This window comes from Phoenix dactylifera, chromosome 1 (assembly GCF_009389715.1).
Source record: "Phoenix dactylifera cultivar Barhee BC4 chromosome 1, palm_55x_up_171113_PBpolish2nd_filt_p, whole genome shotgun sequence".
In the NCBI taxonomy this organism is placed as follows: Eukaryota; Viridiplantae; Streptophyta; class Magnoliopsida; order Arecales; family Arecaceae; genus Phoenix; species Phoenix dactylifera.
The window spans coordinates 2,182,145-2,306,416 of NC_052392.1; the positions used below are offsets into that span (position 1 = coordinate 2,182,145).

Consider the following 124,272-nt stretch of genomic DNA (forward strand, 5'->3'; position numbering starts at 1 on the left):
TCTTATCGATAAGAACAAATCTTCCCTTTGTGCCTAAGGATTTGACTTAGGTGCGTTTTAAATCTTCAATATGAATATCGAAGAAGAAATAATCGGTCTTCAAGCAACAATATTTTTACTGCTCGTTTGTATTCATAACAAAAGAATTCTATAATTTCAAAGCCTGTTTGCCATATCTTATAGTGGAATCCATCGAGGACTATTAAATTTAGGAACAAGCTTACAAAATTTTCACATCATATGAAACATCGACGACTATATATATTACATGGGTCCTAACCCTATCAAATATATAAAGTCGAGAAATAACTCTGCTTGTAAGGATAGATTCAACCCTGTGTCAACTTTCTTCGAAACCTAGCCTAACTAACACTTAGCTCATCAAACTTATGCTTTCCATGGACTTGAGCTAGTCATCCAGCTCTTTTGGTCATAAACTTGTCATTTTATTTAGACAATCGTCTGTTCCTTCTAATTCAAATTATATCCAAATCCATTAGCTTGTTCTAAGTTATGCTGAAGCTAGGCCAGTACTAGTTCCATATTAGAGAGACTAAGAAAGTGGATTATGAGTATTTGGGGAGATTAGCTTTGTCATAACTTATAAGTCACTCTGGACTCAGCCAGACCAAAACACCCCCATAAGATGACTAAGAAGGGATTTATAGGAATTCCTGCTGACAATTAGCTAGGATGATCATCTGTTGCTAATACCGGAGAGTTGGTCTCTAATTCTTGCTCCAAATAAAGGCTAGGGATTGGGAATGGAAAAGTTTAGTTATATAAAAATGAAAGGTTTGTAAAGGGGGAGACAAGGATGGGAGAAAAGGACATGGAGATAAAGGTACCTTGTTTTCCCTGTCATAGAAAAGTAGGTTTCAGCTCTGGGATCCAATGTCTGAAGAGAGACATTTTCAAGTGAAGGCTGGAAGACCATATAATTAATGGAATCATGTGGAGGTGGGGAGGGGAAAAATCAAAAACATAAAAAAGAAGAAAATTGTAATTGCCAACGGACAAGATAGAGAGGCCTCCGAAAAGGTGACAATACTATGAGAGGATGCCTTTTATGCGGACCTCTCACCTCAGGACACCCTCAAAAACATCATGTTTCTGCTTATAGAGTAAGAATGGGTAGAAATCTTCCCCAAAAATCAGAGAGTGGATATCATCAAATTAATTCTTGGATCGATTTAAGAGATTTCACGAATTCAGCCAATTAGGATGCTAAAAAAGTAGTGTATTTTGCATGCAATACTGGGTGATTAAATTAGCAATATTGATGGCAATCGTTAAAAAAATATTTATCTAATAAAATTTTCAAGCTACTAAATAAAGCTTAGGTTTTTGGGAGCAACCCTCCTCCTTTATTTTCATATATATATAAAATATAACTTAGGTGTTTTAAATGAAAGATTCAAGGGCATAAAATGCAAGGAAAATTTTGACATGTGGTTAATCAAGAGGAAATAGTGGTCGCTGTACCTCTTCATAGAAGAAAATATATGACAACTCTTGTTTTGCTTAAACATGGAATCATTAAAAAAAATCTCTCAAAAATATTGAGATCATATAATCAAATTTGACTATGGGGTCGATACCATGAGACAAAGTATTAATATTAGGTTTTGTTCACGTGACATCTAACTTTAAACTGATTAAGAGCATGATGGATCAGATTAGGGAAATGCTAAAAATATTATAGCAATCAAATTCAAGCCTAAACAATATTCTATTTAGTTGTATGTCTGATAGTGTCACAACCCAGAACCTCACCTAAAATATAAAAGTATCCAAGATCTACTGAGCGAATAACTGATGTAGGACTAAACACACGCATACACGAGTCATCACATACTCTCTCCATTTAAGCACTGACATCCTTGTCAAGCTAAGGGTTCAAATCCAATCACAAGTACCACGATCGGCCTGTGGTCAGCCCCAATAGATCAATGCTGCAATGTCCCCTAATCCATATAGATTATGAGCTAGGTCCGCTCTGATACTATTTTTTAACAATTCAGGACTTCACCCAAAATGGCTAGCCGGAAGATATTATTTGGATTTCTTAATCCTGTATAAGTACCCCTGATCTAACCCAGCAAATAACCGATTTGGAACTAAATATAGACCCATACGGATCCTTACGGAGACATATATTAGATACCTCTTTTGCTTCTTTTTTTTTTCATTCTTATCCTTTGCTCTTCTTTTTTCCCTTGTATCTTCTCTTTATACGTAGAGCGAATGCTACCTTTTTATTTTTCCTGTATCATGGAGGTGATTTCAAAAAGACAGTTATGAAAAAGACCAATTTGTTTCTATAGAATGGTCAAATAGATTGCTCTTTTCTGATCATATTTTCTAGTATTCTTTCTTTTTTTTTAAAAAAAAAACCCTTCCAAATAAATTATCATTAAACATACGTCGCACTCATCCACACAAACCTTTGCACACATAGCTCCACATACTGAAATCCTTCCACTTGCTTGCAACCAAATTCAGCCAAGGCTTATCCACTAGAGGAATCCGTATTACCGACTATACCGAATAATCAAAGACATACTCAAGCTTACATACGGCCCCACCAAGTATGATGCCTAGAAAACATAAGCACATCTTTATCAACTATGATACTTTAAATAACATCCATCCTCCTCCGTAACAATTCAAGCTCACGGCAAAATCTTCATCAATTACGACACTCAAGAAAACAGCAATCCTCGATATATAACAACTCAAGCTCATAGCAATGGTCAATTGAGTGAAGAAATCGAGTGCATCCGAGTCATTTCTTTGCGTTGCAAGCTTTATAAAATGGAAAGCTTGTACCAAAACGTTTGGAGAATAGTTTTGAGCATGTACGGTGAACTGTGGGAATGATTTGATTTCATTGTCGTAATACCAGCAGGAAGAAAGCTAGCAAGCACTCCTTTTCCCAAATCTTTGCCGTGAGCACACTAAATGGTTCCCATGTGAAAGGGAAGGACCCACCATGGATGCAAACAACTGTCGCCCGGCCCTTTCCAAGGCTTGTGCATGGACTTTAATGAGGAGCACCCTACGAAGACTCCTTTGGAGGACCCACATTGCATTAATAAGAACATAAGAAACCAATTCTAACCAACTTCCTCATGATCTATGAGAAAGGTTTATTAAGAGAGAGAGAGAGAGAGAGAGAGAGAGAGAGAGAGAGAGAAAACTTCCCTTCTTGTGTCTTCTACTACATGATTACTCCACACCATGGACCACAGGCATGAATGGAGCTAACCACCTACTATGGAGTGTGTGACATTTCAAACTCACAATTGGACCTAAGGATTTGTCATCTGATGTGCCTGAACCCAAAGCACCCAACCCAACATCCTTTTTTCACATGGGACACTGCAAGGTGGGGCTTCATGTTGGAGTGTGGTATTTGGTGCTGCCGGACTCAGGGGTGTGAGTGCTAGGCTGTGAATGGATTGGACTCAAATCGCATGCGATCGGCTTCGAATTGGGTTTAATTTGTCCTTCCCTTTTGATGAAAGATGATCTTGAGGCAAGAATTAATGTACCAAAAAATGAGGTTGTACAGAGATTAAACATGCCTGTGTACTGTGACATGCCGAGATGCATCATGCCATGTGAAAAATTCAACCTTGTCGTGATGCAATCTAAGAAAATGCCGCATTTACTCTGGCTCCCACAGTCTCTAACCAATGTATGGTCTTACTGCCACTTCTCATACCATTGGGAGTCTTATGTGGGTGGGCGGATGCTAGAGTTGGGGTGGGGCATTGAGGTTGCATCTATGTGCGCTCTGGCCTTGCTCTATACAGAGAATAGAGAATATAGGGTATCTCGACCCAGATCCGGAGCATGACTTGTCGTGCCCTAAATTCGGAGCCTTCTGTGGGCAAGCGGATGCTAGAGCTAGGATGGGGCTTTGAGGGTGCGTCTATGTGTGCTCTGGCCTTGCTCCACACAGAGAATAGAGAATATAGGGTTTGGTTGTTATTTCCTCAATTTTTTTTAGGAAATTTTGTGGGTGGATGTGAAGTCCCCTCCATACCCTATATTCTCTATTCTCAGCCAATATTTTCACATTGAGGTAAACTCAGAATTAAGAAATATACAAAATGTTGATTTTGAGATTTATTACTTAAAAAAAAAATCTATTTGCAAAAGCAAAAAAAGTGACTGAAAAATATTGGTTGGCTATTTGTTACAATTTTATTCTCTAAATATTATTAATCATTTCATTGCAAAAACAATATCATTCATTCCTATTTTCGCAAAAATAACCATTTCTTCCCTGCATGAAAGGAATCACCATTTCTCCAAATGAAGGAATTGTGATTCCAAAGGAATTGAGATTCCTTCCTCTACTGTCATATAAAAAAGTTGGAATCCCCCCCCGGTTCCATTTCAAGTGTCTAGATTTCCTAATATGCGACGCTAGTGCCTTTCCTTCCAACCAAACATAGCCTTCTTTTGAATGTTTTTGCAGCATGAACCATGAGGCCTCTCTCTTTTAACCTTTTGCGCGCGGTGGACCAGTCCCAGCGCCCCGGTCGGCAAAGCCATTCCGTTCGTACAACGAGGGTTCACGCCTTGGCTTTCCAAATCCAAGGTGGTGGCTGGACCACTGTGATAAAGGCTCACTTGCGGGGCCTCCAACACCAGCATCAGATTTGTCCTGTCGATCTGACCGCATTAGAATTACCTGCCAGGGTTTTCTTTGGTCTCTCTTTCAACTGTTCTTAGGAATCATTTCTTTCTAAACCATGCTACAAGGACTCAAACATGAGACGCCTTTGCGCCACCACCCAATATATGTTGTCCTTTGTTAGTAGATTAGAAAAGCATCAACTAGAATCTTCTCTTTTTTTAAAAGATTTTAACCCCACTAACACAAAGATTTAAATAGTTTTAAACATGCACAGAGATCTTTCTAAATCTTTAGGGACCTCCCTCTCAGTTGTCTCCTCCTAAAATTTTACTTTTTCTGAAGACATTTCACAATTTCCCCCCTTCGATTACTGTTTATCTTAACACTGAACAGATACATGATGATCCATTGCACATGTAAACAGAAATTTTCCTTGTTTGTTTGCTCCTTTTCCAGATACTACTGTCAAGATTAACAGGCACCGATGGAGACATGATATGATGCATCAAAATCCCAGCCTCGAGGCCTACGTGATACTTTGGCACACGAGCGCACCGATCTTTTGAAGCATAGATGCGTCCTGTAACTGAAAAATACTAAGGTGTGTTTTCGTGTTTCATGAAACCAAGAGGCTATCATGCTGTCCGTGCTGCACTGATGGGGTTGGTGTTGGTATCAGCTTCCTTTCTTTTGGACCCTTTCTTCAGTGAATTGTCCCCCTTCTGTTGTTGATTCTTCACCATTACTGGTTGAAACTGCAACAAATAGCATGACAAACATCAATATTGAGGAAGAAATCCTGTCTAAAGCAGCAGCCCATCAGAAATAATGTACAATTCCAGCTCCTTTCCCGACAAGATAAGGTTTGCTAAAAAGCATAACTTGAGGCAGTAGACTCAATCGCAGAATTGAGCAAGTTCTCACAGCCGATAATGCTGAAGACATCAGGTTCTTAAAAATTGGTGCTGATTGTTTTGCCAAGGCAACTCTGGGCAAAACGATGGGCTATCATCTAGAAGGCTGGCTGGGTTGGAAGAGCCTAGAGCTATACTGTTGATTGTAATATAAGCTCGTATACATGGAGAAACCCTCCGGAATTTCCCTTGACTTGGAAAGAGAAATGACAATGCTAGATGACAAGGTCTGGTGATGGGAATTGCATTCATGTCATGCATCAGTCAAAAAAATAAATTAGAAATCTAGAGCAAAATTTAACCAGCATCCCATAGAAAAATTGGGAAAATGATACGTTAGTGGTCCAAAGAAACTGAAATTTGGATATGGTTTGTGCATCTTGACATATATCATTATTCACATGAGCTGTCAAGAAGGGCCATCATAAAATTCAATGATCCAAGTTGCAAACCTACAATCTAAACCGGTGGATGTGATCTAAAACACCTACAATATCTATGCATAAAAAAATGTATTTTGGAGATCCTAGCCTATGCATCATTTCCAAAATCAACATACTATATTATTTCATTAAAATCATATATTTCGAAGAACTTGATGCATAAGCAAGCAGTTTTTAAAATTTATGATTTTTGTACATAGGCATTTTAACCTAATTGTTTACATCTAACTGTTCAGAAATTGGATTTATAACTTGGATCATCAAATTATGGTGGATGCGAAGTCCCCTCCATACACCTCGTATGGATTATAACCGCAGCCTATATATATATATATTACATGTGCATCGTATCTGTTTATATGTAAATGCATATAAAGCTTGTCTTCTTAAATGGGAGAGACAAACCTGGTATACAGAATAAATAACATTTCTTCGGAGTTGCGCCATCATCTCTAAGAAGAGATTATATCCTTCTAGTTTGTACTCTATGAGAGGATCTCGCTGTGCATATCCCCGTAAGCCCACAGCCTGCTGGACAAATTTCAGGGCTTGCAGATGTTCTTTCCATAGCCTATCAATGTTGCTTAAAACTAGGAACCTCTCAGCCTCTTTCATCAGCCCTGGAGCCTGTTTCTCCACTATCTCCTGCAAAATAAAAAAAATGATAAAAAAAGATAATTCAGACCCTTGATGAAATCTATAATGTCATGAAATTGTACTCTAGCCTGCACAAGAGATGTGGAGAGAAAGAGGCAATGTATATTAATTTGTACAGAGCATCAGGATAATTCAACAAGAAGAATTGTTGAGGTAACAATATATCAGTCTTTCTGTGTTGGAAGCACGAATTTTTCTATTGATCCAATTTTGTTGAACTCAAGAACATATGCCCTCAGTAACAATCCACTATTTTGAATGGTTTATATATCATAATTGTAACTGAGGGAAGAAATTATGATATGAAACTGAGAGTCACACCGTTTTCTGAAAGTATGCTTCACGCCCTCGGTAACGAAGATATTCTCGCAATTCCTCGTAGCTTGAGCATTTACTTTCCAGCAACTCTGGTGTCAAATCATTTAACAGTTTGCAATATCTGCCAAATGGTGTCATAAGAATAAATATAAGTGGGAAGAGATCCTTGCAAAAGCAATGATGATGCTACATCAGATTATTTGGCATTGAGGACTTATCATTCAATCAAGTAGAGCTTAACTTGTTCTTTGTAATATACAATTTTCAAGGACACAAGATTCATCTTACTGTTGGAGTTTTGCGATCAGTCTGTCAAGATCCCAGGTTTCCTTTGTAGTGTCTGGACCAATGTTCGCCTAACCACACACAAAAGACAACAAGAACAACCAAGGTAACAGGAATCATTCGAAACGTATTCTATGAAATAACTATTATGCAATACTGTAATGTTCAAGCATAAACCGAGCATTGGAAACATTGAAACTATTTATGACTTCTTGGCTCCAATTTTACCTCTAGGATGTCATCCATTGTAAGTTCAGCATATTCTATGATGAGAGATTGTAGGTTACCAGATTCAAGTGCCCTCCTCCTCTCAGCATACACACGATCTCTTTGGCTATTCAATACTTCATCATACTCAAATAACTGCTTCCTAATATCAAAAAAGTAATTTTCAACCTTCCTTTGAGCCTCATCCAGTGCCTTTGTCAGCATTTTTGATTCAATTGGCAGGTCTTCAACTCTAAAAGCTTGCATCAAACCCTACATTTTGTATGATTAGAAATGCTTCAGCAAGTATCATATTTAACCATTATAAAAGGACATGGTTAATAATGCATCAGCAAGCATCCTACTTAGCTTGTCATTGTTGATAAACAAGAAATATCTGCTATAAAGAAAAAGAGAGAGCTTGAGAATGGTTTTAGAAGGTCAAGAATTGAAATAGCTACTCTATAAAAGATGATACAAAGCACATTCTTGACAATAGTTGCTCGAGATCATATAATCCAGCATCTAGATGTCTGAAGTTCAAACTTGACAACAATAAAGTCAGTACCGGACCTGTAAGTTTTGACGAGAAACTACTGACAAAGACAGCAAGATCTTTAGCACGAGTATCATGGTCTACCGTACCGGTCCGTACCGGCCGGTACGGGCCGGTACGTACCGGTCCGGCCTGAGACCAGTACCAGATCAGCGTAAAATCCGCTACCGGTAATTTATTGTTGAAGAACCGGTATGGGACCGGTACGGTGGACCTTGACGAGTATCATTGCACACTATGATCATGAGAACTACACAGTTCTAACAAGAAAAGTTCATGTGCACTACTATCTAAGAAAACGGGAATTATGCACAATCATGTCGCCACAAAAGAGATATTTGAGCAGGTGGCAACATGCATAATGTGAAGAAATACAAACTTGTCAGGGGAAAAATTATTTAAAAAGAAGTTAGCCAAATATGCTTAGGAGTATCTCTGTGCCTTAGATATCCTCAGTTAAAACTTTAATGATCATGTGCTTTTGTTCTGCAGGTATCTATGCTATTTTGTTGTACGAAAATGGTTTGGAGCACCAGATACTACAGAGAACCATATGGCCTACTCTCTGAATGATCAGAGAATGTCAATTAATACCATGAAGAGAGATGTACATGTAATTTACCCTGTCACAATGTCAGGGTGGTGAAGTGCAGTTGCAAATAATAGGTTCCCAGAGCACTAAGGATGATAATTTAAATGAAATATTCAGAATAAAGTACAACAAGAAGTTGGTAAAAATATACATGATAAAAGGAAGTCTAAAATCTGAAATATTTCAAAACTTCACTTGACACACTTCTGCTCAGAAAGAATGCTTGGATGTCCAAGAAGAAACACAAGAAATGATGTCTCACCATTAATGGTGCTACAAGAATATAAGAATTTATCCAAAATAGACATTTAGGGAAAGAAAACCCACTAGTGTTAAAAGAAACATTCAGCCAAATGTTTCATCAGCATAAGAAATTAATACTCTGTTTTTCCATTTTTCAAAAAACATCTATGCAAATGTTAAAAGGAAAGTGTACAAGTCATCCAATCAATCGCTGTGACTAGGAACCAGAAACTACTGGACTACAAAATCTCCTGTACTTGTGGTTTCTAGAACTAACACCATATCTAAAGACCAGATTGAACATGAACAAGACATTCTTGATTGAAAAGCCAGTGAGTAATTGTAATTAGTGGACAAAGCCCCAGTTCGCTGTAAAATAATTTTACATCTGAAGGTTCTAATTGTAACATCATTTTACATTAGCTATGGCAGTTATCTTCCAGTATATGTGGTTTTGGATAGATAAATGTTTAAGAAGTTAGGTATGACCTGTATCCTGTCTCCACCAAAGATTCTAAAGATGTTATCTTCAAGACTAAGAAAGAACCGAGAGCTTCCTGGATCACCTTGCCTTCCACTTCGACCACGAAGCTTTGTACATGCAACAACACAAGTTAGATTTATCAACCTTGCTGCGAAAGACAAGCAAGATATATCATATCAGCTCCCATATGAGAATAATTGGATAGTGCATGCACAAGGATCTTGGGTGTTATGATTCAGCTAGTGTTGAATATGCATGATGTGGATGGTCAACCGTCAACTTGTGACTCACTATATATATGCAATGTTTAGACTGATGTGGTTATCAACACAATCACACACTAAATAAAATTATTGCATCTTTCAATTTAAGGTCCCTCACTATAGGTCCTAAAAGATTAGAAAATAAAGCTTCAGTTGAACCCATGGGAGAGGGGGACATATAAATGCAATGGAGATGTACAACTAGAACTGTCATATGACAATGTTGTTATAGCAATCATAACATGAAGGAAGAAAAAGATGCACACTCATACATATCCATATGCTCTATACATGACAAAGTATTACATGCATATTTGCAGATGCCAAGAAATGTTTCAAAAGAAAAGGAATATAAGCATAACATATAGCAAGGAGACAACAATAAAATAAATGGTAATAGCATGATGTTTAACTTTCCATAGGCATCTACATAATTCAGCTATTACCTGATTGTCAATTCTACGTGACTCATGGCGTTCTGTCCCCACCACATGAAGTCCACCTGCTGACACAACCTACACAAATGTTTGGAACCAATACCTATTATAGCTGATGCTATTACAATATATATACATTCATCATTATGATTGGCAGATAGAGACGACCTTCTTTCTTTCCTCTTGGGTATAAACCTTATATTCTTCAACAATCTTCATAAATGCATCCCTCAGCTTCGCAATAACTTCATCTTGTGTAGGCCCCTAAAATGTATGCAAGCACACAATCTAAGCTTTTAAGCAATACAACATAATTGGCATCTTTAACAGTAAAGATGTAGTAATTCTGAAAAGAAAACTTCCCAGCAACGGCAGGAAATGAACTGAAAATAACTGTAGAATTATGATTTATACAGAAAGAGCTGATGAGAAGATTATCACCTAAAAAAAATGCCATGGATGCAGTTTTAGCTTCCCAAATGGATGGAAGTTTAAAAATATTTAAAATAACATAATCAAGATAATTACACAAATTAGCTTTTGTTAGAAGAACAAACTATAGCAACCACCAAACTCTTTTTTAACAAAATGAAAGTTGCACCACAGACAGAAGCATTCAAGTACCTAAAATTCTGCCTTAAGTGGGATAAGCCGACACCAGGCAAGTGAAAGATGTCAAGCCACCTCAGCTTTGATTGATATGTGATTATGATAGATAATTTAAGCCCACGTCCTTGAAAGATTAGCTTCGAATGATCAATTACATGGATCAACATTCCTGGACCTTTACGCATAATAGATAGAATCCATTCAAAGCATCTAAATCTGAGAAAGATTGTGGACTATCAATTGTTCATTGGTTGGTGACCCAGAAGCATGGAGCACTAGGATTCGAAGAATGTGTCACAAATATTCTTTTCCATACTTATAATTCCAGAACAGCTTATGATCACGACTTTACATATTTTGAAAATAAAAAATTGATGTTCATTTTACTTCCATTTTTCAATTGACTTTTATCGATATAACTAAGCATACATGAGAGGTTGTCATTGTACATATGAATTTCACCTTCTCGCAGGCATAAGAGAGTCGCTCTTCTGCTTCAAGCTCAGTCAATGATCTTTGTCCCCATGTTTTGACAGCTGATTCCACAGCATCTTTAGCCAAGGACACCATGTCTTTAGAAAGCTCACATGGGAATAAGCTTTCATTCACCTGAAAGCATAAAACTGCTTGAAGTCCTACTACGTCAAGTACAGTACTATGACCCAGTTCATAAATGTACCTTCCAAGTCTTCACTGGTGGAAGTTTTTTGACAGAAACAAACACTCCTTCTATTGGCTTGACAACTCTGCAGCATTTATATCGTCTTAGAAACAGCCATAGTAACAAACATGTCAGCATGCATGACAATTACGAGAGTTGATAAATTTCTAATCACAATTTTGGTTGCTGGAAGCTTGAACCAGAAAGGTGCAATTGTACTATTAATTAATAGAGCTTAATATCTGATACTAAAAATGGGATATCAAGATGAATTTGCTGATAAGAGTAAGGGAAAGTCAACACAAAACACAAGCCCTGAACTGGTATAAGATCTGGCTGTAGTACTGAACAATAGGAAAAATAGGCTTTAGTCAGGCCCAGAACAATCAAAACCTAGTTTACTAGGCTTATGAACCAAGAATCAGGACATTAATACAATATGTAGTCTTTTTTGTTGGTGGATAAAGTTCGAGATGCTCTATCAGGAAGAAGAAGCAACTTTTACAAGATATATATTCAGCCACAAAAAATAGAACATAGAAGAAAATTTTAATGATAAAGCAGCTTGTCTGGACTGTCCTAAGCAGACTAGACTACTAGAACAGACATGCTGACATTCGAAAGGCATACAATCTAAAGGTGACCATGCTGAAAGACGTGACTTTTTTTGGTTAGACTAGATTACTGTCTAGAGAGAGAGAGAGAGAGAGAGAGAGAACCTCGGCATAAGCATCTCCCGTAGCTTCAATCTTGCCATAAATTCAGCATTACCTCCAAGGATGATATCCGTTCCACGTCCTGCCATGTTAGTGGCAATTGTCACTCCCCCAAGACGTCCACTCTGTGCCACAATTTCTGCTTCCCTCTCCACATTCTCTGGTTTTGCATTGAGGACCTTAATAAAGACAACACTTTCAGATGCAAATTTTAATTTCCAAAAATGAGCATGAGAATGTACTTGATAAAAATGAACTAAGACCACATTATTTAACTCGGGCATTCCTTTGAATAAGAAAGAAAGTCCTCTGGATGGAAGGGTTGCTGTTAAGCTGAGGAATATTTGAACTTTTCACTGTCCATTAGTGCTCAAGAAGTTTCTTTTAAGGTATTTTGCTGTAAGCTAGACTAAGCCCACTTAATTTGTGTTCCATCCAATTAGCAACTTGCAGATGCCAATAAAGCTCAGATAAGTAATTCAATTAAGACTTTCTCAGAGTGCTTCAAATCTTGACAATATGAGGGCATTTCTCCAGAACTCAAGTCATGTTAGATGATGAATTCATGATAATAGTAATTCTAGTAGAACCAAGAGAACTACGAGGAAGGAAAGAACGATGAGAAAGTATATGTTCACAACTTGTAGTAAACAACAAAATGGTTATGCCCTTGATTGGAATTGAGTGAGTGAATAAGAGCAAGAACAGACAAAATGTTGTATAAGGAAATGATAGTCAATGCTACTCGAAGTGGCATAAGAAAGCAGGAAGCATAGATAAATTATTTAATGGATATATCACTAAAAAAAAAAATGATGACGGCATCTTTATAAGCAAAATGATGTAGAAGGGGCTCTCAAGCTATGTCAAAACAGATCATGATCAACTTAACCTAACTAAAGGCTGAGCAAGTCATGTTAAATTTGCAAGTCAATGATATTCAATTCTTGTGCTAGACTTACCATTTATGTATGATCTCCCTTTTCTCCAGAAACTGTTAAGTTATTTCCGAATCAGGCCTTCTACATATGGATCATGAGCAGTGTTATTATTTCTGATAATTCAGTTGACATCATTCAAGTAATTTCTAGAGAAACATAATGTGGCATGCTAACTAAAATAAATCTCATTTAGTCAGCCAAAGGAAACCTATATGGTTGGAATGAAGAAAGGAATTGAAGAAATCTTGTTCGAAAACTTCTAATTTGATATTATATACAAAGGAAAAAATTTAGAAAAGAAATTGTAATAGATAAACCACATAAGGTCATCAAAACAATCCCAAATTTAACTCAAACAGCTATAGATAACTCCCTTTTGCAAGAAAGGCCCTACAGGGCATACAAGAAGGTCACTACTGGCCTAAAAAGCATCAAGGTGAATTACCTTTTCAGGCAGACCTTCATAAAAATGGATCCCTCAAGGCTACCTATGAGAAGATGGGAATCTTAAACTTCCCAATAATCCTTAAATTTTCTTTACTTGACCAAAACAAACTCTAACATCTAGGCTCGTTAACTGCCCTAATTTTTGACTAATATTCAAGAGAACGTACTTGGGAAATAATGGATGTACAAACATTCTTCATCAGACAATTGTGATGAATAAACCTGTTTAAAATGCATTTTGAGTCAAAGGTATACTATACGTAAAGGCATCTTGGTTTTTCAGCAAAGCACAAAAGCAACTGATTGGCTAATCTAGTCTGCCACAGCTACTCAGCATGATATTTGTTATAGAAACACTCAGTTTCTTTCTTAGACTCTTCAGGAGTTAGCACAGAATTAAATCACTTAAAAATCTATAAAAGAATGCCTCTTGTCCACTACTTAACCAAAAAGAAGGCATTGTTGACTTCAGCCTTTGAAGATTGTCTTTCCCTTTTGACTTTTAGTTTATGATATAATTTTTAATAATTTATATCTAGATAACTATGAGGTATGATATAATTTTTAATAACTTATATTTAGATAACTATGAGGGTCGATGATCCTAGTTTAAATCTCTTGGTCAGGTCTAATAGAATATCAAGGGTGGAAGATGGCTCAATTTTTTTGAAAAAAATAAGGGCCAAAGTAATATTTGACTGCTTTGAGAATGAAACTGATGCCATACCTCATGAGGAATTCCAGCTTCACATAACTGTTCTGACAAAGCATCACTTTGCTCGACGCTAGTTGTACCAACAAGCACAGGGCGGCCAGTCTTGTGCATTCTGGATATCTCTACCACAACAGCACGCCATTTGCCCATTGCAGCCCGGAAAACAACATCTGAGTCATCCTGCAAAGAAAAAAGGTGCTTAGGTTTTGAAAAACAACATCTGAGATGGTTTTACAGGACCGAGATGTAACAGGGTTCAATCGTTATCATTGCATCCATGGCTTGTAATGAAAGCCTGTTTTTTAAGTCTAAAAGCAATAAGGATGACCTCCACAAGCTTTGGGATGAAGGAATGAGTTTTTACCCTCCACAATTGACAAGAAAGTCTTTCTTATTGAACCTTGTAAAGTTTTACATCAGAAATATCTAACCTTGTTTTCTGTTTCTAAACAATGCCACTGATCCATAAGAAGAAACCTTAATCCTCTATTTTTGACCTTTCTCTCTCTCCTTTATATGTACATCTTTCTCATCGCTATTTTATCAAGCTGTAATCCCTAAATCCAACCTAACTGACCCACCTAGCTGCTCAAGAAACTGGTGTCTGTTGTGAGCCCAATACATGCTCTACTTTCATCTAAAACCAATAACTCCATTTACCTGTTTTCATTTCAAACAACAAACACAAAGTAAGAAACTGTAGACTTCACCTTTAGAATGCCTTTTTTCACTCCTACAGACGGTCATACGTGGCACCCATGAAGGTCATGATTCTGATCCCTATTCTTTGATATCTTTTTAGCTTCTTTCACTGACCAATCAACCTGTGTAAGCTCATGCATAACTTTGCTTTACTTTACTGTTCAGAGTCAAAGTTTCAATCATCTTGACCAAGTGAATTCAGTTCTTCCCCACTCAGCAAGGTTGTGCTCATCAGTACACCTGTTCATTCTTGTTGTTTCTCCAACCCACATTCCTTATTACAAGATTGTCATTTATTTATATGCATAATCAGACTAATTGAGCATATTATGTTCTTTATAGACTTTAAACACATAATTTATGTCCAACTCTTTCCCTTTTTTCTTAAAAAAACATACTAAATATGCTTCTATTCACCCTTCAAAAGTAAAGGCTCTTTTGATGGATTTTTCTTTACCGGAAATTCTGCAAGCATCAATTTTCCTAGAAATAGGGGAATACCTAATTGAAGTTGCACTTTAACCATTAAGCAATGCAATATGAACTAAAGATTCAAGCCATGCAATCACGTATAAATCTTGCAGAGAGCTAACAAGGAGCGATACAGAAAAAAACCAGGCAACAACTCATTTGACAGCTGCATCACAATGAAGAAAGTCAGAAACTAGAGCATCAGGTATACCAACTCATGTCAGAAGAGTTTTGCTAGTAGCCCGTGTTTAATAACTCAATCTGTTTGCCAAGCCACTTTGGATGTTTGCAACTCAAATTCATAACCACCCAGCAGAGAAGCAAGTAATTATCAATTTCAGAAGTGTTACTTCTTTATAAACAGAATTCCTTTAAAAAAAAAAAGGATACCTTTCTTATCATTGGTTTATTTGTTGGAACAACGGTAACTTTCAGTTTGTATATGCTCTCAAACTCTGTACTTTCAGTTGCTGCAGTACCAGTCATGCCACAAAGTTTGGGAAACTGTCAATTGACATACACAAATGTTAGACTCTCTAAAGCTGGAATGATGCCAAAACTGACTTAAAATTTCAAGTATGGGTTAAATTCTATTAATTGTATCTCCTGCTCAGATTAGGCCCCACATGTTCCATGTAACTTCCACAGGTGACTTCACAAGAAAAGAACACAAACACCAATACCAGTCTCACCTGAAGAAAGAAGTTCTGGTAGCTAATTGATGCAAGTGTCACTGTTTCATTCTGGATAGGCAAGCCTTCTTTTGCTTCAACTGCCTGATGAAGACCATCACTCCATCGCCTGCCCTGTCAAAATAGAAAAAAAACATAAATAAAATTTTAGAAAACTTATAAAAAAGTTATGAAATCTGCAAATTACAGTGCAAAGTGGGTTTTCAGTAAAGCCAAGTATTTGTAGAAGAAAGAAGCGAAGTAGAAGACATGGAATAACCAATAAGAGAGTGGTTTATAAAAACAACAATAAGGACTCATATATGAAGGCCTTTGTTTAGGAATATCCTCTTTAGAACATAATATTCAAGAGCAGGGGAAAATTCTGAAAACATCACAATTTAATCACATAAGCACCAAGCACCATGATAACGTCAGAGCATAGTATTTATTGAGTCCAAAAAAAAAAAAAAAAAAGAAAAAAAAAGACAATTGTCTAGTGATTTTAACAACATAGTAATTACAAATCATGGGATGATCCTGTCAGAATGCCACAGGCAGCACAAGGACATGCATAACGCTTGACAAAGGAATTGCTTATTATGATACATGTAAAATTATAAGCATACCTGACATTGTCTTTCAAGTTTGGAGTGCTTGTTTTCTATCGAACAGTCAACAGATGTATTGCTGGCTCAGGTTTTTATCATTTTCTATAATTCAAGTAACATATGTTTACGATTCTTACTGATCCAGGAAGACTTGTCAAGAACTAGATAATTAAGAAAGGAGATAGAATGTAATATAGTATCCATAATGATTAGCATTACTACAAAAAACTTTAAGATGTCATGGTCACCCTTTTTCGGTCCTTGGCATCCGGCCCATAGTAAGAATCTCCACTTTTACCAAAGTGAGCTATCTATTTTACCGATAGATAATGAAATGTTCCCTCTGCATTGCAATGGAAACATAAAAAGAATACTCACTTGCATAACTCGACCAGTGAACTCATCCACGATGAGTACTTCCTTGCCACGAACAATGTAGTTCACGTCTCTAAGGAAGAGTTCCTTTGCTTTGATTGCATTTAGAACATATGAAGCCCATTGTTCACGGGGATCATATAGATCTTTTATGTCCAGTATTTCCTCTGCATCCTCGTAACCTTGCTCTGTAAGTAAAACAGTTTTCTGCTTTTCATCAACCTGAAATGGAAACCATATAACACACGATACTAGTAAATATCTTCACCAAGTTATTCAACAGTATTAATATTAACATTAACATTGATCAAGGTAAGCCTTATCTTTCACTATGCTCTGAATGACTGAGCTAAAATATGGAAGTTGGAAGAATTATTACTTTAATATACTAAAGAAACTAAATTATATTAGAGATCGAGTCACATCATGCTCCATTTCCTACAGTGTAATGAATATCTCGCTCAAAAGCTGCTGCAATCTTTGCTGCCTTGTAGTACCGATCACTTGGCTTCTCAGCAGGTCCAGAGATGATCAAAGGGGTTCTTGCTTCATCAATAAGAATAGAATCAACTTCATCAATCACACAGTAATTGAAATCCCTCATGACAAGCTCATCAATGCTCTGCATATACGAGAATGCCAAACATCTGTCAGGATAAGTCTTCAGATATGAGTATTGCCACTATAAGAAAATGGATAAGTGAACAATGTAAATAGAAGAAAGGGAAAGTTTAGTGATTTGAAAATTTAAGCTAGAACGAAAGTTACCATAGCAAGATTGTCCCTTAGATAATCAAAACCAAGCTCACTGTTCGTGACATAAGTTATGTCACATGAGTAATTCTCTCTCCTTTGCTCACTTGACATGTTCTCTGCCAACAAGAGACACATAGAAAGGGATTGATGTTTCCACAAAAATGGTGAATTCATGTTAAATAATTATTCATAACAAAAAATAATAAACAAAAGTAAAGAACCTATGACTATGGAATGCCGTACCGGCCCGTACCGGCCGGTACGGGCCGGTACGTACCGGTTCGATTCTAGACCGGTACCGGAACCACTAAAAAACCAGTATTTTCCGGTTTTTTAGCCGAACCGGCCGATACGCACCCGTACCGGCCGGTTCGGAGCCCGTACCGGCCGGTTCCGGTCTCGTACCGGTGCGAACCGGTTCGCACCGGTACGTTTTTTTTTTTTTAAGAACCACAGCGCCTCGCACTGTGGTTTTTGAAATCACCGCGTACCGGCCGGTACATACCGGACCGGACCGGTACCGTACCGATCCGGCCGGCCACCGGTACCGGTACGGCGGACCTTGCCTATGACTATATCAATAACATATGTTTGTAGTACCTCACTAGGTATTTAAGGAACCAAGGTTTGTCATACCGATTAATACCGTACAATACCGAACGTGTACTGTACCAGTATGCAGTCTCGTATTGTATCGAAACTCGATACGCCTTGCCGTCTCGTACCACACCGTATACCGATACTAGAATAGAATGGTACCAGTACAAGGTCCAAAACCAAGACGGCGAATCTTGCAAGGAACATTCCATATGTATAAGTAGAGACCAATATAAAGGGATTGATATTTCCACAAAAAAAAAAGACAAAAAAGGGATTGGTGTTTCAACCAAAAAAGGATTGATGTTAAATAGCTATTCATCACAAACAACAATAAACAAAAGTAAAGAACTTTCAGATCCACGGATAACAATTTTTTGTAGTATCTCACTAGTTACTCAACGAATACAATATATATAACTACAACACATAACAGCCCATATAGGCACACATTTTTGGAAAATACTTTCATATCTACAAAATATCGCAATAAAACCTCTGGTCATCATATAAAACAACCTTTTCTGTTGACTCTGCCTCTAAATTATACAAAAATTTTTGACTAGGGCCTCTGGTTGAACTTATTATGACTGTAAAAAAAAAGTTCTACCCCTGCCCTCACTTATGTAGCTTAACTTATTTTCTTTTTATGTGGGACCTCTATATGCAATTTTATGAAAATGTAAGGTTTATATGAAGATATTTCAAATAAAAACTAAGTCAAATAACCAGTGGTAGAGGTGAGACTGTCTTTTGCTTCCCACAAACCATCACCCTGGGTCCAATTCCATATTACAGAGATGGAGCTAATGAGAATGGGGTTTTATTTGAATTAGCAAAGATTTTCTTGGTCACTTTGTATACACGCATAGGGGAAGTTTCACACAAATGGGATAAATCAGGGTCCTATATGCACACAAAAATCTAAAACTATTCAATCAAAAATAATTGTATGTCATGCCTATAGTTGCATAAATCAAGATCTACTAAGAATTTGCTCAAAAGCCAGATCGAAGCCTACTTAATTTGAGTTAAAATTTTGTTACGACCAGATCCATTTCCAAAAATGGTCAACCAAGTTGGCTAGAGTCTCCGAGTCTAGAAGATACATGATACATCAATGTCATTGGACTGGGTTGGGCCAGAATCCCTCTAGATCCAAATCCAGTTGGGTTCAACTGTTGGTAGAGTTGGTTAAAGTCAAAGCAAGCACACATGAGACCATCATGGTGTCTTTACATATACATTCTTTTACCTGTGTTTTCATAGCCCCTTCCCTTCACTTAGATCACAAATTACTCTCCATTTTCCAGATGATGCTGAAAATGCAATTCCTCAGTATCTAAGCTTATATCGTCACCAGAGTAAACAAATAACAATAAATAAGCACATAGACACAAGTTATCTGATCATCAATATAAATATACTTGAAAAGAAAAAATAGGACAAGAAGGGTGCTGATTGTTGACCATTATAAAGTTCTAAAAATTTTATCTTGATTAGATGTTAAATTTCTTCAAAATGAGAAATGATAGAGCTGGAGCATAAGCATGCATGACTCAAAGGATGTGACATACGTTGGAGTAGCCCAACCTGCAGTCCTAAAAATCGTGGAACTTGACCAACCCATTCACAATCACGTCGGGCAAGATAATCATTCACAGTAACAACATGCACTCCTTTCCCACTTAATGCATTCAAATAAGCGGGCAATACAGCAACCAGTGTTTTTCCTTCTCCGGTCCTCATTTCTGCTATCTCCCCCTTATGAAGAACTATGCCACCTACACATGCCAAAAATGCAAAGCATAAGCATTAAAAAAAAATGTATTGACTAAAAGCAGTTAAAGGGCTGTTTATGAATTCGTTCAATCAACTGCAGGATAACAAATAGCAACACATTCTTTTCTTAAGGGTCTGCACCAACGGAGAGTTGAATAAACCAAAAGCTCCTTGTTGATTAGCAGGTTTGGTTTTTAAGGACAAAAGTGAGGCATTAGGTGGATTGATCTGCTTCAAATAAACAACGGATTGTTAATTAATCAAATGTGAGATGAGCAGGGAGCACTCCTCATGGGGGGTCGCAGAACGGGTGGCCTGTAGGTGGTATAGAAAGAATATGCATCTCAGGCTTCGTCAGCTAATGCAACTATAATTTAGGGTTTATAAGGCAAGAGAATATTTGAAACTTTGGTCTAATGAAGAGACCTTACAAAAGATGTCACCATATGATGGAGGTTGCCTCAATTTCACTCTCAGTTGTGAGTAGCCTATAAGCAGAATAGATGATACAAATAATTAAGTGCATGTTGCCTTGAAAGTTGCAACTGTATGTTATAAATGGGACATGCATAATTCATATGGAGAGAATAAACTGATTTCTCATTTTTAATTTACTATATAATTCACCGTCTTACCCATATCTGTCATTTGATTGGGTAGTTGAAAATATTATTAATAGCTGTGCATAGTACTTAGGATCTTCAAGATACATCCATTAGAGTGAACTGTGAAGTATGTCTCACTGATCCATGGATGAATTTACCCAGCATAGGTGTACAAACTGTGAAATTGAAGCTCCTTGTGTAAGTATAAGAACACACATGTTAAAGGCACATGGTATGCCATTTATATGATGGTACAGGAGTCTGCTAAATTGATGGGATATACATAGAATAAGGAATTCTATCCATGGCCAGGTCAGCATTATCCATGTGCACATTGGTATTTGAATGCAGGATATTTGATCATGTGTTCAAGGACAGATGGAAAATATGTTTGTATTTTAAAAAAATTGATATCAAGTTGCTGCATACGGCTGAACTCAGAAGGAAAGCTATCCCATCAAGATTCCACCAGAAAATGGAGAAAGCATAGAGCCATAGAGGTTCCAACATTGAAAGACAATGAAACCCAAAGCCCAACACAGGGCAGAAAAACAGAAGCATAATGGTTGTGTTAGAACTCAATTGTAATATAACCTGACAAGAACAAGACCCAAAGAAGCTAAAATCAGCAAACATGCTTCATTTTCAATATTGAAAATAGATAGGAAGGCTTCTTCATGATTAAGCAGGTTTTTGAACAGTATAATCCACTTCTCTCTTCTGAGAGGATTCATTTATACTGTGAAAGAAAATGAATCTTCACCTCGATGAAGGTATAAGCATATCAATTTTAGGCTTCTTAAACATATGAACGAAGCCTAAGACTTTGGTCCTTTTTCAAAGATTAAAATCTAGGATCAGGAATAGGAGCAAGTGTGAGGTGTAGGGGATATAATACAACGACAAATTTCATGTTGTTTACATTTTAAAGTAAGATCAGGGAGGCAACCTCCAAATTCTAAGGAATAGAATTATTTCCAAAAAAAAGAACTGATCCATACGTTTGTGCCTCAAGGAAATATATATTTGCAGAAGGTTATTTCTCTTTGTCGAGAGCCCTGAATCCTGTGGATGCAAAATGGCCATTATGAACTTTGACTAATGAAGAGAATGAAAGGAAAGAGGTGAGAATGGATGATATGGGGGACCAATCTCCTGTTATGTTTTAGACTAGGAAAGATTTTGCATTTGGGAAGTTCCATTTTGGGTCCTGTATCGAATCTCTGAACATGCTTACAAAATGCAGTCTGATAAAAATCATAGAACATCTTCAAATATGCTTAAGAAACAAGTCAGGAAAACGAACCAGATAGATATTCAAAGCAAAAGAATGAAAAGTGAAAATGGTACCTATTAATTGCACATCAAAAGGACGAAGGCCTAAAATTCTCTTTGAAGCTTCTCTCACTACAGCAAATGCTTCCTGATAACAGAGAATCATCTTTGGTAAGTGAAAGTAATTCTTGCTATTATCTATGAAGAAATGGTAATGTCAATGATAAATTATGTAAACAACTCAGTATTAGAAGTTCAGTACGAAGGCTGGAATTTCAGAACTAGACATAGTTATGGTTCCAGCCAATTCATTTGCATTTATGCACTCCAGTTCATGCAATTTTCCTAAAGCGATGCAGCAGTCCTTAGTTTGTATGAAGAATCATCTATGTTTTGTATGTTCTGATGAGCTTCCCTGGGTGTATACTACATCAAGCAGCAGTTCTGAAATCTATCTATACGATATTTAGATGCAAACTCTAGGAACCTCTAGATTTAGAACAAGCAAAAACAAACACATATAGCAATACCATCATAGCAAATGAAAACAGTAAGAATGGGAGGGGAGGGGCGGCGAAGAAGGAGAAGTGGATAGAAATAAACTTACAGGAAGAAGAGAGTCCAGCGACTCATTATTCTGTGCTCGCTCCTTCAAAACTGACGTCCTCTCCCTCAGCTCCGAATCTGAGAGCCGAGACATCTCCGGCTCCAACCCATTGATCAAAGCAACGGTCTCCGAATATCGCTGCCTCGCGGCCTCACCGGTATCGGTTCCCCTGAAGAGCCCGCCCAGGAGGCCACCCAGAGAAGCCTTCACAGCACCGAGCCGCTGCCTTCTCGCACGGCCACGAGCGGCGGTTCTCGCCATGAAATCATTATAGGTTTGGCGGGGTTTCCAACCCGAAAAACTAGTTCCTGTCCCAGATTTCCAGCAGAAATTTCTCTGAGAGAGGAGAATTTTATGGGAGAGCAGGGGAGTGGTCTTGGCCGTGGGTATGGGAAGCGGGGTTGAGGCCATTTTTGATCAAAACTGGAGAGGATAGATGTTTGGATTCGATCGAGTTAGGGTTTGGGAGCTACAGAGGATCAAATTGGGGAGAAGTATTGGAGCGGAAGGGATCAAAATTTCGAATTTAGAGTGGTTTATTCGGTTATTCTTTTCGTTGTACAGGGAGCAGAACCATATCTGGAGGGAAAAAGGGGAGATCGCGGGGAGGATAAGAGTTGGGAATTTATATAGATTTTTCTTTTTTCTTGTGCCACTCCCTGGAATAAAAATTTAAATAAAAATATATTTAAATCATGCAATATCTGCATAGTTGGGAATCTCAAAGCACCTCTTGAGAAAGAAGATAGCTGTGAACATCCTGTTATACATGAATAGTGTTCTACAAAATCTTGTGCGTAGAGATTGTCCCAGAATTATCACTCCCAATTTATTTTTTTGACATATACAAATGAAAATCTGTTGATTATACCACCTCCAATGATCCATTGACCATGAGTATTATTTTTTTTTTTCCATCCAAGTTGTTGTCCGGCTTACGCACCATAGAGTGTTGTGTAGTTCTTGGCGGCCATCAAGCAACTGCAAATCGTGTATGACAGTGCACGTGCTTGCATACTATCTTGTTTGATGGTCGTCCATTTTCTGATGACGCTATTTCATAACACTCTATAGTATGCACTTAATGTACATCATAACATATTTTTTATTGTCATTATTTGGATATTTCTTTACATATTATATACAGATAACAATATGTATTTTGCATTATGTTTTTCATTCATCTCTTGATATTAACATCTATCACTTTCCAACCTCTTGCTCATCTCCTAGTTGATTCTTTCTTTCTTGCTTTTCTCTCAAAGATTTGTTTCCCTGCATTGATTCTTTACCTTTTTGCATAACTCAGGTCTATCTTTGTCGATTTATGATATGGTAATGATGTATTTTGTGGCTTGCTTGTTCCACATGCATGGATGGTTGTTGAGTTTTCGTAGTATTAATTGTTTTAATTTGATAGAATTGTTGCACACGTTGAATTTTTTCGATATACTGAGTATTGATATCTTCCATACTATGTACTGGTATTGAACCAACATGGTACAATATTTATCCTATATTATTCGATTCAGGCTGTTATGGTGAACCATGATAGGGTTTCAAATAACTTAGCCAAATACATTGCGTTGTTTAGTCTGGAATGGATCTGATCAGAAATGAAAGACTTGTCCCACATGAGCGGAAACAGAGGAAACAACACAATTGTTGGCTATGATAAGTGTTACCAACATTTACAGTACAAAATAAAGGAAATCAACATACCATTATCTGCTTATGTTACTTTTAAACTAATCAAAAATATATATATTTCCACAAAGCTGCTTGCATTTTTTTTAATTATTTATTTAAACAAACAGTGAAAATACCAAGTTTACAATCCAAGCTTGAAGTCCCGAGAATATTTATATATAATTGGTAGCTCAGGCTTTGGCCCATTACAAGCTTGTTCAAGATATTCAGTTAGCAAATGAGCCAGGTATGAGTATTTTCGGCTTGAGCTTGGCCAAAATTTATAGACCCTGGAAAGTGGAGATGTCCCAGAGAGTTGGAATTTCAGGTGGTTCAAATATTTCTTTGGTGGCAAAGAAAAAAAGAAGGTAAGAAGAATGCATATGACCCAATCATCCAGCACCGCAACAAGCAATACCAAGTTCAAAATTTTGTTGTGATTTTTCTTTTTTTTTTTTTTGGGTCAGCTGAACTCATGTTTAGTGAAAAAGTTAGAACAAAAAATCTAAAAAGAAACAAAGGGGCCGCAAATCCCCATTCCCCCAATTAGTTTATGCCCTCAGATCCACCTCATCAGCTGTATACAATATTAAGATGAGATATGTAGAGAACAGTCCCATAGTAAGAAGAGGGATACTTAATGTTTCATGAATAGCGAACCAGATTTTATTGCACTGTAATATCTCAGATCTATAAAAGAAATCTTGAAAGCAATGTGAATGGAACCCCAAAGTAATTAGTTACATAGCAAAATCAGTAGAGGCGCTTCAACAAATTAATCCTTAACAGGAAGTCAGCCACCATCCACCACTATCAAACAAGGTTCCTGAAAAATGGACTCCATATTTCAACAAATTTCAAAGTATCCGCAGGTGATTTGTAAAATGTCATCTTAAAGACTCTAGCATTGGAGAAAGAATCTTCCAAAGCCTCCAGTTGCCCATAGATTAGCTTGGTTCAGGGGGCACCAATTTCAGGCTACGCATCCACTCACAAAAGCTATAGTCATCAAAGTGAAGGAAGCTGCTCTTTAACTTCGTCCTCTGTTCTGGAGTTAATGTCCGCAGCTGAGGGAACCTTGCCTCCTGAAAGATGCAAAACCATGCACTTGAGTTGCACAAATATTTCCTAATTATTTTGTCAAATAACTATAATTCTCGATGGTTACAAAACCAGCAACCTTCAATTTGAATAATTTCTTAGATAACATTACAAAAATGATATCAAACTATTATCATGATTTTCTACAAGGGAACCTTGGATGAAGGGGATGAAAAACATCATACCTGCTCATAAGGAGGATCCTTGTGCGCTGGTATCAGCCGAGAGACGAAGTATCTTGCCTGAGAGCTCCCCTCCTGTACCAAAATCCAAGAATATCAGAAAACATCTTTATTTCTTTACACAACATTATCAAAGTGAGATCGAGGACCTATATTGATGGGAAATATATTTGTATATATATTACAAAGGACAGAGAACCCTCTCCCTCTATCTGATGGCAAAACCATTATGTACGTTTTGCTTTGTACTATATTTTCTTCTTCTTATGCAATCCATCATTCCAAGAGTGGAAGCATATCATAAATTCATAATACTATTTATATATAAAAGAATAAAGCACATTATTTGAAAAGGGATGAGGTTCAACAACCATCCAACACTAAGGAACCAAGTTAATAATCCTCATGAGCGAGCGAGAAACGTGCAGAATAAAGCCCTAGCCATAAAATATTTCCATAAACAAAATGGCAATGGTGAAGTAATGGTTTCAAATGAAAAAAAATGGAAATAAGTGGAAGGAAACAGACTTTGAATGCAAGGATGCGAGGAGCCGGAAAGCGGTTTTCAGTGAGTTCCTCTGCCAATGTTCTGCATGCGGCTAAAGCTGCAGCACTTTTTCCTTCTTGAGCTGTAAGCTCAGCACCCTGAAAACATTGGCAAACCTTAAATTATCAATGAAAACTAAACAAACATAACTATAAAAAATAAATAATTGAAACCATAAAACTTTCATGGAAAAATATACCAACTTGGCAAACACAAAATGCAATGCTGAATTATCTGGATCTGTACGTAAACAGTAAACACAAAAAAAAAAGTAAGATTGAATTGTTTATTTCGCAGATATCAACAAATGAATGCAGCTAAGTTGTCCGGCAGATAGGCTTTTGATATGGTGATGAACTGTAAACCATGTAGCTCTAGAAATTTAGTCTAAAGTCCATTTCTTTCTCCAGGACGACATGAACAGACAATCAGCAGGAACAAAAAAAAATGCAAAGACATTGGTAGAAGCTCAAAGCATGTTGGTTTTAAGGATGATCATAAAAGGAGAGCATGTGTACATTAATGGGGATATGAGGGTAACATAAGCAAGAAATACATCCACAGTGCTTTATAAAACAGTACATGAATTGGAAGAGAAGCCTGATAATAGGTTAAGAAGGAACAAGGAGAAAAGAACAAGAATATCCAATGATTTTATTGTTGGCTAGGTGAGTCAGCTAACAAGAATTCCCTTCCAGATTATGGCAGGTGATCCATTTATAATGAAATCAAAAGATGGAATAAACTAGAATAGAACCTCGACCTAAGAAGACACTTCAGACAAGAGTATCCTAATATTCTTACAATGATACAAGTAGTTAATTCTCAGAATCAGTGAAGGTACTCAAATTTTGTAATTGCACTTGGTTTTTTGAGGCATTGATTTCCTTACAGGACAGGCTCAACTATGAATCATCCTGCTTTTTTTTTTTTTTGTAAAGTGTAAGGTTAGGTATAGAATTGTCATTTCATTGCTTGCAGGTAGACTATAATATTTTACAACCAACATATTAATCCTTGTTGTACACTTATCCTGCAAAAAGTGTGGTAATGTTTGCTGTCTAGGATCTATTATGTAAATGACAGATGAAACAATCAAATGAATTTAATAAGATTAAACTAGAGTGAATAAATTTGGGAGGCACCTTTGGCCATCTGAATGCCCAGGCATTAGGAGACGATTTATAAAAACAACAGAAATTACCACTAGATTGCCAGGGTTAGAATATGAGATGCTGAAAAAGCAGAAAGGTTATAGAGTACAAACATAACAAAGACAGAAAATACCGTCCGATGTGAGGTTAAGACGTAGTGGCCATGAATTGGAATAAGGTCCCAATACAAGTACTGTCATAACAAGACTGGTATGCGTGGTTGATAGAAGTTCCAGGTAAAACTTAATCAATCCAACTCCAATAATAGTTGGGTGCCAATACATTGGCATTACCACGTCAGTTTGATATCAGTGTGATTTGAATATAGTGTTGATACAGGGTATGCCATGGCAAAGCCACACGTATGCGAGTTCAATTTACTCCTCTCACTACCAAATCTCACGAGGATTTTCCCTCTCAACTAAATATGAAGAAAAAGATAGGAAATAAGGGAATTGGTGAAGAGAAACGTGAAAAGTACTAGGATGGGGGAAAATCTATTCAAAAATCTGTTTTCCTGAATACAAAAAATTGGATCCACCCTCAGCCCAACATAAATATAAAACCAATGGATGCAAAACACAAGCATACCTCAGCAAAGACTTTTCTAATCCAACATATTAACTAACTCAGACATTTTTGAACAAATCTGATAAAACAAGGAACCCGAGAAAGACTAAATATTGACTCTCCTAATCGAAAATATTTCCTGGTCAACAAAAATTCAAACCCTTAATTTGTGGAGTTCTAAAACAACTAGAAGTTGAAACGTTTCCAATTGTCTGCACCAAAAGGATCTAAAAATACATCAGAATGGAATAGCTGAAGTGCCCCTACTTAAACATGAACAAGATCAGTGAATTTTAGCCCTCATGTTAGGTTTCCAGTCCAAAGAATTCAGTTTCTGCACAAGACAGCAAGAAATCATTGAAGGTTCCAACAGTCAACTAAGGTGTAATTCCACATTCCACATATCATATGTTCTCTTTTAAAGAACAAATTTATTAGTATTTACATTATACGACTATGAGATGTAACTTTAAACAGTGACCATAACTCACTTTTCTAATAGCCTCCGATGAAAAAGCAGCAACTTTTTCCACATCTTTGAGGGAATTGTCTTGGGTATTATTCTTTCAATCACAATGTTGGAGAATCATCAATCAACAATGTATGCACTTCTCTTTACAAGAATTTACATGAAACTCCAGTGTATGTTTGTGATATTTCAACTACCAATTACTCATGGTGAAAGATCCGCCTTCCTGCCAGCAGTTAGTTCTAATTGTGGAAACCTAGGATTTGTGGTTATCATGTATCTATATGTATATGCATCAAACAAGGAAGGTTTTTGGAAAACTAGGAACGAGAGGGTTGTAGGACGTACAAAACCCAAATAAAGCCTCTGGAAACTAAAATTAGTGAGAATAGGCCTGAAAAGTATGAATATATATAATATTCCAATGATGCAGGAGCCACTAATCAGTATGGTGTCTCTTGTGAGTAAGCAATATGCAGGGTGACCCATTTTACGAGGATGCTATTTCATCAGAACTTCTACTTGAACCACCTTGAGGCCTCAAAAGTTTGAAGAAAGGAGCTTGATAAACATGTTCTTGTGCCCCACCTTCCTTGACTAGTTTAGTTATTTTAACATGTTATGTCCAACAGTAGTGCCATAAATATAAAATTATTAAAAATGGGAGAAAAGGTTATGAGAAACACGTCAAGAAAAGAGGAGGATATATTGGACAAGTTCAGAGGTTACTTCTGCATCTGCATTAATAGTGACCAATGATCATCATGCAGTAAAAAAAGAATAAAGATCTCATAAGGTCCCTTGAAAGCCACAACAGATTCTTTCAAAGCCTCAAGAAAAACAGTGAGATTCAAATCATAACCAACAGAAATCATCAAAACTGTGTAGGGCCAAGCTTCATATTTCCTATTCTAACTATTGCTTTCTGGCTCTTTCTCACAACCATAAACCAATATTTGTTAGGCTCCCCCTACACATAATACCAAGAGGTAGTCTCTTTTGCATCTATTTTTTTTTGTAATTAAAGTGCAAAGTGGAAAGGAAAGAGATATGGTGCAACCAGTTAAATGTATTTTTTGATTGACCTCAAGTAATTTATATTTGGAAAAAATCTAAGGTATACTGTTCCAGAAAGTGGCACTGTCGGCCCACATTATGATATCCAAATTCAAACTTATAGTGCTAAACAGGAATACTTGAATGTGAAAAATTTTAGAAGTGATTTAAACCGCAAGAAACTGCATATTCTGATCAATCTGTTATCATTTAAATGTAACAACACTTTCTAGGTTTTGTTTTCCAAATATTATGTCATTGGCCTGTAATTCAAACTCGAAAAATATATTCAGAGATGATAACTATACACCAGGCCAAGGTTTAACCAAGCAGAGTAACTCTTTCTCCATTCAAACTCAGTTGCTGAGACAACGCAGCATCATATCTTGGGCTGAGTAAGCACTAGTTTTAGGCTGAGTTTGGCTAACACCAGGTGAAGAATGAAAGCAACCAAAGCCAGTCCAATTCATTAAAAACCTCGAACACTAAAGAGATTGGAATCTGAAACCTACCAAAGTAATGTAACATATTTGAAATTTTAACATATTATCCTCCACGCATGAGACATTTCTAAAAATTTAAAGCAAGATCTAGAACTATATTAGGTAATTTAGAGACTCTACCACAACAACTAGAATTGATTTCAAGCTCCATGGCCTAGAATCTATCAATAGAGCTGGAAAAAAAGAACTGCATAAAATGCAAAAGAGAAGGGGAAAAACATTCTTGGCGCATACATACTATACGTGTAGATGTACATACTATACATGTAGATATCTGGGTATGTGTAGGGTATACATTTTTTTTTAAGTTTCTTGGATCATGGGAAAATCTCATTCAAATGATTCTAAAATAGGCATGTATTACACAGAAAGCAAAACATACAACAACCAAGAAGCAATTTGATAAAGCCAAGAGTCAGATAGTAACTATACACTATCAAAAATAGAAACATAATTAATTTACATAGAGATGAATCAATTCCTAGATGGATATTGTGTAGTTAATCTAGAGAGCCGGAGCTGAGAATGACATACCAACCATATGAAAACATCCGTTCCATGGTCAAGCACAACTGCAGCATTAGACTGCATAGCAAGATCATATGCTGGCAGCTCCTCAAATGTGCCACCTTCACGATGCATTAGACAACGCGGTGCCAACATACGAAGAGACAAATCAAATGATGCATTCAAGAACAAATTTCTCAAGACAGATCTTTCATCTTCATGACCAACAATATTTCCTAAGAGTGGTCCCCTTCTTAGATGGAATAAGTTCTCAGGAAGTGATGATAGCTCCTTTGGGAACCGGTATAGCTTTGATTTCGGTAGCTGAGACCCAAATTTTACAGCAATGTCCTTAACTCTCTCATCTACTGTAAGTCTCATATCGACTGCATCAGAAGCAGTTCTGGCATGCAAGAGAGTCCTCTTGGCAATAAGAACTGCAGCCACATCTTCCTGGATGCTTCCTAGATATGCAGATACACTATCCACAGTACGAAGCCTCACAGTAATCACTCTAGAAATGTCTGCTTGATATACATTTGAATAACGAACAACAAATTGGAAGTAAACATAGTCATTCTTAATGTCGCCTTTTGTTTCCATGGATAGGGTAAAGGTCTGAGTTTCTTCAACACTGTGCATTTGAATTGAAAAAGAAGAGTCATTCTTGAATGTTTCATGAACATCAGTTGGTGCTTCTTCACCTGGTCCAATGACCTGGGTCACAAGAATATCATCTGAACAGCGTATCTCAAATAATCCATGGGAACCAGCAGCCCTAATAGATGCTCTCTGTAAATTAACCCCAAATGCCTCGCCAAAGTCATCATGAAGTATCAGCACGCCACCAGAACTTTTTGCGAGTGGTTGCAGAATAGGAATTCTCACTGGACATGTTCCAGCACAGAGAATATCAACTATAGTGTCATGCCTATGCGCCTCCTGACCAAGATGTTCCATCCACTTCATAGCTTTCCTCTCCATGTATGCATAATTAGGATGATTAAACGAGTGAGGAACCGATCCAGGGCCATAGGTATTCGGACCACCAGCACATACCAAAATTCTGCAATTGCCTCCTGGCCTTTTAATAATTCCTCGAGACATTTCTGCTGATGGCCCTTGAATTATTGCTAGGGCAACCTCCACTGCTGTACCAAGGCATCGATCCCTGGATACTTCAGGCAATTTAAGCTTGTATGGTCTCAGAGATGAAAATATGGTGTGTGCAACAGGAAGCGAGGCATGTATAGGTGACAGGTAAACACCAGTCCCATAAATTAGTGCTTTTATAGATTCTTGGGAAGGTGATTTGTCACCTGGAAGCACATCAGCTGATGCCATTGAACCCTCTGAAAAGTCATAAACTGACACTGTTCGTCCATAAGTAATGATACCAATTCTCGTAGTGGGGGGGAGGGAATCAACAAAAGCATGCAAAGATCCTTGCAGATGCTGGAGGTGTGCTTCATCCAGGCATTCATCTATGACTAGAAAAATAGGTGCAGTCGTTCGTGAGTCAGAAACAGGAATATAACCAGGCCGTTTATTTCCAGTGTGAACATAATCAATTGCTGAGGATGAAAGTTCCGGCCAGTGTCGAATGTCTTCCTTACTTGAGGCTATATATTCCCCATCACTGCTATTTAGTTTCTTACAAATTACACATTGCCACTGCCCCGAACCAATTAAAATCTCGGAATAAAGGTTTGCATAAGCTCCACAGGTTTGGCAACGGTGTGGGTCACGTTGTACTACCTCAGGACCAGGTGCAATCTCCCTCCCAGGCGAGACCAATGCTCCAAATCCCAGACTCGGAACATTTGCTAGCTTCTTGTGTTTCAACACCTAACATTGCAAAGCGGACTATAAGTTGAGAAGAAGATGGACAAAAATAGCAATTAACATAAAGGTTTTATGAAGAGTTCAATGGAAAAACAAAATATTTTAGCTTGCAAGTTAGAAGTGGCTGAAAATTATATCGTTTATACTAGCTAGCAAGACTCATATCCTCCATTGAGGTTAGCTACAAAACCATCTACAGCCATGAAAACATCAAAGCTTAGAACAACAGTGTAAACAAATGTTGCCAGCAACACGACCTTGCAATTAATGTTAAAATATAACCAGAAGGAATAAGAAAGTGCTAAAGAATGATACCTTGTGGGCAGAAAAGAGTACATATGGCGATTCAAAACTGGAGTCATCAACCCCAGCAGCGTGGTGCACAGGCAACTCATAGGATCCATTAGAATAAAGCGGTGGAGACGATGTGGGCAAAGAAGAGCCCGAAGAGAAAGGCACTGGCTGAGGAGTCGCCGGTGATGTCCGGAAAGGCACAGCTGCTGGACGTAGTGGTGAAGAGAAGATGGGCGGGCCAGGAGGATTACTGAACTGGGGAACAGGACTGCTACCAGTCTGAGCTCCATCTCCAGATGACAGCGAGCTCGGTGTTCTGGATGAAGACAGAGGGGGCTGCTCATATGGTGGTCTCTGAGGAGAAAATCTAGTTGTTACTGGAGAAGAGAAAGCAGGCGGGGTCGGTCGCCTTTCAGGACGAGGTGTGGGTGTGCTTGGGGAAGCAACTGCAGCAGTATATCCTGGATGAGGTGGCGGTGAGGTCGTATCCATTTATTTCTAAACTGCTGCCAAAATTTACAATCTCGAACTCTGTAAACAAGAACGATCACAACTAGTAGGTTAAAAAAAAGAATTATATGACAATATCCTTCAACTTCATCGTCACGACCGCTGGGCTCCGAGGAAGAACAGAAAAAATTGATTGTTTTAAGCACTAAATTTTCATCCGCTTAAAATCCAATTTTAGCCTTCGATGCTACATCAGGACGGAGAATCGCAATAAAACCCTAAATCCTAAATCGCTGAATTATCGAGATAAAGCCAAGAACATAATTTAGCATAACCTAGCTAGAATCACATACTTCGACCGAGACATCATATAGAATCCCAAAAAAAATACAAGAAAAATCACCTTTTCTGAAGCTAATTCCGCACGAGCTCCGATAAAAATCAAGCTCAAACCGAAACCCGATTCAAATTTCGGATCTGAAAAGTGGGAAGAGCGGAGCAAAAGATTTTAGGCGTTACACCACGGAATCGCTCTTTCATCGAGAAAAATCGGATTTTGATCCAAAACAACAGAAATGGGCGAATATAGGGATCCAGATTTAAGATTCCAGCAGGATACAAAGCTAGGGTTTTAAAGAGAGATTATTAAGGATTGAAGCGAGAGAAATCCGTACCTGGTGGGAGATCCGAGGGCTGGAAGGCGATATCGAGAGGACGGAGGCGGGGGAGGGCAAGAAATCGAACAAGAGGCGCTCGAATCCCCCCTCCTCAATCCCTCTCTATATTTCCTATGGCTGTTTTTTATTTTATTCGTTTCCTTCTGGGTTTTATTTCTCCGAACGCATTACCCTTTTATTTTCTCTCGTTTTATTTATGAGAGGGCGAGGTGGGGAGAGGGTGGGAGACGGTGGGGAAGGAAAGAGAGCGAGATTTGGGAGCCTTTTTTGCAGCGAGATTTGGCAGCCTTTTTTTTGCCGGAGTAAATGGGGGTGCTGTCCAGATGCAACGAGCAATTAATGCGAGCTGTGCTTTGTTTTGGAGGGTAGAGGGGTGGATTTCGGTAAAAATTCGATTAGGTTGTATGGTGCTCCTTGACCAGGATTTGAGGTTCGCTTCTCAACATCGATTAGGGCTGAACATAGCGGTGGCAATTAGATAGGATCGGACTAAATATAGATCAGTTCGAATGCAAAATAGATTAAAAAATTTATTAACCTGGATATGATCTATTTGTTAAAAGAGTCAAATTATTAAATTGGCAATCTAAGTTGATTTATGGTTTGAGTCAAGTTAAACGGATTAAACCGTTAAGCATTGCCGCTCCTAGATTGAAATAAGCCTATATTTTTTTATTAGGGCAAGAGTTGGATTATGTTGGATGATGCTTCTTCAGTGGATTGACTTCAAAACATAAGTTGAATGATCAAGGTTTGGGGTTTACCTTGAAACATATGTTGGGGATCGAGGTAGGCCTATATTTTTATTAGTGCAAAACTCTGCCAGTTTTGGTAGTTTTATTGCGGTAGAAACTTGAAAGAGAATTTGGCTAGCTTGGTGCTTCTATCAAGTTGAAAACAATATTAGTCTAGGTTTTAAATCTTAAAATTGTCCAACAAAAGGTGTAAATTCAGGCAATTCATGTCCAACATTACATATGATGATCTTTTTTTGAAGAGGAGGTAAGTAACCAATATATGATTTTCTTAAAATAAATGAATAAGTAAGGAGCAAAGTCGACCAGATGACATTATCTATATGATATAGCTTTGTTTGTCTATTTAGAAAAATCTTGTTTCATTTGATTCATTTTTGACCTACTTTCTGAAATAAGTCTAAGGTTTAGATCTTGCCTGACCTATAATTTTCAGATAGTTTGTTTTGGGTTTTAATGATCTTCAATCCATTTATTGTAGTTTAGGAGACATGTTTGTAATTGGTTGTCATATACATATGATAACAACTTTGACATAAATATGAATTGGCCAAGGAAAGGAGGTAAAAGATGAAGAAGAAAAATGACCAAGAAAACTCCTACAATCACAATTTTTCTGAAGTACCGGAAAACTATCTTCTAATCTTTCACATAGAATTTATTTTGAACTCCCTCTGCGAATTTGCATAGGGGGAAATGATAGCACTATTCAGCCGAGATAGTAGGTAAATTGTTCGTCCAATAAATTACTTATTTATTTTGTACAACAAAGTCTATAATTTAACATATGGTAATAAAGTTCCAGTTCTTCAAGCTATTTTCGGTCAGTTGTTGTTTTCCACGACAGGGCTTTCTCCTTATTCTTTTGTATTGGAAAAATCAAGAGAAGTTGGGTCAGCTATAGAACTTTTCTCTTAACAATCAGGTATCCTCCCACTGATAGATTACAGTGGCTTGAAAGGGGAGATAGTCAAAGAATAGTGATGCCCATAATGGGACAACACTAGATAGGGGCACAAAAGGTCAAGCTAGAGCAAGTCATGTCTAGCTTCTAGTCGGCTCTAATTGAATAGTGCTCAAATCAACTAGTTTAAGAGATCAATGAAAGCTAGAGACTCCTCGAAACCTTTTTACATATATGTTTTGAATTAATTGTCACAATTATATCGTAATTACCAGCAACCTAGGCATGTGCAATGAATGTCTAAGAAAATTATTGGATAAAATAAAAATATAATTATTAATAAGGAAATTGCATTGAGTATAGTATAGATATAAATAAAAAAAATTAAATGCATATAATCTTTACTGTTTGTAAAAAGTGAGTTTCAGATTTTGGCATATTCCTTGATAAATTCTGTCTATTAAATTCTATCTAAACTACACCTAGTAATCATCAAGAAAAATACAACTTAAGTTTTATGAATATTAATTTCTTTCTTAAATGCATACTTCAAAACCAAAATTAATTTTAAATTTTTATCTTCACTTAACAATAGCTTAAATTAGTTGGTTTTTCAAAAAGTCTCTCCACTTTTTTTTTTGGTGAAAAATAGGAGGGGGAGAGGGAGGGATCAGCCCACCCGCGTAACAGCCCCACTACTGGGCCCCCCTTCTACCGGAGAATGTTCGATACAGATCGCAGATTTCGCGTGCCTTCTCCGATCCGTGGGCTCACTGCCTCACGTGTGGGTACGTCATCGCAGCGCCATCTCAATATAGATGGAAGGAGAGCATATCCACCAATGAGCCACCAAGGTGGTTGCCTGATGGTAAGAGGGCGATAATTCCATCAGAGTTGTCCGAGTTCGAAATGCGCAAGCGTCGATTAAATTCTTCCCCTTCCTTAGCCAAACCCACACTGGAAAAAAATAAACACACTCTTGGATATACTCTTTCCTTCTCCCACCTAACATCCCCTTCAACGCCCCCCCCCCTCAAAAAAAAAAAAAAAAAAAATCCACCCTTCTATTTGCAATAATTTAAAAACTTGAAGTATTATTCTTCCTTTGTTTATTATCTAATCTTTGGAGACGTGTATATTAAATACCCAAAATTTATTTTATTATTTTATACAATAATTATTAATTTATAATATATTTTATTTTTATTGGTTTTTTAAAATATGTACTGCACGTGTGCCTGGATTGGCAGTCAAAATTAAAGAGAAAGTTGGAAGAGTTAGACAAGGTACCACAAGAAGAGTATTTTCAAAATGCTTAATTTTACATCATTTTCTCTCAATGTGATTGGGTCTGGCGTATGGACCTTCACCCGAGGGTCGCACTGTTCTTATGGAAGGTGGTCTGGAACCGGCTTCCGACGAAAGCAGTACTCAACGGACGAAGCTTGAGGATTCCCTGAGAGTGTGAGGTGTGTGGGGTTGCTGAGACAGTGGACCATGCGTTATTCATATGCACATGGGCGAGGGAGACATGGCGTTGGGCCAAGTTGCTGCGGAAGGGTTGGTCCCAGGGGAACCGATTCTTTGGGACCATCCGCCGGTGGTCGAGCAATTCTCTGGCATGCCAGGAGGCAGTTAGAGCATCTTGCACAGCATACCAGATCTGGCTGGTAAGAAATGCGTGAACATTCAGCGAACTCGTTAAGGGAGGCCTTTTTTTAAAAAAAATGATGAAAAAATTTTAATAAGTGTAAAATACTTTAAAATTTTATTTAAAAATAATTTGTGTAGCTTTAAATAATTGTTTGTTTGTGACAACAAATTTATCTAGAACTTTCTTTTGAGATTGAATCAGTTTTTCGATTTTTCTTTTCTTTTTGAGTTTTTTCATATCCACATTCATATTTCTATTAGACATTTAAATCTAAAAATAATATTATCAAATAAAACAATTAAGACAATCACCACAAACAAATCAAAATATAAAAAAGTTAAAAATAATAAAACTTGATCATGTCAAGAGAAACGTATTCAAATTCTGACAAGCGGTGCCAAACTCGACAGCAAGAAACGGTATCGGAGACTGACGGGTGGAGTTGAAGAAAAGGCCGAAGTCGCAACCATCGAGATTCGAGAACGTCCAGAATGCAAACTATTCAAAAACAATAAAGATAAAACTTATTCAAAAAAACTTACCCAGGATGCAAACTATATCACCATACATAATCCTACTAAAATAAATAAAATACTATAAGGAGAAAAAACATCCAAACTTCAATATCATGATTCACCAACCCTTCTTGTCTACAAAGAAAGAATGGAAGGGACGTAGAGAAAATCGATGGGATTCCCACTTCATTGACCTTCCAACAGAAGACCGGTGGGAGGTATAAATTTGATGTAGTTGAGGCGGAGGAGGCAGCATCGGAGGCGAGGCGTCGCGGGAGTTGGAGCGCCGCCGGTGGAGGAGGTTGGCTTACAGAAAAGGAGAGGAGAGAGAAATATAAAAGGGGCGGATCTGTGTTGGTTGGATGTGGAGGGTAAGGACCGAGGACAACGAGTGGCGAACGGGTGAAGTGAGAACCAGAAGAACTAAGGAGGACGGAGACAGAGTCACGGAGGAACTGACTATCGAGGAACGGGGGAGCCGGGAGGAACCAAGGAACGGCTGAACGGGTGATTGGGCAAAGGACAGAAGACGAGGAATCAGGAACAGGAAGCCGGAAGGAAGAAGAAGAGGCCCTGGACTCTGGTTATCTAGGAATCCCATGGCGAATGGAAAAGCGGAGCAGCTCGGCGATCGGAGGCCTTCCTCTGGGCCGAGGCCTCGGTCGCCTAAGGTTTGGGCCGGTCCTATCTGTTCCAGATCTATGCTGCCTGCAGGCATCCAAGCAGAACATGATTGATGAACCCCTCTACATCCAGGCACCAATCACAACACGGGATAATCGTGATACCCCTTTTCACTAGCACGCTCCTGATAGGTAGACAACCCCATACCACTTTCCATAGAAACAGGGCCATTAATCTTTTTTGGCCATCCTTTTTATTAAGAATAATTAAATTATTTTTACTGAATTAGTGAATTTTGATCATTTTTTATTAAATTTTTAAGTGTATACCCTCAAAAATATACATAATTGAATGAATACTCTTACAAAATTGCTATTTGCATGTATATCCTCATAAAGTTTTCTTTTTGTGCATCATCTGTAAGGATATTTCAGTTATTTTAAATTTAAATCATTTATTTTTTAACGGTATTAAATGGTATGGATACATATATATATATATAAAATAAAGAAAAAGAAGGGTATACATACTGTTACGGGGGGACTTAGCCACCATGCCCCACGTGACCGGCACGCGCGCCCAGGAAGACTACGGCTGCCCCTTGATCCAGCAATCCGACCTCGGGTCGGATATCTTCGGCTCCGCAGCCCGACCCCGAGTCGGCTGCCCCTTGATCCAGCAATCCGACTCCGAGTCGGCAATCTCTCGACAACAACAGACTGTTCCTCTGAGGCACGCCGCGGCCCCCTGCTCCACTACTCCCTGCAACGGCCGCATCCGGCGCTGCCCCACGATCTCCTGTAACAGCCGTACAAAGCGGAGCTCCACTATGCCCTGCCATGGCTGTACCCAGCGCTGCCCCACGACGCCCTGTAACGGCCATGTCAGTGGCAGCCCCATCGTGCTACACGATGACCAACCCCCCAGAAGGACCCCCCAGCCTGGTATATATGCGGCTGGGGGGAGAAGGGGGGGTAAGAAAAGGTTTTCCAGAGCATTCTCTTACCTGCTACTGCTATCTCTCCTTCTCCTTCAATCCTCTCTGACTTGATCGTCGGAGGGCCCCCACTACCCCAGTGGTGGTGCGAGGCTTGCTTGCAGGTTTCCCGGTGGAAGGTGGAGCGCAACCAACCCAACTCCAAGGGAACCCCGTTCATACCGCTGTGCCAATCGTTCTCGGTTTGGACCACCAGCAACAGTTGGCGCTAGAGGAAGGGCCGGATCTCAGAGCGATCGTAATGGCATGGCGAGGTGGTCGTGGAGCTTCCAACGCTTCCGGTCGCGGGGCCTCTCGCGCCTCCGGCCGGGAGGCCGCTGCATCTCCAACGCGCTCTCAGCAACACTCCACCGCCCCACCGCCTATTCAGACGGTCGAAGCCGCTCAGTTCGACCAGCTAGCCCAGCAGGTTCGCACCCTCGCGGAGGCAGTGCAGAATATGCAGGGTGTGATGTCCCGGGCGTCGCAGCGGGCTCAGGAGCCGCTGCTGCCTGAGCGTTCGCCTGCTCTCCTCAACCCGCGCTCCTTCCTCTCCCATGGGGAGGAGCGCCGGCGCGAGGAGGATTTTCGAGCGCGTTCCATTCTGCCGGGACCTTCTCATCGGAGCTGCGCGGGGTACGAGAGGCGGACCCGGGCGCATTCCCAGACCCCCCAGTCCTCGAGGAACCCGCGCTCCGGTCGGTCTCCCTCCTGCCGCTCCTTGTCTCCCGCCCACCGGTCGCGCTCCCTGGACCGGCGGGTGGACGATCTCCACCGACAACTCCAGGTCCTGAAGGGCCATTCCAAAGATTCCTTCGCCGACTTGGAGATCTCCTCCCAGCCGGCGCTAGCCTCGAGGATCCTGCGGACCCCGAATCCGCCAGGGTTCAAGATGCCGGCGATCGAGCCCTATGACGGGGCAGCGGACCCGCGGGATCACGTCGAGAGTTTCAGGACCCTTATGCTCCTCCACGGAGCATCAGATCCTCTCCTCTGCAAGGCTTTCCCAGCAACCCTCCGTGGCCCGGCAAGGGCGTGGTTCGCCGGCCTGGAGGCTAACTCAATCCAGTCCTTCGACCAGTTCACTCGCCTCTTCATCACTCATTTCGCCGTCAGTAGCCGGTGGCGACTGGTCTCCGACTCCCTCTTTGATGTTCGGCAAAACGAGGGAGAAAGCCTGCGGGATTATCTCACCCACTTCAACAAGGCTACGCTGGAGGTCCGGAACCTGAGCCAGGAGGTAGCTCTTTCAGCCCTGAAGCGCGGCTTCCGGAAGGGCAGACTCACATTCTCCCTGGACAAACGCCTGCCGAGGAGCTTCCCGGAGCTGTTGTCCCGGGCGAACCAGTATGCGGACGCCGAGGAGGCGGCCGCCCACCGGAGCAAGGAGGCCGCCGAGATCCCTCCAAAGCTTGGGAAGAAAAGGCGAAAAGAGGCACGCCAGAGGAGGAGCCCGACGCCCCAGCGTCGGCGCAGAAGCCCGTCGCCGGCGAGGAACCACGGCCCCCCACGCCCTCGTTCTCCGCCCCGACGTTTCAACCGGTACACCCCTCTCCTGACTCCCCGGGCCCAGATCCTTATGGTGATCAAGGGGCGGGAGGACCTCCCGGCCCCGAGACAGATGCGGAAGATCCCTGGGAGGAGGCCCTCCCGGGCGTACTGTGAGTACCACCGGGACCACGGCCACGACACCGAAGACTGCTTCCAGCTTCGGGACGAGATCGAGGCTCTCATCCGCCGGGGGCGTCTCGGACGATATGTGAACGACCGACGTCCCCCCGCGGACCCGCGTCCAGCCGACCCGGCTCCTCCGGAGCCTCGGGAGCAGAATCGACCCGTTGCGGGCGTGATCCACACTATCACTGGGGGCTGCTCACGGCCCGTGAGGAACGCAGGGGGCTCGGCGGAAGCGTCAGGGACGGCCATCGTAAAGAGGCAGAGGGTCGGTAATGTAATCACCTTTTCTGATGAGGATGTAAAGGGGGTTCAGACTCCCCACGATGACGCCATGGTGATCTCCCTCACTATGGCAAACTATGATGTAAGGCGTGTTCTTGTTGATAGTGGAAGCTCAGCTGATATTTTGTTTTACGAGGCCCCCCGGTCGTTCCGATGCGGGTGGCTCCAATAAAGGCGGGCGCACCGAATCCGGAGCCGTTCCGGCTCTCGAGGCGTATCCTCCCACGATCTCCTAAGTGTCGTTCTCCTTAATTGCATTCTTTGTGCAGGACACTCCGGGCGGTCCACGTATCCCTCGGTCCACGTATCTCCGCTCGCGCCCAGGCCCCATCCGCCTCGAAGAACGCGCGTATCGCGGCCGCTTAACTGACACTCCTTGCAAGCAGCAACTGGCGGTCCGATTTCCCAGGTAACGCTTCAATTAGCATTTAATGCCCTTCTGGTGTTCCCCAGGCGACGCTTGGAGAGGAGGAGAAACACGATCGTAGCTGGACACGGAGAAATCCCGTCGAGTGGCAAGCGACAGGCGCGTGAGGCCTAACAACCCTCAGATGCCAGGCTAACCCGATGACCATCCCGGGAGCAGACTAGCCTGAAGCCCCGACCGGTCGCCTCGGCTTGCGCCAGCCTTGGCCGACCAACGAGCGGAATTTCCCGAGGCTCGGCCCTCGGATGCCAAGCTAACCCGATGATCATCCCGGGAGCAGACTAGCCTGAAGCCCCGACTGGTCGCCTCGGCTTGCGCCAGCCTTGGCCGACCAACGAGCGGAATTTCCCTGAGGCCTAACAACCCTCAGATGCCAGGCTAACCCGATGACCATCCCGGGAGTAGACTAGCCTGAAGCCCCGACCGGTCGCCTCGGCTTGCGCCAGCCTTGGCCGACCAACGAGCGGAATTTTCCGAGGCTCGGCCCTCGGATGCCAGGCTAACCCGATGATCATCCCGGGAGCAGACTAGCCTGAAGCCCCGACCGGTCGCCTCGGCTTGCGCCAGCCTTGGCCGACCAACGAGCGGAATTTTCCGAGGCTCGGCCCTCGGATGCCAGGCTAACCCGATGATCATCCCGGGAGCAGACTAGCCTGAAGCCCCGACCGGTCGCCTCGGCTTGCGCCAGCCTTGGCCGACCAACGAGCGGAATTTTCTGAGGCCTAACCCTCGGATGCCTGGCTTAGCGCCGGAAGAATTTCCTGAGGCCTAACCCTCGGATGCCTGGCTTAGCGCCGGAAGAATTTCCTGAGGCCTAACCCTCGGATGCCTGGCCTAGCGCCGGAAGAATTTCCTGAGGCCTAACCCTCGGATGCCTGGCCTAGCGCCGGACGAATTTCCTGAGGCCTAACCCTCGGATGCCTGGCTTAGCGCCGGAAGAATTTCCTGAGGCCTAACCCTCGGATGCCTGGCCTAGCGCCGGACGAATTTCCTGAGGCCTAACCCTCGGATGCCTGGCTTAGCGCCGGAAGAATTTCCTGAGGCCTAACCCTCGGATGCCTGGCTTAGCGCCGGAAGAATTTCCTGAGGCCTAACCCTCGGATGCCTGGCCTAGCGCCGGACGAATTTCCTGAGGCCTAACCCTCGGATGCCTGGCCTAGCGCCGGACGAATTTCCTGAGGCCTAACCCTCGGATGCCTGGCTTAGCGCCGGAAGAATTTCCTGAGGCCTAACCCTCGGATGCCTGGCCTAGCGCCGGACGAATTTTCTGAGGCCTAACCCTCGGATGCCTGGCTTAGCGCCGGAAGAATTTTCTGAGGCCTAACCCTCGGATGCCTGGCTTAGCGCCGGAAGAATTTCCTGAGGCCTAACCCTCGGATGCCTGGCCTAGCGTCGGAAGAATTTTCTGAGGCCTAACCCTCGGATGCCTGGCTTAGCGCCGGAAGAATTTCCTGAGGCCTAACCCTCGGATGCCTGGCTTAGCGCCGGAAGAATTTCCTGAGGCCTAACCCTTGGATGCCTGGCCTAGCGCCGGACGAATTTCCTGAGGCCTAACCCTCGGATGCCTGGCCTAGCGCCGGACGAATTTCCTGAGGCCTAACCCTCGGATGCCTGGCCTAGCGCCGGACGAATTTCCTGAGGCCTAACCCTCGGATGCCTGGCTTAGCGCCGGACGAATTTCCTGAGGCCTAACCCTCGGATGCCTGGCTTAGCGCCGGAAGAATTTCCTGAGGCCTAACCCTCGGATGTCTGGCCTAGCGCCGGAAGAATTTCCTGAGGCCTAACCCTCGGATGCCTGGCCTAGCGCCGGACGAATTTCCTGAGGCCTAACCCTCGGATGCCTGGCCTAGCGCCGGACAAATTTCCTGAGGCCTAACCCTCGGATGCCTGGCTTAGCGCCGGAAGAATTTCCTGAGGCCTAACCCTCGGATGCCTGGCTTAGCACCGGAAGAATTTCCTGAGGCCTAACCCTCGGATGCCTGGCTTAGCGCCGGAAGAATTTCCTGAGGCCTAACCCTCGGATGCCTGGCCTAGCGTCGGAAGAATTTCCTGAGGCCTAACCCTCGGATGCCTGGCTTAGCGCCGGAAGAATTTCCTGAGGCCTAACCCTCGGATGCCTGGCTTAGCGCCGGAAGAATTTCCTGAGGCCTAACCCTTGGTTGCCTGGCCTAGCGCCGGACGAATTTCCTGAGGCCTAACCCTCGGATGCCTGGCCTAGCGCCGGACGAATTTCCTGAGGCCTAACCCTCGGATGCCTGGCTTAGCGCCGGAAGAATTTCCTGAGGCCTAACCCTCGGATGCCTGGCTTAGCGCCGGAAGAATTTCCTGAGGCCTAACCCTCGGATGCCTGGCCTAGCGCCGGACGAATTTCCTGAGGCCTAACCCTCGGATGCCTGGCTTAGCGCCGGAAGAATTTCCTGAGGCCTAACCCTCGGATGCCTGGCCTAGCGCCGGACGAATTTTCTGAGGCCTAACCCTCGGATGCCTGGCTTAGCGCCGGAAGAATTTCCTGAGGCCTAACCCTCGGATGCCTGGCCTAACGTCGGAAGAATTTCCTGAGGCCTAACCCTCGGATGCCTGGCTTAGCGCCGGAAGAATCTCCTGGGGCCTAACCCTCGGATGCCTGGCCTAGCGCCGGAAGAACTTCGAGAGTCAGGAGTCGGCGAGACGCTACCAAGAGTTAAAAAGAGGAAGGATGTCCGCCGAAATCCGCAGACCGCCAGATCAGCGACAACTGCCATACGCCATAAAGAAGGCGGGAAGCTCGGAGCGCGCGCGCCTTTCCGAGGGATGGCGGCAATCTCGAAGCATCACTCCCTTCACCCGTTCCCCTCCTGGTTCCAGGCTCGGGAGTGGGGGGCTACTGTTACGGGGGGACTTAGCCACCATGCCCCACGTGACCGGCACGCGCGCCCAGGAAGACTACGGCTGCCCCTTGATCCAGCAATCCGACCTCGGGTCGGATATCTTCGGCTCCGCAGCCCGACCCCGAGTCGGCTGCCCCTTGATCCAGCAATCCGACCCCGAGTCGGCAATCTCTCGACAACAACAGACTGTTCCTCTGAGGCACGCCGCGGCCCCCTGCTCCACTACTCCCTGCAACGGCCGTATCCGGCGCTGCCCCACGATCTCCTGTAACAGCCGTACAAAGCGGAGCTCCACTATGCCCTGCCATGGCTGTACCCAGCGCTGCCCCACGACGCCCTGTAACGGCCATGTCAGTGGCAGCCCCATCGTGCTACACGATGACCAACCCCCCAGAAGGACCCCCCAGCCTGGTATATATGCGGCTGGGGGGAGAAGGGGGGGTAAGAAAAGGTTTTCCAGAGCATTCTCTTACCTGCTACTGCTATCTCTCCTTCTCCTTCAATCCTCTCTGACTTGATCGTCGGAGGGCCCCCACTACCCCAGTGGTGGTGCGAGGCTTGCTTGCAGGTTTCCCGGTGGAAGGTGGAGCGCAACCAACCCAACTCCAAGGGAACCCCGTTCACACCGCTGTGCCAATCGTTCTCGGTTTGGACCACCAGCAACACATACAAAATAAGTATTTTATGAGAGTATACATGTAAATAATAATTTTATGAGGAAATTTATGTAATTTTGTATATTTTGGAGAGTATATATATATATATATATATATATGTATATAGATACATATATATACATATACAGATATATACATATATACATATATACATATACAGATATATACATATATACATATATACATATACAGATATATACATATACATATATATATACATATATACATATATATATATACATACATATATACATATATATATACATATATATACATATATATATATATATATATATATATATATACATACATATATATACATATATATATATATATATACATACATATATATACATATATATATATATATATATATATATATACATATATATATATATATATATATATATATATATATATATATATATATACATATATATATATATACATATATATACATATATATATATATATATATATATATATATATATATATATATATATATATACATATATATATATAATATCCGCTTGGGATATCAGAAGATTTATTTTGAGAAGTTTAGAACCTTGGCTTGGAGAAGCTGGTTGCCTGCGGAATACCACTGCATGCATCCAAACTCGTCGTTGCAAATAGTTGCGGATGCGAAGCCGCCGCCCCCATCCTTCCCCATTCACAGAGTAGAGAAGCTCTGTTCCACGATGCACCCTTTCGCAAAGGAAAAGAGCTGCGAAACAGGGGCTCGGGGCTCTGATGAACCCCTGAATCTATTCCCCTTTCACCTCCCACCAAACAATGGCTACAAGTTTTTGCCCGCTGAAAGGGCTGCAGGCTGCTCGGTCCTGGCTTGTTACAAGCAAGATAATCAAAACCAGGATGAGCTCAACACGAGCTTAATTACAAATTTTCAACCTCAGTTTGTTTCATCCGCTTATTTTTGCGTGGCTCGTTTGTGAATCCAGCTTTAAATAAGGATTGAGCTCGGGTCATTTCTTAATTAGATAAGCTCAATCAAGCCTCTTCATAAACAGCTTGATTCATTTCTACCTAAAAGGATGGCAGATTATTCAGGTTACTCCATCATCATAGAAATGCCCAGGAAAGCAGCATGCTAGCGCATAGACCATGCATTTACTTCTACTGTAAGATGTGATCATGCCTTCGCACTGCTAATAAATGAAAAAGAAATAAATACAAGTACATGGACTAAAATGAGAAGCATACATACCAAAAGTACTCCAGATATCAAGTTTCCAAAAGCCAATACCAAACCCCATATCATTTTCTTTTATAGATATTGGCACCCAATAAGAGTATGCACCAAAACTGAAAATGGTAGAAAGCATAAAAAAATCCTAGGTACCGACCGAATGGTAGGTATTATTGGTATACACTATTTTAGCATCCTAGCACCTATACTAATACTTGTTTTGTATCGAAATAGGACGATAACGATGTAAGAATCCAATTTTGATGATTTTTGCATCTATGCCAAATATCATGTTTGATAGGCTTACAACTATCCATCAAATACTCCTTCCTTCTAGAAAAACCAAATGAATCAAACATACCAAGCAGTAATGCATGTATAAACCTGTGGATGAGTGTTTGCGCGCATGCCCATAAATGCAATGCTTCATTCATGTGTAAATTCATGGATATTTCTATGTACTATTTGCTAAACCGATCTGAACCGCACAATTGGTGACGTATTAAACCAAACTAGTAGAGAATTGGATTGTTTTGCAGGTTGGTCTAAAACTTAATTCAAAGCGGCCTGAACCGTTTGATACTGGATAAAACCATCCACTTCCAATTGATTACGAGTGTTTCGATTCATTTGGTCGGCCAACCAATTATTGTTTATAAAAACCCTTTCAATCCTCTATTTAATCCCCAATTTCTAACATCCTTGATTCCTAACCCCTCTCTCTCTCTCTCATTACCATGAAGGATCTTGCTAATAGCCTCTACCTCAAAGACTCTCCTCACCTCTCTCTCTCTCTCTCTTTCCCCCCTCTCTTGCTCTCGCTGCCATGCAAGATCTCTTCGACACCCATGATAGCCTTGGGCTCCTCCACCAAAGCCACCATCATCATCATCTCTCAAGTAGTCTCCTATAAGATGCTAGACCCCCACTCCTCTCGCTCTCTCCTTCCCTCCCTCCCTCCCTCTAAATTTAGAGAAAAATTCTGGATTGGATGAAGTGGCAGCTAATCAACACCAAGGCTCGTACTGTGTTGGTATGGTGTGGTTGGCAAGGTGAAACAAAGTTAGATGATTGCAAATATTGGATGGTTGGATAAAGTGGAAAAATAGAAGAATCGAAGTTAAGTATTTTTAGGGATTTTTTCTTTTCATCTCCAACGATGTGAACAACATGACCTTAATAAGTTATTTAGCCTCCATTCACAGAATAATCATTTAAGTTAAAGTGCTTATGTATCCTCAGATGAAATAAAACTATGCAAACTAGATAGGAATAATTTGTTGATGTTTGGCTGAATAAACCTTCCATTCAATTGGAGTTTTTTGGGCAACCATCAACAAAACAAGACTGGCAAGATTACAGCCTTCAAAACACTATACATACAGTTTTAACACGTCCTATCAATATTACTTGGATCTTGTAATTACCAAATAAAGTTGATCTCTCAGGGGCTTGATTGTTTTTAGATAGTTCATTTTCCAGCCATGATCATCCACTATTTGGTACTAATTATAGTATGCTAGCCTTGCCAGACTATGTGCATCCACTATCGACACATGTGCATGCACGATCAACTTCAGATTAGAGCTGATCATGGGCTAGACAGCCCACCCAGCGTATTGGGCCCAACCCGAAATTTAGTGGCTTTGGGTACTAAAAAATAGCCCGGTGGGATGAGCTTGGGCCAAAAAAAAAAGTAGGCCTGATCTAAACATTTAAAAATGACCCGACCCAAAATTTTATATATATATATATATATATATATATATATATATATATATTATAGGTTAATTATATTAACAAATTATATATTATAATGAAGTAATAATATATTATATTGCTAAGAGTAGGAGGGAAGGAGGAAATGAAATGGTGCCAGGGATTGACTTTTATTTTATTTCGTTTACTTTTGATAAACCGGTGACTCACACCATACGGGCATTAATGCATCCCCATGGAGGGGGAGGAACAATACTCTTCCAAAGAAATCCTACCTAGTGATGCGCGGCAAAGGGCACAACTCAGACCCTTTAAGATTGGCTCTTTAAGATTAGACGGGGCGGTCTGATATGGACATATGCATTGAACCTAATTTGTACTGTAGAGCTCGGCCCGAGCCCCATGTCTGATCAGCTCGCAACTTATGAGGTCACGAAGTCGGACCCCTATCTTCTGTGCCAGATCGAGGCCACCCACAGAGGGCTCGTTTGGTTCGCGGGAAGCATTTCCCTCCTAGGAATATGATTCCTGGGAAACAAATTCCTAGGAAAAGGATGCCTAGGAAAGTACTTTTGGCATGTTTGGTTGACCATGGGAAAATGACAAATTTCTAAAGTGCTTATGTTTGGTTGGCCATCCACTTTTCTATAAAAGTTATGTATAATTTCTATTATGCCCTTAATAAAAATTAGGTTTTTAATGTCTCTTTAATGCTTTTTTAATGTTGAAGGGATTTTTTGGAAAAAAGTAAAAATGAAGTAATTCCTGCCTCATGGGAAAGTAACTTTCCCATGTTTCTCATGGAAAAAACTTTCTCATGAAATATGGGAATCATATTCCCATGAGAATTCAACTTTTCCTTCTCTCTCCTTTGAAAACTCCAACCAAACAAGAGGCATCTCATTACTTTTTCGTTGACCACATGTCCCCCTTCTTTTCCTGCGAACCAAACGAGCCCAGAAGGGGAGAGATTGGGGACAATATGGTCGTTTTAGCCTTCTCTTGTCTTCTCCCCAAAACCCAATTGCTACCGCGTGCCGCCCTCTCCCGGCCGACGCGCCACGTTCACTGCCTCATCCATTGTGGCCCCCTCCAGTCTTCTCTTGTGCACCCGTCCGCCGCCCGCCTCATTCCTCAGCCCAAGAAAACGGCAGCGTATCCGAAACTCTAGAGGAGGAGGATGCAGCAGCAGGGGAGGAGACTTCTGGAAAGAAGAAAGACGGTAAGAAGCAAGCCTCCGCCGCATCGGCGACGCTGTCGGTGCCAGAGGAGATCAAGGAGATGATGGAGGTGAGAAAGAAGTCGGCGGCGGCGCCGGATCTGTAGGGAGAGGTGGCGGAGGAGGTGAGGGAGATCGAGTGGCCGGCGTTCGGGAGGGTCCTAGGCACCACCATCATCATCCTTGCCATCATCGCCGGCTCCAACGTCACTCTTCTCACCATCAACGCCATCCTCGCCGCATTATCTGACCGGGTCTTCGCCTGCAAGGACCTCCAAGACTTCTTCGGATAAGCTTAATGTGTCTCCCTCTGTCCCCACAGCCGGCTCAAATTTGATGTTTACCTCCCTTTTTTCCCCCTCCTCTTCTTTCATCCTCCAATTTCCCATGTACACTATTATTTTTCCGCTAATAATTGAAGTTCGTAAGACTAAAATGATCATTTGATCCTCTTCTTACCAATATCAAATAGTATCGTTCACAATTCTCAAAAGAAAGGAAGAAGGATAGAGTTTGATAAGAAAAGGATGGATTGAATTTAATTGCATAAAAACAATGAACGACATTCAATCTTCTCCCACCATAAATAAGGGATTTACAAAACAGTAGTATATTTTGAATCACAACTGGTGATTACATTATTAATCTTCAGAATCTGAAAAGAGTATTCAAGCAGAGACAATGCTAATATGATCATACTGGAGCCATTTCCAACAGGGTTTTCTAAGTATGAACAGGGTTCAAAATTTTTCTGCCAACAGGACCAACGATCCCATGAACATTCTTCAAGGATCAATTTGATAGACAGATCAATCAGCTGGGAATCCAAGAAAATTGTTGAATAGATTAGCAACTGGCGCAGCATCTCCTGGTGGGTAAGGAATAAGGGACTCCAGATCCATGACTTTGATGGTCTGATGGAGTGTCTGCGGGCGGGCACAGAATAGGTGCTTCCTATCTGCCAGTTCCTCTGCAAGCTCACTTTGGTGGTTGTCCATCAAATCCTCATTGACGACCACAATTAGAGGCTTACCCAATCGCAGTGTCTCAAATATGCTCCCGGACCCTGCTTACCAACTAGAATTATTTGTCACATTCTCATCGATAGATCATTGTTACAATCTAAAATCTGCATTACTAGCATACTAATATCAGAATGAGAATAGGGAAATTTTTATTTTGGTAATCTCATGTATGACAGAAAGCAGCTGAGAAGGTTCAACTATGATATACAGAATCAAAGTAACAATATGCTATTGATTAAAGCTCCAATGCAGATTTTTTTAATAAAAAAATAATAATTCAAGCCATATCAAAACAATAAATGGGTCCGCCAATTTGCCCATTTGTGCCTTGGTTGCCACAGAAAGTGACTGAACATGCCCAATGACTTGGCCTATAGACAAGAAGGTTGAAGAGTTCCATTCTGAACAAATAGAATGCTGTCAGTCAGAAGCATACACAAAGATTGCAGTTTTCTGAATTTTGTACTGGGAGAAGCGCAATGCCTCCTTGGACTTGGATCACAAGCAATGGAAGAGGAGGCAACTATCAGACAGACAAACTTGTTCTCTGACACAATTGCGAACCAGGCTATTTCAATTAATAAGCTGCAGCATCCACGGTCATAACCTAGCTCCCCAACCAAGGGTAATGGCTGCTATATAAGACAAAACTTTAAACCAAAGAGGTTTCGTTTATTTCACCTACTAGGAATTACTAACTTGGATTTGGTACAACCATAAACCATTTTTACAGAAAAATCTCTGGTATGCAACATCTATAACTACAAAAAAAAAAAAAAAAGGATGATCAAGCTAGATGGAAATAACCAAGTACATAAGAGACAACATGTATCACCAAGCATATACCCTGGAACATTTTTATTTCATATGAGTCATAATGGAAAAATTACAAGCATATTAAGCAATCATTTAGGGGCTGTCTCTGTTCCAGGGGTGGCCCAATGCATTTGGGGGCCGAAGGCGAACTCATTAAGGAAGACCTTTTTTTTTAAAAAAATGATAAAGAATTTTAATAAGTGTAAAATACATTAAAAATTTATTTAAAAATAATTCGTGTAGCTTTTTGAGATGTAAAATTACTAATCAAACTTTTGTACTCAAGATTCATTAGAATACTATTTTCAATCGATAATATAGCTAATCCATTTAATATTTCTTATCAAATAGTTGACCGCAAATAAGATTTTATCAACTTTAATTTTGAAAAACATTTTTCAGCAGAAGCAACTATTACAGGTATTGTTAACAATATTCTATAAGCAACGCATGTATTTGGAAAAAAATCTATTTTTTATAAAACTTAAAGTATCAATAAGAGTTCTAGTTTCTGTTTGTAAAACTTTTTTTAAAACTTTTCATTCTGAAAATAGATCAAGACCATTAATATCAGAATATTCACCATGCTTTAAAAAATTTTCAAGATTAAAACAACAATTTTTCAAATCTTTTACATTCAAAGATTTTAACTTTCTAAAATTAAACAATTGGGGCAAAGGTGATAGGTTCATAGGTGATAAGGGGAATAACCCGTAGCCAACTGAAATTGGGCCAAAGGTCAGATCAACTTAATTCACCAGCTTCCAACTCCTAGCAACTTTACCAACTCAACCTATTGGTACCATTTTTTGCAAGTCATTTTGTGTGCGCTGCTTCTTACAAAAGTAACAAAATGTGCCTTTCTTTTTCTTGAACATGTATTAAGATATATTTGTTCTCCCACAGCCCCCCGCCCACAGATGCTTGGTGGTGTTCATGGCACCACCTCCGCCCCCCCCAGTGTTCTATCCTCCTCCTCATTCTCTACCTCCTTCAGCACCACCTCATCCACCTCCTTCCCCTCCAGTGCTGGTTCCTCCTGTCTCCTCTCCCCATTCCACACCAAAAACCCCTCCGCCTCCCCACACGAACCCCTCCTCCCTCGAAACTTTTATAGTTTTATTCTACATTAAGAATGACATCTCCATCTTATGGCACACCAACCCTTTGCCCACTCCTCAAAGAAACCTCTCTCGGCCCTTGATTCTGTTGCCTACTAGGGTTAGGCACTGGCTGACTAGGTAATTCATCTCTCTTCCTATCCCCTAGAGAGTTAGCTATTTGGCTCAGACTAACCTCAAGTTTTGCAATCGTTTGCGCATGAAATTGGTTAGTCTGGGTTTGAGCTATGTTGGTCTGTTGTTGTTGTTGGATGAAGTCTTGTTGCTGCTTCATCATGTTAGCCATCATGGCTTCTAATGATGTAGTTTGTTGAGGGATAGGGGCACTATAAGTAGGAATAGGTGGAGCCAATGATTGGTTTATTTATGATGGACCTATCCTGGAAAAATTCTTCTGAAAACCTGGTGGACCACCTTGATGCTGAATAGGTTCATTTTGTTTATATGAGAAATTTGGGTGGAACCTATTATCCGGGTGGTAGACTGGGCTGAATGAATTGGGAGTGGGCTTCTTGAAGGCACTATATGAGTTTAGAGCATTTGCCTGCTCAGCCTTAATGTTGGGTAAACTAGGACAACACTCCACTAGATGCTCAGAACTGTTACACAGGATACATAAACTATGTGACTCGTGATCCACTTTCATGATGGGATTTAACTCTTTGTATGAACTCGAGCTAGTGGAAACAGTGAAAGCATCAAACTTTTTGCTTAAGTTGTTCATTCCAGTCACCAGATTGGACATGACATTTTTGAGTTCTGGGTCTGCTTTCATTTCATAATTACCTGGTTTTCTAGATTCGAACTCACCTCTATTTACTTCCTCACCATAGCTACTCCAATTTTGGGCATTCTTGGCAAGTCAACAAGAAATTCATAGGCTTGATCCGGGGTTTGGTCCATGAACCTACCCTTGTGCATGGACTCAATCATGTTTCTATGTGCCGGAGGTAGTCCTTTGTAAAAGAAATGTACTAGATCAGCCTTGTCAAGCCCATGGTGCGGGCGCTTGACCAAAAGATCATGGAATCTTTCCCAAAGTTGGAAAAATTCCTACTCAGATTTTCCTCTAAAAGTTCTGATTGCATCCTTAATTTTTTCAGTTTTTACCATGGGATAGAACTTAGCCATGAACTTCCTAGATAGTTGTTCCCATGATGTGATGGAATTTGAAGCTAGGGAATACAGCCATGCAGCAGCACGATCCTCTAAAGTCATGGGAAATAACCTTAATTTAATACCCTCTTCATCTAAATTTTGATTTCTAAACATTTGACAGATTGTCAAAAATTTGTTTAGATGAATGTAGGGTTGTTCGCTCTCGAACCCATGAAACTTGGGTAACATGTTTATTGTTGCAGCCCAAATCTCGAATTGGGTTGCATTATTAATTGGTAATACTATGCAAGTCGGGGGACTAGCGGATGCGGGTGCGAATAACTCATTCAAAGTTCTAATGTGTTCACCCATTGTAGAGATTGACAGTTGGTTTACAGTTCGCAATTTGTGATGAAAAGTTCTGTCAATCTCAGGATCAAATGGGGTTAACTTATCCCTTAATGACCTTCTACCATACATACATTATCAACACTTCATTAGATTTGACTCCTACAATGAACGAAATCCTAAAAGAAGAGAAGGGCTAGACACAGATGACCACAACCAACACCACACAACAATTTGACCCTATTAGTCTTAGAACTAAGTGAGGTTTAGTAGCTTCTTAAATCTAGTTGCACAGAGATGTATCAGGTTAAAAAGTTTCTGAAATTCTTTTCTAGATTAGACAGCTCCTAATCTTCCTTTCAGATTAAGCTTGAGCTTACCAGTTAAGCAATCCAGTAATCAGTGACCAGGAAAGTCCCGGAGTGTGTGGTGGTGCCAGAAGGGATACACCGATACCACAATACCCGTAACAGTTCTCACTGTTGTAAAACTTTCCTAGACATCACCAATTACTAAATTCTCACTGGAGTGGCTTTCAGCCGCTTCTTTCCAAGAGCCTAATTGAGCTCGAAAACCCTAAGGCCAACGTCTAATTTGATTTTAATTTAATTTGGCTTAGGATAAGTATGCAAGGTGGTGATTTTTGGGCTAAGGACAGGTAATGACTTCCCGACCTTATCTTTTTGATGGGTTTTGCCCTTAAATTTTTTTATGCAAATGCTTAATACTAAATGCAGCAAATAATCAATGATTTTTTTAAGTTAATGCAATGTCATTAGGTTGTACTGATTAAATGAGCAAGCAAAATTTTTTTTATTTTTTTATATTTACTATTTTCTTATTTTTTTAATATTTAAATTTTTATATAGCAATAACTTGAATATAAACTAAAACTAATCCTTATACGTCAGTCAATCTCCGAATGCCCGTTGAATAAGCTCTGAAGATTACTCCGTGAGGAGCCCCAATAAAGGTATGATAACCTCGGGGGATTGCACCCTATCAATTACTAGCAAAAATAATATTTTTTTAAAAAAATTAATTAATTTTTTTAACCCATTTTTTTAATTCAAATTTCAAATTTCGAATCACAGAATTCAAATTTTGAATTTAAATTTTTGAATTTTTTTTGAATTTTGGAAATTTTTTCAATTTTTTTAATTTTCTTTTTTTTTTATTTTAATTTTTTTTACTTTTTTTAAAAAAAGAAAAAACTTTAAATTTTGAATTTCTAATTTCAGAATTTAATAACTACGAAATTATTAACTAGAAATTATCAAAATAAGAAAAATTAATAAAAATAAAAATAAAAACTTACTATCGGAGTGCGTTCACTCCGGGCATCCAAAATTTGATTTGATCTTCGTGATCGTTCTTGCTTCTCGATTTGCCTCCCCGGCAACGGTGCCAAAATTTTGTTGTGCGATTCCTGTTTACTTAAAAATACGCTAGACAGATCGTTGTTAGAACCGACAAACAAAGTTTAAATTAATTTAACTCTTACCTGTTCTACTCGAAGAATAGCTGTTGTAAGAGGTCGATCCACAGGGAGGCGATTGGAGTTGCATAAAAATTAAAACGTTCACTCGGATTTAAAATCGATTTTTGAATGATAGAAGAAAAACATTATTTTGAGGATGTTGATGGATTCTCTAGTCTACCGGAGAATATTTTTTAATTGAAATTAACTAAAAGACATGTATTTAAATTCGAAAAGCATTTATTTAATTAATCAAAGAAGAATTTTGGCATAAATTAAAATAGACAACACTAGGGAGATTGAAGCTTGGAACATAAGTTTTATAAAAGAAAATTAAATATATTGCATCAAAGAAAAATTTAAAAGATTGCATAATTTGAAGAACATAAATTAAAAACAACAGAAATTACAACTTTAGCATGAATAAAACTAAAAACCCCAAAACTCTTAATAAGACAACAAAAAAACTAAAAAAAAAGGGAACATGCTCCGTTTTCAAAAGAGAAAACAGAGCATTTCTCTTCTTCTTCCCCAAACCGAACTCTCCCCTGTTCCTTCTTGAACCAGCCCGCAGCGAGCTGAGATCTCTCCCCCCTGGTTCTTAGCCTCCACCGAGCACACCCTCCCTGCTTCTCCTCCGTTCTTCTTATAGGCTCTTGGAGACATGTTGAAATGGTTCGGGGGAACGGTGATCGCGGAGCTCGGATGCGGCGTCGGAGGCTGCGGGATCGACGGGAGGAGCTGGCAGCGACGCGAATGGAAGGCGCATGATCTGCAGAAGGATTTGGGACGCATGTGGAAGGTGAAGACGCGGATCCGGGCGCTGGAAGGAGGCGATCGCACGCGGATGAGGAAGGATGCTGGGGTGCTCTTGCCTTCTTTGGGTGCCGGATTGGAAGCGGAATTGACGGGGAGGAGCCGTTCACGGAAGAGCTGTGAGTCGGGCGTTGCTGGGATCACGGAAGAGCTGGCCCGGACGCTTGGATGCGGAGGAATCCGGGCGGGTTGATGGCGGGATCTGAGGTTTGGACGTGGTTGGGATGCTTGAAGATGGCTTGAGATGCGGACGGGCTGATGCGGAAGGGAGGCGCTGGGATCTTCCTTGCTGGGAGGGAGATAAATGCGGAGGAGGGGCTGATCCGAGGGTGCAAGGAAGGAAGGCACGGATGGCTGGGATCTGCCTTGCTTTGAGGGGGGATTTGATGCAGCTTGCTTATTTGGGAGGCTTGGAAGAGGGGCTGAAGCCGGAGGGAGCTGATCTGGATCATTGGATGCGGACACGGAGATGCTCGCGATGTTGTGTTGTATCGCGGGATGAAGTCAGGCAGGCCATGGAAGATGCTGGCTTGACTTGAGCTCGGGCTGCCGAGCATTGGGCTCAAACCTAATGTTAATTGGTTTCTTGGATTACTGCACTTAAACACAAATACCACGTTAATTAGTTAATTTTATTATTAATGATTAGCTAAAATACTAATTAAAATGGTCTGACGATTGCACTTTTGTGCTCTCATCACTCCTCTTCCTCCTCCTCCACGCCAGGGCTTCTCCACAAAAAACTATCCCCAAATCCATCTCTGACTTAAGCATCGGAGGGCCTTCGCTGGAACTCCCGGCCCAGGCTTTCTGCAGGTTCCTCGGAGGTAGCCGTCCGCCGCCACCATCTCCCGGAGACAGCCTTCTACTACCACCCGTGGCAGAAGAACCTCCCTTTGGTCTGCGATCACCCCCGGGTCCTATTTCCAGCAATAACATTTGGCGCTAGAGGAAGGGCCCGAGTCGTGATCATAAGGCTAAGTAGCAGAGGAGCTTCTAATACCTCCAGACAACGTGTACCAACTTCCGGCCGCTCAGTCCAGAACCCACCGCCGATGCCTCCTACGGGCCAAGCTCCGCAGATCCAGCCGCAATAGTTCGATGCGCTGGTACAACAAGTCCAGGCGTTGACTGCCGCAGTCCAAGGCTTGCAATAGGCGGGGGTCCCTCCTGCGCCACCCCTGCCACTAGACATTATTTTGGGCTTACAGACGTTGGCACGATCTTCCGCAAAAAAATTAAACAATGGCATGATTATCAACTTGGCATCTATAAAATAGTATGCCGACATTGTCACCATGAGCAACTTGACATTTATAAAATAGTATTGTAAATTTGTAATACTATTTCCTCCGCGTCGACTTGACTCCGGTTCGCCCTTTTTGAGAAGGGGACGAGAAGGAAAGCCAAAGCCCTCTTTCCTCTTTGCCGTGTCTTATCCGAGCAGAGCAAAGAGGAAATCGAGGTTGTGCAATGGAGAGCGCTTTCCTATCTTCCATCGTATCAAAAACCAGCCAAGCAGTGAGCTGTGTTCGCAGATGGGCAGTCTCGCCGTCTTCATCATCGGATCCACGCAGCCATGTCTTGAAAGATCTGGAGAAGCTGGAGAGAACATTGAAGAGGATCCGGGCAGTGCTCCATGACGCGGAGGAGAGGGAGATACGAGAGGAATCCGTCAAGCTCTGGCTGAAGGAGCTTAAAGAAGTGGCTTATGAAGCAGACGACGTGCTGGACGAGTACCAGTACGAGGTACTGCGAGCCCAAGTGGAAGGCCGAGCTTCCCGCAACGGGAAGCGAGTGGAAGGGGACGATGCGAAAGAGGTTAGTGGTTCTCTTTCCACCATGGTGGTTTCAATTCCGGACGGCTTGGGGGATAGAAACGTCTGAAAAATTTAGTATTTTAAAGTATTTTAATCATCTAAAATTCAGGGGGTAAGGCTGGTTTATTTTTTAAAAGAAATTAAATCATTTTATAAATTTAAAACTCCAACAGGTTTCAATTCCAGACGGCATGGGGGATAGAATCAGGGACATCAGGGAGAGGTTCGATGAGATCTCGCAGGATCGGGAACGCCTCCGTTTAAGAGAGGGAGATGGAGAGCGACGGGTCCTCGAAGCTCCGTACCCAGCACCAACCAGCCACAAGATGGATGAGTCGGCTTTTTATGAAAGGGAGCGCGACAAGCAGGAGGTAATTAATTTGTTGTTTTCAGACGGTGTGGGAAATGGTATCTCCGTGGTTCCGATTGTCGGCATGGGGGGACTGGGAAAAACCACCATCGCTCAGCTGGTCTACAACGACTCCAAGGTAAAAGAAAATTTTGATTTGACTGGATGGGTCTGTGTATCTGATGATTTCGATGTTAAAAGGCTAGCGAAGGACATCATTGAGTCTTTTACTAAAAATCAATGTCATCTTGCACAACTAAGCACACTTCAAGATACTCTCGAGAAGAAGGTGAAGGGAAAGAAAGTGTTGCTCGTGCTCGACGATGTATGGAATGAGCAACAAAGCTATTGGGAGTCCTTAAGAAACCCCTTTGTTGGTGCAGAAACAGTAAGAATTATCGTGACCTGTAGGAATGATTCGGTCGCCGAAATCATGCAGACAGTGCGCCCTTATCATCCTCGCTGCTTGTCTCCAGAGCAGTCTTGGTCATTATTCAGGCATTATGCATTTCGTGGTCGGAACCTTGAAGAACAAGTACGATTGACGGATATGGGTAAGCAGATTGTCGAGAAGTGTTCCGGTTTACCATTGGCTGTGAAGTCAATTGGAAGCCTTCTGAGATACACGGCAGATGAAGATAGCTGGATGGATGTCATGCAAAGTGATGTATGGGAAATCGATGAGAATAATGAGATTTTGCCAGCTCTTAGATTAAGCTATAGTCGCATGCCAGCACATCTAAAACCTTGTTTCGTTTATTGTTCCATGTTTCCAAAGGATTATGTGTTTGACAAAGATGAATTAGTCCGATTGTGGATGGCGCAAGGTTACATCCAAACATCTCGAGGTACAAGAAGACTCGAAGACATTGGCAATGAATACTTCATTGACTTACAGAGAAGATCGTTCTTCGATTCTCATTGGTCTAATTTTAAGATGCATGATATGATACATGATCTAGCGAAATCTATTGCAGGAAATGAGTGCTGGGCAATTGTGGATAAGAAGCTACCGAGTCTCCCCAATGAGGTTCGCCATTTATATGTGAAAGATCGAGAGGAATTTGTGAAATCACTGCGCTCATATAATTTTAGCACCTTACGGACCTTGTTAAAACCGTATTCGCCTAGATTTCCAACAGTGATCCAAGAATTAATGCTACTAAGATTTTTACGGACTCTAGAATTTTGTTGGGAAAGAAAACATGAGATCCCAGATTTTTTCGGGCACCTGAAGCACCTGCGCAACTTATATATCATTTCCTACTATAGTGAGAAGTTCCCTGATTCAGTATGCCTCCTTTATCACCTACAGATATTGGTACTTGATTGCAAGAGTCTTGTAGAGTTACCAGATGAACTAGGTAACCTTACTAACCTCAGATACTTTAAATTGTTCATACATTTTATTAAAAGGCTGCCTGGAACAGTTTGTCAGCTCCGCAACCTGCAGACATTGGTACTTGATTGCCCACATCTTGCAGAGTTACCAGATGACCTAGGCAATTGTACCAACCTACGATACTTACATATCACATCCAACAAAATTGAGAAGCTCCCTAAATCAATATGCCTCCTTTATAACCTACAGGCAATGGAACTTGACTGTCAGAATCTTGCAGAGTTACCATATGGCCTAGGCAACCTTACCAACCTCCACCACCTACAAATTGCGAACAGGGTAATTCTTTGCCTGCCAGCTGGGATCGGAAAACTAACAAAACTTCAGATCTTTCTTGGATGTTATAAAGTGCAGGGTGGGATAGGAGTGCTGAAGGACTTCATGAATCTCCAAGGATTTCTCAGCATCTCAGGGCTCAGAAACTTGGTAAACATAGAGAATGCCAAGGATGCTGGTCTTAAACATAAGCATAAACTTAAGGAGTTGTTTCTATATTGGAATGCGGTCGACTGCAAAAATGATCCGTATCATAACAGAGGACTACATCTAGAAGCTTTTTCAGAGGAAAATAAGGATATTCCAGCAGATGAAAAAAGGGAGGAAGCCATGCTCGAGTATCTCCAACCTCACGCCAACCTCGAAATTTTGTCAATACAAGGGTATGGTGGTTCCAAATTTCCAAAATGGGTGGGAGATCCTTTCTCCTTTGGATCACTTAAAAATTTCACTATAGAGAATTGTAAAAAAATAAGCTCTCTTGATCTATACATTCATGAGTCTCTTGGAAATCTGGACGTACCCATCTCAACATCCATGCTTGAGAGTGTGGACATTTCTGGTTGCCTGCAACTCACATCCATAGCAGGGCTGCATCATCTCCATTTGCTTAAATATCTGAAAATATACAATTGTCCTCAACTCCGGCTTTTATCCGAGGAAGGACTGCCATCCAATGTTCGACATTTGCATATTGGGGAGTGCCAGCAATTGACATTAGTGTTGCAAAGCATTACTTATCTCAATGAATTAATTATACAAAATTGCCCTAAACTTAATATAATGGCAAAAGATCAGCTCTCATCTTTTTTGCCTTTCAGAGTGCAAATTATTGATTACCCTGGATTGAGTAACTGGTGCCAAGTACAAAAAATCAACTGCATTCAGGTACCTTCCATCCTAAATTTGAAGTTCTTCAATTGATCACTTGAAGACTCACACAATTGTACATTCTCAGATTATTTGTTTTAAAGCTTCTGTATGAAACTCATGCACAAACAAAGTTCTCTGATTCTCTTTTGCTGATGTACCAGGTCGCTTCAGGAAACAAGCTGACAATATCGAACACATGGGAGAACATAATGCATGCATTTGATGATTTGACATCCGTTGAGCATTTTTGCTTCAGTAATTCTTGGAAACTCTTTCAAGAATTATCCATATTTGAAGAGCTAACCATATGGGATTGCACAGACATCCCACTATATTGGTGGCCCAAACTCGCATCTCTTCGAAGCTTGGTTATAAAGAACTGTCATGGAGTCCAAGTCTGGGAAGATAAACTGGTCCCATCCATGCTCAAGTCCTTGTTGGTTGATAGTTGTGAGGAGCTAACATTTTTGCTATTGGTGCACCAGAACCGATATGCATTTGAGGAGCTGCAGCTTGTGAATTGCCCTAAGCTCGAACGGGTGGAAGGGCTGAATTTTCTTTTCCACATAAAAATCTTAAGAATAGAACGATGCCCTCGACTTCGCCTTCCACAAGATGATTTGCCCCATCTCATATTTCTTCGAAGCTTGGTTATAAAGGATTGTCCGGGAGTCCGAGTCTTGCAAGATAGACTGCTCCCATCCACGCTCGAGTCCTTGGTGGTTGATAGTTATGAGGAGCTAACATTTTTGCGGTTGGCACAGCAGAACCGATATGCATTTGAGGAGCTGCAGCTTGTCAATTGCTCTAAACTCGAACGGGTGGAAGGACTGAATTACTTTTTCCTCCTAAAAAACTTAAGAATAGAACGATGCCCTCGACTCCAGCTTCCACAAGATGATCTGCCCCAGCTCATATTTCTTCGAAGCTTGGTTATAAAGGACTGTCCAGGAGTCCGAGTCTTGCAAAATAGACTGCTCCCATCCACTCTCGAGTCCTTGGTGGTTGATAGTTGTGAGGACCTAACATTTCTGTGCTTGGCACAGCAGAACCAATATGCATTTGAGGAGTTGCAGCTTATAAATTGCCCTAAGCTCGAATGGGTGGAAGGGCTGAATTGCCTTTTTCTCACAAAAATCTTAAGAATAGAACGATGCCCTCGACTCCGGCTTCCACAAGATGATCGGCTCTCATCTATGCCTTACACAGTGAAAATTGTTGATTGCCTTGGATTGAGTAATTGGTGCCAAATACAAAGAATCAATTGCATTCAGGTACACTTCATCCTAAATTTGAAGTGCTCCAATTGACCACTTGAAGACTTATACAATCGGATATTCTTAGATTGTTTGTTTTAATTCTTCTGTATGAAACACATGCACCAACAGAGTTCTCTGATTCTCTTTTGCTAATGTACCAGGTCGCTTCAGGCAACAAGCTGACTACATCAAACACATGGGAGAACATAATGCATGGGTTTGATGATTTGACATCCGTTGAGCATCTTTGTTTCAGTAATTCTTGGGAACTCTTTCTGCGAAGAGACTCCATATCCGTACTTGAAGAGCTAACCATATGGGGTTGCACAAAAATCCCACCACTACGGTGCCTGCCCAACCTCACATCTCTTCGAAGCTTGGTTATAAAGGACTGTCCTGGAGTCCGAGTCATGGAAGATAAATTGTTCCCATCCACGCTCAAGTTCTTGGTGGTTGATAGTTGTGAGGGCCTAACATTTTTGATGTTGGCGCAGCAGAACCGATATAAATTTGAGGAGCTGCAGCTTGTGAATTGCCCCAAGCTCATATGGGTGGAAGGACTGAATTGCCTTTTCTTCCCAAAAATCTTAAGAATAGACCGATGCCCTCAACTCCAGTTTCCACAAGATGATCGACAAACATCTATTCCTCCACATGTCGAAATTGCAGGTAGCTATAGTTGCATTTTGGCCAATTGCCAAATTAATAATTATACTGGCACCAACTGCTCTGTTTCTTTATATGTCTTTGCAGAGGAAACAGAGAACAAAGAAACAATTGATGATGGAACCAAGGAGAAACAAGTGTTGGATTGTGTGATGATTGAGCATGCTAACAGTGCTGTATCTTCAATGTTTGATGTCGCAGATGATTGCAGCATGGGATGTTGCAGCTCACAGCCCCTGGTACAAATCACTGCAGAACCATTGGTATGGATCAGCACAGCCCTATTAAATCCATTCTGAATCTTGTAACTAAGGATTTAAGGCAAGATTATTTATAAACCTACATAGAGACCTACCTGGTTAAGGGTCTAGATCATGAATTATCTATTTTTAAAGAGCTTGTAAGAAAAATTATATATACATATAGAAAATACATGGAAGTTATTAATATTGACATTTTAAACAATAAAGCTTTGAAAATATCATAAAGAATAAAATAGCATATATTAATTTTCATTCTTTTATCAAAGAGAAAAGGGTTTTTATAAAAAATAGAGAATATACATCAAATGATACTTAAGGATAGATAAAATAAACTACTTATAATATAAAGCAATAATCATGTTGTAGACTAGTGGGTGAAGGCTTGCCATTCAAACCAGACAACGTTGGCTTGAATCTTCGGTTATACAATTTATTTTATGATTTTTTTACCAAATACTTGGATCTAGATTGGAAAAATAGTTAAAAACAAAATCTATAAAAAGATATCCAAATTTGGATCCGGATATGATAAGATATCAAAATTTTTAATTTTAATCTGATCCGATTTGGATACGAAAATGGTGCTGTCAGATTATATTGGACCTGTTTCCAGCCTTACTCTAAAGCTTGTATGTTTGGTATATTGCTTCTTGAAGATGGAAGTCCAATACTCTTTTTCTCACTTTTGGGGCAACCCTGCAATGTTTCTCTAACTTTTTTTTAATCTTTTCCCTTGTGTGCAGTTTTTTTTTCCTAGTTGTTAGAAATTTTCTCTTGCTGCTTATTTTGAGTAAGAGCATAAAATTAGTGACATATAGAGATAAGCACATAACTAGTAAGAGAAGCCGATATTTAAATCCTTGGTCAACATTAACCAAGTTTGATTGCTGTCATCTTCCTTAAAGTCTGTTTCTTGTCCAACTTGATTGTTTATTTCTTGGCCTGGCATTACTTCTTTTTTATTTTTTGGGAAATGATCTTGGCATCAACTCCTAGATGATCTTAACTGGTAGCAGCATGCAAAGGGAGTGGTTTCGCACATAGTCAACAGTAATATAGTAGGTTCAGGCCAGAAGCATCTTTATGTGCGCCTTTTTCATTGTTGTGGTTGTGTTTGCTGAGAACTAAGGTTTATAAAAAGGACTTATAGCTTTCATTGCTACATGCGGTGTCTTATAGCTTGCAAATTGATGATAACACAAGCAATCTGTTTTTGGGTCATGACACACATATACAAGGCATGAGTACGCCTTGATTGTCACATGCCTATATATAGGTCAGAAATGTTAGGCATTCTTTTGAACCCATTCATGAGGAACTATTAGTCGTTTAAGCCCCATTAGCACCAAATCCAATTTGAGCAGCTAGTTGTTCATAGTAAGTGACAAAACCTACCAATGAGTAATGAGATTCTAAATTACAGGCAGTACATGAGCTTGGCAAGATATGAAAGAAACTTGGAATAACTTTAGAGATAGTCCTAAATTAGAATACTTGATGAATGAGGATCCGTAAATCCGACTCTAAATAGTTGGAAAAAGGCTTGATGATTATAATGATTATGACATCTAGATGTCTGTAATAATCAATGCTACAAGAATTTAGAACTTATCAAAATTTGTTAGCAGACATCTACAAGTATACATTTGACAAGCGTGGATCTTAGGATTGGTCTTAGAACAACTGATATTCTAGGTGTCATGTCATGTGTGTGCATTGATCTTTTCTTTTCTTTTCTTTTCTTTTTCCCCAGCATTTTGCAAACCAGAACAATAGTCAAGAGAGGCGAGCTTGTCTTATATTAACTAAACTTATGTAGGTACCAAACCACTGTTCAATATTCCTTAAACACGAAAAGAACTCACATTAAAAGAAGAAATCAGAATTGATACCAAGGACTGCTACCTTCTCAGAAATCCATGAAAAACAAGATAGAAAGGCAGGCATATGATGCCAACTTTGAATTGGAAAAAGATGCACTGCCAATTACATTCTGGGCAGAATGTCATAGATAATGTGTTCCAATCTTGAACCCATCCATGGTTTCCTGCAAATCATTTTGTTCTAGGGAAGATGATTGCCTCCTCAAGGATAAGGGCGAACAGAAATGTACGTTATGCTGCTTCTCTTCTGAACATGGAAGATGTATACTTACTGGGTCCCATTCTGTGACAATATGTATATTTTTCCTCTGACATAATAAGACGCACCACTCATCCTAACTTAGTTACCTACATGCCATAGAGCTACTGCCCCAGTTGCATAGCAAATCTCAAGTTGATTGGGCAAGGGATTCTATTTGCAAGAAAAAGTCTCTTTTCTTTTGGAACAATTTTCAAAAACAGGAATCCATTTTTCAAGGACAGGTTGGTTTAGCAAGACTTGTCCAACTCGCATGGACAAGAAAAGAGAAGCAACTTATAGCCCCTTTAGCCATTTCTTAATTTTAGCTTCAGCTTGACCTCCCAATAAGTGATGTAATAGGACCTAACCCATCAATAGTACTACTTTTTTTTTTTTTGACCAAAAGAGTACTACTAAATTCTTTGTTACATTTGCTCAAACTATCATATTTTTGGCTTTAGAAATTAAGCTAAATCTTTTCTAGTTGCTATAAATGAGACACAAAACGTGATCAGAAAAACTTATTTTTTAATAAATACGTATATGGATATGCATATTAAATGGATTCCAAAATTAACATCCATATTTGTTCTAAACAGATACGGATACAATTTAGAGTTAAGTGCATTTATAGTCATTTAGAACGGATATGGATATATGCTGGATATTATTTGTATCCATATTTTGATATCTTAATATAAATATAAGTCAAATACTATTTGGCTATAAATCAATTTTTTGGCAGAATTCAGTGATGAAAATTGATATCAATTTACATAGTCATAAAGGATAGGAATAGAATTTACCATGTAGATTGCAATGATACATAGATAACTAAGGATTTAAGGCATGATTATTCATAAACCTGCACAGAGACCTACCTTGTTAAGGGTCTAGATCATGAATTATCTATTTTGAAAGAGTTTGTAATAAAAGTTATGTATAGATATAGAAAATATATACAAGTTATTAATATTGACTTTTTAAACAATAAATCTTTGAAAATATCATAAAGAGTAAAATAAAATATATTTATTTTTTATTTTTCATCAAAGAGAAAAAGGTTTTTAATAAAAAATAAAGAACATGCAAGGAACATTACTTATGGATAGATAAAATAAATTACTTACATGAAGCAATAATCATGTTGTAGACTAGTGGTTGAAGGCTTGCCTTTCAAACTGGAAAATGTTGGCTTGAATCTTGGGTTGTACAATTTATTTTATTATTTTTTACAAAATACTAGGATCTAGATTGAAAAAATATTTAAAATCAAAATCTATAAATAGATATCCATATTCAGATCTGGATATGATTAGATATCAAATTTTTTAGTCTCTAATCCGATTTGAATACAGAAATGGTGCTGTCAAATTATATCAGACCTGTTTTCAACCCTACTCTAAAGCTTGTGTGTCTGGAATATTGCTTCTTGAAGATGGAAATCCAGTCTCAATACTTGTTTTCTCACTTCTGGGGCACCCTTGCAATGTTTCTCTAACTTTTTTTTAATCTTTTTCCTTGTGTGAAGCTTTTTTTTTCCTAGTTGTTAGAAATTTTCTCTAGCTACTTATTTTGAGTAAGAGCATATAATTAGTGAGATACAGAGATAAGCCCATAGCTAGAAAGTGAAACCAATGAAGGGCTCATACCTATGATTCTAATTCCGCAATCTTACTGTTCCAGCAGGCAAACAATAGTGTTGTATCTTCAATATCTGATGACGTAACTGATTGCAACATGGATCAATTCCTACAGCTTGGGTTCCTTTTTGGTTGCAGCTCGCAGTCCCCACTATAATACAATGCAAAACCATCGGTATGGATTGGAACAACCCTATTAAATCTATTTTCAAGTTTTTTTAACTAATAAAGAATTTTAAGTTTTTATTCTCTTTTCTTTTGATATAGAATTGAACATGTGCTGGCATGGCACACACACTGTGCCGGTTGGTGTCTGGCAAGGGTATGAGCACTGATATCTAAATCCCTGTCAACATTAACCAAATTGTTGTCATCTTCCTAAAATCTGTAATGTGTTAATACAAAATTAGTTTCTTCTCCAACTTGATTGTTTATTTATTGGAATCATCTTGGCATTAATTATTTTTTGTTTTTTTGTGAAAATGATCTTGGCCACTCTTCAAGATTCCTTAAGCACAGAAAGAACTTAGATTAAAAAAAGAAAACAAGACTGATACCAAGAACTATTACCCTCTCCACAATTCTTGAAAAACAAGATAGAAAGACAGATATATGATGCCCACATTGAATTGAAAAAAGATGCAATGCCAATTATATTCTAGGCAGAATGTCACAAATGAATATTTTCCATTCTTAACCCCATCTAGTAATTCCTGCACATCATTCTGTTGTAGGGAGGACATAATGTGATTATTCTGCTTCTCCTATGAATATCCAAGACGTATACTTACTGGGTCCCATTCTATAGCAAAATATATATTCTTCTTAAAACATAATGAGATGCACGATCAGATAGATGTGAAGCTAGTGGCTCAGTTGCATATCAGATCCCAAGTTGATTAGACAAGGCATTCTTTTTGTAAGAAGTCGTCCTTTTACCTTTGGAACAATTTTCAGAAAAAAGATCCCATTTTTTGAAGGACTGGTAGATTTAGCAAGACTTGTCCAATCTAGGCAGACAAGAGATAAGAGAAACAACTTATTGCCCTTTTGGCCATTTCATAATTTTATCTTCAGCTTGACCTTTCAATAAGTTATGTAATGGGAGCTAACACATCAAGAATACTACTATATTTTATTTTTTTTACCAAACAATAGAGTACTACTGAATTCACTTACGCATTTGCTGAAACTACTATATTTTCAGATTTAGAAATCAACCTGAATCTTTTCTAGTAGCTTTAGCTGAGGCACAAGATGTGATAAAAAAACTAATTTTGATAATATAAGGATCCAGTTTTTCATATATTCTATGACGTTTAAGCAGAACAATGTACAAGTAATCTCCACAAATAAAGATAAGAGGATATAAACATGTGGTCAAATGAAAGGTTGTATATATAGCCAACTGATTTAGCTAAGTGGCTGTTTGATATAACATGGTCTCAAGTTTTAGTTACCCAAATATTAGATACAATCACTACAAAATAGATCATATTTGATCAGGAGGGTCATAACCAAAATATGAGTTGGTGCTTCATGTCCTATACCACAGGAAAAAAGAGCCAAACCAAATAAGATGAGCATCTCTTGGGGGGAAAAAATGTTGAAATGGATGGATGTTAAATTGTAGAATAACATGAATTGTGTGCAGTGTTGGGTATGTAGATGTGTCTATTGAGAAACATTGTTAGAGTATCCGCATAAACAATGCAAAGGTGCATAAGAAAAAATTGAGGATAGCATGGTAAGAAGAGTAGCTAAGACAAGTTTAAAGGATCAATTACTAAACAATCATATTGACGAGCACTTGCTCGGCTAGCATCATCTCTTGCCATTTGGGCAAGAAGTCAGGAGTTCGATTTTGGTTGGAGTCAGCCCCCAAGGCTGTATAGGGTGGAAAAGGTGGGGAGTTAACTAGCCTCTACTGGTCTTGAGGGAAAAAAACACTAAATAGTCATGCCGTCTAAGCAAAAATAAATGGAAGGCTCCCATGATGTAAATGATAAAAATGAATGTCTTCTCTCAAAGAAAAAAAAAAGATACAAATGAATGTATAAGATACCATGTGTGACCGTGATATTGCTTCTTGAAGATGAAATTCTAGTCTCCATACCCTTTTTATTGACTTCTTGGGAAGCCCTTCAATGTTTCTCTAGCTATTTTTTCTTTTTTATTTTCTTCTCATGAAGTTCTTTTGTTGTTTTCTTACGACCAAAGGAAGAAACTTTCTCTTGCTGCTTATTTTGAGTAAAAGCACTTAATTAGTGAAATACAAAGATAAGCACATAACTAGAAAGAGAAACCAATGCAGGGGTCATACCTGGGGTTCTAATTCTGCAGTCTTCCATTTCCAGTGGGCAGACAAGGAGCTTTAGGCAATGTGAGAGGTTGTTGCTGTCAATCCACAATTACCTCCTCAAGAATGGATTTGAAGGGAAGACTTTCTTGGTGCAATGCTGTAAGTTATGCAAGGAATGGTTGGCAAATTTCTTACAGTTGTGTTATTGTTATGTTTGTTGTGTTGGATATTCATGAACTCTGGAGTTTTTATTAAGTAAATCTAACTCCCTAGGAGTCTATATACTCTATGATCTTCCAAATGTAACTCTTGCACTTTATGATCTTAGAATACTAGAGTATGGCATCCATGATGCATGTGGTCTCGCATATGCAGAGACATAGAGCTTTGTAATCGCACCCAACTGTAGAGTTTGCAGAACTCTGACCTTCTGTATGTAGTTGCTGTAAGACCTAATGTATCTGCAGCTTCGCTAATTAAGTGGAGTTTTCTGAGATGGGAATTTATCTATCCTGTTGCAACTGCCTCTAAGCAAAAACAAAGGAGCTTGAAAGCTTTATATGAATTGCTGCACTTAGTGCATCCTGAATGTATGAGGATAAACCATTATGGAGACTCACAGCAGGCCGAACATACCCAATGAGATCCTTGTATCATTTCATTAACAATAGTGGTGTTCTCTGCCCATATTAATAGTGCCATGTGGAAAGTGAATGCACCTAAAAAATCAAAATATTCTCTTGGTTGGCGCTCAAAAATTGATTACATAGAGTAGACGTTCTGAGAATAAAGGGATGGCAAGTTTCTTGCTTGTGTTCCCTCTATGATGGAGCTGGTGAGTGAGGGAGCCATTTGTTCCTGCATTGCTCTTATAGCGAGAGTATCTGGTTCGTGGTCAAGATTTGTCTGAAAATTAAAGATCATCCTCCATCCCTACTTTTCTTGTGGATGTCATATAGATTGATGAGAATCAAAAAAGATGCTTCAGGAGAGGATGGGATAAGTCAGTCTTGACCATTTAGTGGAATTTATGGAATGAACAAAATGCAAGAATTTTCCAGAGGAGAAGCCATCCCATGATTCATGGAAAGTACTCCTCTGCTTCAGTGCCCTGTTCAAGTTCCTTTTCTTCCATGCATTTCTTGTTTATTCCTTCTGCTTTATACTCTCTTCTTTCTCTCTATATTGAATGGTGGGAGGGGCCTCCCTTAGCCCCTCATTCCTTGTTCTTTAAAAAGGAGAAAAAAAAAAAGAAGCAGCCTACATATTCTAGATCTCTGCTCAAAAACTGCAGCTGAAGCCATCCCTGTCTTTGTGCATATTGTGTATCAGATGATTGTTTTTAGCCCACAGATTTACTAGTTAGACCTTTTCTTCATACACAATATATGCAGCGACCTTCTTGTCTGAGAAGTCCCAATGGACGAGAGTTCCTTATCAACAGACTTTATAGTGCTGCTAGTGCTGTTATATGTATTATATGCAGAAACAACCAAGAAATTTATTCCAGACCATATTCAGGCAATGCAGATATCTAAAGCTCCTATTTGGCAAAATGAAATATGTACGACAATGGAAAGGCCGAACGTAAAATGTAGCACACATGGAGAAATTCAATTCAAATGAATCCAAGGCATCCTTTCTCCGGAATAAAGGCAGGATATGTCAATGAAAATTCTGATAATCATGATGCAGAACCCAAACACAGCGTGCAACAGCCAAATCAGATGTCTCTGCCAAGTATTTCAAGTTGTGAAGCATAGGGAAATACCCAGTTAAATCATACAGGAGCCTGATCCTCCTTCCCCGTCACAACACCTCACAAAAAATGCCGAGTAGAGCCTGATAGGCTTTGGACATGTGCCAACATTATGGATGGTAATGTTGAGCATCCAAAAGCTACATGTGATGCAGTTCAGAAATGTCTATCTTCAAGTGAGGGACGTTCTGCAATAATGGCATCCTAGTGCAGGCACATACTGCTGCTCAGCGGTCTGTATTCTGCTGTTACCATTTGTTGTTAATGCCGCTTATTGCTTGTTTACAGGTATCAAGCTAAAATTATATTAAAGAAATCATGTTTGAATCATCTTGGTCTGGATGATATACTTTAGATTTTGCTTGTAGTAATAAATGTGAAGAAGTGGATTGTACTGCCATTATCTTCTGGTTGGTAGCCATCATCTTTTACTCTTAAAGCATCACCATTTCTCCACTGTTACAATGTGAAATTCACTCACAATTTTTAGATAGCAAGAAGTCGTTGGCTTGGTTGTTTCATTATTCACTGTATCTGTAAGTACTGGGAGTTCTGTAACAATTAGACTTTATGGTACATGGATATATGCGGTGGAAACTGGAAACAAAATCAGCAATGATTCACTTTGATTTTGGCCCTCAATATTCTAGCTGTCATCATTATTTACCTCTTAGAGGAGACTGCAGCTTTTTTTCCTCCTCTCTGTAAGTAACTGCGTGTCTTCTGAGTCAGCCAATTTTACAGTTACATCATGTATATGGTGAATGCTGTGTTAAGTCATTAAATTATTACCATCTCTGAGTTATTTCATGTTAGATTTTCAAGCCTAATCATTCCTATCAGGAGCTTGCTCCAGCATAACCACAAACTTTTTTCAAATAAATTACTCATTTGTCGCTCAAAAAATAAATTGCATATGTTTTAGTATAATCTATTGTTGATTCCATGTTTAAAGTTGGAATACAAGGGAGCTCATTCTAATTGGGTTGCAAAACAAAGTTCATGACATCCGATGGTTGTCATGGCATTACAAATGGTAGGATAAGGAAAAAAGTGCCTCTCGACATATGCTTGGAGATACAATAATGACCTTTCTCAAAGAAATATCAACGACCTTTTATCTTCAACATACAGCAAACACACTATAAAAGTTGGGTTATAAAGTGCCACGCCCCAAATCCGGAGCAGAACATGGCCATGCTATCATGGGATATTGCCCATAATAACACGAAGCCCACAATAATAAATTTGTATAAAAATTTTATTCAATAATAAAAGTGGTCCAAAGTTTTTAATTCATTAATTAAGAAGAAGTGGGTACAGAGTGTCTAAATCCAACACATCTTCAAAGCTACTGTAACAACCCAGGACCTCACCCAAAATAGCTAGCCGGAAGGTATTATTTGGGTTCCTTGATCCTCTATAAGTACCCAAGATCTACCCAGCGAATAACCGATGTGGGATTAAACACACGCCCGCACGGGTCCTCACATACTCCTCCCGTTCAAGCCCTGACGTCCTCGTCAGGCAAAGGGTTCATATCTATTCAAATCTAATCACAAACACCACGATTGGCCCGTGGTCAGCCCCAATGGAATCCGTGCTGCAGTGTCTCCTAGTCCACATAAGTTATGGGCCGGGTCCGCTCTGATACCATTTGTAACAACCCAGGACCTCACCCAAAATGGCTAGCAAGAAGGTATTATTTGGGTTCCTTGATTCTGTATAAGTATCCAAGATCTACCTAGCCAATAACCGATGTGGGACTAAACACACGCCCGCATGGGTCCTCACAGCTACATAACCCAAAATTTTTATAATCATAAACTAAATTTATGAGGAACTTGCTACTATGCTTGAAGCTTATTCTTCTGTCCTTCATTTCATTTATTCCTCACCACTCCTAGCAACCTTAATTTTTTGAAAAAAAAATATAAAGAGATGAATGAGCTTTGCAGCTCAATAAGTAACCATACACTATCTTATCGAATCAAATATAAATTTTTACATGATTTAATGCACCATTTGGAAAGTAATTTTTTACTGTAAAACAAAGCATTTCATAAACATAATAACAAACTATATGTTAACAATTCAATCATGTATGCATAAATCATGCAAGTTCGTAAAGCTAAAAAATATAATTTAAAATATTCATAATCATCAAATGTTTGCCATTTATCCATACCGTCAATCTAAAAGAGTGCTCACAGATTTTTCGCGCTATGGTCACTATAACCTGTGACAAGACCATTTTTGTAATCAATAAGATATCATAGTTCGTATTCGTTACAACTTTAACCCATTGGCAGAAGGCCGTTTTCGTTGGATGCTATCTTCAGAGTGTCGATTGGCCCCCATTTCTAGGGACGGCCATAACTATTTGAGAGCTCATAAAATATTTCATATTTTTCATAAATCATACCCATATAATTAGGTTGAAAACATGCTTAATGGTATCATAAAAGTTTAAAATGCATAATCTTGCCATATAAATCATTTCATGGTAGCATGCAATTTTTTTCCATAATTTTAGAGAATATAATTCATGCATAAATCATCCACGGTAAAGCACAATACTAAGATATGAATTTATCATAATCATGTATACTAAATTTTTAAGAGAATGCAGAGCCAATCACATCACTATAATTTATATTTTCCTATTTTATATAAATTAAATTGATCAATAATTCAAGAATTAGCAAGGTTTGTGCAAGGGTCACTTACTTCTGTTCGTCCAAAGATCACTAGGCTCAATTGGGCAAATCGGCAACACTTAGCCAAAACCTTTTAAGAAAATAAATAAATTGACATTCAACTATTTAAAAATCTAAATACAATTTAAGAAACTATAAAGAAATAGAAATGGACTTGAGTAGGCTTCAAGTCCAAACTGGGTAAGGAGGTAGAAAAGACTAGTCCAAGCAATTGCTGCAACATCAAACGAGGGCTCTTTAATAAGATCTACAAGCAGGTGGAGAGAGAAAGATTGAATCAAAATCGAAATCTGTCTAACTTTTTTTTTTACCTATATATATTTTCTCCCAATTTTCTCTCTCCTCTTTTCTCTTTTCTTTTCTTTTTTTCATTTTCTTTTTCTTTTTTTTTCTTTCTTCCTTCCTTTTTTTCTCTCTTCTTCATCACCCTCTCCTCCTTTTCTTTAGTGGAAGAGGGGATGTGAACCTGCCCTACCAAGAAACAGGGGAGGGGAGGAGACCTCCGACGACAGCTGCAGCCGGAGGACCGACGATTGCGGCCGGAGGTCTGACAGCATTGCGGTGAGAAAACGGCCACCGACAAAAGAGAGGCATGGGGATTTTTTCGGTGATCTTTCGCCAAATTTCGGCTGACGAAAGGAATAAGAGAGACCAGAGTCGTTACCTTGCTCCGGCGAGGCGCGATCCGGCCGAGATGGAGTGGTGCGGCGAGCCCGAAGAGGAGAAAGGAAGAGGAAAGGAAAATGATGGAGAGGGAAGAAGAGAAGAAAAGGGGAGATTGTGGTGGTATCGGCAACCGAAGAAGGAGAAGAAATAGAGGGAGGAGACCTCGGATTCCGCGATCTCCTTGGCTTGTCCTTCCAAAATTGGAGGCTCGCCAGCAAGGGAGATCGGCCGGGAAGGAAAGAAGGGGTGGAGCTCCGGCGAAATTGTGTGGCCCTCGCCTCCCTCACAGTTTGGAGAGAGGGGGGGAGGGGGGGGGGGGGGGGGGGGGTTGGGGGGTGTGATTTCCAGACCAGCCAGCCCAAGCCGAGCTGGCCGATCAAAACAGGGCATAACATAAAGATGCTAAGAGCCGCAAGGCTGCAGCATCCCTCAATTGAGTCATTGACCATCTAAAACAGAAAAAGGCACGAATAACAGTGACAAGCACAGATACTTAAATTCATTTTGATGAATATTTTAACCTTTTTACCCACAAAATACATGACAAATTGCATCAGCGGACTCATTTGCAGAACAATTAAAACAAGCAATAACTGGCCGCTCAAAGCTCCTCTTCTAAGACAATTAATTTACAACTAATAACTGGTTACTGTGAAGCTCCTTTTCTAAGACAATTCATTTAAAAGTAATGAGCCAGAAATATTACCTAATCACTCAAATCATCATCCAGGAAATCAAGATCAGCATCACCTTCATCAGCTGCAGCAACCATAGTAGCAGGATGAACCGCAAATGGCTCAACTATTTCAGTTAACTGCGATTCTCTATAAAAACGCCAGTAACGGCGCCAACCACCGTCCCAGTTTGGCCAACAGTTTCCAGGCAGACTTAGTGCATGGCTTATCAATAATAACGAGATAAGTCCAAAGTCCCTGTTCATTTAATTAATTCACAAACACACATCAATCCCTCTTTCCACTTTATTTCTGACCTAGACTAATCATGGTCACGTTTCCGGCCCGTGATAGGACAATCAATATAACATGGTTAGTCTATAACACCAATTCATTAGTCTAATTATATAAGTGTAAGTTATGCTCAAGTATGTATCCATCATACTATCAATTACAAATAAACATGATCAAAATACGATTTAATACGAAAATATCATAACAACCACATTCATTAATCCAATTATGCAGGTGTAAATTATGCGCATGCATGCATCCATCATGATACCAATCACAAGCAAATACGATCAAAATATAATTTAATATAAAACCATTTTTGCTTCTTACTTATCAGGATCATAGCACATCATACATATATAGGTGCAAAATATTTATATCATGCAGGTTGGCGTATAAAGATCCTTACACTTTGTTAACTCAGAAAAACTAATCACCCGCCCTCATGGCGATCTATAAATCCGGATATGCAGAACCCTGCTCAGCGTCCTCTTATCCAACAGATTGTTCCCCTACAGAATCAAGTCATCATTAAAAATTATCCAAAATAGCTGACAACCCAAAAGTCTTTATGGATTCTCTAAAGGGTCCACCAGTATCTAGCACCCTAGGACTAACCAACAGTCCATGATCTCCTTGAATTAAACTAGAGAGAAATCATAGCAATAAGAGAGAGCAACTAGAGAGGGAGAAGAACAAAGAAGAGGGAAGTGGGTGGTTCTCTCTCTCTCTCTCCCTCTCTTCCTTCCTCCCGATTGGCGGGGAAACTTGATGGTGGCAGCCCATGATCGACACTGCCCCATGACTGACGGTCGCAGCAGTGCCTATGGTGCGCCACGGCCGGCCGAAACGGAAGAAGGGACCAAGCCACCGAGAGCATGCTCGGTTCTCCTCAATCCAGCGGCTTACCGGCCATATTCCCAAAGAAGTAATGGCCCAAAGATGAACGAGAAGGAGGAGAGGGTGCTCACCTTGCCTCCGGCGAGTTCCTCCAGCTAGATCGGCGGCGAATACTCCGATCTCCTCTCATAGATTGCTTGGCGGTCAATCCTCCTATGGAAGGGCTCTTGGTTGATGCCCTAGGGAGGAGGGGAAAAGGAGTCTTTATAGGCAAGAAGAAGGCTCAATTTAAGTAAGATTTGATCCCCGTTTTCCTCTGTGTTTTTTTTTTCCGGTGGATTCGGGAGGAGGAAGATGGGTTTGAAACAGGGAAGAAGACCCGATCGGGAGTCTCCCTCCCCCTTTTCATGAGTCAGACTGGTGCCCCAAGCCCGATAAAATGTAGGCTTTACAAGTATAACCTGGCCGTTTATTTCCAGTGTGAACATAATCAATTGCTGAGGATGAAAGTTCCGGCCAGTGTCGAATGTCTTCCTTACTTGAGGCTATATATTCCCCATCACTGCTATTTAGTTTCTTACAAATTACACATTGCCACTGCCCCGAACCAATTAAAATCTCGGAATAAAGGTTTGCAAAAGCTCCACAGGTTTGGCAACGGTGTGGGTCACGTTGTACTACCTCAGGACCAGGTGCAATCTCCCTCCCAGGCGAGACCAATGCTCCAAATCCCAGACTTGGAACATTTGCTAGCTTCTTGTGTTTCAGCACCTAACATTGCAAAGCGGACTATAAGTTGAGAAGAAGATGGACAAAAATAGCAATTAACATAAAGGTTTTATGAAAAGTTCAATGGAAAAACAAAATATTTTAGCTTGCAAGTTAGAAGTGGCTGAAAATTATATCGCTTATACTAGCTAGCAAGACTCATATCCTCTATTGAGGTTAGCTACAAAACCATCTACAGCCACGAAAACATCAAAGCTCAGAACAACAGTGTAAACAAATGCTGCCAGGCAACACGAGCTTGCATTTAATGTTAAAATATAACCAGAAGGAATAAGAAAGTGCTAAAGAATGATACCTTGTGAGCAGAAAAGAGTACATATGGCGATTCAAAACTGGAGTCATCAACCCCAGCAGCGTGGTGCACAGGCAACTCATAGGATCCATTAGAATAAAGCGGTGGAGACGATGTGGGCAAAGAAGAGCCTGAAGAGAAAGGCACTGGCTGTGGAGTTGCCGGTGATGTCCGGAAAGGCACAGCTGCTGGACGTAGTGGTGAAGTGAAGATGGGCGGGCCGGGAGGATTACTGAACTGGGGAACAGGACTGCTACCAGTCTGAGCTCCATCTCCAGATGACAGCGAGCTCGGTGTTCTGGATGAAGACAGAGGGGGCTGCTCATATGGTGGTCTCTGAGGAGAGAATCTAGTTGTTACTGGAGAAGAGAAAGCAGGCGGGGTCGGTCGCCTTTCAGGACGAGGTGTGGGTGTGCTTGGGGAAGCAACTGCAGCAGTATATCCTGGATGAGGTGGCGGTGAGGTCGTATCCATTTATTTCTAAACTGCTGCCAAAATTTACAATCTCGAACTCTGTAAACAAGAACGATCACAACTGGTAGGTTTAAAAAAAGAATTATATGACAATATCCTTCAACTTCATCGTCACGACCGCTGGGCTCTGAGGAATGAACCGAAAAAATTGATTGTTTTAAGCACTAAATTTTCATCCGCTTAAAATCCAATTTTAGCCTTCGACGCTACATCAGGACGGAGAATCGCAATAAAACCCTAAATCCTAAATCGCTGAATTATCGAGATAAAGCCAAGAACATAATTTAGCATAACCTAGCTAGAATCACATACTTCGACCGAGACATCATATAGAATCCCAAAAAAAATACAAGAAAAATCACCTTTTCTGAAGCTAATTCCGCACGAGCTCCGATAAAAATCAAGCTCAAACCGAAACCCGATTCAAATTTCGGATCTGAAAAGTGGGAAGAGCGGAGCAAAAGATTTTAGGCGTTACACCACGGAATCGCTCTTTCATCGAGAAAAATCGGATTTTGATCCAAAACAACAGAAATGGCCGAATATAGGGATCCATATTTAAGATTCCAGCAGGATAGAAAGCTAGGGTTTTAAAGAGAGATTATTAAGGATTGAAGCGAGAGAAATCCGTACCTGGTGGGAGATCCGAGGGCTGGAAGGCGATATCGAGAGGACGGAGGCGGGGGAGGGCAAGAAATCGAACAAGAGGCGCTCGAATCCCCCCTCCTCAATCCCTCTCTATATTTCCTATGGCTGTTTTTTATTTTATTCGTTTCCTTCTGGGTTTTATTCTCCGAACGCATTACCCTTTTATTTTCTCTCGTTTTATTTATGAGAGGGCGAGGTGGGGAGAGGGTGGGAGACGGTGGGGAAGGAAAGAGAGCGAGATTTGGCAGCCTTTTTTTTGCCGGAGTAAATGGGGGTGCCGTCCAGATGCAACGAGCAATTAATGCGAGCTGGGCTTTGTTTTGGATTGTAGAGGGGTGGATTTCGGTAAAAATTCGATTAGGTTGTATGGTGCTCCTTGACCAGGATTTGAGGTTCGCTTCTCAACATCGATTAGGGCTGAACATAGCGGTGGCAATTAGATAGGATCGGATTAAATATAGATCAGTTCGAATGCAAAATAGATTAAAAAATTTATTAGCCTGGATATGATCTATTTGTTAAAAGAGTCAAATTATTAAATTGGCAATCTAAGTTGATTTATGGTTTGAGTCAAGTTAAACGGATTAAACCGTTAAGCATTGCCGCTCCTAGATGAAATAGGCCTATATTTTTTTATTAGGGCAAGAGTTGGATTATGTTGGACGATGCTTCTTCATTGGATTGACTTCAAAACATAAGTTGAATGACCAAGGTTTGGAGTTGACCTTCAAACATATGTTGGGGATCGAGGTAGGCCTATATTTTTATTAGTGCAAAACTCTGCGAGTTTTGGTAGTTTTATTGTGGTAGAAACTTGAAAGAGAATTTGGCTAGCTTGGTGCTTCTATCAAGTTGAAAACAATATTAGTCTAGGTTTTAAATCTTAAAATTGTCCGACAAAAGGTGTAAATTCAGGCAATTCATGTCCAACATTACATATGATGATCTTTTTTTGGAGAGGAGGTAAGGTAACCAATATATGATTTTCTTAAAATAAATGAATAAGCAAGGAGCAAAGTCGACCAGATGACATTATCTATATGATATAGCTTTGTTTGTCTATTTAGAAAAATCTTGTTTCATTTGATTCATTTTTGACCTACTTTCTGAAATAAGTCTAAGGTTTAGATCTTGCCTGACCTATAATTTTCAGATAGTTTGTTTTGGGTTTTAATGATCTTCAATCCATTTATTGTAGTTTAGGAGACATGTTTGTAATTGGTTGTCATATACATATGATAACAACTTTGACATAAATATGAATTGGCCAAGGAAAGGAGGTAAAAGATGAAGAAGAAAAATGACCAAGAAAACTCCTACAATCACAATTTTTCTGAAGTACCGGAAAACTATCTTCTAATCTTTCACATAGAATTTATTTTGAACTCCCTCTGCGAATTTGCATAGGGGGAAATGATAGCACTATTCAGCCGAGATAGTAGGTAAATTGTTCGTCCAATAAATTACTTATTTATTTTGTACAACAAAGTCTATAATTTAACATATGGTAATAAAGTTCCAGTTCTTCAAGCTATTTTCGGTCAGTTGTTGTTTTCCACGACAGGGCTTTCTCCCATCTTTATTCTTTTGTATTGGAAAAATTAAGAGAAGTTGGATCAGCTATAGAACTTTTTCTTTAAAGATAAAAGAAAAATATATGCATTAGTTTACTCCGGCCACAGATAACTCATTTAACCCTAATGCTTGACACCCTACTTTTCTCTTAACAATCAGATACCCTCCCACTGATAGATTATAGTGGCTTGAAAGGGGAGATAGTCAAAGAATAGTGATGCCCATGAGACATGGGACAACACTAGATAGGGGCACAAAAAGGTCAAGCTAGAGCAAGTCATGTCTAGCTTCTAGTCGGCTCTAATTGAATAGTGCTCAAATCAACTAGTTTAAGAGATCAATGAAAGCTAGAGACTCCTCGAAACCTTTTTACATATATGTTTTGAATTAATTGTCACAATTATATCTTAATTACCAGCAACCTAGGCATGTGCAATGAATGTCTAAGAAAATTATTGGATAAAATAAAAATATAATTATTAATAAGGAAATTGCATTGAGTATAGTATAGATATAAATAAAAATAATTAAATGCATATAATCTTTACTGTTTGTAAAAAGTGAGTTTCAGATTTTGGCATATTCCTTGATAAATTTTGTCTATCAAATTCTATCTAAACTACACCTCGTAATCATCAAGAAAAATAGAACTTAAGTTTTATGAATATTAATTTCTTTCTTAAATGCATACTTCAAAACCAAAATTAATTTTATATTTTTTATCTTCACTTAACAATAGCTTAAATTAGTTGATCTTTCAGAAATTCTATCCCCTTCCCTAGCCAAACCCACGCTGGAAAAAAAAAAACACACTCTTGGATATACTCTTTCCTTCTCCCACCTAACATCCCCTCCACCCCACCCCACCCCTAAAAAAAAAAAATCCACCTTTCTATTTGCAATAATTCAAAAACTTGAAATATTATTCTTCCTTTGTTTATTATCTAATATTTGGAGATGTGTATATTAAATACCTTATTTTATTATTTTATACAATAATTATTAATTTATAATGTATTTTATTTTTATTGGTTTTTTAAAATATGTACTGCACGTGTGTGCCTGGATTGGTAGTCAAAATTAAAGAGAAAGTTGGAAGAGTTAGACAAGGTACCACAGGAAGGGTATTTTCAAAATGCTTAATTTTAAAACTAGTTGAAGAGTAGTTGGGATTGTGGAGAATTCGCCTAAATAGTTTAAGTTTGAAATTAGTGAGAAAATCGATTAGATTAGTGATTACATCATTTTCTCTCAATGTGATTGGATCTGGCGTATGGGCCTTCACCCGAGGGTCGCACTGTTCTTATGGAAGGTGGTCTGGAACCGGCTTCCGACGAAAGCAGTACTCAACGGATGAAGCTTGAGGATTCCCTGAGAGTGCGAGGCGTGTGGGGTTGCTGAGACAGTGGACCATGCGTTATTCATATGCACATGGGCGAGGGAGACATGGCGTTGGGCCAAGTTGCTGCGGAAGGGTTGGTCCCAGGGGAACCGATTTTTTGGAACCATCCGCCGGTGGTCGAGCAACTTTGGCATGCCAGGAGGCAGTTAGAGCATCTTGCACAGCATACCAAATCTGGCTGGTAAGAAATGCGTGAACTTTCAGCGAACTCGTTAAGGAAGGCCTTTTTTTAAAAAAAATGATGAAAAAATTTTAATAAGTGTAAAATACTTTAAAATTTTATTTAAAAATAATTTGTGTAGCTTTAAATAATTGTTTGTTTGTGACAACAGATTTATCTAGAACTTTCTTTTGAGATTGAATCAGTTTTTCGATTTTTCTTTTCTTTTTGAGTTTTTCATATCCACATTCATATTTTCTATTAGGCATTTAAATCTAAAAATAATATTATCAAATAAAATAATTAAGACAATCACAACAAACAAATTAAAATATAAAAAAGTTAAAAATGATAAAACTTGATCATGTCAAGAGAAACGTATTCAAATTCCGACAAGCGGTGCCAAACTCGACAGCAAGAAACGGTATCAGAGACTGACGGGTGGAGTTGGAGAAAAGGCCGAAGTCGCAACCATTGAGATTCGAGAACGTCCAGAATGCAAACTATTCAAAAACAATAAAGATAAAACTTATTCAAAAAAACTTACCCAGGATGCAAACTATATCACCATACATAATCCTACTAAAATAAATAAAATACTATAAGGAGAAAAAACATCCAAACTTCAATATCATGATTCACCAACCCTTCTTGTCTACAAAGAAAGAATGGAAGGGACGTAGAGAAAATCGATGGGATTCCCACTTCATTGACCTTCCAACAGAAGACCGGTGGGAGGTATAAATTTGATGTAGTTGAGGCGGAGGAGGCAGCATCGGAGGCGAGGCGTCGCGGGAGTTGGAGCGCCGCCGGTGGAGGAGGTCGGCTTACAGAAAAGGAGAGGAGAGAGAAATATAAAAGGGGCGGATCTGTGTTGGTTGGACGTGGAGGGTAAGGACCGAGGACAGCGAGTGGCGAACGGGCGAAGTGAGAACCAGAAGAACTAAGGAGGACGGAGACAGAGTCATGGAGGAACTGACTATCGAGGAACAGGGGAGCCGGGAGGAACCAAGGAACGGCTGAACAGGTGATTGGGCAAAGGACAGAAGACGAGGAACCAGGAACAAGAAGCCGGAAGGAAGAAGAAGAGGCCCTGGACTCTGGTTATCTAGGAATCCCATGGCGAATGGAAAAGCGGAGCAGCTCGGCGATCGGAGGCCTTCCTCTGGCTGAGGCCTCGGTCGCCTAAGATTTGGGCCGGTCCTATCTGTTCCAGATCTGTGCTGCCTGCAGGCATCCAAGCAGAACATGATTGATGAACCCCTCCACATCCGGGCACCAATCACAACACGGGATAATCGTGATACCCCTTTTCACTAGCACGCTCCTGATAGGTAGACAACCCCATACCACTTTCCATAGAAACAGGGCCATTAATCTTTTTTGGCCATCCTTTTTATTAAGAATAATTAAATTATTTTTACTGAATTAGTGAATTTTGATCATTTTTTATTAAATTTTTAAGTGTATACCCTCAAAAATATACATAATTGAATGAATACTCTTACAAAATTGCTATTTGCATGTATATCCTTATAAAGTTAACCTCTATTGTCTGGTGCAAGGGAGGACTTACAGGCAGGGAAGGCAGGAGCATAAAGATTGAACTAGCCCACGCATCTGCTCCCCTCTCAATCCGACTTTCATCAAGCGATGCACTTATTGAATCCGGGACAGATTCGCTTATTGAGCTGCCTGCTTCACCAGCTTTCGAGGATATTGATTCGAAAACAGAGGCACAGATTACAGATTCAGGTATCCAGACGATAAGGCTTTGGGTACGAGATTACTCAATACTTAAATGGGAGTTTGAAGACAGAGGCAATCCAACATCCCATGCCATAATGCCCGACTCAATCTGTAGTTGCCCTGGCCTTACCTACTCTACTCTTATTCAACTGGAGTGGGTCGAAGTCCTGTTTGATATCCTTGATCTCCTCATTTAATATCTTAGCCACTTTTTTATGGAGTTGATCCGAACATTGACAGGCATCTCCCATCTCCTTATTTGAACGATCTCAACGAATTATTTCTGAATAAATTAAGAAATCATATGTAAGAACCATAGCATTTCGTGACTTATTGGTAAATTTGATTCTCTATCAACCAATAATGTGAGACCATTAACATGGTTGAAACCCGAAGGGTTTCAAATCTGAGGGCCCCGTAGGTATAACACCGAAGGTGTTATACCGAAGGGGATGCCAATACGATCGAACAGCTTTTCCAACGTCACAATCCCCCCTCTTCCTACGAATTGGACGTACGCGAGATTGTCCTACTTCCGTCATTGTCTTTGGCTTATTTTTCAATTCTAATGAGGATACCTTGAGACCTGAAGAAAGAAGAGCTACTGGCTTTCCCACCAACGAACGAGGCTATGACTCCAATCTGTAAACTTCGTCCTATGCGACTGAATGGTACTGGACTGCTGGTTCCGACACTGGTAGGCTCGCGCATTGAAGGAAAGGGACAGCCAGATTGGATTCGGTGAGTTTGATGTAGCATAGAAAAAGATAGGAAGACCTCTCAAATCCTGATTTCGTTTTGCTTCTCCCAGTCGTCGAGCCTGATCGACTCGACTCTTTTCCCTGCCCCCCGGCTTTCTTTTTGTGCATCTATCTGTAAGGATATTTCAGTTATTTTAAATTTAAATCGTTTATTTTTTAACGGTATTAAATGGCATGGATACATATATATATATATATATATATATATATATATATATATATATATATATATATATATATATATATATATATATATATATATAAAATAAAGAAAAAGAAGGGTATACATACAAAATAAGTATTTTATGAGAGTATACATGCAAATAATAATTTTATGAGGAAATTTATGTAATTTTGTATATTTTGGAGAGTATAAGCATATATATGAAATATCCGCTTTGGATATCAGAAGATTTATTTTGAGAAGTTTAGAACCTTGGCTTGGAGAAGCTGGTTGCCTGCGGAATACCACTGCATGCATCCAAACTCGTCGTTGCAAATAGTTGCGTATGCGAAGCCGCCGCCCCCATCCTTCCCCATTCACAGAGTAGAGAATCTCTGTTCCACGATGCACCCCTTCGCAAAGGAAAAGAGCTGCGAAACAGGGGCTCGGGGCTCTGATGAACCCCTGAATCTATTCCCCTTTCACCTCCCACCAAACAATGGCTACAAGTTTTTGCCCGCTGAAAGGGCTGCAGGCTGCTCGGTCCTGGCTTGTTACAAGCAAGATAATCAAAACCAGGATGAGCTCAACACGAGCTTAATTACAAATTTTCAACCTCAGTTTGTTTCATCCGCTTATTTTTGCGTGGCTCGTTTGTGAATCCAGCTTTAAATAAGGATTGAGCTCGGGCCATTTCTTAATTAGATAAGCTCAATCAAGCCTCTTCATAAACAGCTTGATTCATTTCTACCTAAAAGGATGGCAGATTATTCAGGTTACTCCATCATCATAGAAATGCCCAGGAAAGCAGCATGCTAGCGCATAGACCATGCATTTACTTCTACTGTAAGATGTGATCATGCCTTCGCACTGCTAATAAATGAAAAAGAAATAAATACAAGTACATGGACTAAAATGAGAAGCATACATACCAAAAGTACTCCAGATATCAAGTTTCCAAAAGCCAATACCAAACCCCATATCATTTTCTTTTATAGATATTGGCACCCAATAAGAGTATGCACCAAAACTGAAAATGATAGAAAGCATAAAAAAATCCTAGGTACCGACCGAATGGTAGGTATTATTGGCATACACCATTTTAGCATCCTGGCACCTATACTAATACTTGTTTTGTATCGAAATAGGACGATAACGATGTAAGAATCCAATTTTGTTGATTTTTGCATCTATGCCAAATATCATGTTTGATAGGCTTACAACTATCCATCAAATACTCCTTCCTTCTAGAAAAACCAAATGAATCAAACATACCAAGCAGTAATGCATGTATAAACCTGTGGATGAGTGTTTGCGCGCATGCCCATAAATGCAATGCTTCATTCATATATAAATTCATGGATATTTCTATGTAATATTTGCTAAACCGATCTGAACCGCACAATTGGTGACGTATTAAACCAAACTAGTAGAGAATTGGATTGTTTTGCAGGTTGGTCTAAAACTTAATTCAAAGTGGCCTGAACCGTTTGATACTGAGTAAAACCATCCACTTCCAATTGATTCCGTGTGTTTCGATTCATTTGGTCGGCCAACCAATTATTGTTTATAAAAACCCTTTCAATCCTCTATTTAATCCCCAATTTCTAACATCCTTGATTCCTAACCCCTCTCTCTCTCTCTCATTACCATGAAGGATCTTGCTAATAGCCTCTACCTCAAAGACTCTCCTCATCTCTATCTCTCTCTCTCTCTCTCTCTCTCTCTCTCTCTCTCTCTCTCTTTCCCCCCTCTCTTGCTCTCGCTGCCATGCAAGATCTCATCAACACCCATAATAGCCTTGGGCTCCTCCACCAAAGCCACCATCATCATCATCTCTCCAGTAGTCTCCTATAAAATGCTAGACCCCCACTCCTCTCGCTCTCTCCTTCCCTCCCTCTAAATTTAGAGAAAAATTCTGGATTGGATGAAGTGGCAGCTAATCAACACCAAGGCTCGTACTGTGTTGGTATAGTGTGGTTGGCAAGGTGAAACAAAGTTAGATGATTGCAAATATTGGATGGTTGGATAAAGTGGAAAAATAGAAGAATCGAAGTTAAGTATTTTTAGGGATTTTTCTTTTCATCTCCAACAATGTGAACAACATGACCTTAGTAAGTTATTTAGCCTCCATTCACAGAATAATCATTTAAGTTAAAGTGCTTGTGTATCCTCAGATGAAATAAAACTATGCAAACTAGATAGGAATAATTTGCTGATGTTTGGCTGAATAAACCTTCCATTCAATTGGAGCTTTTTGGACAACCATCAACAAAACAAGGCTAGCAAGATTGTAGCCTTCAAAACACAATACGTACAGTTTTAACGCATCCTATCAATATTACTTGGATCTTGTAATTACCAAATAAAGTTGATCTCTCAGGGGCTTGATTGTTTTTAGATAGTTCATTTTCCAGCCATTATCATCCACTATTTGGTACTAATTATAGTATGCTAGCCTTGCCAGACTATCAACACGTGCGCATGCACAATCAACTTCGGATTAGAGCTGATCATGGGCTAGACAGCCCACCCAGCGTATTGGGCCCAACCCAAAATTTAGTGGCTTTGGGTACTAAAAATAGCCCCATGGGATGAGCTTGGGCAAAAAAAAGTAGGCCTGATCTAAACATTTAAAAATGACCCGACCCAGAATTTTATATATATATATATAGGCTAATTATATTAACAAATTATATATTATAATGAAGTAATAATATATTATATTGTTAAGAGTAGGAGGGAAGGAGGAAATGAAATGGTGCCAGGGATTGGCTTTTTATTTTATTTTTTTTACTTTTGATAAACTGGTGACTCACACTAGATGGGCATAAATGCACCCCCACAGAGGGGGAGGGATGGCCTTAATACTCTTCCAAAGAAATTTTTCCAAGTGATGTGCGGCAAAGGACGCAACTCAGCCTTTTAAGGTTGGCTCTTTAAGATTAAACTGGAGTGGCCTGATCCGGACATATGTATCAGATCTAATTTGTACTGTAGAGCCTGGCCCGAGCCCTGTGTTTGATCAACTCACAACTTTACAAGGTCATGAGACCGGACCCCTATCTTCTATGTCGGATCGAGGCCACCCACAGAGGGAGAGAGATTGGGGGTAGCATGGTCGTACTAGCTTTCTCTCGTCTTCTCCCCAACACCCCATCGCTACCACGCGCCGCCCTCTCCTGGCCGGCACGCCGCGTTCACCGCCTCATCCAGATATAGTCACCACCATCATGGCCCCCTTCAGTCTTCTCTTTCGCATCCATCCGCCGCCCGCCTCTCTCCTCAACCCAAGAAAAAAGTGGCGCATCCAAAACCCTAGAAGAGAAGGATGTAGCAGCGGGGGAGGAGACTTCTGGAAAGAAGAAAGAAGGTGAGAAGCAAGCCGCCACATCGGCGATGCCGTCCGTGCCAGAGGAGATCAAGGAGATGATGGAGGCGAGGAAGAAGTCATCGCCGGCGCCGGAACTGTGGGGAAGGGAAGCGGAAGAGGTGAGGGAGATCGAGTGGCCTGCGTTTGGGAGGGTCCTAGGCACCACCGGCGTCAACGCCATTCTTGCCGCGTTATCCGACCAGGTCTTTGCCGGCAGGGGCCTCCAAAACTTCTTCGGGCTCCCTCCGTCCCCACACTCTGCTCAAATTTTGATGTTTCCCTCCTTTTTTTTCCCCTCCCCTTCTTTCATCCTCCAATTTCCGATGTACATTATTATTATTCCGCCAATAATTGAAATTCGTAAGACTGAAATGATCATTTGATCCTCTTCTTACCAATATCAAATAGTATCGTTCACAATTCTCAAAAGAAAGGAAGAAGGATAGAGTTTGATAAGAAATGGATGGATTGAATTTAATTGCATAAAAACAATGAACGGCATTCAATCTTCTCCCACCATAAATAAGGGATTTACAAAACAGTAGTATATTTTGAATCACAATTGGTGATTACATTATTAATCTTCAGAATCTGAAAAGAGTATTCAAGCAGAGAGAATGCTAATATGATCATACTGGAGCCATTTCCAACAGGGTTTTCGTAGTATGAACAGGGTTCAAAATTTGGCTGCCAACAAGACCAACGATCCCATGAACATTCTTCAAGGATCAATTTGATAGACAGATCAATCAGCTGGGAATCCAAGAAAATTGTTGAATAGATTAGCAACTGGCGCAGCATCTCCTGGTGGGTAAGGAATAAGGGACTCCAGATCCATGACTTTGATGGTCTGATGGAGTGTCTGCGGGCGGGCACAGAATAGGTGCTTCCTATCTGCCAGTTCCTCTGCAAGCTCACTTTGGTGGTTGTCCATCAAATCCTCATTGACGACCACAATTAGAGGCTTACCCAATCGCAGTGTCTCAAAGATGCTCCCGGACCCTGCTAACCAACTAGAATTATTTGTTGCATTCTCATCGATAGATCATTGTTACAATCTAAAATCTGCATTACTAGTATACTAATATCACAATGAATAGGGCAATTTTGGTAATCTCATATATGAAAGAAAGCAGCTGAGAAGGTTCAACTATGATATACAGAATCAAAGTAACAATATGCTATTGATTAAAGCTCTAATGCAGATTTTTTTTTAAAAAAAAAAAAATCAAGCCATATCAAAACAATAAATGGGTCCACCAATTTGCCCATTTGTGCCTTGGTTGCCACAGAAAGTGACTGAACATGCCCATTGACTTGACCTATAGACAAGAAGGTTGAAGAGTGCCATTCTGAACAAATAGAATGCTGTCAATCAGAAACATACATAAAGATTGCAGTTTTCTGAATTTTGTACTGGGAGAAGCGCAATGCCTCCTTGGACTTGGATCACAAGCAATGGAAGAGGAGGCAACTATCAGAGAGACAAACTTGTTCTTTGACACAATTGCAAACCAGGCTATTTCAATTAATAAGCTGCAGCATCCACGGTCATAACCTAGCTCCCCAACCAAGGGTAATGGCTGCTATATAAGACTAAACTTTAAACCAAAGAGGTTTGGTTTATTTCACCTACTAGGAATTACTAACTTGGATTTGGTACAACCATAAACCACTTTTACAGAAAAATCTCTGGTATGCAACATCTATAACTACGAAAAAAAAAAAAAAACTGGAAGATCATGCTAGATGGAAATAACCAAGTACATAAGAGACAACATGTATCACCAAGCATATCCCCTGGAACATTTTTATTTCATATGAGTCATAATGGAAAAATTACAAGCATATTAAGCAATCATTTAGGGGTTGTCTCTGTTCCAGGGGTGGCCCAATGCATTTGGAGGCCGAAGGCGAACTCATTAAAGGAGGCTTTTTTTTAAAAAAAATGATAAAAAAATTTTAATAAGTGTAAAATACTTTAAAATTTTATTTAAAAATAATTTGTGTAGCTTTTTGAGATGTAAAATTACTAATCAAACTTTTGTACTCAAGATTCATTAAAATACTATTTTCAATCGATAATATAGCTAATCCATTTAATCTTTCTTATGAAATAGTTGACCGCAAATAAGATTTTATCAACTTTAATTTTGAAAAACTTCTTTCAGCAGAAGCAACTATTACAGGTATTGTTAACAATATCCTATAAGCAACGCATGCATTTGGAAAAAAATCTATTTTTTTATAAAACTTAAAGTATCAATAGGGGTACTGGTTTCTGTTTGTAAAACTTCTTTTAAAACTTTCAAGATTAAGACAACAATTTTTCAAATCTTTGTAAAACTTCTTTTAAAACTTTTCATTCTGAAAATAGATCAAGCCCATCAATATCAGAATATTCACTATGCTTTAAAAAATTTTCAAGATTAAGACAACAATTTTTCAAATCCTTTACATTCAAAGATTTTAACTTTCTAAAATTAAACAATTGGGGAAAGGTGATAGGTTCATAGGTGATAAGGGGAATAAGTCATAGCCAACTGAAATTGGGCCAAAGGTGAGATCAACTTAATTCACCAACTTCCAACTCCTAGCAACTTTACCAACTCAACTTATTGGTACCATTTTTTGCAAGTCATTTTGTGTGCGCTGCTTCTTACAAAATAACAAAATGTGCCTTTCTTTTTCTTGAACATGTATTAAGATATATTTGTTCTCCCACAGCCCCCCGCCCACAGATGCTTGGTGGTGTTCATGGCACCACCTCCGCCCCCCAGTGTTCTATCCTCCTCCTCATTCTCTACCTCCTTCAACACCACCTCCGCCCCCCAGTGTTCTATCCTCCTCCTCATTCTCTACCTCCTTCAGCACCACCTCATCCACCTCCTTCCCCTCCAATGCTGGTTCCTCCTGTCCCCTCTCCCCATTCCACACCAAAAACCCCTCCGCCTCCCCACACGAACCCCTCCCCTACCTCGAAACTTTTATAGTTTTATTCTACATTAAGAATGACATCTCCATCTTATGGCACACCAGCCCTTTGCCCACTCCTCAAAGAAACTCCTTTGTCAGACCATTCATGCAAAACCTCAGATTTGCAAAAGAAAAGGTCTAATGCTCAAAAAGATGCAAATGGCCATTAAGTTAATACTACTAGCAGCAAAACTGACCAAAGACAAGACTCTTTTGATCATAAGGACAACATGGAGTATCTAAGTATGATATAAAATGCAATTGAGACAATGCAGCCATAAACAAACACAAAATGCATTTTTTTAAGGGAAAAAAGTTGAGATATTAATTACAAAGGCACAGCAAAGTCATGGAACATATTACTCAGCATCCAGTAATAGCTATAACAGAAAAAGTAATGATAAAAACTACCAAACAGCTATCCCATTACCTTGAAACCATTGCGGCCACAGCCCCCACCCACAGATGCTTGGTGGACTGGTGGTGTTCATGGCGCCAGCTCCGGCCCTTGCGTTCTGACCTCCTTTTTCTCCACCTCCTTTACCGCTTTACCATCACCTCATCCACCTCGTTCCCCTCCAATGCCGGCTCCTCCGAACTCCCCACCCCATTCTGCCCCAAAAACCCCTCCAACTCCCGCACGAGCCCCTCTCCTCCCTTAACCGACAAGCTCACCGACAAGAACTGGCCCCCATCCACCCTCCCACGCCGGCACACCCCCAGAATGAAGGAATCAAAGAGCTAGGAAGCTTGAAGAATGAAGAAGCTAGAAGGAAATGAGGTCTGAGGAGGAAAGAGGAATAGCCATGCTGGGATTTGGGAACTAGGAAGTTGGAATTAGGACAAAGAGGCAAGGAGACGTCAAGGACAAGAGGAATAGCCCATGGCCGAATGCCATAGGTGATAGGTTCATAGGTTTACGCCTTACCTTACCAGCTTTACAGCCATGGCATCAATGGCAATGGGATTAGGGCAGGCTACAGTTGACAACCATTCTCAGCGATGGGCTGAGGCCTTTTTTTGGGCCAAGGCCTTAGGCGACCGCCTAGGTCGCCTAACGGTCAGGCCGGCCCTGCTCTGTTCTTGAATGAACCATGGATCACCAGCGAAAACATAACTTCTGAATATGCAGTTATCGCTTAAACTACAGAAGTCAATAAATGAGTATGACTGAAACACAGCTGTATACCACACTATCAACCATCTTTTTTCCTATTTTTTGCCTGCAATATTTCAATCCAACATATTGGAATCTGCTCTTATACCTGTTAAATGAGATTACGACCAAACCTAGAATATTGATGATCTCTAAGAATTTGATCATTAACGGAAAAAAAATTGTACATACAAAATTTTCTAATTTCCATAGAGCATGCTTAAATTTAAACCTCTCTCTCATTTGAAGCCTTGGCAACAACATCCACCAAACTACATAGTCTGCTGTAACTATTGGTAAACAGGTGCTCCTCTTCTTATCTGATGAAGTTGGGAGGTAATGAGTGGAACCATTGAGAAAGAAGTTTGATAGAAAAGAGATCAAAGCAAGTAATCAGCTAAATATTTTATTTAGGAGATCAAGGATGGTACACAGTTGTCTTATGAGGAAGCATGTGTGCGGAGTTTTTGATATGGAAGAGGTAAAAATAGAATATGGAGCCATGTAGAAATCAGTATATAATATATCATGCTACATTCAACAAAATTATATATATAGCATTTTATAAGGTTCTGCCTGTTTATTATATACGACTGTCATAGCATCCCATAATATGATATTAGAATAAGACCTACTACATTGCACCCTAACAAAAAATAGCTTTTGTTAGACTCACATCACCATTTTCATCATTCACTTCTTATGCGTTTTATCCAACTATTTTGTCTCCACAAGTCCTTTAACAGCAAAAAGGAGAGAATGATGAAGAATCCGACAAGTATCTAGAATATACTTCCAGTCTCTTGTTCTTTAGCCTGGACCCTTGTGATCTTGTTACTTTATAAAATCAAAGGCAGTGAATCATTTCAATAGAAAATCTTCCCCTTAAAGTCTTGTCATGGTTTGTGCGGACCATATACATTCCTAATAGATTAGTTGCCAAGAACATTCATTAAATTCAATAGTGTGTGCCTTGTATCTGTACAAGGAAAAATTTTCCACGATATAGATTACAACAAAATATTACCTGCGTGGCTGATGATAAGAGATGCTGATCTAAGGTAGTCGGCAATGCTCGGTGAGAAAGTGAAATAATCCACAGCTAGAGATCCATCTTCTCCAGAAAACTGTTTTCCAGGTCATATGAGGTTATTCATCTCTATTCGTGCACTCAGATGAATATGAGAAGAAGGAAAAAGATTCATAATACTAATCAACCAGGTTTCTCTCTAGCTTGAACAAAAGCTAACATAAATAAAAAAAGCACAGGTGCTTAATTTTATTCAAAGGAAAATTCAATAGTTTATAAAATCAATTTACAGTCAGCTTCATTACACAAGACGTCTTCATGATGAACACAAGACATGTTCATGATAAACACCGGACTCTTTTTTATTGAACTGAAGAAGGTTTCAAATGGAAATGCACAAATTAAAAGCATGCTTATGATCAAAAGGACATAAATATATAATAGATGTAAAAGAAGATAGAGGGACTGGTGAAGCCAGATAAGATTACTTCTGGCTGTAAGGTACCGTGTAACAACTGGTTAGTCAGATGCAGCATGCATTTAGAAGGATTCTCCAATTTTGTATTTCAACGTTCTTTCTAGGACAGGATCAGCGAAAAAGCTATTAGAAGTATATAAGAGAATTTAAGGCAAGAAGAGGATTTAAAAGCATTTAATGTCAGGAAAGATTGCCCACTCTGAGGTTTGGTGAGAGAACATTGCAGGTGATAGGTAATCTTATTACAACTAAAATGCAACAATTCTTTGCTTTGTTCGGAAAAGCAAAGACCAACTTCTCCATATAAACTCAACCACCTTTCAGGCCAACAACCTTTATAAGTGCAAGATGCGGTGACAGCATGATAATTTAAAGCATTTCAAAATTCTATTTTTGTAGAAATAAAGCATTCCAGCTCACAACTACCACATTGGACCCTTCCATGTGACCATGATTGCAGCTTCATTGCTCTCCTACCATAAGGATCCTTCACAGCATGCAAAATGTATCTAGCTTAAGTTTTTCACTGAACAACAATAGAGTTCTGGCACATAGTCCACATAATAATGCCTAGACAAAGGTTTTTTTTAGTATTCTAATGATATTCTTTAACCATGAAAGTCTTGGCATTGCAAAACATGTATGTTTCCCAAATCCCATAACAATACAAATGGAAATAGGCTCCATGACATTGCTCTAGCTTCACACATATATCATAATACAGCAGTAGAAATATGGTGCACCCATTTACAACAAACAACCAAAAGATACGGCTCCTACCACATATATCACATTGCTTTTTCAGATGAGGCAAACAGAAATCTTGATTGCTTACACCATATAAATTAGACTAATAAATGAGAAAAAAGGACTTCCATTTGATTCCTTTCTTTGTGATTATTACCCATAAAAGTTTTCTCAGGAATAACCTACCACTCATATAAATCTAGCATGAGCACAGATACATCAGCTTGACTTGGTCAGCCATGTCCATCTTAGTTGTGCAGAACATCAAAATGTCAAGACATAAAATAATCTCAAATTCCCTCTAAAATAAAATTGTCTCTATGTATTGTTTTTCTCATAGGGTGATATACAATGTTTTTTCCTATACTAAAATGGCTTAGTCAGTACAGGAGCAAAATTATACTTTTAAGGAGTATACTGAAAACCAAGAAAAAAGTTTCAAATTCTAAAACACGCATTTGAGCATGAGAGAGCTTATTAACAGAGAAAGCAAAAGATTTGTCTGGCAAGAGAAGAGTCAAAACCTTGGAGGGTACATATGTCCCACGGCCCATTTGAATGAGGAGATCAGTGTATCCCTTTCTCAATAACTCATCTTTGACCTGCTGAGAGTCTACTGCCTTGACAAGAGCATCAAAGCATGTGGTTCCCACTGTCACAAACACCATTTTCCTTGATTCTTTGCCATTACCCATCACACCCATTTTTTCCCAGGTTATACCCAATGTTCTGATGGAAGCTTTTTCTCTCTACAAAATCTACAAAATGATGAGAAAAATCATGGAACTCTGTCAAATTATGATTACATGTGAATAGTAGTTCGATACTGTAATTTAATTTGAATTGATAGAATATCAAGATTAAGGTTCTGTTCAAGTGATATTCCAATTTATACTATCTTCTTTGTCATGGTGAGCTCTCCGTGCTCAAGACTCTCCTGTAATTTAGACTATCTTCATAATGCATGCGATGAAATAACTCTAATTTAAGTTCCTGTTGACAACTTATCATGAGTTCAGCATGGAAATCAAAACTACATATCAGTGGAAAATATCATCCAAAAAAAAAAAAAAAGGATTTGTGCAGAGCTTGCAAATGTATAATCAGTAGAAAACTATTGAACAGATTGCATGGAACTCATAATTGCATAATCCACGCAGAGATTAAAGGAAAAATAGGAACCATAACTGCAGCAGTCATACATCATCATTTGATATAAGAAAACCCCCAAATATGCAAGATTAGAATGCAGGATACATAAAAATGACTCCAGCAAACAAAATTAACTCCAAGATGACAAACTCAATCCAATTGTAAAGATATGTCCAGAATGCCGTTTAGAAAAAAGGGAAATGTGGGAAAAATGACCACAGCAAAAAGAAAAAGAGAAAATAATAAATTTTTTATTGCACCTGAGACCTGACTAAACCCTAATCTTGAAGCATGTAGGATTAATCTAACAGAAGATGAGACAATTGAAGGGTGGACAAGACGCAGAGTGGAAATACATGGGCTTGGAGATGGCTCTGGATTTGGAAAGGGCAGCGGTCACCATGGATGTGCACAAGGAGGAGGCAAGGGAGGGAAGGAAGTAGGAGGGCAACAACATATGGTGCTTATATAATCCCCGCCTACCGAACAAGCCAGAGAGAGATAGAGAGAGAGCGGAAAAGAAGGCCATAGGAGTGATGGCAGCGGCACTCTCCGAGACCTGGAAGCAACTGCAGCAGTAAATCCTAAATCGCTGAATTATCGAGATAAAGCCAAGAACATAATTTAGCATAACCTAACTAGAATCACATACTTCAACTGAGACATCATATAGAATCCCAAAAAAATACAAGAAAAATCACCTTTTCTGAAGCTAATTCCGCACGAGCTCCGATAAAAATCAAGCTCAAACTGAAACCTGATTCAAATTTCGGATCTGAAAAGTGGGAAGAGCGGAGCAAAAGATTTTAGGCGTTACCCCACGGAATCGTTCTTCCATCGAGAAAAATCCGATTTTGATCCAAAACAACATATATGGGCGAATATAGGGATCCAGATTTAAGATTCTAGCAGGATACAAAGCTAGGGTTTTAACGAGAGATTATTAAGGATTGAAGCCAGAGAAATCAGGGGAGATTTCTGGGAATCGCGTACCTGGTGGGAGATCCGAGGGCTGGAAGGTGATATCGAGAGGACGGAGGCGGGGGAGGGCAAGAAATCGAACAAGAGGCGCTCGAATCCCCCCTCCTCAATCCCTCTCTATATTTTCCATAGGCTGTTTTTTAATTTATTCCTTTCTTTTGGGTTTTATTTCTCCGAACGCAATACCCTTTAGAGCACGTTTGGTTCCCCAGAGAGAGAGAGAGAGAGAGAGAAGAAGAAAAAAAAAAAAAAAAAAAAAAGAAAAAAAAAAAGAGAAAAAAAGAAGGTCAACGAAAAAGTAATGAGATATTTTGTTTGATTATAGTTTCCAGATGGAAAAGACGAAAAAATTATATTTTCATGAAAATATAATTTTTATATTTTATAGAAAAGTAACTTTTTCATGAAAATGGCTTTTTTATGAGGTGAGAATCACTCTATTTTTATTTTTTCCAAAAAGATCCTTCAGCATTAAAGAAGCATTAAAGAGATATTAAAGACCTAATTTTTATTAAAGGCATAATAGAAATTATACATAACTTTTTTAGAAAAGTGGATGGCTAACCAAACATAAGCACTTTGAAAATTTGTCACTTTTCTATGATCAACCAAACATGCCAAAAGTACTTTTCTAGGCATCATCTTTCTAGAAATTTGTTTTTCAGGAGTCATATTTCTAGAAGGGAAAATGCTTCACGCGAACCAAACGAGCCCTTATTTTCTCTTGTTTTATTTACGAGAGGGAGAGGTGGGGAGAGGTGGGGAGACGGTGGGGAGAGCGAGATTTGGGAGCCTTTTTGCTGGAGTAAATGGGGGCGCTGTCTAGATGCAACGTGCAATAAATACGAGCTCTACTTTATTTTGGAGGGTAAAGGGGCAGATTTTGGTATAAGTTGGATTAAGTTGGGTGGTGCTTCTTGATTGAACTGACCAGAATTTGGGGTTCACTTCCCAATAGTTCGGTTCAAATACAAAATAGATCAAAAAAAAATATTAGCCTATTTATTAAAAGAGTTAAAAATTTAGATTTGAGCCTAACTATTTTGTTAAATTGGTAATCTACGTTGATTTATAATTTAAATCAAGTTAAACGGATTAAACGATTAAGTATTGCCACCTCTTGCTCAAAATAGGCCTATATTTTTATTAGGATAGGAGTTGGATTAGGTTGGATGGTGCTTCCTGATTGAATTGACTTCAAAACATAAGTTGAATAACCAAGAGGCCGAGGTAGGACTATATATTTATTAGTGTTAAATGAAAAATATGGTCAGCCACGAGTTTTGGAAGTCTTATGGTCCCAACTTGGAAGCGAGTTTGGTTAGCCCCAAAATAATATGTTCTCCAAATAAAAATATTGGCTTCTAGGATACATTTCACTGATTCAAACCTCTGCAGTACCTGAGTGTAAGAAGAGGAAGTACAAATTTGGAGTAATCTAATGAAGTGCAATTTTGGGGCTGGTTCAACTTCCTGCTCGAGTAGTCCCCATCTCTTTTAGCTCTGGTTTTTCTGGTCAAAACATATCTTGTGTTTATCACCAATTTTTTTTCTTGGTTGACAATATACGTTGTTCTGCTGATATTCCAAAGTTCCTCAATTTTCTCTGAGGGGGTTTGAAAATTTCTACACATAGCCCAAGCCCAAAGAGCTGGGCTCCTACACGTAGCCCAAAATCCAAACTTGAGTTGTAGAAAATTTTTATAAGTAGCAGTTTCTGATAGATCCGAAGAAACTTTTATCAAAGTTTTTATTTCCACATAGAATCAAATATTAAAATGGTTAACTGATTCAAATCAAGTTATTTAGTTAACTGAAATTTATCACTTACCTTGGTGGTAAGAGTTTCCCACAACCATTATTCTACAAATTTTGCACTCAGAACTTTAGTACATGTACCTCGATCGCTTTCGATTCTGAGTAGATTTCTTCTCGACATAATTAATTATCATTAGGAATGTAAGTCGAAGTTGGTCAGCGGATGTGGTTCAAGTATTTATCATCCTGGGGCGTACTGTTCTTGATTTGCTGAATTTTTGCTTGTAATTGCTTAGGCAACCGGATTTCATGTAAATAGCTTCTCTTTCTTTATTTTTAATAAATTTAGGTGGCATGTCCTGCCTCCTTTTCATTAAAAAAAAAATAATCATCCTTCAAGAGAAACAAGAAATCAGCAAGAAGGACCAGTGATAGTTTATTCATCAACTTGCGCATATGATATTCCAAACACAATATGATAATCTTTAATTAGATGGGGAAAACCGCCACCAGCTGCGCTTGGTCCCACATGTCCATCGCCAACTAGTTTGACTTCATGGCGTACGTGATGCTTCTGTTTTCAGGCCAAGGCAACCCAACATCCTCTTCCTCTGTCTGTTTCTCTCCTCCTTAGTTTGGCCTGGTCAGAGAGAGAAGCAAACAGAAGCAACGAGCTAAGTTCAGCATCCTATCGAAGGCTATTTGTTGACCAACTTGCGGAGTTCAGCATCGCCATCATCCTCATCAGATCCGCAGATTGGATTTTTAGAGCAATTCAAGCAGCTGCAGAGGATGCTGCAGCGGATCCGAGCTGTCCTCCATGATGCAGAGGAGAGGGAAACAAGAGACAGTCGTCAAGCTCTGGTTGAAGGAGCTCGAGGACGTGGCTTATGATTTGGAGGACGTGATCGACAGGTGTTAGTACGAGGTTCTGCAAGCCCAGGTGGAGGAAAGAACTGCAAGGGAGGCTGGCCGCAAGAGAAAGCGAGAGCAGGAGGAGGAGGAGGTATGCTGCTTGAACTTTACTGATCCTGTATTATCAACCAAAGTTTCAATTCCAGATGGTATGGAAGATGAAATCAGGAAGAATAGGACGAGGTTTGATGAGATATCCAAGGACGGGGAAGCCCTCTGTTTGAGAGAAGGAGATGGGGAGGGAAGCGTTGATAACACTACGAACCCACCGCCAACAGGCCACCTGGCGGATGAAACAAGTTCTTGCAGGCCAATGGAGCCCACTTACAAAAGAGATTCCGCAGCTGTCCTTATTTTTTTCTTTTATATTCAAAAAGCTTATCTGTAGTTGTACTTTTTTATTTTCTTTTTATCGCACCATGTGCGTGATCTAAATGTTTTTTTAATATGCCAATAAAGCAAGGATTTCGAGCGAAGAAAGTCGAAAATTTTAGGCCCCCGGCCTTTCCATTACCGTCGAGAGTGCGAGTACTGGTTCGCTTACGTTGTGGTTTTTGGTGGTCTAGGAGGCAAGGCCACCAAGAAGCAAATCCAGCCGAACTTAAACCGCGGCTCGTGCAAATTGAACGCGGATCAAGCAAACCCACCAAATTGTTCGACTAGCAGCGCTCCCTCCCCATCTGGATCGCGTCGCACGTGCTGCTCCCCTTCTCGTACGCCTCCGCAGCGCCACCCTCAATCTCCTTTCCGTCTAGTGTACTGGAAAAAAAATAAAAAACTCCTGCCTCTAGACATTATTTTGGGCCTACAGGCATTGGCGCGCACGATCTTCTGCAAAAAAATAAATAATGGCGCGATTATCAACGGCATCTATAAAATAGTTGACAGACATCGGCACCATGAGCAACTTGACATATATAAAATAGTATTGTAAATTTGTAATACTATTTTGGCACGATGATCGGAACAAGCCAGGTAATGCGACCTGTCAAAAGGCCGGAATCGCCGAAAGTGAAGTTGGTCTCTGCTATCTCCCCGTTTGACTTGACTCCGGTTCGATCTTTCTGAGGGGCTCGTTTGGTTCGCAGGAAAGGGAGGGGGGAAAGTGTGGTCAACGGGAAAGTAATGAAATGCCTCTTATTTGGTTGGAGTTTTCAAAGGAGAGAGATGGGAAAGTTGTATTCCCATGGAAATATGATTCCCACATTTCATGGGAAAGTCTTTCCCATGAGAAACATGGGAAAGTTACTTTCCCATGAGGTGGGAATCACTCCTTTTTTATTTTTTCCCAAAAAGACCCTTCAGCATTAAAGAAGCATTAAAGAGGCATTAAAGACCTAATTTTTATTAAGGGCATAATAGGAATTATACATAACTTTCCTAGGAAAGTGGATGGTCAACCAAACATAAGCACTTTGGAAATTTGTCACTTTCCCATGATTAACCAAACATGCCAAAAGTGCTTTCCTAGGTATCCTCTTCCTAGGAATCTGATTCCCAGGAATCATATTCCTAGAAGGGAAAATACTTCCCGCGAACCAAACGAGCTCGAGGAGGCAAGGCGGAAAGCCAAGGCCCCTCTCCCTTTTTTGCCGTGTCTGATCCGAGCAGAGCAAGGAGGAAACCGAGGTTGTGCAATGGCGAGCGCTTTCCTCTCTTCCATCCTATCAAAAACCAGCCAAGTACTGGGCTTTGCTCAGAGATCGGCAGTCTCGCCGTCTTCGTCATCGGATCCACGCAGCAGTGTTTTGGAAGATCTGAAGGAGCTGAAGAGAACATTGGAGAGGATCCGAGCAGTGCTCCATGATGCGGAGGAGAGGGAGATACGAGACGAATCCGTCAAGCTCTGGTTGAGGGAGCTTAAAGAAGTGGCTTATGATGCAGACGACGTGCTGGACGAGTACCAGTACGAGGTACTCCGAGCCCAAGTGGAAGGCCGAGCTTCCCGCAAGAGGAAGCGAGTGGAAGGGGACGATGAGGAAGAGGTAAGTGCTTCTCTTTCCACCGTAGTGGTTTCAATTCCGGACGGCATGGGGGATACAAGCGTCTGAAAAAATAAGTATTATGTACCAAAAAAAATATATTTAAAGTATTTAAATCATCTAAAATTTAGGGGGTAAGGCTGGTTTATTTTAAAAAATTATTAAATCTTTTTATAAATTTAAAACTCCAACAGGTTTCAATTCCGGATGGCATGGGGGATAGAATCAGGAAGATCAGGAAGAGGTTCGATGAGATCTCGCAGGATCGGGAACGCCTCCGTTTAACAGAGGAAGATGGAGAGCGACGGGTCCTGGAAGCTCCGTACCCAGCACCAACCAGCCACATGGTGGATGAGTCGAGTATTTATGGAAGGGAATACGACAAGCAGAAAGTAATTGATTTGCTGTTTTCCGAGGATATGGCAAATGGTGTCTCCGTCATTCCGATTGCCGGCAAGGGAGGACTGGGAAAAACCACCATCGCTCAGCAGGTTTACAACAATCCCAAGGTAAAAGAATATTTTGATCTGAGTGGATGGGTTTGTGTATCTGATGATTTCGATGTTCAAAGGCTAACGAAGGACATCATTGAGAGTATTACTGAAAATCCATGTCATCTTGCACAACTAAGCACACTTCAACATGCTCTCAAGAAAGAGGTGAAGGGAAAGAGAGTATTGCTCGTGCTCGACGATGTCTGGAATGATCAGCAAAGCCGTTGGGAATGCTTAAGAAAACCCTTCGTTAGCGCAGAAACAGTAAGAATTATCGTGACCTGTAGGAATGATTCGGTCGCAGAGATCATGCAGACAGTTTGTCCTTGTCATCCTGGCTACTTGTCTCCAGAGCAGTCTTGGTCATTATTCAGACATTATGCATTCGGTGGTCGAGACCCTGAAGAACAACCACGCTTAGCAGATATCGGTGAGTAGATTGTCACAAAGTGTTCCGGTTTACCATTGGCTGTGAGTCAATAGGAAGCCTTCTTAGATACATAGCAGATGAAGATCGCTGGATGGATGTCATGCAAAGTGATGTATGGGAAGTCGACGAGAATAATGAGATTTGCCAGCTCTTAGATTAAGCTATAGTCGCATGCCAGCACATCTAAAACCTTGTTTCGTTTATTGTTCCATGTTTCCCAAGGATTATGAGTTTGACGGAGATGAATTAGTTCGATTGTGGATGGCGCAAGGTTACATCCAGACACGTGGAAGTAGAAGAAGAATGGAAGACATTGGCAATGAATACTTCAATGACTTGCAAAGAAGATCGTTCTTTGATTCCTTTGATTCAAAGTTTAAGATGCATGATATGATACATGATCTAGCAAAATCTATTGCAGGAAATGAGTGCTGGGCAATTGTGGATAAGAAGCTACTTAGTCTCCCCGATGGGGTTCGCCATTTATATGCGCAAGATGAAGAAGAATTTGGAAAATCACTGTGTTCGTATAAATATCTTAGGGTCTTACGGACCTTGTTAATACAGTTTAGATTTTCAGGATTATGGGATCCGAATAGATCTAAAATAGAAATCTCACAAAGAATCAAGTTTCTGCCGTTACTAAGATGTTTACGGACTCTAGAATTTTGTTGTGGAAGGGAAGATGAGATCCCAGATTTACTCAGTAACCTGAAGCACCTACGTTACTTACGTATCATGTCCGACAAAATTGAGAAGCTCCCTGAATCAATATGCCTCCTTTATCACCTACAGACATTGGTACTTGATTGCCCGCATTTTGCAGAGTTACCAGATGGCCTAGATAATCTTACCAACCTACGGTACTTATGTATCAGAACCAACAAAATTGAGAAGCTCCCTGAATCAATATGCCTCCTTTATCACCTACAGACATTGGTACTTAATTGCCCGCATCTTGCAGAGTTAGATGGCCTAGATAATCTTACCAACCTACGGTACTTACGTATCAGAACCGACAAAATTGAGAAGCTCCCTAAATCAATATGCCTTCTTTATCACCTACAAATATTGATACTTGGTTGCTGGAATCTTGCAGAGTTACCAGATGGCCTAGGCAACCTTACTAACCTCCGCTACCTACAAATTTGGAATCAGCAAATTCTCTACCTGCCACCGGGGATGGGAAAACTAACAAATCTTCAGCGCTTGCTTATAAGTTGTAAAGTGCAAGGTTCGATAGGAGTGCTGAAGAACTTGGTGAACCTCGAAAGTCTTCACCATAGAGGATGTTGGTCTTAAACATAAGCATAAACTTAACAAGTTGGTGCTACATTGGAATGCGCTCAACTGCATCAATGATCTGCATCATGAGAAGGAATATGACAGATTAACACATCTAGAAGCTTTTTCGGAGAAAAATAAGACATTACATCTAGCAGTTTTTCTAGAGAAAAATAAGGATGTCCCAGCAGATGAAAAAAGGGAGAAAGCCATGCTTGAGTATCTCCAACCTCACGCCAACCTCAAAGAGTTGTGTGTACAAGGGTATGGTGGTTCCAAGTTTCCAGAATGGGTGGAAAATCTTATCTCCTTTAAATCACTTCAAGAAATCTGTATAATTAATTGTAAAAAAATACGTACTTTTCTCCTATACATTCATGACTCTCTTGGAAAATTGGATGCATCCATATCAAAATCCATGCTTGAGAGGATGTACATTTCTGGTTGCCAGCAACTCACATCCATGGCAGGGCTGCATCATCTCCACTCGCTTAAAGATCTGAAGATATACAATTGTCCTCAACTCCGACTCTTACCAGAGGAAAGATTGCCATCCAATCTTCAACATGTGCATTTTAAGGAGTGCCAGCAGTTGACATCACTGCCGAGGATGCAAAACCTTGCTTCTCTCAGAAGATTAATTATACAAAATTGTCCTAAAGTTCAGATCATGGGAGAAGATCAGCTCTCATATGTGCCGAAATTTGTTGATTGTCCTAGATTGAGTAATTGGTGCCAAATACAAAGAATCAACTGCATTCAGGTACCTTCCATCCTAAATTTAAAATGCTCTAATTGATTACTTGAAGACTTACATGACCGTATATTCTCTAATTGTTTGTTTCAAAGCTTCCGTATGAAACTCATGCACCAACAGAGTTCACTAATTCTCTTTTGCTCATGTACCAGGTTGCTTCAGGCAACAAGATAACTATATCAAACAAATGGGAGAATATAATAAGTGGGTTTGATGATTTTACATCCGTTGAGCATCTTTGTTTCAGTAAATATTGGGAATTCTTTCTGGTAACAGGCTCCATACCCGTACTTAAAGAGCTGACCATATGGGGCTGCACGGATATCCCATCACTACAGTGCTTGCCTGAGCTCACATCTCTTCGACGCTTGGTCATAAAGGACTGTCCTACAATCCAGTTCCTGCCACATCGACTGCACCCATTCACGCTCGAGTCCTTGGTGGTTGATAGTTGTGAGGACCTAAGGTTTTTGATGTTGGCACAGCAGAACCGAGATGCATTTGAGGAGCTGCAGCTTGTGAATTGCCCCAAGCTTGAACAGGTGGAAGGGCTGAATAGGCTTTTCTTCCCAAAAATCTTAAGAATAGAACGATGCCCTCAACTCCAGCTTCCACAAGATGATTGACAGCCATTTATTCCTCTACGTGTCGAAATTGCAGGTAGCTATACTTGCATTTTGGCTAATTGCCAAATTAATAATTGCACTGGCACCAACTGCTTTGTTTCTTTATCTGTCTTTGTAGAGGGAACAAGTGTTGGATTGTGTGATTGCAGCATGGGTTGGTGCAGCTCCCTTCTCAGAAATTCATGTGTCCAAATTGCAGGTAGCTATACTTGCATTTTGGCTAATTACCAAAATAATAATTGTACTGGCACCAACTGCTCTATTTCTTTTTATGTCTTTGCAGAGGAAACGGAGAGCAAAGAAACAATTGATCATGGAACCCAGGAGAAACAAGTGTTGGATTGTGTGATGATTGAGCATGCTAACAGTGTTGTATCTTCAATGTTTGATGCCGCAGATGATTGCAACATAGGTCGTTGGAGGTCACAGTCCAGATGATTGCAACATAGGTCGTTGGAGGTCACACACCAGATGATTGCAACATAGGTCGTTGGAGGTCACAGTCCCTGGAACAAATCATTGCAGAACCATCGGTATGGATCAGCACAACCCTATTAAATCCATTCTTAATCTTTTAACTAAGGATTTAAGGCATGATTACTTATAAACCTGCACAGAGACCTGCCTTATTAAGGGTCTGGATCATGAATTATCTATTTTTAAATAGCTTGTAAGAAAAATTATATATAGATATAGAAAATATATGGAAGTTATTAATATTGACATTTTAAACAATAAAGCTTTGAAAATATAATAAAGAATAAAATAATATATATTAATTTTCATTTTTTATCAATGAGAAAAGGGTTTTTATACAAAAATAGAGAATCTACATCCAATGATACTTAAAGATAGATAAAATAAACTATTTATTTAAAGCAATAATCATGTTGTAGACTAGTGGTTGAAGGCTTGCAATTCACACCAGAGAACGTTGACTTGAATCTTGGGTTATAAAATTTATTTTTTTTATATTTTTTACCAAATACTAGGGTCTAGATTGGAAAAATATTTAAAATCAAAATCTATAAATGGATATCCAAATTTGGATCCGGATCTGATTAGATATCAAAATTTCTAATTTGGATACGGAAATGGTGTTGTCAGATTATATCGGACCTATTTTTAGCCCTACTCTAAAGCTTGTGTGTCTAGAATATTGCTTCTTGAAGATGGAAGTCCAATATCAATACTCTTTTTCCAACTTCCTGGGCAACCCTACAATGTTTTTCTAACTTTTTTTTAATCTTGTCCCTTGTGTGAAGTTTTTTTCCCTAGTTGTTAGAAATTTTTTCTAGCTGCTTATTTTGAGTAAGAGCATATAATTAGTGAGATACAAAGATAAGCACATAACTAGAAAGAGAAGCTAATGAAGGGCATGATTCTAATTCTGCAATTTTACTGTTCCAGCAGGCAGACAACTATGTTGTATCTCGAATATCTGATGACACAACTGATAGCAACATGGGTCAATTCCTACAGCTTGGTACATAATAATGCAGAACCATCGGTATGGATTGGAGCAACTATTAAATCAAGTTTGAACTTTTTTTAACTAATAAAGAATTTAAGTTTTTTATTCTCCTTTGTTTTGATATAGAATTGAACATATGCTGGCATGGCACACACATTGTGCCGGTAGGTGTCTAGCAAGGTTGATATCTAAATTCCTGTCAACATTAACTAAAATGTTGTCATCTTCCTAGAATCTATAATGTTTTAAATACAAAATTAGTTTCTTCTCCAACTTGATTGTTTATTTCATGGAATTATCTTGGCATTAATTCTTTTTTATTTTTTTTGGGAAAATGATCTTGGCATCAATTCCTAAATGATCTTATAAGGTAGCACCTGTAATACAGTGGGTTCAGGCCAGAAGCATCTTCAGGTACGATTTCTCCATTATTGTGGTTGTCTTTGTTGAAAAGTAAGGTTTATAAAAAAAAGAGTTGTAGCTTTTGATTGCTACTTGCTATGTTTTATTGCTTGCAAATTAATGATAATGCAAGCAATCTATTTTTTTGGTCATGATACATATACAAGTGCATGCATGGACCTTAATTTTTACATGCTTATATAAAGGCCTGGAATTTTAAGCGTCCTTTGAACCCATTCATGACGAACTAGTAGTAGTTCAAAACACCACTAGTACCTAATCCAATCTGAGCAGCTAGTTGTTCATGGTAAGTGATAGAATCTACCAATCAATAATGTGATATGATATATTGATTTAGCTGAGTTTCACTAACTTAAGAACATTGTACAACTATGGTACGAATTCTCAATTATGGGCAATACACGAGTTTATTAGGATATGGAGAAACTTAAAAAAAATCAGAGATCACCCTAAATAAGAAGAATACTTGATGAATGAGATCCATAAAGCTGACTCAAAATAGTTGGGAGAAGGCTTGATGATAATGATGATTATGACATAAGCTTGCCAGGTTAAATACAATAACCAAAGCTACATGAATTTAGAACACATCAAAATTTGTTAACATGCATCTACAAGTATACATTTGACAAACTTAGTATTGGTCTTAGGGTGACTAACATTCTAGGTGTCAACTTGTCATGTGTGTGCATTGATCTTTTTTTTTTTTTTTCTTTCTAGCATTAGGATACCTATATGACCAAGTTTGATTGAGGTGAGACTTGTCTTGCATTTATATCAACTAAACTTATGTAAGTACCAAGCCACTATTCAAGATTCCTGAACTACGGAAAGAACTTAAAAGAAGAAAACAAGACTGATACCAAGGACTATTACCCTTTCCACAATCCATGACAAACAAGATAGAAAGATAGATATATGATGCCCACATTAAATTGAAAAAAGATGCAATTCTGATTATAGGCAAAAACATCACAGATGAATGTTTTCTGATCTTAACCCGATCTAATTATTCCTGCAGATCATTCTGTTCTAGGAAGGACATAATGTGATTATTCTGCTTCTCTTATGAACGCGCAGGATGTTTGCTTAGTGGGTCCAACTCTGTAGCAAAATTTGTATTCTTCTTAGAACAAAATGAGATGCACCATTCTCCTAACATGGTTGCATAGATGCCATGAAGCTAGTGCCTCAGTTGCATATTAGATCTCACGTTGATTGGTCAAGGCATTCTATTTGTAAGAAGAAGCCATTTTAGTTTCGGAACAATTTTTAGAAACAAGATCTCATTTTTGAAGGATAGATAGATTCAGCAAGACTTGTCCCACATAAAATGTAGATGGACAAGAGATAAGAGAAACAACTTATTTCCCTTTTATCCATTTCATAATTTTAGCTTCAACGTGACCTTTCTATAAGTTATATGATATAATGATAGGACCTAACGCATCCAGAATACTGCTAATTTTTTTCCTAGGCAACAGAGTACTACTAAATTCTTTTATGCATTTGCTCAAACTACTATATTTTTGGATTTAGAAGCCAACCCAAATCTTTTATAGTAGTTGTAGCTGAGACACAAGATGTGATCACAAAAACTTATTTTGATAATATAAGGATCCAGTTTCTCATATATTCTATGATGTTTAAGCAGAATAATGTACCAGCAAACTCCAGAAATAAAGATAAGAGGATTAAACATGTGGTCAAATAAAAGGTTCTATATATAGCCAACTGATTTAGCTAAGTGGCTGTTTGATATAGCATGGTCTCAATTTTTGGTTACCCAAATATTAGATACAGTCACTACAAAATAATCATATTTGATCAGGAGGGTCATAATCAAAATATGACCTGATGCTTCATGTCCTATACCACAGGACAGAGCCAAAGCAAATAAGATGAGCATCTCTTGGGAAAAAAATATTGAAATGGATGGATGTTAAATAAGATGAGCACTTGCTCGGATAGCATCATCTCTTGCTATTTGGGCAAGAAGTCGGGAGTTCGATTCTGCTTGGAGTCAACCCTCGAGGTTGTATAGGGTAAAAAGGTGGGGAGTTAGCCTCTACTTGTCTCGGAAAAAAAAAACTAAATGGTCATGCCATGTAAGCAAAAATAAATGGAAGGCTCCAGTGATGTAAATGATAAAAATGAATGTCTTCTCTCAGAAATAAAAAAAAAGAAACAAATAAATGTATGAGATACCATCTAAAGTATGTGTGTTGGGGATATTGCTTCTTGAAGATGAAATTCTAGTCTCCATACCCTTTTCCTAACTTCCTGGGAAGCCCTTTAATGTTTCTCTAGCTGATTTTCTTTTTCTTTTTTTCTTGGAGTTTTCTTGTTGTTTTCTTATGACCAAAAAGTGAAAATTTCTCGAGGTGCTTATTTGGAGTAAAAGCACATAATTTGTTAGATACAAAGATAAGCACATAACTAGAAAGAGAAACCACTGAAGGGGTTATACCTATGGTTCTAATTCTGCAGTCTTCCATGTCCAGTGGGCAGACAAGGAGCTTTAGGCAATGTGAGAGGCTGTTGCTAAGAATCTACAATTACCTCCTCAAGAATGGATTGAAGCGAAGTCTTTCTTGGTGCAATGGTGCGAGTTATGCAAGGAATGGTTGGCAAATTCTTTACAGTTGTGTTATTGTTATGTTAGTTGTGTTGGATATTTGCATGAACTTTGGAGTTTTTAAGTAAATCTAAATCCTAGGAGTCTATATACTCGATGATCTTCCAAATGTAACTGCTGCACTTTATGATCTTACAATACTAGAGTATGGCATCCATGATGCATGTGGTCTCGCATATGCAGAGACATGGAGCTTTGTAATCGCACCCAACTGTAGAGTTTGCAGAACTCTGACCTTCTATATTTAGTTGCTGTAAAACCTAATGTATCTGTGGAGGTTTCTGAGATGGGAATTTATCTATCGTGCTGCAACTGCCTCTAAGCAAAACAAAGGAGCTTGAAAGCTTATATGATGTGCTGCACTCAGTGCATCCTGAAGGTATGAGGATAAACCATTATGGAGACTCATAGCAGACCGAACATACTCAATGAGATCCTTTTATCATTTCATTAACAGTGGTGGTGTTCTCTGCCCATATTAATAGTGCCATGTGGAAAGTGAATGCACCTAAAAAATCAAAATCTTTTGTTTGTTGGCGCTCAAAAATTGATCACATGCAGTAGACGTTTTAAGAAGATAGGGATGGCAAGATTCTTACTAGTGTTCCCACTATGGTGTAGACATTTGCTCCAGCATTGCTCTTACAGCAAGAGTATCTGGTTCGTGGTCAAGATTTATCGGAAAATTAAAGATCATCCTCGATCCTTACTTTTCTTGTGGATGCCATGTAGATCGATGAGAATCAAAAATGATGCTTCAGGAGAGGATGGGATCGGTAGTTGTTGCTGGAAATTGGACCCGGGGGCGGCCGTCGGCTCAGGAGGAGGAGCTCCGGCGAACACTGGCGGGCGGCGATCCGTCGGCGAGCGGCGTCCTCCGTGGGGGGCCTGCAAAAAGCCGGTGGCCGGGGTTTCCGGCGCCGGCCCTCCGATGCTTAAGTCAGAGGGGGGCTTAATTTTGGAGAAGGAGAGGGATTGTCTTTCCAGTCCGAAGCCTCCCTTGGGAGGAAGAAGCCTCCAGCCCCCTTTTTAGATGGAGAAGCTCTCCTTTTATAGGAAGAGTAGCAGGGTTACCTGTGATGTGACTGGGCGAATTAATGGGTTACCGTCACAATTGGACGTGGGCGTGTGAAGTAATGAGTTGCCGTGAATGGCCCGTTCCCATCATAGGAGGAGGTTGCGTGCAGCAAGAGCTTGCTTGTGGCGTGCAGTGCAGTACATTCTTGGGAATGGTGAGGTGTTGACAGTCGTAGCAGGGTATGGTCCCTGATTGATATGTCGTGGCGTGGCCGGCAAGTAAAGCATGGTGCGGTAAGGCTGCTGCAGGGCATGGCCGCAGCATATAGACGACGAGGTCGGCTTTCTGAGCTCGGCTCGGCTTGCATGAGCTTGGTCTTCGGAGCTCGGCCTTCTGAGCTCGGCTTGCATGATGAGCTCGGCTCAGCCTTCTGAGCTCGGCTCGGCCTTCTGTGCTCGGCAGCATGGATGATGAGCTCGACTCAGTCTTTTGAGCTCGGCTTGGCTCTCTGAGCTCGGCCTGCATGATGAGCTCGGCTTGCATGAGCTCGGCTCGGCCTGCATAAGCTCGGTCTTCGGAGCTCGGCCTTTTGAGCTCGGCTTGCATGATGAGCTCGGCTCAGCCTTCTGAGCTCGGCTCGGCCTTCTGTGCTCGGCAGCATGAATGATGAGCTCGACTCAGTCTTCTGAGCTCGGCTTGGCTCTCTGAGCTCGGCCTGCATGATGAGCTCGGCCTGCATGGTGAGCTCAGGCCTGTTGTCAGATTTGGGTGCTTTAATTGTACGTGTGGGGTGGTCTATTTTTCCTCCCAACAGTAGTCTTGACCATTTATTGGAATTTATGGAATGAACAAAATGCAACAATTTTCCTGAAGAGAAGCCATCCTGTGACTCAGGCTCTCAGGAATGCAGTGGTGGATTCATGGATTGGGTCGCCTTATGTTTGTCAGTAGAATCCAACGTGAACGGCAACATTCGCCGCCCCTTGAGTTGTGAAGATTCTCTAATTTTCTCCAAACCTTTGTTGGTATTATCTGAATTTTACTCACCCTAGTTATATAGAGTTCAGTACAATCTCAATAAAAACAAGCCAACATCCACTAGTAGAAGTATACCTCCAATATCTGATACTTAGTAGCCAAAATCTGCAGACCATACTCCTCTCCTGGCCATTCCCACATCTCACTACAACCATTCCAACACCAGGCAATTAAAAAAAAATGTACAAAAAGTCGCTTCCTTTAGCACTTAAAGAGTAATTATAGGAAAATGAGAAAATATGCACAAACTAAAATATAAGAAAGTATCATGACATGATGGATCATGGGCTTCTCACGTCGGTGAATACGATGCAACTCAATTGATCAAAATCGTTTCTTTCTGATGTTCTGTCCCTCAACTGGAAACAAACGAAACCCCTATCGCCTCTCGAAAAAATGAGACTTTAATTCCTTTCGCATCCCAAATTACAGGCTTTCATCAACGAAAGAAGATCCAGCATTGGCAACCTCAAGCTCACAATTTTTCCCCCGGATCCAACTCTAATATAAGTAACCCGATCCATAGCTATTACAGGGTAAAAGAACTGATCCTGTCCATCATCCGACAAATCTAAACGCATTCCATCCCTTCTAACCGTACAAAGCAAGCGACGGGAGCCGTGCAACGCGATAGCAGCGGCAACTCTTCTTCCTTTATCTGGTTCCAGTCGAGTAATGCGAATCACCTCCGGTAGCTGCGAATTATTTATTTGTCAATGCGCTCTCGGACCCACTTTATCTCCACAAAAATCCTCAAGAATTTGATCAAAATAAACTTCTCTTCTCCTCCTCTGGCATCTTCCCAACAGCTTTATGGTTTGCAGTATTTTCTGTGATTACCTGTAATATATATGCTACCAGGAAATTACCATCAAAGTTTAATGAAATGTTCGGGAAAAAAGGCTCAAACTTGCAATAGAGATTTCACTCTATAATGCATGTGATCAGCCAAAAACATAAGAAATTGAAAGAAAAAGAGTTTTTACGGTACCTGTACCTCAGCCTCTATGCATGAATCATCACGAGATATATTTTGGATCGCGGGGTGGGGAAGAGGAATCGACGAAGAATCCAGGAAAGAGCAGCGAAGGAATGTGACGAGCAAATTATCATCTCGAGATGTTAGAAGGTGCAAAATCAAAACAGTGATTCTTGAACGGGGAAGAATCGTTGCGATGAAGGAGAAGAAAGAACTCATCGATCGTCCTTTTCCAAGAAGAATTGGTACAACGTTGCCCTTGCCTACCTCCTCCACAACTTTGTCCAAGAGCTTAAAAAGACTTGAAACGTCTTTAATTACATCAGATGCATCAATGGAGGAAATGAAGTATGCCCCTCTAGCACAAGACACCAAGAAATTGATTATTGTGTTTCCCTGCACATCCTTCCAGCTATCTGCGATAATTGTACACCCGGTTGTAGTCCAAGAAGCCTTGATTTCTACAAGTTATTCTTTAATATTTCCAGCTTCATCCTGCAGAGATCAACCAGAAATTAATCTGGTTGTAGGGCTTTTTAATCCATGTCCATATTGACCGACCAAATCCAGCGTCTTGTGAAAGTGTGGAGAATCCGTGGCATTGAAAGGTGTTACGGGGGAAATAAGCCGCCATGCCCCACGTGACCGGCACGCGCGCCCAGGAAGACTACGGCTGCCCTTTGATCCAGCAATCCGACCCCGAGTCGGACATCCTCGGCTCCGCAGCCCGACCCCGAGTCGGCTGCCCTTTGATCCAGCGCTCCGACCCCGAGTCGGACGTCCTCGGCTCCGCAGCCCGACCCCGAGTCGGCTGCCCTTTGATCCAGCAATCCGACCCCGAGTCGGATATCCTCGGCTCCGCAGCCCGACCCCGAGTCGGCTGCCCCTTGATCCAGCGCTCCGACCCCGAGTCGGAGATCTCTTGATAACGACAGGCTATTCCCCAGAGGCACGCCGCGGCCTCCTGCTCCACTACTCCCTGCAACGGCTGTATCCGATGCTGCTCCACGATCTCCTGCATCAGCCGTACAAAGCGGAGCCCCACTATGCCCTGACGTGGCCGTACCCGGTGCTGCTCCACGATGCCCTGTAACGGCCATGTCAGTGGCCACACCATCGTGCCCCACGATAACGAACCCCCCTGAGAGACCCCCCAGCCAGGTATATATGCGGCTGGGGGGAGAAAGGGGGGGGGGGTGAGCAATATCTCCCAGAGCACTCTCTTACTTGCGATTATCACCTCTCCTCCTCCTCCAATCTCCTCTGACTTGACCGTCGGAGGGCCATCACCACCCTGGTGGTGGTGCAAGGCTTGTTTGCAGGTTTCTTGGCGGAAGGTGGAGCGCAACCAACACCAACCAAGACAACTCAGACGGAACCCCGTTCACACCGCAGTGCCAATCGTTCTCGGTTTGGACCACCAGCAACAGTTGGCGCTAGAGAAAGGGCCGAATCTTAGAACGATCGTAATGGCACGGCGAGGTGGTCGTGGAGCTTCCAATGCTTCCGGTCGCGGAGCCTCTCGCGCCTCCGGCCGAGAGGCTGCTGCGTCCCCAACGCACTCTCAGCAGCACTCCACCGCCCCTTCTCCCATTCAGACGGTCGAAGCTGCTCAGTTCGACCAGCTAGCCCAGCAGGTTCGCACCCTCGCGGAGGCAGTGCAGAATCTGCAGGGTGTGATCTCTCGGGTGCCGCAACGGGCTCAGGAGCCGCTGCCCCCCGAGCACTCGCCTCTTCCTCACAACCCGCGCTCCTTCCTCTCCCATGGAGAGGAGCGCCGGCGCGAGGAGGATTCTCGAGTGCGGTCCATTCTGCCAGGACCTTCTCATCGGAGCTGTGCGGGGTACGAGAGGCGGACCCGGGCGCGTTCTCAGACACCCCAGTCCTCGAGGGGCCCGCACTCCAGTCGGTCCCCCTCGCGCCGCTCCTTGTCCCCCACCCACCGGTCGCGCTCCCTGGACCGGCGGGTGGACGATCTCCACAGACAACTCCAGGTCCTGAAGGGCCACTCCAAAGATCCCTTCGCTGACTTGGAGATCTCCTCCCAGCCGGCGCTTGCCTCGAGGATCCTGCGGACCCCGAACCCGCCGGGGTTCAAAATGCCGGCGATCGAACCCTACGACGGGGCGGCGGACCCGCGGGACCACGTGGAGAGTTTCAGGACTCTTATGCTCCTCCATGGAGCATCGGATCCGCTCCTCTGCAAGGCCTTCCCGGCGACCCTCCGTGGCCCGGCAAGGGCATGGTTCGCCGGCCTGGAGGCTAACTCCATCCAGTCCTTCGACCAGTTCACCCGCTTCTTCATCAGCCATTTCGCCGTCAGTAGCAGGCGGCGACTGGTCTCCGACTCCCTCTTTGATGTCCGGCAAAACGAGGGAGAAAGCCTGCGGGATTATCTCACCCGCTTCAACAAGGCTACACTGGAGGTCCGGAACCTGAGCCAGGAAGTGGCTCTCTCAGCCCTGAAGCGTGGCTTCCGGAAGGGCAGACTCACCTTCTCCCTGGACAAACGCCTGCCGCGGAGCTTCCCGGAGCTGTTATCTCGGGCAAACCAGTATGCAGACGCCGAGGAGGCAGCCTCCCACCGGAACAAGGAGGCCGCCGAGGCCCCTCTAAAGCCCGGGAAGAAAAGGCGAAAAGAGGCCCCCCAGAGGAGGAGCCCGACGCCTCAACGCCGGCGCAGAAGCCCGTCACCAGCAAGGAACCACGGCGCCACACGCCCTCGTTCTCCGCACCGACGCTTCAACCGGTACACCCCACTCCTGGCCCCCCGGGCCCAGATCCTCATGGAGGTCAAGGGGCGGGAGGACCTCCCGGTCCCGAGGCAGATGAAGAAGATCCCTGGGAGGAGGCCTTCTCGGGCGTACTGTGAGTACCACCGAGACCACGGCCACGATACCGAAGACTGCTTCCAGCTTCGGGACGAGATCGAGGCTCTCATTCACCGAGGGCGTCTCGGTCGATATGTAAACGACCGACGTCCCCCGGCAGACCCGCGTCCGGCCGACCCGGCCCCTCAGGAGCCTCGGGAGCAGAATCGACCCGTTGCGGGAGTGATCCACACCATCACGGGGGGCTGCTCTCGGCCCGTGAGGAACGCAGGGGGCTTGGCGGAAGCATCAGGAGTGGCCGTCGCGAAGAGGCAGCGGGTCGGAAATGTAATCGCTTTTTGTGATGAAGATGTAAAGGGGGTTCAGACTCCCCACGATGACGCCATGGTGATCTCTCTCACTATGGCGAACTATGATGTAAGGCGTGTTCTTGTGGATAGTGGAAGCTCAGCTGATATTTTGTATTACGAGGCCTTCCAAAAGATGAGCTTGTCCCGACAATTGTTGCACAAAACATCCACCCCCCTCATAGGATTCACTGGAGACGCTATCTCGGCCGAAGGTGTCATTGAGCTGCCTGTGACTGCGGGCGTTGCACCCGCAGAAGCCACGGTGCGACTCGGGTTCTTGGTCGTCCGTGTCCCCTCGGCCTACAACGCTATCCTCGGACGACCCGGACTGAACGCCCTTCGCGCGGTGGTTTCTACCTACCATTTGCTCATGCGGTTCCCCACGGCGGCCGGGATTGGAGAGGTCCGAGGTGACCAACCAACCGCACGGCAGTGTTTCCTAGCAACTCTCAAAGGGAAGAAGCCCATGGAGGCCCTAAGCGTCGAGTCCCTTGACGCCAGAGACGAAGTGGCCTTGCGGCACGGGGAGCCGGCCGAGGGCGTAATCGAAGTTCCCCTCGAAGAAGGCCGCCCGGACCGCACGGTCCGGGTCGGTGCCAACCTCGACTTGGAAGCTCGGCTCCGGTTAGTGGAATTCCTCCGAGCCAATGCTGATGTGTTTGCCTGGTCGGCGGCCGATGTACCTGGGATCGACCCGGAGGTCATTTCTCACGCCCTCAACGTCGACCCGACCCACCGACCAGTAAAGCAAAAGAAGAGACACTGTGCCCCGGATCGGATCCGGGTGGTCGACCAGGAGGTAGACAAACTCTTGGAGGCAGGTTTCATAAGGGAAGTGAGCTACCTCGAGTGGCTGGCAAACGTCGTACTTGTCCGGAAGGCGAGCGGGAAGTGGAGGATGTGCGTCGACTACACCGACCTGAACAAGGCGTGCCCCAAGGATAGCTTTCCGCTTCCGCGAATAGACCAACTGGTCGACGCGACTTCCGGATATCAGCTGCTGTCTTTCATGGACGCCTTCTCCGGCTACAACCAAATAATGATGGCTCCACAGGACGAGGAGAAAACGGCCTTCATAACAGACAGGGGGCTGTACTGTTACAAGGTAATGCCCTTCGGTCTGAAGAACGCTGGCGCTACTTACCAGCGCCTCGTCAATAAAATCTTCAAGGAGCAGATCGGCCGGAACATGGAGGTGTACGTGGACGATATGCTGGTAAAGAGCCGCCATGCGGATCAGCACATTGCGGATCTGGAGGAGACCTTCGCCACCTTGCGGAAGTTTCGTATGAAGCTAAACCCAGCGAAGTGCGCCTTTGGTGCTTCGGCCGGGAGGTTCCTCGGCTTCATTGTCAACCAGCGGGGGATCGAGGCCAACCCGGACAAAATCAAGGCCATCCAAGATATGTCCCCTCCGACCAAAGTGAAGGAGGTTCAGGAGCTCGCTGGGAGGGTCGCCGCGCTCGGACGATTTGTGGCAAAATCGGCCGAACGCTGCCAACCGTTCTTCAAGGTGTTGAAGCGCCCGAAAGACTTCCTCTGGACGGCTGAATGTCAAGTGGCGTTCGACCAGCTCAAGGAGTACATGGCGTCTCCTCCCCTGCTGTCCAAGCCGCAAGAGGGGGAGATGCTCTACCTTTACCTGGCGGTCTCCCCAACCGCAGTCAGCGCAGTACTGGTTCGGGAAGAGGCAAAACTTCAGAAGCCCGTGTACTACACCAGCCGAGTCCTCCGGGATGCCGAGACGCGGTACACGAAGGCTGAAAAGATCGCCTTCGCGCTGCTGACTGCGACCAGGAGGCTTCGCCCTATTTCCAGGCTCATTCTGTCACCCTTTTGACCGATCAACCACTGCGGCAGATCCTCAGCAATCCTGAGAATGCGGGACGGCTGGTGAAGTGGGCAGTAGAACTTGGTGAGTTCGACATCCGCTACCAGCTCCGGCCCGCCATCAAGGCCCAGGTGCTCGCGGACTTTCTCGCTGAGTGCACTGTGCAGGAGGCGGAACCTAGGCCGCCGGAAACACCCAGCCTCGATCTCCCGATCTGGACGCTCCACATTGACGGGTCGTCGAACCCTGAAGGTGGAGGGGCTGGGCTGGTCCTTACCAATCCCGATGGAGTGATAGCCGAGTATGCCTTGAGGTTCGGATTTCCAGTGACCAACAATGAGGCGGAGTACGAGGCCCTAGTCACGGGACTCAAACTCGCCAAGGAGCTCGGCATCCGGCGTCTGAAGGTCTTCACCGACTCCCAGCTGGTGGTCGGGCAGGTTCGAGGGGAGTTCGAGGCACGGAGCCCGACCATGCAGAGCTACGTCCGGAGGGTGCAAGCACTCATTTCCGACCTCGGCAGTATTGACATTCAGCAGGTCCCAAGGAGCGAAAATGCTAGGGCCGACAGGTTGTCCCGCTTGGTGGGCGCTGAGGCACACAACTTGTCAAGGGCGATATACCTGGAGACCCTAGATGCCCCGAGCATCGGCGAGGCTGAAGCGGTAATGGCAATTGATCCGGAACCATCTTGGATGGACCCGCTGGTAGCTTACCTCGCCGAAGGGATCCTCCCCGAAGATGAAGATCAAGCTCGGTGACTTGTTATGAAGTCCGCCCACTACGTACTCTACGAAGGGAGGCTGTATCGGACCTCGTTCACCGCCCCCCTCTTAAGGTGCCTCCGCCCTTCGGAAGCGGCTTACGCCCTCAGCGAAGTCCACGAAGGCATCTGCGGATCGCACCTGGGGGCTAGGTCCCTGGCACATAAGATCATGAGGCAAGGCTACTATTGGCCGACCTTATTGGAAGACTCAAAGGATCACGTACGGAAATGCGACGCCTGCCAGCGCCACGCCAACATCCAGAGAGTCCCCTCTGTTCCCTTGGCGCCAATCACCGCCCCCTGGCCCTTTGCACAGTGGGGAATGGATATCCTCGGACCATTCCCCATCGCTTCGGCCCAGCGGAAATTTTTGATTGTCGCCATCGACTACTTCACCAAGTGGGTGGAGGCAGAGCCACTGGCCACCATCACGGAGGCGCAAGTCCGGAAGTTCGTAAAGAAGAACATCATTGTCCGATTTGGGGTACCTCGGGTCCTCATCTCGGATAACGGTCGACAGTTTGATAACAAGCATTTCCGAGACTTCTGCGAGGAGTTCGGGATCGAACATCGGTTCACGTCCGTGTCGCATCCCCAAACCAACGGCGAGGCCGAGGTCACAAATCGGACAATCCTCCAAGGTATCAAAGCGCGGATCGGACGGACGGGGCAAGCTTGGGTCGAGGAACTCGAGAATGTCCTTTGGGCGTATCGGACCACGCATCGGACTCCTACCGGGGAGACGCCTTTCAGCCTAACCTATGGCACGGAAGCCGTTGTCCCCGTAGAGCTCGGACTTCCCTCACCTCGGGTAGCCGCACACCGACCCGAGGCCAACTCGGAGCAACTCCGAGGGAACCTGGATCTCTTGGAAGAAGCAAGGGAAATGGCGCAGGTTCGGATGGCAATGTATCAGCGGAGGGTGGCCCGATATTACAACTCCAAAGTCCGACCGAAGCTTTTCAGAATTGGAGATCTGGTGCTGAGGCGAGCTAAGGCATCTCAACCTACGGAAGGTGGGAAGCTAGCGCCGAATTGGGAAGGCCCGTATAAAGTTCGTTGGGTAAACCGACCTGGCTCCTACCAGTTGGAAGCCCTAGATGGCCGAGAAATTCCAAGGGGCTGGAATTCCGCTAACCTGCGGATGTATTACCAGTAGAACAACAAGGCCAGAAAGACAATTTGAAAAGGTGCAACACTTTTCATTTCAATAATTTCTGGTTACAATGGCGTGCTCGTGTGATTACAAGGAATTCCCAGAGGGGAATTAGGGAGTAAAGAAAGCAAAGAAGAGGTGGAGAATCCGTGGAGCTGAGGACCGAGGATCCCAAACCCTCAACCCAAAGCAGCTGCAATCCCACCGGAAGTGGGTGCTTCTAACCGGAGGCGCCATCCAGCACCTCACCAAAAAGACGAGGAGCCGCCGCAGAAGAAGCTCCCGCTGCCCCCAGGGGAACGCCGCCTCCAAAGGATATTCCCATCCTCCCCAGTGGTAGGAAAGAGAAGGAATTCGAGGGGAAGAGCATATGGAGGCGCGGTCCCGGACTGAGCGTCTGGTGCAGAGCTCAATCGGGAGGCTGAACTTCAAGGAGGGGAGATGTGATCCCGGATGAAACGCCTAGAGCGGAGTTCCGCCGGGAAGACCCTCCTTGTTGATCCCAGATGAAACGGCTAGTTGGTTGAAGTCGCAAGGGGAGCGCCTCCCCTTTCCTTCAACAGGAGTCTCTCAGTCATATGCCAAGGAGGAGGTCCGCGATCCATGTCAACCTGAACAGCTCCGGCTTGGCAAACTCCATCGTACCTGCACCTGTATTTATAGCCAAACTGCGGCCCCCTGGTCGTTCCGATGCGGGTGGCTCCAATAAATGCAGGCGCATTGAAACCGGAGCCGTTCCGGCTCCCGAGGCGTATCTCCCCGCGATTTCCTAAGCGTCATTCTCCTTAAACCGCATTCTTTGTGCAGGACAATCCGGGTGTCATGTACCCCTAGGTCCACATATCTCCGCTCGCGCCCAGGCCGTATCCTCCTCGAAGAACCCGCGTATCGCGGCCGCTCAACTAACACTCCTCGCAAGCAGCAGCTGGCGATCCGATTTCCCAGGTAACGCATTAATTAGCGTTTAATGCCCTTCTCGTGTTCCCCCAGGCAACGCTTAGAGAAAAGGAGAAACATGATCGCGGCTGGCCACGGAGAAACCCCGTCGGGCAGCGAGCGACAAGCGCACGACCAGCGAGCGGAATTTCCCGAGGCTCGGCCCTCGGATGCCTGGCTAGCCCGATGATCATCCCGGGAGCAGACTAGCCGGAAGCCCCGACCGGTCGCCTCGGCTTGCGCCAGCCTTGGCCGACCAACGAGTGGAATGTCCCGAGGCTCGGCCCTCGGATGCCAGGCTAACCCGACGATCATCCCGGGAGCAGACTAGCCGGAAGCCCCGACCGGTCGCCTCGGCTTGCGCCAGCCTTGGCCGACCAACGAGTGGAATTTCCTGAGGCTTGACAACCCTCGGATGCCAGGCTAACCCGACGATCATCCCGGGAGCAGACTAGCCTGAAGCCCCGACCGGTCGCCTCGGCTTGCGCCAGCCTTGGCCGACCAACGAGCGGAATGTCCCGAGGCTCGGCCCTCGGATGCCAGGCTAACCCGACGATCATCCCGGGAGCAGACTAGCCTGAAGCCCCGACCGGTCGCCTCGGCTTGCGCCAGCCTTGGCCGACCAACGAGCGGAATGTCCCGAGGCTCGGCCCTCGGATGCCAGGCTAACCCGACGATCATCCCGGGAGCAGACTAGCCTGAAGCCCCGACCGGTCGCCTCGGCTCGCGCCAGCCTTGGCCGACCAACGAGTGGAATTTCCTGAGGCTTGACAACCCTCGGATGCCAGGCTAACCCGACGATCATCCCGGGAGCAGACTAGCCTGAAGCCCCGACCGGTCGCCTCGGCTTGCGCCAGCCTTGGCCGACCAACGAGCGGAATTTCCTGAGGCTTGACGGCCCTCGGATGCCTGGCTAGCCCGATGATCATCCCGGGAGCAGACTAGCCGGAAGCCCCGACCGGTCGCCTCGGCTTGCGCCAGCCTTGGCCGACCAACGAGTGGAAGGTCCCGAGGCTCGGCCCTCGGATGCCAGGCTAACCCGATGACCATCCCGGGAGCAGACTAGCCTGAAGCCCCGACCAGTTGCCTCGGCATGCGCCAGCCTTGGTCGACCAACGAGTGAAATTTCCTGAGGCCTAACCCTCGGATGCCCGGCTTAGCGCTGGAAGAATTTCCTGAGGCCTAACCCTCGGATGCCTGGCTTAGCGCCGGAAGAATTTCCTGAGGCCTAACCCTCGGATGCCTGGCTTAGCGCCGGAAGAATTTCCTGAGGCCTAACCCTCGGATGCCTGGCTTAGCGCCGGAAGAATTTCCTGAGGCCTAACCCTCGGATGCCTGGCTTAGCGCCGGAAGAGTTTCCTGAGGCCTAACCCTCGGATGCCTGGCTTAGCGCCGGAAGAATTTCCTGAGGCCTAACCCTCGGATGCCTGGCTTAGCGCCGGAAGAATTTCCTGGGGCCTAACCCTCGAATGCCTGGCTTAGCGCCGGAAGAATTTCCTGAGGCCTAACCCTCGGATGCCTGGCTTAGCGCCGGAAGAGTTTCCTGAGGCCTAACCCTCGGATGCCTGGCTTAGCGCCGGAAGAATTTCCTGGGGCCTAACCCTCGGATGCCTGGCTTAGCGCCGGAAGAATTTCCTGAGGCCTAACCCTCGGATGCCTGGCTTAGCGCCGGAAGAATTTCCTGAGGCCTAACCCTCGGATGCCTGGCTTAGCGCCGGAAGAATTTCCCGAGGCCTAACCCTCGGATGCCTGGCTTAGCGCCGGAAGAATTTCCTGAGGCCCAACCCTCGGATGCCTGGCTTAGCGCCGGAAGAGTTTCCTGAGGCCTAACCCTCGGATGCCTGGCCTAGCGCCGGAAGAATTTCGGGAGCCAGGAGTCAGCAAGACGCTACCGAGAGTTAAAAGAAAAAGAAGGACGAAGGCGAGATGAAGAAACATTCAACTTGCATTAATTTTCATTGTTTCAGGGCCGAGGCCCATACAATTTGGCAAAACGCCGGTATACAAAAAAAAAGAAGACAACGAAAGGTACAAGAGGTCAGCTTGGAGGAACTCCCGGGTCGGAAACGTCGGGCTCGTCCGCAGGAGGTAGGGAAGCAGCAGGAGAACCAACAGGCAATGGCGCCGGAGAGGAGTCGAGAAGGGAGATCTCGCTCAGGTCAACTTCGGGGTACTTAGCCGACACCCTTGCCAGGCCCTCCTCGAAGCCTAAGACAAAGGCTTCGGCCCCCGCGTCCGACGCGTCACGGACAAACTCGTCGGACTGACGATAGGTCTGTACTGCCTCCGACATATCATGAGCGAACTCGGCGGACTGGCGATAAGCCTCTACCGCCTGACGCCCGATTTCCGCACTCCTCTCGGCCAGCGCCGCCTCTGTCCGCTCCATAATCTGGGATTTCGCCTCCAAGACCTTCGCCATAATCCGGCCTTCCGCCTCGGTGGAGACCCTCAGCAGCTCAGCCCGAGCCTCCTTGTGCTTCGCTTCGGCAGCAATGCGAGCAGCCTCAGCCTCCGTCAGGCGCGAATGAAGCTCCTGATCGCTCGCACGGGACTTCTCCAAGGCCGACTCCAATTCGCCCAGCTTAGCTTCAAGAGACCGGGTTCGGTTGCGGGCGTTGTCGGCTGACCGCTGGGCCTTCTCCCACCTCTCCCGGTAGTCGGCAGCCTTCCGGGACTGCTTCTCGGCCCGCTCATCCGCCTTCTTGACCTCGCCCTCGAGACCCGAGGTAACCTTGAGCTGCTCCTGAGCCTCCAACAGTTGCTTCTCGAGGGCAGCAAAGCCGAGTGCCCGCTCTTCGGCCTCCCGGAGCCTCGCCTCGAAGTCCCCGGTCGTCCTGCCTGCCACAGCCTGGCCTCCCTTTTCCACTGCTTTCAGCCGGTCCTCGGCCTTCGCCAGAAGCCCCGCCTGTTCCTTGTAGCACTCCTCCAGACGGATCATGTACTGGGCGAGCTAAGAAATAGGAAAAATAAGGGAGTCAGGCGGAGAACAACAGAGCCAATAAATGGTGAAAAGCGGCCAGAAGAACACTCACCGACATGAGACAGACACAGCTGGCAGCCCCAACGTCAGAGACCTCCAACTCCCGGACCCGCCGACGGTCCTTCTCCAGCAGCACTGTTTCGATGAGATTTCGGGCGCCATCGGTAGTGAAGGCAGACCCCGATTTCTCCCCAGAGCCGGACGGTGGTTCTGCAGCCTTACCCCTATCCATCGCCTGGGGAAGAGTCCGGCCGATCGCGCTCGGGGCGGGGGTCACCCCAGGAATTGATAGGGTCCCGCTCGGTCGGGGCCTCGGCGCGTCCCTCCTCGAGTCATCAGGAGCCGACCGAGTCGAAGGCCGGGTCGGGGACCGATCACGTCCGACCCGTCCGTCTCGGGCAGGCTCGGATGATACCTCCGGAGTAGCGGCAATCTTACCACCGGAGGGCTGATACAGCGTCAGCTGCTGGTCCGTGCCCACGACGTCTCCCTGATCGGTGGGCCCGGACTCGTCGGTCGGCGTCGGAGGCACCTCCTTACGGGACTTCTTCGCCGGTGGGGCCCCGCTCGGAAGAGCTCGTTTCCTCCTCTGGGCTGCTCCCAGCAGGGACGCCCTACCAACAGCCTTTGTCTTCACCGACCGCATGACGTCGTCGATCTCTGCAAAAAGGACGGGATAGTCGGAGACGGAGAAACCAAAGGAAAGAACGGGACGAAAGAAGGGAAAAAGTCAAGAAAGAATCGGTGGCGGACTCACGGTCGGTGGGGACCGAGCTCAGACCGACATTCACCAAAGTATCCTCGGAAATAAGGCGGGCCACCGGGGGGAGCTGGCCCTCGGCAACCAACCCCTTCAAGGCGGCCAAGCCATCGGACTCCTCCCTTGACAGTCTCGATAGGCCGATCGGAGACTTCATCGGGGTCTCCCAGGTCGCCCTGATTTCCCAAGAGGGATCTGCATCAACAAAAAAGAAGCGCTCCTTCCATTTGTGAATGGAGGTAGGAGCCTCCTTGACAAGGCCGCATCCTCGCCGCGCTGCGAAGCACCACCACCCTTTGTCCTGGGGGTGGCCGCTCAGGCTGTAGAACTCCCAAAAAACATTCAGGGTGGCGGGGATCTCGTGCATACGGCAGAGAACCTGGAAGACCGTCAGGGCCCGCCACGAGTTCGGCACCAGTTGCGTCGGTGCCACTCTTAAACCCCGTAGCACCTGCATGACCAAGTCCGAAGGGGGAAAGCGGAACCCGGCCTGGAGAATGCCCTCATTGATGGCGATCTTCCCTGGAGGAGGATGGGACATCCTCTCCTCAGGCCCCGGGAGCGTGGCGTTGCAGGCCTCGGGAAGGTGGTACCGAGCCACGAGTCTGTCTAAGTCTGTGGCGACCAGCTCCGACTTAATTTGGTCTGCTCTCACTTCGCCCATTCCTAATGGCCAATAAACCTACGGTCAGGACGGGGACAGGAAGGGGAGAAAGACCGGAGCGACTGGAGTACACTAGTATAAGAGGGGAAAGTATGGAGAGCCCTAAGTAGAAGAATGGGGAAAACTCACCGGAAAAGAGGTAAGAACGGCTCCGAGAGCGCCAAAGGAGAAACAAGTGAACAGTCCGACGGCAGCAACAGCTGCGCAAAGGGGAAACTTGAAAATATCTGTAAAGAAGAAGACGGACGGGGAAAGTCCCCCGATTAAATAGGCGGAAAGGCAAGTGACGCCTCGATGACGCCAGAGGACGCCTGGCTGCCGAAGGGTCGCTCGCGCCCCAAAGGCGAATCGACACCATTAAGGAAGGATGTCCGCCGAAATCCTCAGACTGCCAGGTCAGCAATAACCGCCATACGCCATAAAAAGGGCGGGGAGCTCGAAGCGCGCGCGCCTCTCCGAGGAACGGCGGCAATCCCGAAACATCACTCCCTTCA

At 42.0% G+C, this 124,272-nt stretch overlaps 6 protein-coding genes and 1 long non-coding RNA gene across 31 annotated transcripts; 2 read left to right on the forward strand and 5 right to left on the reverse strand.

Annotated features, from left to right (window-relative positions):
• Positions 1-4,999: 4,999 nt before the first annotated feature.
• Positions 5,000-23,204, reverse strand: LOC103720122 (protein translocase subunit SECA1, chloroplastic). The gene is made up of 20 exons (XM_008809688.3): positions 22,595-23,204; positions 22,063-22,135; positions 19,903-20,109; positions 17,741-17,844; positions 17,415-17,594; positions 16,976-17,194; positions 16,008-16,121; positions 15,706-15,819; positions 14,155-14,322; positions 12,043-12,218; positions 11,342-11,408; positions 11,125-11,271; positions 10,222-10,317; positions 10,063-10,131; positions 9,359-9,460; positions 7,500-7,751; positions 7,275-7,342; positions 6,990-7,107; positions 6,417-6,656; positions 5,000-5,409 (listed from the first exon to the last, which is right to left on the reverse strand). Exons 1-20 carry the CDS (start codon positions 23,003-23,005, stop codon positions 5,290-5,292), a joined length of 3,045 nt encoding a protein of 1,014 aa, XP_008807910.2. The 5' UTR covers positions 23,006-23,204; the 3' UTR covers positions 5,000-5,289.
• Positions 23,205-24,920: 1,716 nt separating this feature from the next.
• Positions 24,921-33,955, reverse strand: LOC103720120 (protein transport protein SEC23). 2 transcript variants are annotated; one of them, XM_008809686.4, is made up of 7 exons: positions 33,636-33,955; positions 33,365-33,438; positions 32,533-33,042; positions 30,400-32,220; positions 26,095-26,211; positions 25,570-25,641; positions 24,921-25,368 (listed from the first exon to the last, which is right to left on the reverse strand). In XM_008809686.4, the coding sequence occupies exons 3-7, from the start codon at positions 33,001-33,003 to the stop codon at positions 25,231-25,233; spliced, it is 2,619 nt and encodes an 872-aa protein (XP_008807908.2). In that variant the 5' UTR covers positions 33,004-33,042; positions 33,365-33,438; positions 33,636-33,955; the 3' UTR covers positions 24,921-25,230. The 2 variants fall into 2 exon arrangements, with proteins under 2 accessions (XP_008807908.2, XP_008807909.2); XM_008809687.4 differs by lacking the exon at positions 33,365-33,438 and having other exon boundaries at positions 33,636-33,954.
• A 15,755-nt stretch (positions 33,956-49,710) lies between these two features.
• Positions 49,711-95,847, reverse strand: LOC103699428 (UDP-N-acetylglucosamine transferase subunit ALG13 homolog). Of its 12 annotated transcripts, XR_005510751.1 has the most exons (6): positions 95,698-95,843; positions 95,406-95,479; positions 94,077-94,310; positions 92,325-92,424; positions 90,572-91,617; positions 87,614-88,167 (listed from the first exon to the last, which is right to left on the reverse strand). XR_005510751.1 is itself a non-coding variant. In XM_039123756.1 (5 exons), the coding sequence occupies exons 3-5, from the start codon at positions 94,254-94,256 to the stop codon at positions 49,955-49,957; spliced, it is 537 nt and encodes a 178-aa protein (XP_038979684.1). In that variant the 5' UTR covers positions 94,257-94,310; positions 95,406-95,479; positions 95,698-95,842; the 3' UTR covers positions 49,711-49,954. The 12 variants fall into 12 exon arrangements, 4 of the variants coding, with proteins under 4 accessions (XP_038979684.1, XP_038979688.1, XP_038979686.1 ...); XM_039123756.1 differs by lacking the exons at positions 87,614-88,167; positions 90,572-91,617 and adding an exon at positions 49,711-50,211 and having other exon boundaries at positions 95,698-95,842; XR_005510757.1 differs by lacking the exons at positions 87,614-88,167; positions 90,572-91,617 and adding an exon at positions 50,123-50,222.
• LOC103699572 (putative disease resistance protein RGA4) lies at positions 57,222-69,332 on the forward strand. 5 transcript variants are annotated; one of them, XR_005510726.1, is made up of 8 exons: positions 57,222-57,670; positions 57,843-60,584; positions 60,731-61,843; positions 61,990-62,497; positions 62,582-62,757; positions 66,568-66,699; positions 66,792-66,846; positions 68,839-69,332. XR_005510726.1 is itself a non-coding variant. In XM_039123669.1 (7 exons), exons 1-6 carry the CDS (start codon positions 57,323-57,325, stop codon positions 66,679-66,681), a joined length of 5,001 nt encoding a protein of 1,666 aa, XP_038979597.1. In that variant the 5' UTR covers positions 57,222-57,322; the 3' UTR covers positions 66,682-66,699; positions 68,839-69,332. The 5 variants fall into 5 exon arrangements, 3 of the variants coding, with proteins under 3 accessions (XP_038979597.1, XP_038979605.1, XP_038979607.1); XR_005510728.1 differs by having other exon boundaries at positions 68,882-69,332; XM_039123669.1 differs by lacking the exon at positions 66,792-66,846.
• On the reverse strand, positions 74,474-78,245 carry LOC120109933 (classical arabinogalactan protein 9-like). Of its 4 annotated transcripts, none has more exons than XR_005510745.1 (4): positions 77,968-78,245; positions 77,697-77,770; positions 76,864-77,373; positions 74,474-74,903 (listed from the first exon to the last, which is right to left on the reverse strand). XR_005510745.1 is itself a non-coding variant. In XM_039123745.1 (4 exons), the coding sequence occupies exons 3-4, from the start codon at positions 77,332-77,334 to the stop codon at positions 76,185-76,187; spliced, it is 837 nt and encodes a 278-aa protein (XP_038979673.1). In that variant the 5' UTR covers positions 77,335-77,373; positions 77,697-77,770; positions 77,968-78,245; the 3' UTR covers positions 76,112-76,184. The 4 variants fall into 4 exon arrangements, 3 of the variants coding, with proteins under 3 accessions (XP_038979673.1, XP_038979680.1, XP_038979677.1); XM_039123745.1 differs by lacking the exon at positions 74,474-74,903 and adding an exon at positions 76,112-76,550; XM_039123752.1 differs by lacking the exon at positions 74,474-74,903 and adding an exon at positions 76,112-76,550 and having other exon boundaries at positions 77,697-77,826.
• LOC120109945 lies at positions 88,271-90,565 on the reverse strand. Its single transcript, XR_005510760.1, has 2 exons — positions 89,988-90,565; positions 88,271-89,932 (listed from the first exon to the last, which is right to left on the reverse strand). It is a non-coding gene; the product is annotated as an uncharacterized LOC120109945 (long non-coding RNA).
• Positions 95,848-99,928: 4,081 nt separating the features above from the next.
• Positions 99,929-108,734, forward strand: LOC108510880 (putative disease resistance protein RGA4). Of its 6 annotated transcripts, none has more exons than XM_039123729.1 (7): positions 99,929-100,343; positions 100,535-103,311; positions 103,458-103,965; positions 104,050-104,130; positions 104,215-104,464; positions 105,345-105,819; positions 108,333-108,734. In XM_039123729.1, the coding sequence occupies exon 2, from the start codon at positions 101,436-101,438 to the stop codon at positions 102,564-102,566; it is 1,131 nt and encodes a 376-aa protein (XP_038979657.1). In that variant the 5' UTR covers positions 99,929-100,343; positions 100,535-101,435; the 3' UTR covers positions 102,567-103,311; positions 103,458-103,965; positions 104,050-104,130; positions 104,215-104,464; positions 105,345-105,819; positions 108,333-108,734. The 6 variants fall into 6 exon arrangements, with proteins under 6 accessions (XP_038979657.1, XP_038979661.1, XP_038979667.1 ...); XM_039123733.1 differs by having other exon boundaries at positions 105,345-105,441; positions 105,532-108,734; XM_039123739.1 differs by having other exon boundaries at positions 104,215-104,343; positions 104,418-104,464; positions 105,345-108,734.
• Positions 108,735-124,272: the final 15,538 nt, after the last annotated feature.

Bases quoted from the DNA above. Each gene is read 5' to 3' on its own strand.
- LOC103699428 (XM_039123756.1), bottom strand. From the start codon at position 94,256: ATGGGTGTGATGGGTAATGGCAAAGAATCAAGGAAAATGGTGTTTGTG. The intron at 92,425-94,076 runs GTTTTGACTCTT...CCTGGAAAACAG, and splicing joins GGACATATGTACCCTCCAAG to TTTTCTGGAGAAGATGGATC. The intron at 50,212-92,324 runs GTAATATTTTGT...GTTGGTAAGCAG, and splicing joins TCTTATCATCAGCCACGCAG to GGTCCGGGAGCATATTTGAG.
- LOC120109933 (XM_039123749.1), bottom strand. From the start codon at position 77,334: ATGGATACGACCTCACCGCCACCTCATCCAGGATATACTGCTGCAGTT. The intron at 76,551-76,863 runs GTATCATTCTTT...TTGCAATGTTAG, and splicing joins TACTCTTTTCTGCTCACAAG to GTGCTGAAACACAAGAAGCT.
- LOC103720122 (XM_008809688.3), bottom strand. From the start codon at position 23,005: ATGGCCTCAACCCCGCTTCCCATACCCACGGCCAAGACCACTCCCCTG. The intron at 20,110-22,062 runs GTACCATTTTCA...TGGCATGTGTAG, and splicing joins TTTTGATGTGCAATTAATAG to GTGGCATAGTTCTTCATAAG. The intron at 12,219-14,154 runs GTATGGCATCAG...GTCTTTATTAAG, and splicing joins AAGCTGGAATTCCTCATGAG to GTCCTCAATGCAAAACCAGA.
- LOC103699572 (XM_039123669.1), top strand. From the start codon at position 57,323: ATGGAGAGCGCTTTCCTATCTTCCATCGTATCAAAAACCAGCCAAGCA. The intron at 61,844-61,989 runs GTACACTTCATC...CTAATGTACCAG, and splicing joins AAAGAATCAATTGCATTCAG to GTCGCTTCAGGCAACAAGCT. The intron at 62,498-62,581 runs GTAGCTATAGTT...ATGTCTTTGCAG, and splicing joins TCCACATGTCGAAATTGCAG to AGGAAACAGAGAACAAAGAA.
- LOC103720120 (XM_008809686.4), bottom strand. From the start codon at position 33,003: ATGGATACGACCTCACCGCCACCTCATCCAGGATATACTGCTGCAGTT. The intron at 25,642-26,094 runs GTCTGTTTCCTT...ATTTTGGTACAG, and splicing joins CTCGCATCCTTGCATTCAAA to GAGGGGAGCTCTCAGGCAAG. The intron at 25,369-25,569 runs GTATGATGTTTT...TGCATCTTTCAG, and splicing joins AGGATCCTCCTTATGAGCAG to GAGGCAAGGTTCCCTCAGCT.
- LOC108510880 (XM_039123724.1), top strand. From the start codon at position 101,436: ATGCCAGCACATCTAAAACCTTGTTTCGTTTATTGTTCCATGTTTCCC.